Below are 144,179 nucleotides of genomic sequence, written 5' to 3' on the forward strand. Positions count from 1 at the left end.
TTCGAGGTTTAAGATTAGTGGAGATAAAAATTTCCTGGCTGAACAATCCAGGGGCCACTGAGGCAGAGGAATACGCTATTGATGTGCACACATACAGGGAGCCAATCCTGAACGGTGGTTCAAAACGGCTTTTGAAACGGGCAGACCGAGCTTTGTTTCCCCTTGGGTCGCTTTGCTAGCTAGGACACCTTGGGCAAGCTGGCTACCCAAGCTCTTCTGAGCCTCATTTTACTCATCTCTGAAACCAGCGTTGCAGTTAAACATACCACAGCAGAGTTGTGAGGGGATGATGGAAGTGAGACCCTTCGCAGGGTGCCTGACCCAGCACGCGCTCTGCTCATTAAGGAGTAGTTATTCCTTGGTTGGGATAAAGGGCCCATCAGGTAGCTCGACTGGAAATAGCAACGTACCAAACCCAGTCTAGAGGGAAGAGAGGCGCGGCCGGTGCCTTCCCCCTTTCACCACCCCGGTGCGGCCTGCCTGCGCCCCCGGGAGTGGTGCTCTCCGGGGCCCAAAGGGCCGTCGGGGCTGTGCCGGACCTGGGCCGGGGAGGGCTTGGGAAGTTGGCAGACGCGCAGGCAGGAGGAGAATCTGAGCCCGGGCCCCAGAAGCTCGGTGGCGAAACTTTTTGACGCCTTCTATTTAAGGTCGCGGGGCTCGCCCGCCCCCGGGCCGGGAACCCGAGCCGCCTCCGGGGCCGGGCCGGGCCAGCGGCGCAGTCAGAGGGAGAACACCAGGCGCGCGGGCGGCTCCGGCCCCGGCTCCGGCCCCAGCGGCGCGATGGCGAGCAGCGACAGCACCCTCGCCGGGGAGAGCGCCTTCGGCTCCGACGGGGACGAGGAGGTCACCCGAGCGCCGGAGACCGAGGAGGAGTCGGAGGGCGAGGAGGAGCAGGAGGAGCAGGAGGAGGAGGAGACGGCCGCGGAGTCGGAGGAGGAGCCGGACGCCAGGTAGCGTGGGCCTCCGTCCCCGGGCCCGGGCCGAGCGCACGGAGGGCAGGGGCTGCGCGGGGGGCTGCGCTCTCCCTCTGCTTTAAGCTCGAGTTCATTTCCCCGGAGCTAAGCACTTGCTCTCTGCGGGCGCCGCCTTGGTAAAGAACTTGAAGGTGAAGGCGCTTGCTGTCAGCCGGAGTGACAGGACCGCCTGCAGCAGCGGCGTTCGTTACCCCCCCCTCCTCCTTCACCCCCCCGCCCCCAGCCCAGCTCCTTGTGACTGCTGCTGCTGTTCATTCCTGGGGATTTACTTAGGGTCCTGCCTAACTGCAGAAATGTGCTGAAACGCTTACATTCGGCCCAAGGCGTAGGAACAATCTTGAAAGCCTGAGCTGAGGAGAAGGGGGTATGGGGTGGGGCAGAGGCGGAGAAGGCTGCTCTAGAACCTTCAAGTGACAGGAGGTCTCGTGGGTGCCTAGCACGGGGCTAGGCTGCTATAATAATTAAGTAAACATAATTAAGTAATACTGTGTGAAAATACGGGTCTCCCTCGACTTCCAGCTCTTTCCCTCCCCACCTTCATGAAGGCCCTAAAATGAGAACAGTAGGAATCACCTCCTCTCTATTTGGATTGGTTTCTACTTTCACTTGTTCTCTTTGAGTATGGGTTTTTTGTTTTTAATTTTTTTTTTTTTGAGTATGGGTTTTTTTGTTTGTTTTTTGTTTTGTCGGTCAGTGATGTCCCTTCCTAAATCTAATAATATCAGTAGAAAGGCTCTGTGGGTGACAGATAGATGTGCAGCATTTCAGAATGCCCATCTTACCCAAAGTTAAAAGTGCTGCCTGACCGAAGCCAGCAGAGCTGAAGTTGAAATGCCCATAAAATGGCCTTGATTAGGGTGACTAGTCAGTCAGGGAAGAAGTCTAGAATACTGGTCGCATATTTACCAAGCAACTACCAAGTGGGGAGCAGGCACAGTCCCTGCCCTCCAGGACTTTATGGAAAAAGTTAGAGAGCAGTATGGCAAGTGTGAGACTATGTGCTGAATAAATAAGGGGCGGGGAGAGGACTGCCCATGGGTACTGTGGAAGGCCAGAAGAGAGGGTGTAGCTCTGTGACAGCCTTGAGAAGAAGGGGCATGACCTGTGCCTTGGAGAATGGGCAGGAGATGCGGAAAGGAAAAGCAGAAGAGAAGCCACCTGTGGGAAATGGAACAGGAAATAGGGACCTGTGACTCCTGGGCAATGTTGAGAAGGGGAAATCTGTCGATCCCAGCCATTATAACCTTCTCTTTAATGGTGTCTGGGATGCTCATATCCTTGTCTAACCAACATTTACCCCCCAGAGGATCTGAAAAGCCATTTACTCTAAAATGTGAGCAGCTGACAGTGATTCAAAGCACTGCTTTGAAGTTGCATTGTCCTTTGACCAGGTCAAGGTGTTCAGGTAAAGAGTTACTGCAGTGAAGTTCAGCCTGCTCTGACTACAGACAGAAGGTGGATACCAGGGTAAAGGTCAGAATGAGCAGAGTGGAGGGAAACATGAGGGAAGAGGTAGGTGGCGGTCGAGGCCTTGAAAACCACATTTTTTTGTTTCGGATTTGATGACATGGGTAACAAGAAATCAGTAAACTTCCGAACAGGGTTTAGGAGAGTGGATTGCTGTTATTGGAAAATTAGACTGACGGGCAGATTGGAAAGTTGGGTTTTGGGAGGGCTCAGATCAGAGAGGCAGCAGCAGGGAGAAAGCAAGGAGATGTCTAGGATTGAACCACGGTGGGGGGAAGGGGAAAGGAGGTAGGAGCTGTAGCTAGAGGTAGAGAAATGTCAGTGAGGAAGACCTCCTAGGGGAGCTGAGAGTCCCCAAATTTCTCCTGCCTCAAAGTGTTCTCAGAAATCAAGCCATTTTGTTGTGTGTTTGCGTTTATGGCTTAAAGCTCTTTTTTCTTCTGAGACTAGAGATGAGAACTTGGAATCTTCTCCAATGGAGGGGAGGTAAGAATGATGTCTCATCATTCTTCACCCCTTCCTCTGGGCTCTTCCGCCAAAGTTTTACAATTAAAAGAGGGCCCACTCACTCCGGGCCAGTCTCGGTGCTAAGTGTTTGCATGTTTTCTCATTCTAAACCCTCCTAGCAACACTATGAGGTGACTGTCCTGTTACAGATGAGGAAACTGAGGCTTTTTATGATTTACTGAGGGTAAAAGGAGGTAGATGTTAGAATCAAGATGTGAGCCTGGGTCTGTTTACTCCAAGCCACCGCCAGACTTTCGCCACCTCCCTTCCTTTGGAGGAGAGACCCTTCCTTACTATAGGTGAAACTTGAATGACTCCAACCAGTTTCTACACTGAAAGGTTATTTCTTTGAATAACCATGGGAGTTTTTCCTCTTCTTGAATGGAAAAGTTGTCTCTGCATTTTCTCAGAGGTTGATAAACATTAACATAATAATAACATAATAAAGGTTATGATAACCTTAAGGTTAAAAAAGGTTGATAGTGGTTGTCTCTGAGTGATGGGATAATGGTTGACTAAAATTTTTTCTTTATACTTATCTGTATTTCTCGGTTTTTCTATAATGAACAGATAGTGCATTTTATTATCAGAAAAAATAAACTTTACTTTTAAAAATTCAAAAGGCACAAAGTATACTCTACTTGTAAATCTTTTCTTTACCCTTTCAGAATAATATATGGAATTATCTATATCCACCTTTCTGAATCAAGGAAAAAAATCCCCTTTAACTGTAAAAATGCTTTGCTAGTGCAGGAAAGCTCACCATTCCACATGCTAATACTTATATTGGATCAGAGCTACCCTTCTGATGTATCTTTCGGTGATATGGATATGATATAGGGCGTGAAGAGGCCTGAGTGTGAATCCTATTAGCCATTCTATCTTGGGCAAATTCCCTATCCTCTCTGAGCCCCAATTTTCTCATCTGTAAAATGGTAGTAATTATTCCTAATTTGTAAGCTTGTCATAGGATTAAATAAATGATGTGAGTGTGTTAAGAGTGCTCAGCCTTTAGTGGGTTCTGATAAGTTTAGTTTCTTATACCCCTTCAGATGAATCATTATTGGCAGCAAAGCTTTCCCTTCTGCCCACCATTCCTCAATGAGGGGAGAGTGATGGTCTCAGTTTTCAATGTGAGTAATGATCCTATTCCACTTTGGCCTTCCTGTATTCCTTCATTCACTAAACATTCATGAAATGCCTACTAACTGTCATGGACCATGCGAGGTGCTGGGGATACAAAAATTACTGAGAATCCATTACTGTTCTCAAGGTGTTCACATTCTAGGTGGAGAAACAGAGAAACATAATTATGGCATTAACTGTTACAAGAGATTTCAGGAAGAAAAGTCGGTATAAAGCACCTCAAAGTGGAGAGAAAGTCCTGGGATCCATCCTGCCTAGAAGGATTGGGGGAGGCTTCACCAGGGGCCTTTGGCACACGGTCTTCAATCGTCACGAGGTGCCCAGAGGGCTTGTAGTTTGTGGGTATCAAAAAAAAGGTTTTTGTGTTGCTGAAACTTCATACACAATTTGGATGTAAAAGACAGCTCTATAAACCCCACAGGATGTAGAGCTGGGAGAGGCTTAAGAAACATCTTTCCCCAACCAATCCTTTCACGGATTCAGAAACTGAGTGTCAGGGGACATGTGTTCAAAGTCACCCAAGTTTTTAGTAGTAGAAGTAGGACTCGATCCGGGTGTCTAGATTAACAAACAAATCTAATGTTTGTTAGTTTATGCATTCAACAAATATTTATTGAACTCCTACTATGTGCCAGGCACTTTCTAGCCACAAAGGATACAGAGTGAACAAAATGAACAGAGTCCCTGCCCTCCTGGGAGTGACTTTCCAGTTTGGGGAGACAAACAAAAATGTAACATGTCAGGTGGCAATAAATGACATGAGGACGAATACAACAGGATCAGGGTTATGCCGTTTTGATGAAAGTGGTGCAGAAAGCCTCTCTGAGGAGGTGACATTTGAGCAGAGACTGAAGGAATGAGTATTCCAGATAAAGGGAAGAGCTGGTGCAAAGACAGTGAGGCAGGAATGCATGTGGCTTGTTGGAGGAACACCAGGAGCTCAAGTTGCTGCAGCAGAGTAAGTAAGGGCGAGAGTGGTAGGAGATGAGTCCACGAGAGTTGGGTTACAGATCACGTAGGGCTTTGTAGGCCATGGTGGGGACTTCAAATTATATTCTGAGTAAAAGAGGAAGCTGTGTTCTGTCTACCATACTACTCAAGGTTTAAAAAAAAAGATAAACATGGCGATTGCAGTATTCCATTAAATAGTTAGCACCTATGTGTTCATATATTCATTCAACTAATATTTCTTGAACACCTAGAGCCAAACACTATGCTGAATGTTTCAAATTGTGGTCTCCTCCTGTACAGAGGGTGATATGTACATAGACACCCATTATTTTTGTATTTTTCTGACTGTAGATCAATAAAGGCCAACCCTTTTAATCTTTCTCACAGATAACTTAGAAATTTTTCAATATTTTTGTTTTGGATCATTTTCTGTTGGTCAATTTTAATTTTTCTATTTAAACATGGAGGATTTTTGCCACAGAGTACCTAAAACTTAAAAATCACTTCAACTGCAGCTTTGCCAGTACCTGTATAAAATCGGTCTCTCTAAGATGATAGAATTAAAATTATTAGTGTTTAGTGATTAGTGATTAGTATTTAACTAATTGTGGTAGGAAACAAACTTCTTGGAGGGTGAAAGGGGTTTGTAAATGGTGGTTGTTATCGGTCGGAACACTCTGTTTCCATGTATCTATTTTTATGGTGTCTCCCACTGCTGTGCTTACCTAGGTGTTTTGACAAGTGTGTTATTTGAGCCAGCCCTCTTCTGAGGTCAGTGGAAGGAGCTGAGATGGGAGGGGTGACGGTTCAGGATGCCAGAGGCTGAGGGCAGAGAGAGGATAAAACAGAGCCAGAAATTGAAGAGCTATTTAAGTATTGGCCGCATGGGTATTACATGCCCTTGGTAAGACTTTGACTCAATATAGGTGAGTACGACAAGAGTTGGAATTTTTTTTCTTTAAAACAGCAAACCTACTAAAGTGTAGGAAGTATTGACTCTTAGGATTTTGCAAAAAAAAAAAAAAAAAAGGAAGCATCTTATATTTCCTGGATATTCTGAAACTAGGCTTAATGAAAGCCTTGACTCAATTCAGACAATATAACCCAATTCCCCTTCTTACCGAGAAAACTTAGAGAATCAGGTACAAGGGGCTGAGTGTGGTTTGTACTTGAAATAATAATCTTAGGTTTCGTCCAGCATTATCCAATAGAAATATAATGTGAGCCACTTATGTAGTTTTAAATTTTCTAATAGCCACATTAAAAAAAAAGTGAAAAGAAACGGGTGAAATTAATTTTAATAATATATTTTACTTAACCCAATATCCAAAGTATTATCATTTCAACATGTAATCGATATAAAAATTATTAATGGGATATTCTACATTTTTTTTTGTGCTAAGCCTTTGAAATTTGAAGTGTGTTTTACATTTACAGCATATCTCCATTCCCCTACCTAGCTACATTTCAAGTGTTCAACAGCCACATGTAGCAGTGGCTACCATATTGGACAATGCAGGCCTGACAATAGCTAGAAATCCACTAGCTTCACTGCAATCCATAGGACTGCTCCGTGGATGATGAGTTCTGTATGCCCAGCCCCGTGCTGGGCTCCAGGGACATAAAGGTGATTGATGGCACAGTTGCTTCTTCCAAGGAGCTTGCAGTCTGGGGCGGGGAAGCAGTTGACTCCAACATGATGTCATAAGCACTACACTAAAGATATTAACAAAGGAATAGGGAAAAGACATATATTCTTCTTACAATGAGATTTAGAAAGGTTTTGCAGAGGAGATGCTGCAGCTGGGCAGAAAGATATTCTAGGCACAATATGTGGTTAGATGTTCCTTGAGTTCCTGGTTCCAGCTGTTCTGCTGTTAATTGCTGCTCTGTCTAAGCTTTCTTTTTCTCATCCAGAATCACTCAGGATTTCCAGGACTGAGAATATTTGTTGAATGAATAAGTGAATCACATGAATAAATGAACGAATGTATGAGCAGGTGAATGTCAAGTCATCCAGACTCCTGTGAGAAGCAAATTTAGCTGGGATGTTGAACCTGTTAGATTATGTAGACTTGTTCGTTGTTGACCATTCATTTACCCGGGATTGATAGGGCCCAGTGGCTCTGGAAACACAGGGGCTTGGAGGGGACAGTGATAAGTACTGAGGGATTATTCAATTAGGATGTCTGCGGTCATCATTCCCACCTTCTGTGACTTGTCGGAAAGCCTCACCTAGACTGACCCTCCAGCCAGATCATAGGTGGAAGGATAAGAATAGGCTTTGCTTTTTGTCCTGAGAAAAGTCTTCTGTGAAGGCACCTGGAGCATACTCAGTTCCAAAATTCCACATCCTACTCTGATAAAGTCCAAGATATGTGGGAAGATTAATTGATGCTACTGTTCAGTCTCCCAAACTCTAAATGCTCAAAGCCTCTCACGGAGCCATTACTATGTTTTCTTAGTTTGGGTATGCTTCTCTTTAAAAAAAACAGTCCACACACACAAAATCCACATGCTAAATGGAAATTTACATTCACCACAAATTTCCTCTTAATGGCTGATTTCACTCCAGCACTTAAAATTGTTGATTTGTAAATAAAATTAAGTTCCTGCTGTTACAACTTTGTTAAATTAACACTTGTTAAGTGGAGGATAGGGTGAGGATGTGCTGAAGTTCGGCAAAAGACCGCAATAGAAATTGAAGTAGAGAAGTTTATCACTCACAAGTCTTGGAGGAAGTACACCTCAAGGGGCCACATGGAGAGATCAAAACAGAGTGCAGGCGGAGAGGAAGCAGGACCTGGGACACATGCTTTTATTAGGGTCCACAGATGGAGTGCTTTGGGGTTCCCAGGCTAAATTTGGAGCAGTCAATTCAAACCAAAATGAGTAGGCTTTTGGTAAGCTCCACGGGGGCCTATCCGACGGGCACACAAAGGACAGGCGCTGGAAGGCGGGTGAGAGCGTTGATCACAAGGACTGTTGGGGAAGTCACATCAGGAACTCACATCTGCCTGTGACTCCGTGAGCTGTTATCTAGAGCGTGCGCTGGCAGGAGGGGCTAGTGTCAGTTTAAGGCCCCTGGGGGCCAGGTGGCCAAACAAAATGGATCCTGAGGCAGCAATAGCATGGAGGAGCTTAGCTAAACTCGTGACACCTCCGATTTCAGAAATGTATCTACTACAAGAAAAGAGGCTCATTCATTCATCAAGTATTTATTGAGGGCCTACTGTGTGTGAAGCAATGCAAACATGGAGTGAGGGAACAAAATAGTTTCTAATCTTTAGAGGTTAGTCTCTGGAGAGGGCAGACGTGAAACAAATAATCTCATAAGTAATTAGTTGAAGTGAATGCATTGGTAACATGAATTGGCCCCGGGAAGCTGAGGTAGGGGTCTTCTAGGACCCCAGTCCTTCAAGTCCCGGTCCCTGAGGCCTCTTCGCTCATCTCCCTGGGATTTTTCTGTCAGTCTCTGGTCCGTCTTGCTGGCACTTCTCTGTTGGCCTACAGCAAAAGGTTTCACTGTCCTGTGGTCCAGTCTGACAGGAAAGCCTGGCTGCTAATGACCCTTATTCTAGAAGACACCTTAGCATCATCTTCCTGACACACTTATGTTTCTGATAAGTGAACAGAGACCTCGAGAAGGGAAGGGAAACCGGCACTTATTCAAGGAATAGCTAGTCTGTTCCAAGCACTGTCGCTTGCGATTTGGGGTTATTTTCACAGGAGCTCTGTGATATAGGCATTGTTTTCATCTCCACTTTATGGAGGAGAAAATGGAGGCTTATCAGCATTGGGTAGTTTACTTCATGTCGCACAAGTGGTAAGTGTACCAGAGATTTCAGCCGTGGCCTAATGGCAGAGCCAGTGCTGGGACTCCCACGGGTTCAGTGCTCATCTCAGGATTTTATATACATACACACACATCTGGTCTTCATTAGCCAATTTCTTTTTTTTTATTTGAGTATAAATTTACTTTTTAAAAATAATTACTTCAATTTACTTCTAATTTTAAAAGCAAAGCATAAAAGACCCAGAAAATCTACATAGTAGCTAATCCTCACCAGCTCCTTAGCTATATTAAGTTTCCTAGTGTCTACTAGGAGAGTAGATCTTATGTTTAAAAATAGACATTAGGCAATCCAGTGAGATTGAATTCTCATAAGGTCAAACATAGCAACACCAAAATAACTTCTCTGTGTGCTCTGTGAGGTCAGATGATAAATGTTTGATAGGTATTTACCATGATACCAAAGTCAGATCCTCTGTTTAGAAGACAGGATTTGTATTGGATTTAGCACGGTGCACTTTGAAGTTTTCATATCTAGTTTTTTTTTTTCCCCAAGAGAGAATGAGGAGAAAAGAGTGAGACAATGGTCTTCATCCCTTCTTAGGGTTTGGGGATCTCCAAGAAGGACTTCAGTAAATCCCCTCTTCATCCAGCACCGTTTGGGCATAAACCAGGTTATAATACAAAAACACCTGATAGGATTGACCAGATCTGGATATCATCCCGGCTCTGCCGTTTACTAGCTGTGTGACTTGGGGCAAGATACTTAACTTTCTGCGTCTTTACCAAGCTTCCAAGGCCCTACCTGACCTGCTTGCCTCTCTCAGCTCATCGCATCCCATTCTACTCTGTTCACTGCATTCCAGCCATGCTGGCTTCTTTCGGAACCTCCAACATATTAAACCTCTTCCTGCATCCAAGTCTTGGCGCTGCTGTTTTCTCTCCCTGGAGCATTCTTCCCCAAATCCACTCTCCAGGTTTCAGTGCAAACGTCACTTTCTTTTTTTTTTTTTTTTTTTTGTGAGGAGATCAGCCCTGAGCTAACATCCGCCAATCCTCCTCTTTTTTTGCTGAGGAAGACGGCCCTGGGCTAACATCCGTGCCCATCCTCCTCCACTCCACATGGGACGCCGCCACAGCATGGCTTACCAAGCAGTGCGTCGGTGCGCGCCCGGGATCCGAACCAGCGAACCCCGGGCCGCCGCAGCGGAGCGCGCGCACCCAACCGCTTGCGCCACCGGGCCGGCCCCACAAACGTCACTTTCTTAAAGAGGCTTTTCTCAGCCACCCTACATTAGAGGCTCTCTTCGCGTCTTGCACTGTCACGTTATTCACTATTTCACGTTGCTCTTCATAGCACCTGTCACTATCTGAGATGGTATCTTTTTATTTATTATTTCTTGCCACCACTGGAGAGGAAGCTGCATGAGAGCAGGGGCCCTGATTCTCTCCTCTGCTGCATCTCCAGCAGCTAGAACAGTGTCTGGCACTAGGTGCTTAAGAAATGGTTGTTGAATGAATAAGTGGTTGGATCTCACCACAAAACATTTCGTCCCAGGATCTCAGGTTTCCTTCTCTGAGATCTACACCACTCATATCATCACACTCGTAACAAGTCATCTTGTTCTTAGGAGCCAAACAAGGGGCGGAGAATGAGAACTGAGAGGTGGTCTTTGAATTTGGCAAAATGCAAGTCAATAGAGATTAATGACATAGAAATGTAAGCCACTTTGAGAGGGCTAATAGTGTAAACAGTGTCTGCTTTAGATTGGATTCCCTTTTGAACAAATCCCTTCAAATACAGGATCTAAGATTCTGTCCTGGGAGAAGAGGGCACCCACTTGGGTGCTTAGGAGAGGAGTGAGAGGGCCCCACAGTTGTGCCTCAGTCTCTCCTGCTCAGAGGAGGAGCTAAGGATGTTACCCAGGAAACTGCAGAAGACAACTGTCTCCTAACCCTCCGCTCAGATCGCTCTGAGCGGGAGGATATTCTTATTTCCCTGAATCCTTAGAGAATCCAGGATACAAAAGGCGGGGTGGGGGTGGGAGAAAGCACACACCGTTAGCAGTGTTGATATAGGAACTAAAATTGCCTGATAACCAAATGTGTAGTTAAATCTGCTGATAGAATTAGGACTCCTACCTTCTTTGCAGACCTGACCCTTTGGAAGAAAATCCTAGTGGAGTCCCTGGATCCCAGCCCAGGTTGGCAGGGAGGTGCAGGGTAACGCAGTCTCTGTGGCTGCAGGACCAAGGCAGAGAGAGGAATTCAGAAAATCAGAACCTTATCATCTGAATAACTGACAAGAATCAATGGCCTACTTTATCTTAGAGGAAAATGGCAAGAAATGTCAACCATTTCCTAGAGTTTCCTTTCTATTTCTCTCTGCTCCAGTTCCTACATGCTGCTCAACCTGCCAAAGTTTCCGCTTGTCAATCCCATAAGTCCTCTTGGATGAGTTTGCATAGTTTAAGAGTTTAGAATCATGAATTCAGAAACTGGGGCTTTAGTAACAACACTGCCATGAAACAGATTTGCCAGTAAAGCCTATGTAAGTGATTTTCTCTAAGTGAAGTGTGCTGCCTTGGGTTCTGAAATCTGTGTCACTCAGGGTTTTGAATTGCAATGGAAGCTGTGACCGATACTTTATTCAAAGGCTACTGGTAACTCATAGAATCATGAGAAGTATGGAAAAGTAGGCTTAGGTAGCCAAGAACAACCCTTAACACCTTGCCTCAAAACTGGCCTGATGAACTATATAACTCAATTATAAAAATACAATGCAATATAAAAGTGGGCAAAGAATCTGAATAGAAAGTTCTCCAAAGAAGATGTACAGATATCCAATGGGCACATGAAAAAATGCTCGACATCATTAGCCATCAAGGAAATGCAAATCAAAACCACAACGAGATACCATTTCGCACCCACTAGGGTGACCATAATCAAAAAGAGAAATAAGTGCTGGTGAAGATATGGAAAAATCAGAATCCTCAAACGCTGCTGCTGGGAAAGTAAAACGGTGCAACTGCTTTGGAAAACAATCTGGCAGTTCCTCAAATAGTTAAACGTAAAGTTGCCATATGACCCAGCAATTCCTCTCCTATGCATATACCCAAGAGAAATGGACACATATGTCCACGTAAAAGCTTGTACACAAGTGTTCATAGCAGCATTATTTGTAATAGCCAAAAAGTGGAAACAACTGAAATGTCCATCAACTAATGAGTGGATAAAGAAAATATGGTATACTCATACAATGGAATATTATTTGGCCATAAAAAGGAATGAAGTACTGCTTCATGCTACAACGTGGATGAACCTCGAAAACAGTCTGCTAAGTAAAAGAAGGCAGACACAAAGGACCACATATTGTATATTTACATTTATATGAAAAATCCAGAATAGGCAAATCTATAGAGACAGAAAGTAGATTAGTGGTTGCCTAGAGCTGGGAGGGAGATGGGGGCAAGATTGGGAGATGATGCTTAAGGGGTGTGGGGTTTATTTTTGGGATGATGAAAATGTTTTAAAATTGTGGTGATGGGTGCACAACTCTATGAATATACTAAAAGCCAATGAATTGTACACTTTAAGTGGATGAATTGTATGGTATGTAAATTATATCTTAATAAAGCTGTTTTCCAGAAAAAGCTCTCTGGGGGCCGGCCTGGTGGCGCAAGCGGTTAAGTGCACGCCCTCTGCTGCGGTGGCCCGGAGTTAGCTGGTTCGGATCCCGGGTGTGCACCGACGCACCGCTTGTCAAGCCATGCTGTGGCGGCGTCCCATATAAAGTGGAGGAAGATGGGCACGGATGTTAGCCCAGGGCCAGTCTTCCTCAGCAAAAAGAGGAGGATTGGCAGATGTTAGCTCAAGGCTGATCTTTCTCACACACACACACACACAAAATAAAAATAAAATAAAATAAAATCACCTTTTAAAAAAAAAAGAAAAAAGAAGAAGGTCTCTGGTGAGGAAATGGTTGCCATTACTATTGGGCACTAGATGTCACAATTTGTACTTGTTGCCACTTCCATACCGACAACTCAGTGTTGCCACAGCTGTAACCTCTGCTACTGCCAGTGAGAATAGGAGCTCCACGGTCCACTTCTTTCATCAGTAGCTCTCAAGTCAGTCTGGAATCGGTGTGAGGGTCATCACTGGGCGAGTATCTGGCATTGTCAGCTCTCCCTCCTCCAGGACCCACGAGCGGGGCATTCACCAAGTGGGAAGAGAGGCCATATGTCTGCTGGAACAGCATGGGACCCTGGGCCAGGCTTTCTTCAGGTTTTGTTACCTGACCCTCAGAACATTTAACACATGACGCAGTAGATTTTGCTTTTTGTATGGATGTAAAACACTTTATTTAAACAATGGAACAAATCAGCTAGTTAATATTTCCATAGGGAATTTAATAGAAAATACAACACAGAGCAATGACCAAATACACCCAGCTGAGGTTGAAGTACCTTTTCCTCTTAAATATCAGCTGAATCTGACTATCACTGTTTATTCTAGCTTTGACTTTTCATTTTATGGTAAAACAAACAAGTCTTTAATTTAGGGCTCAACATGACCTGTCTTACACACCTTGGTATCTCAGCTTTAGGGTTTCAAAGCTCTATTGAAATCTCTTCACTATCTGTTATCAGAAAGGTCATTGCCTTCTAATCCTTTTAGTCTGTATAGCTAGGTCAGTCCTCCTTTGAAGAATTGTGCTCCAGCTCACAAGGTGGCTGCTATGACTCTGGTCAGGGGGAGAAAGAGACTCAGGTAGTGTCAGATTCTTTTTTCTGGTAACTTGGAGATGGAGATACAGATTCTATTTAGCTGGTTTTAGAAGAGAAGGGTTTGGGGAATAGGTCTGAACTTGTTGGGAATCTATTCAACTTTATTTTGATCTTTTCAATAATATTTTGTGATAGAATATTGGTTTTTATGTTTTTTGGAGATTATTAGTTTATTTTTCTATTAGTCAAAAAAAAAAAAAAAGATTCTGAATTTACATCTGTAAACTGTCCAAGAAGAACATTAACTATAATTGCTGAGCACAGTTTGGTGTCTGAGATGGTATCCAGAAAAAAATGGTATTTAGTGCTAAATAAAAGCTATCTGTTAAGGCAAGGGGCTCTGAATATAGAAGATGGGTGGGGAGGAGACCCTGACCAGGGGGGAAGGGTAGGACTCTGAATGCAGGATCACCTAGCTGAGTTTCTAAAACCTAAAACAGTCCACCCAAATTGGAGCCCCTACAAGGAATGCCTCTGGCTAGAATTCTGTGAGCATACCGTATTGTCCACCCATGCATAAGAGAGTGAAAGCTGTTTGGACTGATCCTGTCATGGGGAAAGGGCTCCATCCTTCACCAAGGCAGGTCATATGAACAGTCAGAGGTGAAGTGGTATTGCTTCTCCCATCACTTTCTCCTTGTTCTCTGGAATGTAGAGATTGGAAGAGAGAGGAGCAATAGAACACCTTTCTGGAAAGCCAGGAGCCTCTGCTTTTGTTTTTGGTTTATTTCTTAATCTCCTTGGGAAAAAATTGTTTGTTACAAAGAAAAACTAAGAACTCCAAGACTGTAGACTATCTGTAGACTCTGGGGTTGAAGGTGCCATTTGGCAGCAGCCGTGTTGAGCCATGTGCCAGAGAAACAGAGGAAGCTGTGCTAGAGGAGAGAGAGAGACAGACAGACAGATAGACAGAGACAGATGGAGAGACAGAGGGAGACAGAGAGACAAGTAGCTTTCTTGATCCCTGATGGTTTTCCTGTTTCCTCTTCCCTGTGAGGCCTGGGTATACCTCCTGCCCTTGGATTTCGTGAGAAAGCTCTATTTCCTTCAGATAAATCCCCTCTATTTAGGTAGCTTGAGGGTATTTGTTCCTTAGCATCAGGAGTCCCTTAGCCTCTTAGTATTTCTAACAGCCTTTTTTTTTTTTCCCCCTCCTACAGACTTTGGCTACATGTGCCCTTCCTCTGGGCTAGCCAAAAGAACCCCCTAAAAGTGGAGTCATGTCCCGCATTTCCAGAATCCTTTTGTTTCCCCTCAATCAGGAATCTTTTGGACATCAATAGCCACAATATTGAAACCCAAAGCTGCCGTTAGTCCTTCATCACCGCAACATACCACCAGCAAAGTTTTGAAATTAGCTTCAGATCTGAAGGAACTAATCCCTCCCACCCACATCCTCCCCATTGCAAATATTTTTAACTCTGTTGAACGTAGAGTTATAGACCTGAAGAGAGGTTTGTAATGAACCTAACACCAATTTGAGCGTATACTGTCCTGGTGCTGGTAGCGAGAAGTTCTTGATCAATCTGTTTGACCTCAAGAATCAGAGTCCCAGACTTGCTTTGAATCTCTCCTGCAGTTGTTAAAACCTTTGCACTCACAGTTCTCAGAATGTACTGGTGAGAACGCTTGACCTCTTTGAGCCTCAGAGTCTGAAAGATGTAGCTGTATATGGGGGTAAATGAGAATATGAACGCACAAAGATATCACGTGTTCCTGGAACAGAGCAACACATACCTCCCTCCCTTCAGTATAATCTGTCAGGACCCCCTGACTTGAGCAGTTTCATGGGTTCACACTGCCATCTGCCAATAGCAGTGCTATTCCCCAGTGACCACTCCTCATCCCACACCCTTAGTTGGGGTGTACTCCCAGATGCACAAGTAACTCTCCTTGATTTGTGCTTTGTTTTAGTTTTGAGTTAAAGCTAGGAGTGAACTTCAACCTGCACTGCACCTATCAACCTGCACTGCACCTATCTCACTAGTGTCTTTTCTCTAATTTCCTTGGTTGGGTTGTCAGAAGATATCAAAGCTTTCTTGTTAATATTTGAATACATTTCAGAGTCACATTAAAATATACTAGTCCTAAAACCTCATTGCAATAATTGTCATCTTTGACCCAAAATAGGGCCACGGATGATGTACCTGCAGCCCCTGAGAGGTACAATTAGAACAGCTCTCTCAGCATAACTTTGTGAATGGTTTCTCCTTGAATTCAGGTTTCAGCATGATAACAGAAGTGGCATTCTGTCACTAGAAAGGATTTTGTTTTACACTTCTGTTTGTTTAGGGATTGTGTGTAATTTGTCTTTGGGACACATAGTATACACCCATAGATGTTGACTGATGGACAGAATAAGTAACGATTGAGTGATGCAGGGAAGGAGAATTAGAAAACTCATCAATATTGCTTAGTTATGCTTTCCAGAGGTAATCATTGTCAAAGAGATGACTTCTGTCTTAATTAATTATGGTCTTATTAGTAAATCAAAGTGGATTTATAGATCCTCAAAGTTTGGACTTCACAAGGTTAATTCAACACTGGAAAGGAAAAGGAAGAAAACAAACATTTGAAACATTTGTTATTTGCCAAGTATTGTATGAGGTATTTTTCACATATCATTTCAACACAGCTGCCTTATGAAGTACATATTAGTCTCCTGTTAACTGCTGATGACCTTCAAGCTCAGGAGAGCAAGGGGAAGTAATTTACCCACGCTCACACAGACAATGAAGTCGGGATTTAAACCCAGGTCTCTCCGAGGTGAAAAATGCTATTTCCGCTATTACCCCATGCTGCCTCTGTCCCATGGGCTCAGCGCTGTGGTATACACTAATAATGAGACTTGGTTTCTGTCTCAAGAAACTTATTGTCAAGTAGAACACACATGGAAAATGCTAACTGTAATAATGTGAAGTAGCAGTAAATAAACACTGTGGTAGGATTATCAGAGAAGTACTCTGTAAGCAGAGAATTCCAGTAAATCTCAAGTATTGTGTTTCATATCAGAGAGTGAGCTCATTAACAGCCAGCTCAGTCACACTCTGATTGTCTAAAAACAACTCTCAAGACAGGGCTCACACGGTACCCAGTGTTGATAAGAGGGTGGGTAAGAATGGAAGGCTCTTATCAGTACAGGCTACTGATAGGAATGCAAATTAATAAACCTTTCTGGTGGGAAAATTGGCAAAGTGTAAAAAGCGTGAAAAAATAACTTTGTTTTTGACCTTAAGTGAAATTTTGCTTCCTAAGGTGTTATTCTAAGAAAATGTGCAGACAGAGTTTTCTGTAAGGATGTTTGTCTTGCATTTTTTATCATAGCAAAAACTTGGAAACAATTGAAATGTTTGACAACAATGTATTGGGTAAAGTGTTTCATCCTGTGATAGAATGCTACGTTAACCATTGAATATGAACTTGTAGTACAGTGGTTCTCACAGTGCAGTCCCCTCTTAGGCTGTCCTCAAGGTCAAAACTATTTTCATTGTAATACTAAGACATTTGCATTTTCCACTTTCATTCTCCCATGAGTGTGTAGAGTATGAAAAGTTCATTCTGTTTTTTTATTTTTAGATTCCACATTGCAAATAATCTTTAAAACACTACCACTTGTCAAATTTTGGTGTGGTATAAAGAAAAATATCCACAATAATCTGAAAATTACTCCTCTCTTTTCCAAGTATGTATCTGTGGGAGGCTGGATTTTCTTCATATACTCGTCCTAACAGAACACATCTACACTTTAAATGCAGAAGTAGATATGAGAATTCAGCTATTTTCTGTTAAGCTAAACATTAAAAGTTTTTGCAAAAATCTAATGTCACTTTTCTCACTAAATGTTTTTGTTTATTTTGGAAAATAGGATTAGTTTTTGTAAAATATGTTATTGATGTTGACATGTAATGAGTTACTTTATTTTTAAATGAATTAGTAAAAAAATTTTAAAACTTGTTTTAATTGCTAATACTATAAATATCGATAAATACAACCCACATAAAGAAAAGCTTTTTGAGGTCCTCAGTCATTTTTTTTTTCTTTTTTTTTTTTTTGCTGAGGAAGATTTGCCCTGAGCTAACATCCATTGCCAATCTTCCTCTTTTTGCTTGAGGAAGATTCTCCCTGAGCTAACACCTGTGCCCATCTTCCTGTATTTTGTATGTGGGTCACCGCCACAGCATGGCCGCTAAAGAGTGGTAAAGGTCTGGGCCCTGGAACCGAACCCAGCCTGCTGAAGTGGAGAGTGCCGAACTTAACCACTAGGCCACGGGGCTTGCCCCCTCAGTCATTTTTGAGAGTATACAGTGGTTCTGAGACCAAGAAAATTGAGAATAGCTGTTGGAAAAGAGTATTTAATAGCATGGGAAAATGTTGAGAATATATTTTTAAATTAAAAAAGTACATTATAAAACGTACCATTTGTGTAAAAAAGAAAAAGAAAAGAGCACATCTCAGGATAGAATAAGAATGAACGAAATATACCAGTATATTAAATGTAGTCATCTTTGAGTATTGGGATTACTGATTATTTTAATTTTCTTTTTTTGTGTGTGCTTTTCTGTTTTCCTAGATATTCTGCAGTGAAATTTATATTTGGAAATTAGGAAAAATTCCTTATTTTTAAAGACAGGACCTAAAAATCTTGAATTTTCACTTAAATTCAATTGAGGAATGGGGAGAAAAGTATTAGCAAGGGTTGCCTATAATATGCTTTTTAAAACATTTTACTAGATCATGTACATTTTTTTTTTGCTGGATTTTTCTGTCTTTCTCTTTTGTGGTTGATGAATAAGAGAATATTACGGGAAATTCACCTTAATTTTTAGAACTGCTAAAGAGATCTAAGTGCTTTAAAGTCTTGTAAAAATGATTTGGGGGATGCAGAGTTTTATGTTAATTCTGTTTATCCCAACATAGACTCCCATAAATACAAATTAAACTATTGAATCTGTTTTACTGACTTCCAATTTCGAGATTTTACAGGCAGAAACAAAAAGGCTAGAACAAGCTTCTGCCAAGTTGTTTCTTAGTGTATCAACAGGGATTTTATTCAATCTCTGTTTCTTTTTCCCTCTGGAATTTGAGAGACTTCCGTTTATGACGTTGGTTTCACTGTCTGCATTATGCTGTAGGTAAAAAGTTTCTTGTTTTTATCTAGCGGTGGGAACTGAGCCTGAGGAGGGTACCATCAGCTGAGTCTTCTGGGTGTTTCTTTCCTGGTAACTCTGGGTCCAGCGCAGAGCTGCTGCTGCTGTACTGTCTGTTTTGTAGGAACCTGCCACCAACCTAACATGACAGAATTTGATTAAAATGTCATAACCACTAAAGGTGGTGGAACAGGTATGAGGATGTAAAATACCCAGACAATTGCTTGAAGAGTTGAAGAGAAGAGATGCAGAGTTTACTTACCAATGTTGACTTTGTTACCAGACTTTGTAGATTGTGGTTTCTGTTTTTTTTTTTTTTTTTGGTGAGGAAGCTTGGCCCTAAGCTAACATCTGTTGCCAATCTTCCTCTTTTTGCTTGAGGAAGATTGTTGCTGACCTAACATCTGTGCCAATCTTCCTCTATTTCATATGTGGGATGCCACCACAGCATGGCTTGATGAGCAGTGTGCAGGTTCGTGTCTGAGATCCGAACCTGCAAACCCTGGGCCGCCAAAGTGGAGTAAGCAAACTTAACTACTGTGCCAGTGGGCCGGCCTGTAAATTGTGTTCTTGAGAGATGAATCTTTCAGGTTGCAATTCTCCTCCAGTTTTAAGGCCACATTGGAGATGGAAATAAACTGCATTCAAAAAAAGATAAAGTTTCCCTCGCAGCCTTTATAGATCATTGGTTTGAGAATAAAGAAAAAAATGGAGATTGGGAAATTTTATAAACATTTTGTGTATGCACAAAAGAACACACTTTCTAATGCTGCACTTGCAGAAACCACACAGTTAATGTGTTAATGAGTAATCATCAAGAGCTATCTAGCATAAAATGTCTGAGGATTTGTTGGTCACTGTAACATCATGATTAATTTTCCTTGATGGATTATTGGCAGCGTTAGTTTGGGGACTAGCTTAAAGGTCCAGGGAGAAGCATTTGGAAATTAAAGAGAAGGTGTGTGGTTGTTGCTTAATCAGAATTTTCTGGTCTAACTCCTCCCCCGCTTCTGTCTAGCACTCCTTCTCCAAACACAGCACAGGAGATTCTCAAGGTTGTTCTCTCCATCGCTGGAGGGCACCCTCATTGTGCTCCAGGAGTATCTCTGTGGTGTTGATCCAAACAGGCCCAGGAGAGCCAACCCACTGTCCCCCAAGCCTCTCTGCTGGGACAGGCAGAATGTCCTCCCTCTGCAAGCTCCAGGGCTGGGAGGGTTTTCACCCATCCCTGCTCATCTCAGCAGCATCTGCTGCAGTGAGGTCCTGCTATTTCCTTTAAAAAATGACAGAGAAAAGAAAAATGTCGCCATATACTGTACTAGGCTTATGGACAAAGCCTCATTCCATCTGACAGAGGACCTGGGTTTTATTTCTAAATGTATTATTGTTAGTTTTATGGCCACAATTTAAGGGCTCTTTCTCTGTTGCAAACTTAAGAAAAATTGCTGGAGGGTCACTAAGGAAATGAAGAAACCTGATCAGGTTTCTCCTACTTTTTGGACTAATTAGCCCTTATCCTCTGTGCTTTATGGAATTATAATTGTAGTAAAAAAAAAAAAAAAGTCAGTGGAACAGCAGGGGAGAAGTCTATCCTGACTCACTGATTTATTTTAAAAAGATCCCAGCCTGACACGTTCTATTCAGATGAAGTGCTCTGTCTCTTAGTAACCACCACTCAACCTTCACAGGAATTTGACAGCAGTGGCTGGTGGGGTACAGTCTCTGTTCTGCACTAATACTCAGTAGCTGTTGAAGAATTCCAGTGCTAAAGAGCTAAGCCTGTGTTTAACTCCTCAGCTGGGAATCCCAGAATGTTCATATCCTCCATGGTTTTCCTTTTATATCCTCAGCCAAGGTTAATGTTGCCCGTGGTTGATTTTTTTTTTCTTTCTCATTCTTGGGTCTACCTATACCAGTGGTTCTCAACTGTATAATTCTGAAGACATTTTGGTTGTCACAACTGGGGGTGGGGTGCTATTGGCATCCAGTGGATGGAGGTCAGGGATGCTACTAAACAACCTCAGCACACTGGACAGCCCCCGACAACAAAGGATTTATGTAGTGCAGAGTGCCAATAGTGCCATGGAGGAACTCTCACCATCGAGGAGCTCCCAAGACCACAAATAATTGACTTGCTCACATTTTAGTCTGAAGTAGGCACTGAGCTGTGAACCAGCCCTGTCACACCATAGTTCATTTATTTTGGTTCTCTAGACCTGGCATCTTTTTGCCCTATAATAGTGAAGAATTTAGTGGATGAGTTTTTATACTTCTCTTGGTGGATTCAGATGTCTGCCTGAAGTTCATAGAGTCGTGCCCCCAGCTCATGGTCAGGCCCTGAATGGGTAGATACTCCCTAAGGATTTATATGTCGATTGTACATTTAAAAACCCAAATTACTCATTTTTTAGCTCTGGGCAGATAAATGGTTCCTATAATTCCAGAGTTCTGATGGGTCATGTAACACCTTCATCCACTACTGGGTAGATGTTTCCTGCTTGAAGTAAATGGCAAAGTTTATGCACGGGGCCCACGTGTAATACTTTGGTTGGGGAGAGATGGGAGTAGGAAAGAAGGAAACTAGTCACTATTTTGAAACCTTGTCCTTTCAAATGGATCACTTCTTTGTCTAGTCCTGGTTGTAAGGTCATGCACATCTTAGGCACTCAATGACTCAAGTTACATCAGCTGTTAATAACAAGTATATGTGTAGCCCTTCGTTAGCTAATTATCAGGACTGTCTGAAGTCCTGGTATTTTCCAATCTGCTTGGAGGTTAGAGTAGCATTTGGAAGTATCTGAATAATACATATATGTCACTGGGTCTTTCGATTTTCAAGAAGATTACAGACTTTTTCGAAGGTGCCCCAAAGCACACTCAGACATACCATACGGTTTCACACCTCCCTCCTTTTGCACACGTTGCTCCTTTTACCTGAATTGCCCCCAACCACCCACAACCTGGTCCTCCTGGAAAACTCATTTTTATCTTGCAAAACCTTACATCAGCCTTTATACTCTGTGATTATATTCCAGATCCCTCCTCTCACACACGTATTTACACAGCCTGCCCCAATCCACTCCAAAGTTAAAAAATTTCCTTCTCTGTACATCCACGTCTGATGCCTTTTGCACATTCTGTTATCGCATGGGTCACACTGTATTATAATGATCTGTCTGCAGCTATAGCTCCATGCTGGCCTCTAAGTTCCTGGAAGGCGGGCACTGTGCTGTTCCTCTTGGTGTTCCCAGTGCTTTGCACCTTATGAGTACTTGTTAGAATTTAAAAACAGAATTTCTATTATTTATTGTGCCAGGCTCCATTTTTGTCTTATTTTTTAATTTGTGAAAAGTTATTAATTAACTGGGTTTTCTCTACTTATGGGACTGAAATAGGGGTTGTGGTAGTTAAGGGAGGTTTTGCTTATCAATGTTAGATTAGTTTTTTACAAGAATGTGTTAATTTACTTGCATAATCAAAATTAAAATTATATGTGTATATATATATATAAAACAAATATATATAACAAAAAAAGTTTTTCTATGCCAAGGAGTACAGATGTGTCATGTTGGAGTGAGCTGTTTAATGATGACTGCGGTGTAGTTAGGGTTTGTATTAGGTAAGATGACACTAGCCACTGTAACAAACCGAATCTCAGTGACTTAGTGTAATAAAGGTTTCTCTTGAGCTCTCTTAAAAGCCCAGTGCAGGTCTTCCTGGTCGGGCAGCTCTCCTCCAGGTAGTGACTCAGGGACCGTGGCACGTTACCTGCTGTGGCTCCGCTCTCCTCAGTATGTGGCATTTAAGCTTGCCATGCTTCAAGCTGTGCCTGGGAAAAAGTGCAGAGGATCACAGGCGGGAGATTTTAATGATCCATGCCTGGAGATGACCTCCATTACTAGTGCTCACTTTCCATCGGCTAGAACGCCATCACTTGGCTGCCATCTGGCCACTCGTAACTCAGGGGAGGCTGGGAAATGTAGATGATCTGTAGGCCCAGAAAGAAGAGAAATAAGTGTGGTGTTAATAAGCTTGCCATCTCTAATAGCAAGCAAAGAAATGACTCTTTCTATACCAAAGAGCAAATGGAATCTCTTAGAAGAACTTTAAGGAACTCAGAGAATGAATGGTAGACTGGAGAAATGGTCAGGAACTGGGGGAGTGCTGTCTGGAGCCCAGGGACCAAAAAGGACTGATTATCCGGCCTGTGTGCCATGGATTTTCAGCCTTCCAGTCACTCTGCTTAAGATCCAAATTCCTGATTAGGGTAGGGCGGGGGTGTAGATGGGCCCCAACCAGCTTAGCCTGCATAGCTGCCCATCTCTGAGCTACTAGAATATGGCAGGGCTGACAGTCCAAAGGATGACCATCTCATTCAGTGTGAAATCCAAACCCATCCTCTGGCCTATCAGCCCAGGTGCACTGGCTCCCAGCTGCCCTTCTCACCTCATCTCCTGGCTCCCTCTCCCTCTCTCTGCTCCAGTACACTCCCGTCTTTGCTGTTTGTGTTGGCCAAGCGGTCTCATCTCAGCAACTTGAATACTGTTGTTTCCTCTGTTGCTCTTTCTCCTAATATTTGCATGCTCAATCCCTCACTGCCCCCAAATCTGCACGAATGTCTCTTTGATTGAGAGGTCTTCCTTGATCACTCTGTATAATGTAGCCCCCCAACTCATACCCATCACCTTCTATCTCATTTACCCTGTTTTATTTTCTTCATAGCACTTAGCACCACCTAACATTTGTTCATTTGCTTTGTTTTTTCTCTGTCTTCCCCTCTACTAGAATTTAAGCAACGTCAGAACGGGGACTTTGTTTTGTTTTCATACTGAAAACCAGACCCTGGGTGAGTGTCAGAGAAAGCACTGGAATTCAGATTTTCTTCCATCTGTTCACAGAGGGTAGCAGAATCAGCCTTAGAGCTGACATGGCCCTAGGCTAACATAACCTGAGGCCTTTAAGAATACCAACTTTTATCTTTTTTGCATAATCTGACTCAAATCGTCAACGCTTATTCTTTCCAGCTCATGGACACTTTTGCCATGGATATATTATTTATCGTTGATCACAGGTAATGCACTTTTAAAGTTAGTCCATGTTGCTTAGAAAGCATCATGTCAACCACTGCAGTTCTGGATTCTAAAGCTCATGCAGATAAGGATGTGCATGTGCGCTTGTGAAGGAGACCCATGTGTGATCAGGGCATTGCTGAGTTCTGACTGGCACGTTTCTCTTGGTCTGATTGGTCCACATATCAGTTTAAGGTGGACACTCACAAGCACGTAGGTTATCTATCATACCTGTTCTTGCTGTCAAGTGACATCCTTTAGGCTTTACCAACTAGGATACATGTGGTCATTTACTTATATTGGGCTTTGGCAAGTAGAATTACTACATAACACTCTCTTTTCCCTACCTAAGTTCTGAAACAATTGATAGATAAATCAAAGGAATGGGGGCCGGCCCCGTGGCTTAGCGGTTAAGTGCACGCACTCCGCTGCTGGCGGCCCGGGTTCAGATCCCGGGCGCGCACCGAGCACTGCTTCTCCGGCCATGCTGAGGCCACATCCCACATACAGCAACTAGAAGGATGTGCAGCTATGACATACAACTATCTACTGGGGCTTTGGGGGGAAAAATAAATAAGTAAATAAAAATTATTAAAAAAAAAATCAAAGGAATGGCAGATAGAGATCAAAATGTCAACTTTATTACTGATAAAGCTGATGATATCAGAGAATGTGGCTTAGGTATAGGACAACAATGTGCTTTTTTTGTGTGTGTGTGAGGAAGATGAGCCCTGAGCTAACATCCATGCTAATCCTCCTCGTTTTTTGCTGAGGAAGACTGGCCCTGAGCTAACATCCGTGCTGATCTTCCTCCACTTTATGTGGGACGCCGCCACAGCATGGCCTGACAAGCGGTGCCTCGGTGTGCGCCCGGGATCCGAACCCAGGCCGCCAGCAGCGGAGTGTGTGCACTTAACCACTACACCACAGGGCCAGCCCAACAATGTGCTTTCTAATACCAAATGTCAGAAATAGACAGAGTTATATACCCAGTCACGGGCTCTCTGAAGAACTACAGGCCTCTCTACATGAGGACCTGTTCCGTATACTTAGCACAAGGAACAGAGTAAAATGGGGAAGAGTAATAGAGGGAAGCTAGGCCTGGAAGGAGTGTTACACTAATAAATGTCCTTCCACATGGAAAGAAACACCTGGAATGAGAAATTGGTGTCCTAACTAATAATTTTAAATAAATTGCTATCATGTATTTTAAGAGATTTTACAGATAAAACACTCCTTTAAAAAGCTAAAAAGATGTGAATCTTTATATTGCATAATTTATTCATACACTCTTATATAGGTGAAGCAGGAAAATATTCACACACAATTGAGTGTTCTCAGGCTAGGCAGGGAGAATGTTGATTGTGTCTAGTGATGATTTTGTACAGGTCAGAGTTTAGGCAAGCGCCTAATTTGCTTTACTGTGGAGCTGCCTCAGTAGCAACATCCAAATACATCCTAGATTTCAGAAGAATAAAATAAGGGAAAATTATATTTCTACCACAAATCTATAGCTCAGTTCAAATGGGCTAATTTGAAGTGAACTGTAAAGATCTTTTAGAAAGTTTTCACCAAATGGTTATCTTGCTATAAAAAATCATGCCCAACATAGTGCCTACTACATAATTGGAGCTCAATAAATACTTGTTGAATGAATGAATGAATCTTGACTTTGGGCTTCAATTTGAAATCAGCTGAAAGTTAATGATGATCGAAGAAGTCTTCTAGTTTCAAAATTCATCTGAAACAGAAATTCCATGGGTGTAAATGCTAATGAATGGAAACTAGAAATGTACAGAAAGAGTAATATAAGTTCTTTTAACTACTTTCCACTAAACTTAATTGGCTAGAGTAACCAAAGCTCCCACTTTCTCTGTAAAACAGACTGATGCCCAAGGCAAGCTGACCACTCCTTGTAGCAGGCTACTGTCAAATAATGCTCATCATTTTGAGTTGCGTTTTTACTAAGGGTCTGTTGTGACTATTTCCAAACCTTTTTATACTACTTGCACTTGTTATTGTTATTACGTGATTTAATTAAATATTACTAAAGCTGATGAAATACGAGTGCAAAAGTAAAACGATTCCTCTGAAAATGAAGGTGAATGTTGGAAAGACTTCATAAGAGAAGAGCCCTTAAAAGAACCACTGAAATGATTTCTGCTCATATGTAGTTTACAGCCTTGTAGAGTAGCTATGATATATGTAAAAATAACTAATGTGGGGTGGTAAATGCCATAAGAAAAGATTACATTAATATTCCAGAAGTTCAGAGGAAGAAAATTACTTTGGCTTCACAGAATCAGTGATGGCTACATGAAGAAGTTGATATAGGAGCTCGTCTCTGAAGAGTGTCAAGTTAGGATGTAAAGAGATGATTCATTCCAAGTGAGGAGAAGGATGTAAGCAAAGGCATGAGAAGTAAGGCCAATGTTTGGCCAGAGCACAGGGTTCACGAAGGGGAAGAATGGAAGGTAAAGCCTGGGTTTCAAATAACAAGAGTGCCCTAACCTCCAGGCTTATAAAATGTCTGGTCGTTGTGAAAATAAGATGCTTATTCTTCTCATCCACAATGAACTTGAGTGGTCTTTCGTATACCTACAAAGTGAGCACTTTATATTAGGACATGATAACGCTGTATAATAATTTTTTCATTCATGGTTTCATGGGTTTTTTTCTTAATTTCCTAATAGCTTATAAGCTCCTTTTAACCTAAGCTATTTTATATTACTTTTGTTCAGCAATGCATATGATTACTTTTCTGTTAAGGATGTGGGTATTCAATTAATTCTTGGTGAAATACTAATTGTAGAATTAGTGATTAAGTTTTTAGGAACTCTTGGTTCTTTTTTTAAGGTCCACATAAAATACAATTTGTATTATAAGATCACAAGCTTGCTTGGCATTTTATGCTTTAAAAACATGTTTTTCAAAGTTTGCAATATAATCAAGATCATATGTGACGTCATTGTTGTGTAACAAGAATTGATATTTAATGTACTTTAACATATTTAGTTGGAAAAAATTCTACCCATTACTTTCTTTTGTTTGATGCACTTCCTGTTAGTGCACTGTGATTGCTTGAGAGTAGAAGAAGGCATCATGCAAATCTAAGTTATTTTCATAATTATGTTCCTATAAGGAACTTTAATTTCACTTCAACTGCTGGTTGGAGGAAGGGACTGCCAGTCCTAGAAAACAAATTTTGAACCCAATAGAAACAAAATAAATACTTACAGATCTTAGCCTTCAGATAAAAATAGTTTGAGGACTTGTTTCACTTCTTCAGAAGTTTTTTTTTTCTTTAAGTAAAAAATGAGAATATCAATTCAAAACAAAGATGATGATTAAATAAGGGAAATTATTGTTTTGGTAGCTCCACTTTGATAGCTAGCCATTTTCCTCTTTAAAATTTTTAATTTGGATATATATGTATTTCCTTTCTTTGGTTTCCTCACTTATAAAATGAGAAACCTTATAAAACCACAAGTCTCTTTCCATTTATGATTAATAATTTAATTTTCAATAAGTTTCTAGTTTCTGTTTTAGTTAAAGTAAAAAGAAGAGAGAGAGAGGGTGTATCTAGGAAGGGTGATCACTGCTTAAACAGGAAACACAGGGATTTTTTGACATGGTCATATTCCAGGATCTTCTCCTTTATTTGGAACATAGAATTTGGAAGTTAGAATTTTTTCAGCACATTTAATGAAATTTATCTCTTGAGAACTGATTTATACTAGTACAACTCACACAAAAATAAATTTAGAAAATATAATGTCAGTTCAACAGTGGGATATAAGAATATTACCAGCAAGCATACCAAAACATCATTTAGGAGTTATCAGATTCTCTCCTCACTATACTAAGGGGCATGGACATACACATTACTATGTCACACAATGCAAATATAAATTAGGGTTTATTGGAAGAAATTTAGAAATGGAGAAGTAGCAGAGCACACAAATCCTTCAAACTCTCATCCCACAAAGAGTCGTACTTATGGAAAGGGAAGGGCTCCTGGAGAGGGATAGTGCTTATGTAATGCTTAGCTTATTTATAGGGAGAGGAGGACATGGGAATAAAAGATATGATTGAGAACTTTGTCAGAGAACTGAAACAATTAAAAGAATGGAAATTCTAGAACTGAAAAATAGAATACCAAAAGATAGCATGTGATGATTTTAGTGGCAGTATACACACAGTTGAAGACAGCATGAGTCTACTGGACAATAGATTGGAAGAAACATCTAAATGAAGCACAGAAGACACAAGGAGAAGTTCTAATTTATGAAAAATTGACATCTCAGAAGAAAGAAGAGTGACAAGGGACAGAAGCAATATTTGAACAGAGTATGACTGAGATTTTTCAAAAATGATGGAAGACATCAATGTACAGATTCAAGAAGCCATACAAACTCCAAGCAGAATAAGATTCCTAAGCACATGATAGTAAAACTTTAGAAAACTAAAGACAACAACAGGATCCTAAAAACAGCTAGGGAGTGGTGGGGAGAAAATCCAGATTATCTTCAGAACAGCAACATCACACTAACAGCTGATTTATCAATGAAACAATGGAAGAGAGAGGACATTGGAATGACATTTTTAAAGTGTTGAGAGCAAACACCTGCCAATCTAGAATTTTATACCCTGAAAAAATATTCTTAAAGAATGGAGGCATAAAAAGAGTTTTTAAGAAAAAAGTAAGGAGGGCCGGCCCTGTGGCTTAGTGGTTAAGTGCGCGTGCTCTGCTACTGGCGGCCCGGGTTCGGATGCCGGGCGCGCACTGACACACCGCTTCTCCGGCCATGCTGAGGCTGCGTGCCACATACAGCAACTAGAGGGATGTGCAACTATGACATACAACCATCTACTGGGGCTTTGGGGGAAAAAAAAATAAAGGAGGAGGATTGGCAATAGATGTTAGCTCAGAGCCAGTCCTCCTCAGCAAAAAAAAAAGAGGAGGATTAGCATGGATGTTAGCTCAGGGCTGATCTTCCTCACAGAAAAAAAAAAAAAAGAAAAAAGTAAGGAGAATTTGTCATGAGCAGTTTTACACTAAAGGAAATACTAAAGGGGATTCTTCAGGGAGGAGGAAAGTGATTCCAGATGGAATGTTGGAGATGCAAGAAGGAGTGAAACACAATAAAAAGATTCAGTACTTAGGTAAATCTAAATGAATGTTGACAGTTAAAACAATAATAAAATTATGTCAATGGGATTTAAAAATGTTTATAGAATTAAAATATATGGTTACCATGGCATGTAACATGGAATTAAAGTGATTTACGGTTCTTGTGTTGTCTTGGAAAAGATAAAAATACCAATTTATGTCAGACATTAATGAGTCAAGCATGCATGTTGTAATCTCTAGGGTAATCACTAAAATAATAGTAAAATATCACTGTCAAGCTCTAGAGGGGGAAAATGGAATAATAATAAAAATTCAAAATAGAGAAAGAAAGGAGAGAAAACGGAACATAGAATAGGTAGTACAAATAGAAAGCAAATAATAAGACAGAATGTTTAACCCCAAATATATGATAATTATATTGTTATATGTATATTATGTTTAAATGGACTAGGTCCTCCATTTAAATTGTCAGAGTTGATTTTAAAAATGTTTGTGCTGCTTAAAAGAGACACATCTAAAATATAAGGATACAGAAAGGCTAAAAGTAAAAATGCAAAAAGATATACCAAGCAAACATTAACTAAAACCAAGCTGGTATAGCTTTATTAATACCAAAGCAAAGCTTTATTAGTATCAAAGTTTACTTAGGCAAAAATTATTTACAGATAAAAGGGACATTTAATTATGACTAAAAGTTAAATTTTCCAGAAAGATATAACTATTCTAAATTTACTTGTACCTAGTAATGTAGCTTCCAAATATATAAATCAAATATTAATAGAACTACAAAGAGAGACAAGTTCCTAATTATAATATGAAATTTTAACAGATCTTTCTCAGTAGCTGATAGAACAAGCAGAAAAAAAATGTTACTAAAGATAGAGAAGATTTGAGTAATACAACTAAGAAATCTGACTTACTTGACATATATAGAATGCCACTGAAAAACTGCAGGACACATGTTCTTTTCAAGAACACATAAATATTAAAAAAAGAAAAATTGGCCATAAAGCCATAAAGCAAGTCTCAACAAATCTCAAAGGATAACTGATAAAATAAGTTCTCTGGTCACAATGCAATTAAACTAGAAAGCACTAACAAAAAGATAACTAGGAAATCCCCAGGCATTTTGAAATTAAGAAATACATTTTTAAATATTCTCTGGGTCAAATGTGAAATCACAATGGAAATACAAAAATATTTTGAGATTAATAATAATGAGGGGCTGGCCCCGTGGCTTGGCGGTTAAGTGCGCGCGCTCCGCTGCTGGCGGCCCGGGTTCGGATCCTGGGCATGCACCGACGCACCGCTTCTCTGGCTATGCTGGGGCCGCGTCCCCACGTGCAGCAGCTGGAAGCATGTGCAGCTATGACATACAACTATCCACTGGGGCTTTAAGGGGAAAAAAAAAATAAATAAAATCTTTAAAAAAATAATAATAATAATGAAAATACTATATAACAACTTTTGTGTGATACATCTAAATCTTTGCTTAATAAGAAATGTATAGCCTTAAATTCATAAATTAGGAAAGGAGAAAGGTAGAAATTAATGATGTAAAAATTTATCTCAAGAAGGTGGAAAAATAATTGCAAATTAAACTCCAAGAAAGTCGAAGTAAGGAAATTATAAGTGCAGACATTAATGAGATAGGAAACATCAATAAAGCCAAACTTTATTTGAAAAGACTAGCAAATGATAACCTCTGAAAATACTTATAAAGAATGAAAAGGAGAAGACACAAATAATCAATATCAGGAATGTAAAAATGGATAAAATTTTAGGTCTTACAAAAATTTAAAAGATCCTGAAAAGATATTATGAACAAATTTATTCCAATTATTTTTTTAAAACTTAGGTTAAGTAGGTCAATTCTTAGAAAAAGACAACATAGCAAAACTGACACAAAAAGATATAGAAGTTCCAAGTAGTCACATAACTATAAAATAAATTAAATTGCTAATTAAAAACCTGACCACAAAGAAGACTCCAGGTCCAGATGACTTCACCAAGAGAGTCCGTCAAACATTCAGGGGAGAAATAGTACAATCTTCCACAAACTCTTCCAGAAAATAGTGAGGGAGAGAACACTTCCCAATTTGCTCTTTGAGGCAGCACAATCTTGATATGAAAACCTGACAAGCACATTTTAGGAAAGGAGCTTACAAGCCAGTTATTCATGAATACAGGAGCAAAATTCCTAAACAAAATCCAGCATTATATTAAAAGTATAGTATGTCAGAACCACATTGAAGTCATTTCTGGACTTCAAAGTTGCTTTGACATCTGGAAACCAATCGTTGTAATTGACCACATTAACAGAATAAAGGATGTGATCATCTTCACAGTTGTGTAATAATTGTTTAATAAAATTTAACATTCATTCATTATAAAAACAAACTCTCTTAGCAAATAGAAATAGAAGGAAACTTCCTTAATCAGATAAAGATTATCCTCAAAAGGAAAGAAGAGTCTTTGGCACTCAGCTCTGGTATCAGTCTGTTCTTTCCTTGATCTAACTCAGAACCTTTGAACCTGCTGAACCTTCCCCTTGCCCAGCTCTGAAAGGGGGGAGAAGTGAACTACGTGGGTCATTAAGATGTGTCTCTCCCCGCTCCCGTAGATATATCTACATGGAAAGCAAAGTAATAATCAGAAGGTTGCTGTGTGAGAATCAGAGGAGAATGAATGAGATGATGTTCATAGCCAGTATCCATTAACTATGGATTAACTATGTTAACTATGTTAATCCATTAACTATGAAAAGCTGATGTATATGTCTTTGCATAGATGAGAACACTTGTGTTCCTGAGTAAGAAACACATTTCTGACCTCCCTGGGGACCATGTCTCTTCTATGGAGAGAAATTGTTTCTTTAGACTGAGAGTAATGTGAATACTTGGGCTATGGCTTTATACATGCTAATATAGTCACTCTCTGATTCCTTTTGGCTCTGTAATTTTTCTGTTCCTTTGCTTCTCTCCAATAATCCAGACATCCCAAAATACTTTGGGTTTCTCAGTGAGCCAGACTGATTTATTCGTATATACGTTTTGCATATCCTGTGACATTTTCCTGGAATGACCTCCCCATCCTCACACCACCACCACTCCTCATCCATTTGGCAAACTCCTATTTCTTACTTAAAATCCAACTCAAGGATCTTTCCTCTGTGAATTTTTCCCTTCTTTATGTTCTCACTGTACCTTGCCCACCTTCTGTAATGGTACTTATCACACTGTATTAAAATGTGTAGTTCTGTCTGCCTATTAGATTTTGAATTTCTTGAGAGAAGATTCTGTGTCTTTATATTTGTATTCCTAGTATTTCAACTCAGTAGAAGTTTACTAAATGAAGAAATAGATGAGTGAAGGAATAAGCAAACAATTGGGTGAACCCGCCTCAGCAGGGCTCTGTCTTCTTATAATCACCATTTGGGTATTCTGCTAAGCGCTCGTGAACTCATTCTAGCCAGTAATGAAAACTTCTTTGGTTGAGTACATTGAATTTACAATCAATAATTAACTCTAAATTGAATTTCTAATTGCTTTTGTAATACTACTACAATCATGGGCATTCAAAATGCTGACTTCCCAGATGCAACCTTAATTTTTAATTTCATCCTGCTTCTTTTAAGTTAAACAGAAGGGAGAAGTGGTAGAAGAAATTGAAAATTCTGAGAAATAACTTTAATTAGGTACGTAAAAGAGCCTGAAAAAACATTTTAAAATAAGATTCAGTCCAGAACCAACATAGGGTATTAATTCCTAATTAAGTTCAGTAGTTTAATACCAAAGCAAGTAAGTCAGAGCAGAGTTGCCAGGGAAATGGAGAAACTAGTCTTCCCTCTGTTTTCCTGGCCTTTCCACTCATGGCATTATAGAAAGTGATATTATTTATAGCCCTCTGGGGTGAATAGATGAGGCTGCTTGCTACTGAAGACCAATGGCCCAAGGGTCGTGGCTGCCCCAGGCTCCACCTGGCTGTGGTGAAAGCTGAGGAGATCAGATCTCAGCAGTCCATAAGCCCTCTGCAGCAGACTGCTGGGGAAACTCAAGTTTAGGAAAGAGGAGTAGAATGTACCTGCAAGGATTTATGGTCTTGGCGCTCAGCCTAACCCAGCAAACTAGGAAGAGTTCAGAGTAAGCAAGAAAGGCATGTACTATTTTAAAGTTTCATAGCTAGGTTTGGATAGGTTCCCAACTCTGGCTGCATATTGGAATCACCTGGAAGCTTTTAAAATATAAAAACATAGCAAAGCTTCAGAATCTACCCTAATACACATAAATGAGGCTCTGTGGGGAGGGGTGTGGGGTGGCATCAGTATTTTTAAAAGCTCCCTACAGGTGATTCTAAAATGTGTCCAGAATTAAGAACCACTGATATAAGCAGAGACTGATGATAAAAAATTATTAGTAAGGGACCTAAACTCTATGTATGTTTTGAAAAAGTGCCTTAATTTAATACTTAGGCTTAGTGGTTTTGTAGTATAGATAGCTTTTTGTTTTTGTTCTTATTGTTGTAGAAAAGATATAAGCCAGTCAGTTATTTGTATTTATGCCAAATTGTAGCCATATTTTCAGAAGGACATAGCCTTTGGAGTTTTAATCTTAAACTTAATGTTTATGAAGTGGTGGCAAATAGGACTGCTGAACTGGTCAGGAAGGGCAGCCATGGAGGTTTTAAACTAAGCCTTGAAGAGTAGATAGAATTTAGATTCGGAAAAGGTGGAGTAAGGTGGGGGATATGAATTGTAAATGGAGGAACAGCATGAGCACAGGGGAACAGGAGGTATATGAAAATTCCGAGAAGAGTGCTGCAGAGTCTGAGACAGGGGCCCCGTGGCAACAGAAGGGGCAGCCAAAGCCAGCCGTCTCTGTAGGGGGTATGAGAGCAGCCTGAGGAGACCACCTTTCCAAACACTGCTAGCAGTTGAAAATGACCACGCTCCCTTGATCTCTAGTCCAAGGATTGCTTGGAAGGCCTGGTTACAGACAGTGTTTATTGAGCACTAACTACATGCCAGGCACTTTTCCTAAGCATTTCATGTGTGTTAACTAATTTAACCCTCACAGCAACCCCATGAGGTAGCTTCTGTTGTGATCCCTGGTTTATAGATGAGGAAAGCAGAGTAGTAGAGCAGAGCAGGCTGATGGTTGTGTGATGTCTCTATATTCAGGGACCTGTTTTCCCTCCATGGCCCTGACTCAGAGTTCCCACGACATATTTACTGAAGAGCAGATGATATAGTGAAAATAGCAATGTGCCATGTAGGGGAAGGGTGGAAGTGGGTACTTGAAAATAAGGTCAACTGGGGATCAGAGAGCTAAATAGTCTGAACTTTTTTTCTACAGGTATGAGGAATTTACTGAGATTTTTGAGAAGGGAGAGGCATGCTTTTTAGTAAAGCTGGTCTGGGAAGATGGGCAGGATAGGTTGAGGGTCAGGGAGGGTAGGAGGTAGATGTGGTACCAGCTGACCAGCTAGGAAGCTAATGAAATAATCTAGGGGTGACGTGATAAAAAGCTAGGTCAGGGTGCTGATAGTAGTAACAGAGGGGGCACAGATGCAAGAGCCATGATGAAGGTCCTGGGACTAGAGAGTGAGCCTACTGGCTGGGTGAGCCTGTGGTGGCCAGGGGGGCCATCCTGATAAGGGAAGGTGGTGAATTTAACTTGAACTTTTTTTTTCGCATTTGCAGGATATTGATTTGTTCCAGCCTGGGATGTGTTATTGTATTTGGTATCCTGACTTCAATTTTTAAACTTTATTTTTTATACTTCCCTATTTTGGATATGGATGGCAATATTTATCTGTATATTTTAATTTCTCATTAATTCTATACCTAGTAAAAATATGATATTTACTTATTACATTATGTAATTAATAAAATGCTATTTTATTATTAATATGTGTATAATTAATAATAATAATAATATTATTTACTATAGGTTATCAGACCAGAATGAAGAGGGCAAGATCAAGCAGACGTGTATCATATCTCACCCCTCCTTTTCCATGGTGACAGTCCAACAGGAAGATAGTGGAATAACCTGGGAGACCAATTCAAGCAGGTCTTCCACTCCTTGGGCCTCGGAAGAAAGTCAGACTTCTGGTGTGTGTAGTCTGGAAGGGTCAACTGTGAATTCTCCTCCAGGGAATGTTTCCTTTATTCTGGATGAAGTTAAAAAAGTTCGGAAAAGAACGTCTAAGTCAAAGCATGGCTCACCATCATTGCGTCGGAAAGGCAACAAAAAAAGAAATTCTTTTGAATCCCAAGATGTTCCAGCAAACAAAAAAGATAATTCTTTAATTTCAGAAAGCCAGGTACTAACCAACCAGAAAGAGAAGTCATCTACTGGCATTTATGAGAAAACGAGAAAAAAGAAGACCACCTCCAGTATACCCCCTATTACTGGGGCAATATACAAAGAGCACAAGCCGTTAGTGTTGAGGCCGGTCTACATAGGAACAGTACAATACAAGATTAAGATGTTTAATTCGGTTAAGGAAGAATTAATTCCTCTACAATTTTATGGAACGTTGCCAAAGGGTTATGTAATTAAAGAAATACATTATAGGAAAGGAAAAGATGCATCCATTAGTCTAGAGCCAGATATGGGCAATCGTGATTCTAACATAGTTTCCAAAACAAGCAAATTAGTAGCCCAAAGCATAGAAGATGATAGAGTAAAAGAGCTCGCTGCACCCTGGAGAGGTGTGCTCTCCAAAGGATCGAAGTCCCTGACCTTATTGAGTCAGGAAGATCAAAAGAAAATTCACATTGATTCTCCTTTCAAGGCCGCATCTGCCACTATGCACACAGTTTCCTCGTATGCAAGTAATGACACAGCAGAACAAGAAACACAGCTCAGCCCTCCACAGTCAGTGCCACAGAAGCCAGGCCATGAAGCAACACCCCAAGAAAGGAAGCCTTCCTTTCTTACACTTGATACATCTGCAGCTGCGTTCCTGGAATCAGCAAAGGAAGAATTTGAGCCTGATTCACAACAAACAGTAACTTCAAAGCGTGAGTCTTCAGTCTCACTGCCTTTAGTGGATGAGGTAAAGAAGGAAGACGTTTATTCTGCTGATGATTCCATTTCACTCAAGGCAGAGAAGGATTCTCTGGAAACAGGTTCACCAAGTCTGGCAGCATCTATCCAGGAAGATTTTGGCCCAGAGAGAAAAGAGCTGGACCAGACTTCACCAGAAAGGGCAGAACCAGTTTCTGAGCACCTGACCCCTCCTCATCTCGATCTGACTTCACCAGAAAGGGCAGAACCAGGTTCTGAGCACCTGACCCCTCCTCATCTGGATCTGACTTCACCAGAAAGGGCAGAAACAGGTTCTGAGCACGTGACCCCTCCTCATCTCGATCTGACTGCACCAGAAAGGGAAGAACCAGGTTCTGAACACCTGACCCCTCCTCATCTCGATCTGACTTCACCAGAAAGGGAAGAACCAGGTTCTGAACAACTGACCCCTCCTCATCTCGATCTGACTGCACTAGAAAGGGCAGAACCAGGTTCTGAGCACCTGACCCCTCCTCATCTCGATCTGACTGCACTAGAAAGGGCAGAACCAGTTTCTAAACAACTGACCCCTCCTCATCTCGATCTGACTTCACTAGAAAGGGCAGAACCCGTTTCTGAGCACCTGACCCTTCCTCATCTCGATCTGACTTCACTAGAAAGGGCAGAACCAGGTTCTGAACAACTGACCCCTCCTCATCTCGATCTGACTTCACTAGAAAGGGCAGAACCAGGTTCTGAGCACCTGACCCCTCCTCATCTCGATCTGACTTCACTAGAAAGGGCAGAACCAGGTTCTGAGCACCTGACCCCTCCTCATCTCGATCTGACTTCACTAGAAAGGGCAGAACCCGTTTCTGAGCAACTGACCCCTCCTCATCTCGATGTCAAAGGAGAGAAGGAAGAAAACGTGCCTGAGCCATCCATTTCTCTTTCTGAACCTCTAGTATTAGAGAAACCAGAGAAAGAAGAAATAGAAACCTCTCTACCAATAGCTGCTACCCCTGAACCTGAAGATGCTAATGTAGTGGAAGAAGAGATCATAGACCTTGATTACCCAGAAAGTCCATCAGTTTCTGAGACGCCTGTTTCACCGTGTTTGCCCCCTGAAGTGGAGCAGGAAGAAGACGAGACCATTCTACCATTACTGAGAACATCAACACCTGAACATGTCGCTTTGTCTGAGGAAGAAAGAGAGGAAAATGAATCTGTTTCTACTGATTCTGCTTTTGTATCGGAGTATTCAGTCCCCCAGGATTTGAACCATGAACAAGAGAAGCAAGAAGTTGAGCCAGTCTCTCCATGCCATGTAAAAGCTATGTCTGAACACGCAGTTTTGTCAGAAGAGGAGAACGAGGAATTGGAGCGCTATTCCCCAGTTTTGGCCTCTGCATCTGAACACTCTCTCTCACCGTCCACCACTGAGAAGACTTCTGAATGCCAGTCCCCACTGTTTTCAACAGGTACGTCGGAACACGTGGTCCTGTCTGGTGACGAGGCCTCAAAAACGGGGCATCACACACCAGATTCCACATCTGCTTCTGAATATTCAATTCCATCACAGGCAACAGAAGAGTCACTGGGGAAAACAATTGACCATAAGTCTCCATTAAAATCAGAAGGTGTTTCTGAGCACATGATTCTGTCAGAAGAAGAGAAGGAAGACACTGGGTTGTTTTTCCCAGATGTGGGCTCTGTATCTGAACACTCTTTTCCATCATACACAACTGAGATGACTTCTGAATGCCAGTCACCACTGCTTTCAACTGCTACATCAGAAAACACTGTCCTATCAGAAGAGGACCTAGGAAGTGAGCGTTTGACACCAGATTCAACATTGACTTCCCAATATGCAGTTCCACCAAATGTAACACAGGAATCCCCAAAGAAAATAATTGATGATGTGTCCCCATTAAAATCAGAAGGTGTTTCTGAGCACATGATTCTGTCAGAAGAAGAGAAGGAAGACACTGGATTGTATTCCCCAGGTGTGGCCTCTGTATCTGAGCACTCTTTTCCATCATACACAACTGAGATGACTTCTGAATGCCAGTCACCACTGCTTTCAACTGCTATATTGGAACACACTGTCCTATCAGAAGAAGAAGACCTAGGAAGTGAGCATTTGACACCAGATTCAACGTTGACTTCCCAGTATGCAGTTCCACCAAATGTAACACAGGAATCCCCAAAGAAAATAATTGATGATGTGTCCCCATTAAAATCAGAAGGTGTTTCTGAGCACATGATTCTGTCAGAAGAAGAGAAGGAAGACGTTGGGTTGTATTCCCCAGGTGTGGCCTCTGTATCTGAGCACTCTTTTCCATCATACACAACAGAGATGACTTCTGAATGCCCGTCACCGCTGTTTTCAACTGCTACGTTGGAACACACTGTCCTATCAGAAGAGGACCTAGGAAGTGAGCATTTGACACCAGATTCAACATTGACTTCTCACTATGCAGTTCCACCAAATGTAACACAGGAATCCCCACAGAAAATAATTAATAATGTGTCCCCATTAAAATCAAAAGGTGTTTCTGAGCACATGATTCAGTCAGAAAGAGAGAAGGAAGACACTGGGTTGTATTCCCCAGATGTGGCCTCTGTGTCTGAACACACTCTCCCACCATACACAACTGAGACGACTTCTGAATGCCAGTCACCACTGCTTTCAGCCACCCCATCTGAACATGCAGTTCTATCAGAAGAAGAGACAGTAGAAATGGAGAGGTACACACCCTCGTCCACCTCTGCTTCTGAATTTTCAGTGCCACCATATGTAACACCAGAATTGCAGGAGGAAGAAATTGTCCACAGATCTCCTTTAAATGTAAAAGGTGCTTCCTCACCCATGAATTTCTCAGAAGAAGAGCAAGAAGACATTGGACCTTTTTCTCCAGACTCCGCATTTGCATCAGAATTCTCATTTCCACCTTATGCAACTCAGGAAGCAGAGAAAAGAGAATTTGAGTGTGATTCCCCAATATGTTTAACATCACCATCTGAACGCACTATTTTGTCAGATGAAGACACTGAAGAAGCTGAGCTTTTTTCTCCAGACTCAGCCTCACAAGTTTCAATCCCACCATATAGAATCCCAGAAACAAAGAGAAATGAAATTGAGCCTGATTCACTGTTAGCTGCAATATCTGCTTCAGGATATACTGGCTTTTCAGAAGCAGGTGAGGAAGAAATTGCACCAACAGCTGCTACACCTGTACCTGAGCATCTCAGTTCATCAGAGAAACAACAGGCTGAACCTTCCCCTTTGATGTCTGCACCTGAAGACTTGAGTCTGCCACCTTCAACAAATAAACAAGAGAAAGCAGAAATTAAGCCAGATGCTCAGACAACTTCAACATCTGTATCTGAATATATCATTTTGGCACAGAAGCAGATAACACGAGCATCATTAGAACTTGAGTCTGAAGACTTGATTCCATCATACTTAACCAGCGAATTGGAGAAGGGAGAAATTAAGACTAGTTCATCAGTAGCTGCAACACCTGCCTCTTTACCTGCACAGTCATCCCTGGTAAAGGAAGAAACCAAGCCTGTTTTGCCTGCATCTCAGTATTCAGTTTCACCCGATTCAGTCCATGCCATTAAGAAAGAACAAGAACCCAAAGCGTCACTCACTCCAAAAGCTGCAGATGAACAGATGGCTTGGTTAAAAGTTAAAAGTAAGGAAGAAATTGTGCCTGATTCTCAAGAAGCTACAGCACATGTGTCACAGGATCAAGAAATGGAGCCTCAGCCTCCAAATGTTCCAGGGTCTGGGATGAAATATTCAGTTCTGCCTGCCTTGGTAGATGAGCCAAAGAAGGATGTCAAACCCAATTTAGCTCTGACTGTGACATCTGAACTAGAACAGAGAGTGTTGTCAGAGAATGAGCCTGAAGTAATAAAACCATATTCCCTTCTAGAGGAAACATCTTTATCTGGACCTGAGATTTTATCAGCAGTGAAAATGGAAGTGAAACATGATTCTGAAATAACTGGGACAACTAGAGGACCACACTCAGCTTCTCTAGGAGTGGAAAAGGATGTTGAACATGGACCACCTGCACCAGAATTTTCAGCTTTGTCAGAAGAAATAAAGAAAGAAGTTGAACCCAGTTCTTCAATAATCACAACATCTGTAACTAAGTATGATTCAAGCTTAACCAAATTAGTAAAAGAAGAAATCCTAACGGATGTATCTCTTACCACCCCTATAGAACATCCAGTCTTAACAGAAGTAGGAAGGAGTGAATTAGAAGGTGGTTTGCCACCAGTGGTAACATCTGTAGAAGAGCATTCATTTCTTAAAGAAGAAGAAAAAGCAGCAATTAAAGCTAGTTCTCCCACTGAAACTGCCACACCCAAACGTCCAGCTGGGTCAGAAGCAGAGAAGGAAATTAAATTTGATTCACCTCCAAGCATATCCTCTGTATCAGAGCATTCTATTCTGTCAAAGGCAGAAAGAGAAGAATTTAAACCTGGGTTGCCAATAACCAAAACATTGTCTTCTCAAAATTCAGATCTATCTAAGGAAGAAAGGGTGGAAAACGAACAAGGTCTTTCATTTTCTACCGTCCTTGACTCTGAACGTTTGGTTTTATCACAGAAAAAGAATTCTGTGTCTGCCTCAGAGGTGTTGTCAGGGCCTGAACACGGGCTTTCGCTCAACCTAGGTGGTGAGATAAAGAAAAAAGAAACTGAACTTCCTTCCTCACAAAACATGTCACCTGCACCCAAACATATAGTTCCAAGAAGCAAGAAAGAGGAAATGGCAAGTTATTCTCCCGAGTTGGAAAATTTAGTGTCAGAAGATTTAGCTCCGACATTACCGCCCCTCAGTGATGATAAGAACAAAGAGGCAATGGAGACATCTCCTACACCTCAGGGGGGTTTCCTGTCAGAAAAACAGGATCTTGCTCTGGAAGAGCTCTCTTTGGAACCTGAGAAGAAAGACAAGCCACACCAAGTATCAGAATTACCAAATGCTGGGTCAGAATTCAGTGGTGGTTTAGGTAGGCAAAGAGGATCCATAGATACAAAACAAATAAAATCTCCCATAACTGAAACAGGGGACTCTGTCTTAGAAAGGGGCTTAGCTGAACTTCAGACCAGAGGAGAAGGAAAAGAAGAAAACAGGGAAATTCATGTGTCAACTACAGTGCCTGAAATTTCAGAGGTTTCATCGTGTCTTAGTGAGGAACCTCAGAATCAAGAAATTAAATCTTTCTCTCCTAAGGTAGTCAGCTTAGGGTCAAAAGAAGCATTTACCTCTCTAGTTGAAGGAGACAACCCAGAAGAACTTCAGCCACATACTTTTTCCTTAGAAGGATTATCAGAGGAGTTGAACCATTCAGCTGACTTTAAAAAAGGGGGAAAAGAAAAAATAAGCCCATTACTGCCAACAGGAAATTTGAAAGAACAAGTGATGGGAGATATTGTAACTAAACTAAATGAAGAAACAGACCAACCAAATTCAATTCACGTATCCCAGAATATAACAGAACCATCAAAGATTGCTTCTTCTGACCTCCTTGTGGAACAAGAGAAGCCTGAAAAAGCACTTCATTCAGATCAAGCTGTTAAATTACCTGATATAAACAAGTCTTTTGCAGATAAACAAGATCTGAGTATTAAACAATTTTTGTTTATCAAAGAGAATTTGCCTTTGGAAGAATCAAAATCATTTATGACAACTGAGCCTGCAGATATTAAAGAAACACAAAAGAGAGAGGCCCTTATTTCTCCAAAGGATGAAACCTGGACGCTAGAAAAGCCAGAAAGGGATTTGGCAAGTCATGATGGAGAAAGAGCACTGGGATCTGTGCAGCTGGGTTCCTCTGGCAGCAGTGACCTGATGACAGGGCAGCTCAAGGCTGCTCTGGTGGATAAAGACCAGACGTGTGAAGTCAGAAAGCAGGTTCTGCCACATTCTACTGAAGAATCTCATTTCTCATTACAAGAACCAGTATCTGCTCTCGATACCTCCAGTGGTAATGTAGAGACCTTATCAGCTAAAACTTATTCTTCTGAGGAAATAAAGCTGGCCCCCAAACCAAAATCTTTAGTTCCAGCTGGAAATGTGGAGAGAAACGAAGCAGAGGGGAAGCAGATCCTTTCTTTCATGGGTAGTGAAAGTTTGATATCGGAGAAGGCAAACATAGAATTTTCCAGGCCTTGCAAAGAAGATAGCCAGGAAGAAATCAAACTACCTTCTGAAATAATCCTCCAGAAACCAGTGTCTGGACCACCAATGGAACAGGTCAAATCAGAAACTATTCTCTCACCTGCCAAAGCAGCACATTTTCTGGCTGAAGATGCAGAACCTATGCTGGACAATGAAAAAGAAGTACACAGGAGTATATCTCCTTTACCTGGAGAGAAGCCATTAGAAAAATCAAAAATGGTTCAATCAGAGGTTGTAGATGATGCTAATGAGAGAGGGAAACCAGCATCTGAAGTGAAAATACCCATGCAAATAAAACCCCTCTCCTCAATCCAAGAAAATGAAGAACATCAACTTCCAGAGTCACCTGAGGTGACACAAAAGCTGCCTATGCAGCCAAAGGCAGCTGAGCCAGGCCTTGCTGAGGAAAAGGGAAAGAAAAGAATTTCTTTCACATCTTGGATGTCCAGTTGGTTTTTTGGATCAAGCACTCCAGATAACAAAATTGCTGAAAAAGATTTAGAAACTCAGCCAAGTCCATCTGTAGAAGAATCAGTGGCAGTGACAGAGCCTAAAGCTTCAGCTCCAGCTGACTTGAATGCAACAGAGAAACCAGCCAATCATCTATTACCAGAAGCAAAACTGAAAACTGCTGAGGAATCTAGAGACACTTTAGTTAAATCTGGTGAAGGTCAAGTCGTTAAAGAGAAACCCACATTTTTATCAAATGTGGAAGTTTTACAACAGCCAAAATCTAACTTTGAGGTGTCTAATGAAGATTATGGGAAAAAAGAAATGCTAGGCTATTCAGAGGAAATGGACCTAAACTCAGTAGCTACTTCTGCTGATGGCGAGGGACATCTTGGAATTCAATCTTATTCTCCCATAGATGAGCAGTCCATTATGGAAGAAGCCAAAAGTGCCGTTCCTCTTCATGTTGCTGATAGTAAAAGAGCCCAGAAGCCAGAAATCTCTCCTCCTTCTAAATGGAATATTTCTATATTTAAGGAAGAGCCAAGAAGTGACCAAAAAGAAAAATCACTTTTTTCATTTGATGCAGTAGATAAGGTGCCACAACAGCCCAAACCAGCTTCATCTAGCTTTGCAAGTAAAAATACCACAAAGGAATCAGAGAAGCCAGAGTCAATAATTTTGCCAGTAGAAGAATCTAAAGGCAGTTTACTTGATCTTGGTGAAGACAGACTAAAGAAAGAAATGCCAAAACCTACTTCCTTGAAAATTTCTGAAGAGGAAATAAAATTCAGGTCTGTTAGCCCAACTGAAGAGAAAGATAAGTTGGAAACTAAATCATATTCTTTGGCAGAACAGAAGGTGCTGGCAGAAAAAGAAGAAACCGTGGCCCCATTAAAGCTTAGAGATAATAATGAACTAGAGAAGCCACACATTACACAAGAATCTAGCCGTATTAAATTGGCAGAATCGAAAGCTGCTGCTGTGCTGCAGCAAGTCCATCAAAATGAAGACCACAAAGAAAGATACAAAATTATTGAGGAGGAGAAAGGAGAAGAAAAAGAAAAGCAGTCACATATATTTTCTGAAGGAAAAAAGCAGCAGGAAATTCAGCCTTACTCTGCGAATGTAGCCGGGTCTATGCCTGAAGACTCAGATATCTCTTTAAGTCATTCTTTGGGTGAAACTCAACCATTTTCATTAATTAAAACTACATCAATTACTGAAAAATCAGAAACCAGGATCTCAGAGGCTCACCCAGAAATCAGGGAAACAAAGGCAGTAGGCAGCCCACCACATCCATTGGAAGAAAGTAAAGTTTTGGTGGAGAAAACCAAGACTTTCCTTCCAGTGGATCTTCCATATCATGATGAAAGAGATGACCATTCTTTACCTAAGGAAGCAAATCTGATGTTGGAAAAGTCAAGCAGGGGTATGGTGAGTCACATTGAAGAAAAGGGACGAGTCACAGTGTCAGAGCCATTAAAAGGTGGTTCAATAGACATCACAAAAGAAAGTGTGAAACAAGGATCTCCATCTAAAGAATCCGAAAGGATTTTAGATCGTCCTTTTGATGAAGCAAAGAGCTTAGACACACCGCCATATTTGTTGTCATCCGTGAAACCACAAACACTTGTTTCAGGAGCTTCTCCAGAAATTAGTACAGTGAAGAAACAGGAAATGCCATGGTCAGAATTGACTCCAGATGGGCCTACAGTCCATACTATTCAAACATCTAAAGATCAAACATCTGAAATGTCTAAACAATCTGTTCTTATTTCAAAGCACCACTTGGAAGCTGTGGAAGATGCTCATGTAAATGAACCATGTTCTTCAGCAAGCAGCAACTATGCTCAATTTATAACAAATGCATCAGCAATAAATGCTGATAAAATGGTTTCTACTAGAGAAATAGTCAAGGAGGCTGAAGATACCTATGTAAAAGATGAAGAATTTACAGTGACCAGTAAGCCAGCTGGACTTTCAGAAGATCAAAAGAGTGCCTTCAGTATCATTTCTGAAGGCTGTGAGATACTGAATATTCATGCTCCTGCATTTATTTCTTCAGTTGATCAGGAAGAAAGTGAACAAATGCAAGATAAGTTAGAATATTTGGAAGAGAAGGCCTCATTTAAAACTATACCCCTTCATGATGATAGTGAGGCCGTTGCTTACCATGAAACATTAAAGGGTAAGTTAGAAGATTCTGATAAAAAAGTTACATCACTGGAAGAAAGTAAACAAAAGGTAACTCATAACACAGAAGAGGAGATATCCACAGATTCGGAAACTGATGATTTAGCCTTTAATCAGCGCACAATTCCCAGTGAAGAGGATTATTTTGAAAAATATACTTTGATTGATTATAACATCTCCCCAGACCCAGAAAAACAGGAAGCTCCATGCAAATTAAATGTTGAAGCAGAACTCTCAAAGGAAGTTACAGAAGAAATTGTCTCTTTCCCAGAAAGTTCAGAAGAAAGTACCGGAGAACATGGATATGACTTGGTGAAGTTAGATGAAAGTTTTTATGGAATGGAAAAGGACTACAGCAAATTATCTCACCCAGAGACCCAAAAGTCTTTGGATATCCAAAAATCAGCTGACAGAGATGCTCCAAAGAACATAAATAGAGATGTGGACTCCAAGTCACCTGGGATGCCTTTGTTTGATGCAGAGGAAGGAGTTTTGTCACGAACCCAGATATTTCCTACCACCGCTAAAGCCGTTAATCCCGAACTTCTGGAAGAGCCACCTGCATTTGCGTTTTTATACAAGGATCTGTATGAAGAAGCAGTTGGAGAGAAAAAGAAGGAAGGGGAGACAGCTTCTGAAGGTGACAGCGTGAATTCTGAGGCATCGTTTCCAAGCAGAAATTCTGACACTGATGATGGAACAGGAATATATTTTGAGAAGTACATACTCAAAGATGACATTCTCCATGACACATCTGTAACTCAAAAGGACCAAGGCCAAGATCTGGAAGAAAAACCAGTTGCTGAGGATGAGTCACACCATCCAATAGCTGCAGAAGGGGAAATTTGGGGGAGGCCTGGAACTATTTTGAGGGAGAAGAGTCTGGAAGAGGAACAGAAAGCTGCTTGCAGGGAAGCGGAATCAGTGGGCCACGTGGAGACCCTTGACAACGTAGCTGTGCAGGAGAAAGCTCCCATCACTGAGGAAGTCAGAGTGGTTACCCAGAAGATAAGCTATGCAGTTCCATTTGAAGACACCCATCATGTTCTGGAGAGAGTAGATGAAACAAGCAGTCAGAGTAATGAAGCAGCAGATGCAAGTCCGGAGGTCAATCTGAATGTCCCAGTACAAGTGTCCTTCCCAGAGGAAGAATTTACATCTGGTGCAACTTGCGTTCAAGAAACACAGCAAGAAGAACCTAAAATAGTGGTCCCGCCTGAGCCAAGTGAAGACAGGCTTCGCAACAGCCCTGTTCAGGATGAGTATGAATTTGCTGAATCCCTGAATTATGAAGTGGTTACTCAAGACACTTTATCAGAAGAACTATATTCAGAATCCACACCTGAAGATGTGGTCTCTCAAGGAAAGGAATCCTTTGAACACGTCAGTGAAAATGAATTTGTGAGTGAGGTGGAACAAACTATGTCTGCTGAACAGGAAGAGTTGGGCAGAGAGAGGACAGAACAAGACCAATTGTCATCAGAGTCAGTAACTGAGAAGGAACAAAAGGAACCGAAAAAGTCCCAGATTGACACATATTGCTATACTTGCAAAAGTCCAATTTCTGCTGTTGACAAGATACTTGGCACCCACAAGGACCATGAGGTTTCATCACTTGATACGGCTATAAGTGCTGTAAAGGTAAATAGATCATAAAGCATATAAGTATGTAATAATACATATACATTTAACTTGTTTTCACGTTTTCTCAATTTTAAAAATGACCAATATTTGATACATTCATCTTTAGGCGTAATAGTTAGTCTGAAAGAAAGCTAAGAATATTTCCCTAGGCATTTAGTTAAGATCAGTTTGACAACCATTTATTGGGTATACACTATGTGCCAGGTATTTCTCTAGGTTCTGGGGATACCAGGATACGTAGCACAGGGTCACTGCCTTTGAGGGGTCTTATCTTATGGCAGTAGCCTGTAATATTATCCAAAAAAGCCAAATAATTTTAAATTAAAAAATATACTTTTGAGCATAAAACATAATTTACTTTCTATTATCTACAATATCATTCTTTAAAAATAGACATTTATATTACATTGAGCAATTTAATTGCAAGTTTTATAAAATACTCAAGACAGTAAGACATTTTAAGTTTTAGGTTTCTCCATATTTCCCCTTTATTTATAAAATTGATGTTAGAAATGGAAAACCTCTACATTCTTTCTGGCTGTGTCTATAGACCCCCAATGTTAAAAAGTTAGTCACAACATATATCCTTACGTATGTGATTATAAATAGTCCACGTCCCCAGAGATGCTATTGAAAATCAAGCATTTAGTCTTTGCGATTTCCAACTTCCTCTAGATACCTTTCTACCTGGAATCCCCACTCTTGTCTCTTCAATCCGTCCTCCATACAGTAGCCAGAATGATCTAAAAATGCAAGTAATAACAAGAATTGAGCACTTACTATATGCCAGGCTCTCTGTTAAGTTCTTTATATATAAGATAGCTTTTAATCCTCCCAACAACCCTGCCATTGTCATCAATTTGCAGATATTGAAATGGGCTCAGATGGTTTAAGTGATTTGCCCAAGGTCATGGAGGATAGAACTAGGGTTGGTATCCAGGTCTGTCTGAGCTCATGCTCTTAACTGTATATCCATGTTGCTCGGCTCAGTGCCTAGCCATTTTCAGTATGATTATTTAATGAGGTCATTGTTCAATAACTGTCAGTCTGTTTTGATTCAATAGAATAACATACTGGAATCTTGGCATTTTTTTCCCTAGAAAATTAATCCTTCTCAACTTGTCTGATGTTGGTTCTATTTCTCCAGGGTCAAGTTTTGTTGAAACTGTACCTGGTAAAGTTTGAGGGTAGGGAGTGGAGCAGTTTGTTTTATGAAATCTCAGCGTTGGCATGCATTAGCAGTGGGATGTGCCCCATTCTTTGATGACACACGGTTTTGTTAAGTGACAACTACTGGGCACTGTCAGCAGAAAGACTATATTTCTTCAACTGTCTTAATTATATTTTATTTGTCTCTATGAGTTTTAGAAATTAAAAAATAATTCTGTCTAAATATTGTCAATTCAAAAGAAATTTCAAAAGCAGGGAGATAAGATGTCTCCTGCTTTAAACCATTTTAAGATTTTTTTTTTCCTGATCTCCGAACAGTATGAGAAAGAGAAAGTGAAAAACTAGTTGACTAAAGCCAAAGAGGCTTGCTTCGTTTTGTTAAATCACTGTGAAGATTAAGATTGGTTGGCAACTTTTTAAAATTAAAAGTCAATTTAAAAATTTGTAACTTGAGAATTCTCTAGCATCTTGTGAGTAGGCCATCTAGGGTTGCTCAGGAACTGAGGCTGCATTTACAGATTATCCAGGTCCTTGCTTCTCTCCTCACTCCATCCCCACTGTGGGGGCTTATCTTTTGTCTGTCGCTTATTGTCTTCCTTCACTCTCTCCCTTCCTTCTTTTTCAATATTTATTGACCTCCCATTCCATGTCAGGAACTGTGCTGATCACTGGGAATGAAAACAAAAACAAAGGAAGATGCACTTGTGGCTCCCCAAAATCAGCATTGTGAGAGCACAGCATTCTGAGAAATGAACCTTTTGGGAGTGAGTGAAATGGTGGAGTGGGACTGGGAGGGTTAGGGAAGGTGTTTTGAGAAGGTGAAGTTTGGGTGAACCTTAAATAAGATAGAGTTCTTCCAGGAAACAAAGACAGGGAGGACATTCTAGAGATAGGGAATACCATATGAAAAAGCACATAGGGGAGAAAGAATCCCAGGAAAGATGGGCTTGTGTGATTGGAGCCTGGGGGCTTGTGGAGAAGAGGCAGGGGCGGTAGCGGGAAGCAGAGGCCAGATCCCGGGAGGCTTCCCTCAGTGTCATTTCTCCATCTTTCTGTGGATAGTGAATCAGGCAGCTGAAGCTCGGTTTTTCTGTGTTGTCACTTGTTAAGTTTAGCAGGATAGATTACAGCTAGGTTTATAACTACAGCTAAAGTAGGTACCGTCTTCCCCCATCACCCATACATTTTCTAGCCGGCTGTTACTCCTTGAGTATTTTAACCCTTTAAGTGTCCTTAGAGCCTTTAGGTCTCTTCAGTAGATAGTTTCCCTCATTTGGTATGCTAGACTTCTGGTCTGGTGATGCTCTGATCACCTTCTTAGGTCAGGTGCTCCAGGCACACCTGCGGCCATTGGCACAGATGTGAGGAGACTACTCAGGTATGTTGGGCCAGTTCAGCAAAAAGTCTGCTATCTTAGAAGAAAGATGATATAGAAAAATTGAAACCTTACTAAGGAGAAAGAATTCAAATCCATAGTGCTCTAAAACAGATATGCTTTGAACTCACCAACTTGCCAAGAAGTTCTTCCTCTTGCATGAGAAAATAAATTACATTTCTATTGCTCTCACGCACAAACCTCCTAATTGTTTATCATACAGAATTATCTACAGTCAATTTAGATGAAGTAGCAAAGAAAAGTTGAAGACTGATTTGTTAGTGAACAGGGTATAGTAAATCTCTACCAGACACACTAAATTTATAGGGAAGTTGGAGCTCACTGCTTGAAGTTCTTTTCTCAAATGTCATATACTAAGGATATCTTAATTCTTTTCTTCAGGTTCAATTAGCAGAATTTCTAGAAAATTTACAAGAAAAGTCCTTGAGGATTGAAGCCTTCGTTAGTGAGATAGAATCTTTTTTTAATACCATCGAGGTAAGTTACCATATCCCTTTTGCTTTAACCTGGTTTGTTCACGGCATCACAAGTAAATGATTCTGAGCTAAAAGGATCTGAATTGGGGTTTGTGTGTGCATGTATGTTTTGCCATTGTTGGTTTTGTTCCATTAAAAGTGAAGGTCATTAGAGTCTTCCCTCTGTGTGTAATCAGTGAGACCACTTTCTGTTTAAGGATAAATGACTTGCCCTTAAAAACGCATGTAACATTTATTGGGCACCTACTATGACAAAGCAAATGCTTTACGTGCTTTATCCAATTGAATCCTCACAATAACCGTATGAGATAGGTGTTATTATTATTGTTCCCATTTTGTAGATAAGAAATCGAGACTTAGAGTTATTACCCAAGGTCCTAGTAAGTTGACGGTAAGTTGAGAGCCAAGATTTGAACTCAGGTCTGCATTTTTACTTGCTCCACCATGCTGCCTTTCACTGGGTTAGCTCTGCACAAATGCTCTAAGTCTCTGCCCGGTGTCCCATGCCCAGGACAAATGAGTGTCTCTTATGGTATCACTGTCTTTGATGAGTTTGTACTGTCCTAGCTGCTGGCCTCTGCTCCCTCTGCAGTGAAAGGAGGGGTCGCAGTGCTCCATCCATATACAGAGATGGCCCAGGCATCCTCACTCGTCAATCAGGAGTGGTGGAGGGCCCCTGTGGAAGGCTGGTGCACGGTTTCCCTATCACTGGGGTGACTCCACATCTTATTTTGTTTGTGACACGTCTGCTTAACTCCTGTTGTAGGTCAAGTAACACCTGCTAGTTATTTTAGTGCCCCTCCCCCAAAGTGTCCCTTTTAGACAGTAAATTATGTGATCACCTTATCACTAGCCCTCTCGTGAGGACAGCCAGGCATCTGGGATTGTCCAGACGGGCAATAAAGTTTCTCCTACTGTGGTGGAAGCTGCCCCCTCCCTGGAGACCATTTATGAATGTAGCACCCTGTCCAATATCCTGGCTGCTCCCTCCCTGACACTGTGATTTAGTGGATCAGCAAAACTGGTGCTAAACCCTCTCCACTACCTGAAGGGCACGGATCTTCATTCCCTGTGATGCCATTTTCAAGTTTTATTATGTGGCAATGCAGGTGGGCAAGATTTCCATACAAATATGTTTTTTTGTGTGTTTCATTAACTAAATCCTTCTTGATAGTTCTCTTACAGTGAATTCTATTGCAAAGCTAACTATGGCAAAGGGGGTTGGTGGGTTGGAAATTTAGATTGTGCACATAATCTGTGATTCATTTATCAGGATGACAGGGATCAATTCTTTAAAAGGCTGGTGTTTCTCTTTGAAAAAAGACATACATTTCTTGTTTCATTCAGAAGTGTTTTCTTTTCTTTTTAAGGAAAACTGTAGTAAAAATGAGAAAAGGCTAGAGGAACAGAATGAGGAAATGATGAAGAAGGTTTTAGCACAGTATGATGAGAAAGCCCAGAGCTTTGAGGAAGTGAAGAAAAAGAAGATGGAGTTCCTGCATGACCAGATGGTCCACTTTCTGCAGAGCATGGACACTGCCAAGGACACCCTGGAGACCATTGTGAGAGAAGCAGAGGAGCTCGACGAGACCGTTTTCCTGGCTGTAAGCACCAATTCAAACCAGTCCGAACACCTTACACCCACTCTGGCCCAAGTCTATTTTTAAAAATTCATCTTTCAATATTCCCTAAGATCATTTCTATCTCTGTGGGGAGTTTATATACTTCTGACATTTAAAAATTATTAGGGGGGCTAGCCCAGTGGCGTGGTGGTTAAGTTTGTGTGCTCTGCTTTGGTGGCGCAGGGTTCGTGGGTTTGGATCCCAGGCGTAGACCTACACACTGCTCATCAAGCCATGCTGTGGTGGCGTCCCACATATAAAATGGAGGAAGATTGGCACAGACGTTAGCTCAGGGCCAATCTTCCTCAGGAAAAAAAAAAAATTATTAGGGCATGCCTGATGCCTGTGGAAAAGGCCCAGCAAATCTTAACACCCAGATCCAGCTGAAGGATACAGGGAAGTCAAGCCACAGCATTGTCTGTCCATTCTGTCACAATGGATTGGGCCCCTTCTCAGAGAGAGAGAATGCAGCCTGAAAACCTTATTCATGCCCTGCTTTCCCTTTGGGTGCCAGCTTGATCTTCCAGTGCCAGGCATCCTCACTTGGTCCCTGGGCCTGTCCTCTCCATTCCCACTCCCTAATCTGAAGTGACCTCTCATAGGGACCATTCCCTCTGAGCCTCACCAAGTGGCTGACAGTAACATTTTGGTACACTTTCAGCACGCAGAAGGATGACATGATGTGATACCTCTCTCAGGTACCATGTTGACGTTTTTACAAGAGTCTTCCTAGGGACCAGATTCCTTAATTCTAATGAGTGGACTGTGGTTCCCTGGGGGTGCTCCTCAAATTGCAGCACAGGCAGCCCTTGGCTTTCTTAATTCCCTCGAATGTTCAGTAAGATATTGGTTCTCCATGGAGCCAGGATTAACCAGGGGTAATGGAGATGTTTTCCCTGGGGACAGTCCCAAACCTAATTGTCAAACTGGAGGAAAGCACCATCTTATGATGAGTGGGGCCTCCCTTTCAAAGCTCCCCAGTCCTCCCAGCCCTCTAGTAAAGTTTGGAGATGGAGCAAGGCAAAATGGGGAAATATTAGGTTTTTGGTTTGCCTTTTGGGACACCTCCAGCCAGGAAAATTTGGGTGAAGTGGACGTGGCCTCCTCAAAGGAGAATGAAAATCATTCAGCTGCTTTATGTTTAATTAAGGCAAAGCTTTAATATTTTAAAATTAGGCACCTCTTATGAAGCATGACATGAGTAAAGTGCTTTGTGTTCCCTAAGAACTTGACCTTTGTTTAATAATCATATTTCTTCTCTCTAGAAGAACAAATTGTAAAAAAGAAAGCATTTTTTTTCTGCTTATAAAAGTAATATGTATCCATTTTGGAAAATTTGGAAAAAATTAGAAAAGCAAAGAGAAGGTATCACCCAGAGATAACTAGTGATTATATTTTTGGTATATATCCCACATTGAACAAATATAAGTCATTTTTCTTGCTTTGGAGTATTCTATTCTGGAAGCTAAGCCATTTGTTAATGAATAGAGAGAAGCAAAGCATAAGCAACTCATTGCCAGCTTTGCTGATTACAGAGAGTAGAGCAGAACTGGAAACTAAAGCCCCCTCCATCCCTGCCCAGAGCCCCCCACCCCCTCCGCCTTCTGAACACTAATTTCCTTCCTGCCCTGGCTGAAGCACCCAAGAGCAACAGCCTCAGGGGAATCTGAGGAGTCGTGATGTAGAGCATGCATAATCTTAACACTCTAGGTTGGTTTTTCTTTTTGTTGTTAATTAGTTCTCTCTCTCTCTCTCTTTCTTTTTTTCATCCTTCCTTAAGTCGTTTGAGGAAATCAATGAAAGGTATATAAAACATGGCACAATGTAGTGGCGACTGAGAGTAGCATGACTGTATGCTTTATTTTTAATATTTTGATGCTTTATAGAAAATGAGCTGCCAATTAAAAAATACATACATTTAGTGAGCTACTGGATTTTCACTTTTAGACACAGTGCTTTTAAAAGCTAAATGACAGCTTTGAAAAAAATTGCATGTGCTTTAGTTAAATAACAATTATCATAATGTAGATTTTTAACTGCTTCCTTGAGATGTACTCTGTATTTTCAACCTAATCTAGACCATCTTTCCTGTCATTGCAGACAGAACATTTTATAGATACTTAGACTTATTAGTTAAATATGAGTATTTGAAAGAATCATTCATATCTACCTTGAGTAATTTTATGACTTACATAATCTTAATGAAGTTTTCTCTTCAAAGATAGGTGTATATTTATCTTCTCTTTCTGCTCAGCTAACCTAAATGAATCTTCCTCTTTTGCTTTTGTTTTGTTTTTGTTGTTGTTTTTAACACTCAGTCTAAGAGAAATTCTTCATTCATTTGAAAGGCAAAGCACTCAACAAGAAATTAGGAAATGTTGGGGCCGGCCCCGTGGCTTAGCAGTTGAGTGTGCGCGCTCCACTACTGGTGGCCTGGGTTTGGATCCTGGGCGCGCACTGACCCAACGCTTGTCGGGCCATGCTGAGGTGGCGTCCCACATACAGCAACTAGAAGGATGTGCAACTATGACGTACAACTATCTACTGGGGCTTTGGGGAAAAAATAGGAGGAGGATTGGCAATAGATGTTAGCTCAGAGCAGGTCTTCCTCAGCAAAAAGAGGAGGATTGGCATGGATGTTAACTCAGGGCTGATCTTCCTCACACACACACACACAAAAAGAAATTAGGAAATGTTGTCTATAAAAACACACAAGTCAGATCTATGTTTATCTTTTGGAGCATCTGGTATTGAAATGCTCATACTGATCTGACACATTTTCCCATAGCAAGACCTGAGGTCTTTCCTACTGGTTGAGCTTAATGTTTTTATTGTTTTTACCCCTTTGCTGTAAATTTCTAAAATTGTAAATATTATCTACAGTTTACTTCATTGCCAAATTGTGAAATAGCATAAAGTAAAATAAAAAATTTGTGATATATGAAAATATAGAAAAATAGGTTTATATTAGAAACTTGATTTTTTTAATAATGAAAACTGCACAGATGAATCCTGTTTACCTTAAAAATCTATTCAACAGAATATTGCCAATAAGTTTTAAGAAAATAATTTGTATATTAATCTTGGCATTAATTAATAAGGGTTTTATTACAGTGGCTCTGTTATAAATAGAATTACCCAGGGAGCTTTAACAAATGCTGATGCCTGAATCTTACCTCGAGATTCTGGTGTAACTGACCCGGGGTGTGGCCTGGGCATTTTTGAAGCTTCCTGGTGATTTTAATGTGCAGCCAGGATTGAGAACCTCTGGTTTATAACAATCTGTCCTCTGGCCCAGTGGTTCCCCAAACTGGCTGTGCCTGAATTACCTGTGCAGTTTGTTCAACCAGAGCTCCTGGAGCCCTACCCCAGATCCACTACATGTGAGTCCAGAGTGGGACGAGGTATCTGCACGTGTACCAATTCACGCAGGAGGCTGAGGTGCACCAGGTGGGTCTGGAAACTGATATCTAGGGCTTGCTCCCAAGTTTCCTCTATTTTTGAAAATTATACATTCTTCTAAATATTATTGTTATTTATTTTTATCCCAAAGTATATGGATTTATTGTGCCATTCCATATACACTGGACAGTGTAGATGCATATTTGCTTATTTATATTTCATTCACTCATGGAAGATACTGATTGGCAGGAAAATTTGGTGAATGAAAATTTGCAGATGCTTTTACCTTAAAAAATGCTTATAGTACATTTTTACCTTTCTAAATGTTAGAATATTAACTTGCTAATATGAACTGACATCTATTTAATTCCAAATAACCATTTCTTTGGTTTCGTGCTTGAACTTGTTTCATCTTGTGTGTCATTTTAATTAATTTTGATTTCTTTGTCCAGTTGACGATGAATTAATCTTTGTTAAAGCTGCATGTCACCAAAAGGAGCATACACTTGGAATAATCATTATTTTTTTGTAAAGAAAAAAGACAACAAAATTCAGGATTTGGTGAGGAAATATGAGCAATTAAAAAAGCCCTGTTAAACGTGCACACGTGTGCACATACACGATAAAGCTTGACTGTTTCACTAAAAAGAAGCCTTTCATGTCCCCAAGACAACTTCTGCCTCAAAGTCTCAGTGTTATTGGTGTTCTTCTATGAGAAGTGCTAATTATCTAGTTTTTTTACCTTGCTGCTGCTTCTCCCTCCCTTAATATTATCCCTCTAAAGGCAGTGCTTGTATATTAAAGGATTTTTCTTGACACTGAAAATGCTTAAATTAAGGAATGCTGTCAAGCATATTTAGCCTCAAAATTTGCATATTTTGAAAAATACATTGGCTTAGAAAATGCTGTTCTGTTAAGAAGATGCATTTTTTTTCTCTGTTTGGCTCTTTTGTGTTATAATAATGAAAAGAAAAAAAGAGTCACAACCATTGTAGGACCTGCTCATGAAAAGATGTCTGCTTGCCCTTTCATTTACTGACATGAAAATTGGACAGGTCAGTGTATGAGGGAAAAAAACATTACACTTGTGGTGTCTACAACCAGAGCTTTTGCGCTACAAAAAGTCCTCCATTTAGTCCGCGACGTTTATTGAGAGGGTTTAGTATAAGCACTGGGCACCATTGTTTGTTGATTCTGAATCTGTCTTTCCACCCTCTGCAGCCCCAAAGCTTTAATTCAGGCTCATGCTGTCTTCCTTCACCCAGAGTGTTGTGAGGTCCTCCCAGCTGACCTCACCACCTCTCTATTTATTTGCTCTGATCCTTCCTCAGACTCATGCCAGGGTATCCTTCTAAACTTCCCTTGTGTGGCTCTCCCTGCCTTAAGGGATTAAATAGAAACTCTTGGTGGATATGAAAGGCTCGTCACAGTCAAGGCATAAACCCCCCTTTCTATTTCATCTCTGTCTCCATTTCCCAGTTCTTGAGGTAGCCCATGGGCCCCCCTGGACCTTGAATGTGCCATTATCTTCCCCAACTCCATGCCTTTATTCATGCTGTTCTTCTGTCTGCAACACCCTTACTCTCTTTTTCTGTCTGGGAAACTCCTACTCCTTCTTTAAGACTTAGCCAGGGGCCGGCCCCATGGCTTAGCGGTTAAGTGCGCGCGCTCCGCTATTGGTAGCCCAGGTTGGGATCCCAGGTGCGCACCGACGCACCGCTTCTCCAGCCATGCTGAGGCCGCGTCCCACATACAGCAACTAGAAGGATGTGCAGCTATGACATACAACTATCTACTGGGGCTTTGGGGAGGGGAAAAAACAAAGACTCAGCCAAATGTCACCTTCTCTTTGAAGCCTCTACTGCAACCATCTCTCCTGAATCAGATGATAGTGAATTTGATTATTGCTAACACTAGTCAGCATAGTGGGCACTTTTTAAATATTTCAGTTCTATTTTATAATCTTTTTCCCTCACATTGATAAAAAATTTACCAGACTTCAGATCCTGATATTCTCACCCAAATGAACTTTGTCCTCTATTCAATCAAAATATATTTATTAAATGCCTCTTATGTGCCAAGTAACACATTACAGCACAGTAGTGAACAAAACAAAGTCCTTTCCTCATGTAGATTATATTCTGGGGAAGTAGAAGGACAAAAACAAATAGGTCGTTGTACGTTTGAGGAAGTTAAATGCAGCAGAGTGAGGGTGGCAAGGATGGGCAGTGCTGTGGGGGTAGATCACTCCGGGCTGGCCTCTCGGAGGAGTGGACATGTGGACAGAGATCTAATTTAAGTGAGGAAGGAGCCATGCAAGTATCTAGGAGAAGCAAGTTCCAACAGCAAGTGCAAAGGCTTAGTGGTGGGTCTGTGCGGCCCAAACCCAAAAGTCAGTGATAATGAAGCCAATGGAGTTCCTCGAAGCTGGCTTCATTGCTGGAGGATCATTCCGGCCCCTCGTGAGCAAAAGTAGAGCTCCTAACCAAATGTTAGGCCCCTCCTGCTAAAGATACATGCTTTTGCAATCTCTCCTTCCCCTTTACCCTCTTCTGAATCAGTCTTTTTTAAAAGATTTCACCTGGATACAAACACTGAGTTAGTACTTGTCAGCATCCCTCCTCAGAGGGTCTTGAGTATATAAAAGCTATTAATTTATAAACTGTGGCTGGTGGAGTCTTTTAAGAATGCCCCATCATTCTTAATCCTCCTTCACTCATCCACATCCCCAGTACTCACAACAGTGCCTGGCACATAGAAGGTGAACATATTTTTTGAAAGACGATGACTAGAAGCATAATAGTGAGGGTTGAGAGCAGCACGGATGTCATACAGTGTGTGAATTTCCAGACTGGCTCTGAACCTTTATATCTCTAGGAAATAAATAAAAATAATCTTTAAAATGTAGACATTTTTAAGATTAACTTTATAGATGCAAAATTAAGATGGAATCTATTCAGATTTGAGGATACAGGAATGGAATTTCTAACATTACCAGTTGCACCAAACAATCCTAAGAATAAATAGATTTTAGGCGTATATTTCTAGACTTTGAAACAGTTTAAATCCTTTTTGGAGACAATGCCTTACAAAAACCACCACCACCACCAACACCTTCATTTTGAACAATTGTTTTTAGCTTTCATTCTGTATGTTAATAATTTCTTGACTTAAAACTTAGGAATGTTTTCCCCCGATAGGTTGCTTTCTGCGATGGAGAGCACGGCCTCTTTAGAGAAAATGCCTGCTGCCTTCTCACTTTTTGAACATTATGATGACAGCTCAGCAAGAAGTGACCAGATGTTAAAACAAGTGGCTGGTAGGAATTTTCATATGTTAATTACCTTGATGAAATGTATTGGTTTTTCCTTGTTTGTTTTGAAAGTATTTGAACATAAGGAAATATAACTGGGAAAAGAAAAAGAAAAATCTTAGTTGTAAAGATTTAAAGCTAGATTCTGAAATAGAGCGTGAGACTAGCGTACCATTTCAGTTACAAACTGTGTTTCCATTTGAAGCTTCATGACAGAGCTGGTATACTGAGGAGATGGGAGGAAGTAGCCATGGAACCAAGCGGTCTCCTCCTTCTTTTTCCTTTTAATATAGGATTTCTCTCCCTCTCTTCTAGAGATTATTTGCTCATGCCAGCAGCCAGGTATAGAGGAAAAAATAAATAAGATATTTTCCTATGTGTTGAATAGATTTTTCCTTAAGAGTGGTTTCCCCCTCTTCAACTGAGTTCTTTTTCCTTTTTTCAAACTAAACAGATTAGCTCAGAGAACTAACAGCTCAGCATCATGCTCTGTAGCCAGGAGCCTCCCACTCAGCTGTCAGAAGCATCCTGCCGGCTCTTCAAAATATTTTTTAATGTGCTATTTTAACAAACAAGACAATGAAACTCATTTAGATTTCTCAAAGCTGCTGTGTTTCAGTGAAGTTACCAGGTTTCACTTACTGTAAAATGTACTCAGATGTCCTTCTTAAAAGATGCTGTGTTCTTTCAAAGCCACCTTAAAGATGACTGCTGTTTTTAAATTGACAATTAACTTTCATTTCTGTATGAAGAGTTTTAGTTTAGTACATAGTGAAAGGGTACTGTGCCTTTAAAAAGACCAAAAAAACCCCCGCCTACCCTATATAAAGTGAAAGATTCAATCATTTATCCTAATGGATTTTCTCTGGAAATGTCTCAAAACAAAAGGGTGTTTTCTTGTAACGTCTTTAAGAGGTATTTAAATAGGGCAGTGATTGCAAAGTAAGATATTTTGATTAACAGAGTAGATCTTTAGCTTTTAAGGGATTCGTTATATGCTGTTCATTTAGTAGGATATTCTTTTGAATATCTGACGGGCAGTGAGAGGCCATTTTACATATTTTAGAGGTCGCAGAGTTAAATCGTCACAAGTGTTAAGGCATTCACTCAGAAATAGTGCGCGCGGCAGTCCCAGTCGTTCCAAGCTGTTTATGGAGAGACTGATCTTTGAGCTATAAATGCTGCTTGTCGCGCATGGGTCTCACAGAATCGGAGCCCAGGGTGTTGACTTGATGCTAACTAGCTTTTGTTCATTTTATGACCAATGACATCTCTCAGATATGAAGTCCTCACCTGGTCCCTGAAAAGTTAATCTGATCACTGCCTAAACTAAGAGATATAATGTAGAAAGGATGTGACTTTTCCAATGAGACACAGAGCAGCCCCTAACATTTCTTCCATACTTACATGATGCCTGGCACTGTTAAGCCCTCCTATCATCTAATTTCGCAATAACCCTAGGAGGTTGGTTTTATTGTTATTCCGATTTGACAGGGGAGGAAATACAGGGAAAAGAAAAATGTCTCTCACGTTGTCCTAAATTCACAGGAATTTGGGAGGAGGAGGTGGTGGAGGAGTTTGGTTTCAGAGTCTTTGCACTTGAACCTGCTCTACACCAAGGAGGCGAGTTCATTGCTGTGAAAGGAGGGATCACCATAGATTAGTGACATCCAAGGTTTCCTTGGCTCTGGCTCCTGGGGACCTTTTCTTTTTTTAATTGTGGTAAAATACACATAACATAGAAATTACTGTCATAACCTCTTTGAAGTTTACGGTTTGGTGGCATTAAATACATTCACGTCATTGTACAGCTGTCACCACTATCCATCTCCAGACTTCTTTTCATCTTGCAAAACTGAAACTCTGTACCTATTAAGCAATAACTCCCCATTTCCCCTTCCCCCCAACCCCTGGCAACCACCATTCTATTTTCTGTCTCTATGAATTTGACTATTCTGGGTACCTCATATAAGTGGAATCATACAGTTTTTGTCTTTTTGTGACTGGCTTATTTCACTTAGCATAATGTTCTCTAGAATCACCCACGTTGTAGCATGTGTCAGAATTCCCTTCCTTTTTAAGGCTGAATAATATTCCATTGTATGTTTATACTGCGTTTTGCTTATCCATTTACCCGTCGATGTACACTTGGGTTGCTTCCACCTTTTGGCTATTGTGAATAATGCTGCTTTTCTGGGGGGAATCTGTATCTGGGCTGCACAGATCCTGAAGTCCAAGTTGATCTAATGCTTATCTCCCCATGTGGGAGCATTTTTATGGGCATACTTTGTGGGAACACTCCATCAGACAGAGGGAATCCGTGGGGCGATTCCTCTGCCCAATTCTTTAGCCTCTGGCAAAGAAGGCTGAAAATCCCATTTTGTATTTTTTGGCATTACTTCTATTCAAGTTTATTACTACAGAAGTGTAAACAGAGTTGCTAACATATAAAATCTGGGTCTCTGATGTTCTTCTGCCACACAGGAATTGTAAATTCAGCCATTGTTATTAGATTACATCTATGGAATATTCTTATTTCCTTTTTAACTTTAGAATACTTTGAAAAGTAAAAATGTTTCCTATTTTTGAAAAAAGATGTTCTAACTTTAATGTTTCTTAGGGAAAGAGTACATTAGGCATAAAATTTTTCGTAGCCTACATGCTTTACTTAATTCCCTATAATTGCTTCTTCCTTAAAATTGCTTCTTTCTTAAAGTTGATTCTGAGGGGTCAATTATTATTACTATTATTTTTTGGTGAGGAAGATTAGCCCTAAGCTAACGTCTGTTGCCAGTCCTCTTCTCTTTTTTTTGCTGAGGAAGGTTGGCCCTGGGCTAACATCCACGCCCATCTTCCTCTACTTTATATGTGGGACACCTGCCACAGCATGGCTGGATAAGTGGTACATAGGTCCATGCCCAGGATCCGAAACTGTGAACCCTGGACCACCAAAGCGGAGCACGTGGACTTAACCACTATGCCACTGGGCTGGCCCCTCAATTATTGATTTTTAAGTTTGTTAAGTTATCTGAGACAGAGAGATTTTCGAAAAGATGCTACCATTTTTAAAAAGCAGATATAGCTCAATGTATAATTCATAGAAAAAAGGGGAGCATTTTCATCGTTCATGCCTCAAGGAGTTCTCCAACACTGCTTCAAAGACGACTGACTATAGCTGAAGCATTCTGCTTGGCTCTTTGACAAACCTGGGCAACATGAAAATTTACTGAACTACATTTGTCTGGATGGACTCCTTTAGAATGTGAGCCTGATTTCCTGCTGGGAAGACAAACAGAAAAGTCAGAGATAGCGGAAGGGTCTCTGAACCATTATCAGCCCTTGGGGAGATGGTCTGACAGGCAGGCCTCCTGCCTCACCATGCAGCCTGCTCCCCTCTGCGATTCACCAGGTGCTGGATCCCTAGTTCAGCTCCTGTCTTCAGGGTCTTCCTGCTTCTCCTCTCTGTTTTCTGTGCTCCTGCCAATGCCGTTTTGCCTTCTGAACGTTAACACTGGTTATGTGGCAGGCACATAATACAGATTATCTTGCTTCTAACAACAACCCTGGGAGGAAATGGTTTTATTGTTGTTGTTTTCCCATTTTAAAGATGAGGAAAGTGAGGCTAAGATAACACAACTCATAAGTGGGGGATCTGGCATTTGACCTTAAGCCAGCATCTCTGCTCTGAAGCCCGTGAACTTGACCACTCCATTATCTTGCTTTTCATTTTTCATCCCTGTGTATTTCCTTAGCTCATTATCTCTTTGTTAAATCTTTTTAATATGTCTCTTTTTGTTCTGTTCTTTAGATACATTTATTTTTTTCTTATTTTTACCTTCTTCTTGGACTAACCTTTGTTTTCTTTTCCTTCAGTGTTGACTTTTAATAAAGGAATCTCAGAAAATTTGGCCAATATTATTTCAGTAAGCTTATTTCTCAGGAAATTGTTGACTGGGGGAAAAAACCCATAAAAATAAATTTAAAAGCATAACATCTTTTCAACTATGGGAATAACCTTTTCCTCTAATTTGTAAAATATGTTCAATGCTTTTGTATCTCAAAAATTTTGGAGGAGAATTGCATAGGAGTTTGATTTATGGTGTTGTATATACCATTAACATTCAATATGAATAAGTATAAACTTTTAAAATCTCTAGTTAAACACTTGAGAATATTGTCTTTAAAATTTAGAACAGAAGAATTATACTGGATATCTAAACTTTATATTTGAATCAGTTAATAGGGTACTTTTCCCCCATGTAATTTTTACATTTTGTTTAATTTTTAAAAAAATTTATAGGTATAGTCATGTTGGAAAGAGGAAATGGGATAGTAGTTTCAGAAAGTGTATTTTGATATTTTATTCATGCCAGTCTTTTTCAGCCTTGATGATATAGCAACTATAGCTTAAAAAGGTTTCCTTTGTCTCTATTGTGAATATAGACTCCATGTAGAAGAATATAGCACTGGTTATCTAGCAAAGCATACTCAAGTTTTTGTTTTGAAGGAAAACCAAATCATTTGATGCATCCTCTAACCTGTGTAAGTTTATTGCTCTAAATATAGAACTATGGAAGAATATTACCAAGGGATCCATTTTTGTTTATGTCTGTGTGTATTATATGTGCACATACACAAATGCATAGAAACATTTTGGAGGGATACACACTCAACTGTAACAGTGGTTGCCTCCAAGGAATATCCTTGGGGTTGGGGGCTGTTGGAAACAGGAGAGCCCTCCCACATTTACTCCATGTATTTCTGTATTGTTTGAAGTTTTTTTCAATAAGCATAGGTGACTTTTGCATAAAGAAAAAATCAATTGATAAAAACACCTTTAGTTATAATAATTCTTGCTTATATTCCAGTGCCACAGCCTCCTAGATTAGAACCTCAGGAACCAAATTCTGCCACCAGCACAACGATTGCAGTTTATTGGAGCATGAACAAGGAAGATGTCGTTGACTCATTCCAGGTTTACTGCATGGAGGAGCCACAGGGTGACCAAGAAGTAAATGGTAGGATTGCTAACACAAACACAGATGCATGTGTACATTTCTGCATCTTCACGTGAAATATTTAAACGTACACATATTGTGACTCTTTCCACAAAGCATTTATAGCCACTTATAAAAACAACAACAGCAAACCAACAACCATATAATGAAATAACGGATAAGCAAAATTTGGATGTGAGGATCACGGAAAACAAAAATGCATAAATATCAACATAATGGTCAACATGAATACTGTAATTGAGATTCAGATTTGGCTTTGAGCTCTCAGGATAACAGAAGCAATTAAGTGATTCTCGTTTTCAGGAAAGAGATAACATAACAGAGTTTCAGGGAGAACAAAGTTTCAATCAGTACTGAGGTCTAAAATACAAGTGTAGTGTGTGCTACTTTGTAGAGGAGAAATGAGCTGTGTATACAGGACAGTGTCCTCCACCATAATTTTAATGCAAATGCAGCTTTGCATGTTATGGTTGGCATTTTCTCAGATCTGCCTTTGATAAAAGCTACAAACAAGCTGTAAAGGTTAATTCAGAGTTCACATTTCTCAAGGCGTGGGCCTAGATATGGTGTAGTCTTCTGGTGTCCCAAATCAATGCACAGATAGAGGGGAAAGTGCTTAGTGGAGTGAATGGACGGCACGTCTTAGAGTTGAGCCTCTAAATATGTCTCTGTTCAGTAGGACTTCTAATGAGACCTAGAAGCCAGGCAGTCTGAGGTTGTACTTCCTGATGCATCAGAGCTGGGAGTGCTGGCATTCTGTGTTGCTGGTTGAAGACAGACTCATGTATTTTGGAAATCAGATGAGCAGATGGCAGGATTGACATGCCACAGGAGCCAATTTGTAATAAGAAATGAATTATACTATATTTCACTGTTACTGATATTTAAGTCTTCTGAGATGTCATGTGATACTTAAACTAGAAAAAAGTAAAAAAAAGCAACCATAGACATAGTGTAAAGCTGGCCACATTTGTCTATAAGAACTCCTGTTTTATTGGGGACCTCTTACCATATACCTGTGACAACACTTCACACCACACTTTATCTCCCTGTATATCCACTTATACCGTGGAACTTCATGGCTCTCAAGCCTCCTCTTAACAACTATTTATTGCCTGGATTACTTTTTTTAAGGGCTTCACCTCCCCACCATCCCCCAAACACTTGCCTGTCCTGTGTCTCATTCATTCAATGCCTTGAACTCTGCTGATGCCAGTTAGCTAATCCGATGATCTATACTGTGATACCGTGCTGCGTGTGAGAGGTCTCCAGTCACACATGTTATGTGCTTTGTTAAAAGAAGTACCGGGGTATCAGGATTTAGCCTAAAAGTCTGATTCCATTGAAAACTGCAGTCACGGTTTCTAGGCTATAGGGGAAATGTTTTTCAATGTAAAGTCCTTATGACATTATTTAAACCAAATTTTCTATCGGGAAAGTATAGCTCATTGGGAAAAAGAGATGCAATTGAGGAAACCTGCTGAGTTGAAGAGCTCCTAAATTTCCTTTGCAAGGAAACAATCTGGGTTTCTTAACTGGAGGAGTTTTGAAGATGTGACATTCAAGAGTAATAAGGGAGGATAACTGAAATTACCATAGGGTAATTTAAAAAAGAAAATCGTTCTTTTTTAAAGGAGAGAAAATCTCAGTAAGAAAAATCAGATTGGCCCAAAGGGGCAGATGTTGAGAATGGTATTGAGTACTGTTTACTACTAAAATACTGAAAGTAAAATAAGAAATTTAAGGAAATGTTTTGATTGAACAAAGTTACTTCTTAGAATAGTTTATGACCTATCAAAGTTATTTATTTATTTATTTTTTTGTGAAGAAGATCAGCCCTGAGCTAACATCCACACCAATCCTCCTCTTTTTGCTGAGGAAGACTGGCCCTGGGCTAACATCTGTGCCCATCTTCCTCCACTTTATATGGGACGCCGCCACAGCATGGCCTGACAAGCAGTGCATCCGTGCGTGCCTGGGATCCGAACCCGGGCCGCCAGCAGCAGAGCATACGCACTTAACTGCTACCGCACAGGGCTGGCCCCTCTATCAAAGTTATTTAAGTATTTCTATAAATTGTCGAAATCTCTAGTTGAAAGAATTCTGGAATTCATGAGAAGGAACCAGGATTTGAAACTTTGAAAATCATACTGAGTAACAAAATGGTTTACTAATCTGTAAAGATGCTTTATAACATCGTAAGGTTAGAAAGCATGGAGTTGTCCTTATTTTATTATATACTCTCCTGAAATATTGGCATTGCTTCTTAAGAATTTTCTTGAGAATGTATTACTGAGATTTAAGCTAACATAAACTCTATGCAATTTTAGTATTTGCTATTGAAATGTTACTTTATTTGTGGTATATGAAGGTCAGAATCTTCCTAATATGCTATTAATTTTTTTTTTAATTAATTTATTTATTTTTCCCCCAAAGCCCCAGTAGATAGTTGTATGTCATAGCTGCACATCCTTCTAGTTGCTGTATGTGGGATGCGGCCTCAGCATGGCCGGAGAAGCAGTGTGTCCGTGCGCGCCCAGGATCCGAACCCGGGCCGCCAGTAGCGGAGCGCGCACTTAACCGCTAAGCCACTGGGCCGGCCCTATTATTTTCTGATAAGTATTCACAAGTAATACTATGTGATTCTAAGTATCTCTTTTCAGAATGCTATTGTTTTCTTATGTATTCTAAAGTGCTAGCTAGCTCTCACATAACGATATCTGTAAGTTTATCGGTTTGGGTTTTCCACTGAAAAAAGTCATAGACCAATTTTTCCAACAATTGTAACTTTCAGTTAACTTTGGAAGACACCCTAGAGTTTGTGATTGTGTTTTATGCTAGAGTTGGTAGAAGAATACAGAGTGACAGTGAAAGAAAGCTACTGCATTTTTGAAGATTTGGAGCCTGACCGATGCTATCAAGTGTGGGTAATGGCTGTGAACTTCACCGGATGTAGCCTGCCCAGCGAAAGAGCGATTTTTAGAACAGGTAAAGAGATGTTAAGGGGGTATAGGAGGCGATACTCAATTCTTCACAGACTATTAAGGTCAACCAATAAGCATTTATTAAACACCTATTGTATGCTGGGTGTTGTACAGTGCTGGGTATACAATGATGAATAAGACTAGGTTCCTGTTCTCAAGAAGCTTGTAGTCAAGTAGGGGAGATAGAAAACAAAAGATCATGAAAAATTTGTGGTAAGTGCCGTGATCCAGTTATGCATGCGTTGTCATGAGAACACTCCAGAGGGGTACACGAAACAGCCTGGGGCGGGGGCAGGATCAGGAATGGCTTCCTAGAACTGATGCCGGGACAAAATCATTGAAAGGATCAGTAGGAAGTAATGTGTTAAAGGAGTGTATTCCATTTGAAGAAGACATATGAGCAGAGGCGTCAAGGTAGGAAACAGTATGGAGTGTGCAGGACAATAAGAAGTTTGGTATTATTTCTTTGACTTAAAAACAAGGAGAGTAAAGACATGAGGTGAGAAAAGCTAGTGTGTAGACTCCTGTTTGCTAAGAAGCTCTGGCTTCATCATATGGATGCTAGGAGCCCCCAAAAGCTTTCTCAGCAGTAGTAATCAGCTGGGAGTGCCTTCCATGATGGAATCTTTTCATGGAGACTGAAGCAGGTGTAGCATAAGCCAACTTTGCATTACCTTTCAGATAATTGTAACTACCTCCGGGGAAGAAATGACTCGCTCCCACCATTTTATCCTTTCTTCTTGCCTTTTAAAGCCAATATTTACTGAGCATCTACTGAAGGCAAGATCACGGCTAACTTTTATATAAAGGGAGGGGGACAAGGATCTTTGCTTTTATTTGCTTATATACGTATAAACTCTGGTAGGATTTACAGGAAACTAATATTAGGGGCTGTTTGGGGATGGGTGAAAACTGGGCGATTTGGAAGATGGGATGGGAGGGAATCTTGTCACTACATAAATTTTTATACCATTTGGGTTTTCAACCCAGAATATATTTTTAAGTCAAAAATATAAAATCATGCCCAGGCAGTCTTCCCAGGGTACCAGGGAAGCAGAGCTGGTATTGATGGTTCCACAATTGACTTGGTTCTCTCTCTGCAGCACCCTCCACCCCTGTGATCCGTGCCGAGGACTGTACCGTGTGTTGGAACACAGCCACCATCCGATGGCGGCCTGCCAACCCTGAGGCCACTGAGACCTATACTCTGGAGTACTGCAGACAGCACTCCCCGGAGGGCGAGGGCCTCAGGTAACGATCGCTCTCCAAGGGGAGACCCCACTTCACCATGGGGAGAGCTCGGGGTGCCAGGAACCCGGCTCAGGGCCCCAAGCTAACCTCCCTCACAGTGGGAGAAGGGCTTCCTAAAATCCTGCTGAGCTGATTAAGCTGTTGACTTGATTTGCAACTCCATCACTATTCATCAATGAACTCCAAGTTTGTAATAAAACACATGCTGCAATGCAGAATAATAACTCCCTTGTAAGAAAAATGTATGTGAATTTTAATAAGGTAGAACATTCTTTGAGTATATTTGAGTCCTTAGACAGGATTTATGCATATTTTATGCACTTTTTAGTATTATGTCAGAATAGGTACCACCTAACTCAGGAAACTAATAGTGAGCTTGTATATAATGTAAATTTGAATCTTTCCAAGATATATGGGTACTATAAAGGAGCTAATTAAATATGTATCATCATAGAGACATATCCACCTCTCCAAGAGCACAAAGAATCTAAAGAGATTTTTCCAGGAAAAAAAGAAATGTGAAGCTCTCTCACTAAAATTATGAAGCTAAAATTTATCAATAAAGGGCTGTGCCTCCAGGGGGCATTTGGTAAATGTTAATTCATTTACTGACGTTCTGTTTTCTTAACCTCTAATCCATGGGAATAGGGCCACTTCACATTCCATGATGAATGTTCAGAACATTATTATTAATACTCATATTTTGCTAGAGACATTTTTAGCTTTTTTTCTTTTTTACCAAGTTCACTGAGATAAAGTATTTTGGTAGGATATGGAACTTAGAAATAATGGTAAGTAATTAGACAGCTTTTTAATAAAGTGTATTATTTAAGCTCTTGATTATCTTCATGATCAATCAACAACTATTTATTTAGTTGTGATGTGAGGTTTCATATGACTGAGCAATAATTATAGTTTCTTTCAAGTATGTGAAGACAGGCTTCACAAAATAATGATCAAAAGATGAACTAATGTTAAGTGGGGTGTGTATGGGTGGGTTGTAGGCATTGCAGCAGAGATGAAATCATAAATCTACAAGACACAGCATCTCCGTTCGTTTGCCGACTGCTGGAAGGCAGGCTTCGATCATCAGCAAATAGCAGGGAGGTGAACTCTGGCCAGGATTTTGTTGGGGGGGAAAGGGAGGAAGAGAGAGAGGGGGAACGGGGGAAGGGAGAGACAGAGACAGAGACAGAGACAGAGAGATTATAACTGAGTTTTACTGAGCGTTAACTCTGTGCCAGTCACTGTCCTAAGTGCTTTATGCACCTTGCCTTATTTAATCCTCACAGGAACTCTGAGAGAAAACAGACGCTTTGAGAGGCTACTCAGCTAGTGAGTAGCAATCAGGATTCAAATCCATTTTGTTAGATTTCAAAGTCCAAGCTGCTAACCCCTGTTTAATGTCACTTAGAGGAGTCCTGGACCTTCCCTACAAACACCCTTGAAGTTATGAGAACACTGTACAGGAGCCCCCGGGTCCCCTGACAGTCTCTCTCACCATTCTTTACCATCAGTGAGGAAAACTGAGTTCGTTCTGAGGCAAGATCAGCCTGTTAAGGAGCAATGTAAAATGACTCATCCTTGTTATGGCGTTGGTTCCCAGCTTGCATTTGCATAAATAATATCAGCACAGTTGGATTCTTAAATCAGCAGAAATCTGGAAACCCTGAGACTTAGTAGCCATCTCACTGAGGGAACTGTGATGTCATCTCATAAATGTGGTGACAGGGAGAAGGAAAAGGGGAATAGAAGGGGAAGTGGTGGTTGCTGAGGGCTTCAACGTGCCGGGAACTGTGCTAAATCTTGTCTAACCCTCTCAACAATCCTAGGAGGGAGGTAATGATCTCCATTAAATGAGACTCAGGGAGGTTAAATAATTTGGCCAAGGTATTAAATGATGGAGTGAGAGTTTGGAGTCAGGATTCAAACTCAGGTCTGTCTTATTCTTTCCACTAATTCTGAAACTTGTGTTTTACATAGACAAAGTTAGCATACCTCAACAGCCTGACAATAGTATCCTTCGTTTCCTTTGTCACATGAAAAACATAGATATAAAGAGAGAATGCAGTACCATTCAGAACCCTTTGATTAATGCTTTTCCTTTCCCTGATCATCCTGGGCCCCCAAAACTAAAAAAGAAAGTCTATTTGATATCAAAAATGAGCAAGGCATTCCAAACAAATCCTTCTATCAAAGCCAAAGAAACCAATGACAGTTGCATTTGTAGGGAAAAAATGGCCATCCACTAATTTCATTAAGACCAAAATTGAGCTTATTAAAACAGAAGACTTGTCATTAGTTTATTCATTTGAAACTTTGCCAGTGGGTTCATATTTATTTTTCTTATTAAAGGAGAGCATCTGAGAGGCTGGATAAGCAGAATTTTATAGTAGTTATGGAATAATACAAGGCTCCTTTGTTATTGAATGGATATCATCCAGCAAGTTTAGAAGTGAAGGGAAATTCCACATGTAGAGCCTTGTTGATAGTTTGGTGCTGTTTTGGAGATGGAGCTGTTTTCCAATTAGGTGTTAAAAGACCCCTCAGTGCCAGAAGGTAGAATGGTATGTCCAATCCACAGCCCAGGGATGACTCTCCAGTCTCTGGATCCCTGCTGAGTCTGACAATAGATAGTTTTTTGAAGCAAGCAGAATTTTGTTGGCCACAAATCACTACTCTGTTCATTTGCTAAGTCTGTTGCTGATGCACCACATCAGAATCATCCTTCATCAGCACAAGAAGCCTCAAGGCCTTTACCCCAGGTTGGCGTCAACAGACTGTGAAATAATTCATCCTTAATCTCAGAGGCCCAGGGCTGCAAAACTCATTTGTATCTCTTTTGGTTCTCCAATTTAAGAGTTCAGGAGGGAAGGAAAATTCTGCTCTTCCAGAGTGGCCGTGTGTCTTAGGGCTTTTGACCATCTGGTTCTTACAACCAACTTTAAAACATTCCTTACAGTGTCTGATGGTTCAAAACTCTATAAAACACTAACTATTTAACTGTAATCTATATTGCTCAATCTCTAAGATGTCAGCTGTAGACAGCCAGTTAGACAGTAGAACTGATAAACAAAGAACCTCCAAACTTGATCACCTCTACTCAACAAATGCAAACAATCCCTACTTGTCCATTTTATTAGAACCACATTCTTCACTTTGGTTTTCTGCACAGCAGTGCACAAAGTTACTTTATGTCTTGGAAAGAACAGCAAGCCAAGGGTTGTCTGATCCCACTCGCTTGTTGACTCCGTGAGGGGATCATTAGGTAAAGTGGCAGCCTCAGTGCCTAGGAGAGTGTCTGGCAAATTGAAGCTACTCAATAAAAATGTGTTACCTGAATGGGTAAATATCAGTTAGCATTGAACACATAATACTGACACCAACAAGAAAAGTTAGGGCAGCTTTGAAGATAATCTCTCATTCAAAATTGGAAAAGAAATAAACCTGGCCAACAAAGTAAAGAAGAATGGTGAATGAGTTAATGTCAGTACTTGGATACTTAACTAGGAGATAGGACTAGTGTACTGTGGGCTGGAAACCTTTTCATGGATCACTCATGGGGAAGGGCATGTATAATCTTGTTTATCCGTTGGTTACATAACCCTTACATAGGATTTATGCTCAATGCAAAAACCCTATGCTAAACCAGATCCAAAAATTGATCCAGAGGCTACTGCAGGGGAGTAAGGGGATCAAAGGTTACTTCTGTTTGGTGTGGCTGCATTTGACTGGGTGAGGACGGGAACCTTATCTGTGCAGATATTTAATAAAAGTCTGTTTAATGGATGAATGAGTGGATGAATGGCGGGATTAGCCAATCTCCTTTAGCCCTCACCAATTCCAAGGCATCTAACTGGCTGGAATTTCTAGCAAAGGAGAGAGGGAGAACTAAAAAGAACGAAGAACTAAATGAATTCACATCCCTTTCTCACCCCCAATCCCTGAAAAGACAGACAGCCTTAAAAGCTCTGGTCTGGAGTAGGAGGAGAAGTTGAAAGGAAGTGAAATAAAGGGAGAAAAGGATGAGTAATATGAATACACGCACACACACAGGGAGGGCATTGATTACCCTTTAGACTGGGGAGTCTAATTTTGGTTGCCAGAACAGCAACACATCCATCTTCAGACCTGCATTCATTCACCCAGCATGATGGCTTCTAGATATTCCAATTTAAGACCAAAGGTGTTGGTTGAACTCTTATGGTGGGTGTTTGAATGGAACGAGCCTACTGTGACCCCAAGTTCCATGACGCGGTGTCTGAAATACATAGCTGAGAAATTGCCTCCATTCCATAATCTTCATAGAAAACACATTTGCATATTTTTGTGTGTGGGCACCGTGGCTCGGTCCCAGCAGTTGGCCCCTGTGGGATTGGGAGTGGGTGGGAGTGACAATCCCCGGCTTGTGTGCGGGGGCTGAGGGAGCTCCTACTCACCCTTTCCTGTTTTTCTTTGAATGCTCACCTCAGGTTGGGTGGGCTCAAAACACTTTCAAAAATTTTCCACCGCTCGGCTGTTTCCTCAGCTGTTCTGTCTCTCCTGTGTGGAGAAAAGTCAGCAGAACTGTGGGTGGAGGAGGGAAAACTGAGAGAAATATAGTACAAGGATTAGCTGTGTGGGCTGTGCAGAGAGAAGCTGCGTACTGAATGACAAATCTGTGAGACTCAATACACCACAAAAGTATTGGTAGTGAACTTCCTGCTCCCCAGCCCTGGCCGAGGCTGTGAGCCGAGAGACCTTTCCCCGGCTACCCTCCCCAGGAGCATCCCTAGGGTGGGATGGGTGCTGAGCCTGTGAGCTCATGTTCCTCCTGCTTCCAGCTTTTGGGGCGACATGTGGTGGGGCAGGAACAGAACTGTCTGTCACAGTTGGATGTTCCAGATGAGAACACCTGCCCTTCCGTCTGTATAATAAGGGCAAATAAGGGTGAATCTCCTAATGAACTTAGTGCCTGAGCAAGAGATGAAGAATCCTAGCATTTCTTTCTTTTTAAAAAATTTTTACTAAGCTTTCAGCTGGATAGGTGATGATAGACCAATGATCAATGGCAAGTGATTTGACCTTCTCCACAATCTCTGGGTAAAAGAGGCAATCATTCCTGCCCCATGCTTGTTTCACAGGGTGACAGGAGGGCCACAGACATGACTGGGCCAAAATTCATTGAGTATTTAAGAGCTGATAGCCAGTCTTTGTATGGCATTGTTTTCCTGACCCAGATTGTAATATCCCTCTGCAGGAAGCCCTTGGGAGAGTGAGCTATAGGAAGATGAGTTTTCCCCCTTGGAAGTCTCAGCGTTTCCTGAATGAAATCTTTCTTCTCAAATGAATCTAACTTTGATCATTTAAAATCCTATACACCTCCTGGTTGTATAGTAAAACCTCAGTCAATGGAAACCCAATCTGCTCCTTCGCTTCTAGCTTATGGTCTGTCAATTTCCAAAAGTATTCAAGTTGCTCACAGTAAAAGACCCAGACATCATAGAGCCGCTAAAAACAACCCTGTGAGAACAAGAGCCCGATAATGCAGGGATGAGGAGATTGTATCAGAAAGCACGAGTTACGACGAACAGCACCTCAGTGGAACATAAAATTTAAATAAATCTGAACTTCCTGGCAGCTGAGGTGAAAACAGGAGAGGGGGGAGAGAGCAAGAGGGAGAAAGAAAGAGATTACGTAACTCATCTTTTTTCAAAAAGGAAAAACAACACTTCACTGAGAGACAATTATATTTCTTGACATTCAGCTCTAAGATGAATTTTTCATGTAGATCTTTATATAAGGGCTATTGAACAAGATAATAGTGATTGTCTTTAAGAGCAGTTTTACAAAAGATGTAAAAACATTCCCTATGTAACCATTTTTTAAACTAGGTCTGAAAGCGTAATGTTAAGTCACCGTCTGTGCAGGCAATTTTATGGGGACCTCATGTAATTGTCCACATGTGTGGCCTTGGAGTGGTAAAGGAGAGCTCAGAGGATCCAGAGGCATGAACGTTACTGGGCTCCTGGGATTCTCTGTCTGAAATACGTAATGGTATCATTCAGGCTTTAGAGGGTAACTACAGAGGAAACAAAAATCCAGGATCTTTCTGCTAGAATCCTTTGGCTCACTTTGATTTTGTGAGGGAGTCTAATTACGGGAAAGCCTAAGTGCCCAGGTTGGCAGCATTCAGCCCTCATGTCCTGTTTCTACACTGTTATGAACTAATAGTCATGTTTCGTTAACACTGAGTCTCATAATATCCTCCTTTCTCAAAAGAAAAATAGTCCTGTTTGAAAATTTTTATTTACCAAGTCTTTTTGAAAAATGAAAATAAATATGTAAAGAACTTTCTTCTTGGGGCCAGCCTGGAGGCGCAAGCGGTTAAGTACACGGGCTCCGCTGCCGCGGCCTGGGGTTCACCGGTTCCGATCCCAAGTGCGCACCGACGCACCGCGTGTCGGGCCATGCTGTGGCGGCGTCCCATATAAAGTGGAGGAAGATGGGCATGGATGTTAGCCCAAGGCCAGTCTTCCTCAGCAAAAAAGGGGATTGGCAGATGTTAGCTCAGGGCCGATCTTCCTCACAAAAAAAAAAAAAGAATTTTCTTCTTAATCCCAATTTAACGAAAATTTTTTATCTTAAATAAAAAGTTTCATATTTACAGTTAATTAAAGTTTTATAACTGGCTTCCAACAGCTAGAGCTATTTAGTTAGTTGTTCTTGTATCTAATGTTGCTTATGTTCTCAAGGATTTTTCTTCTTTTTCCTATTTCTCCCTCCCACCCCTTCTCACCCCACACTGTCGTGATTACGTTTCCCAAACCTAACGGATCATAAAAAGCAAGTGGGATGCTCTTACAGTTTAGATTCACAGGCCCCTCTTAAGAGATTCTGGTTCAGAAGGTCTAATGTGCCCAGGCAGGTTTGGGAAACGCAACTTTACTAGCTGGTTTCCAGAGGTGCTCTGTTCACAGTTCACGTTAAATGGCGTTGACTGACTGGTTGAATGTTGGTGCTGCCAACAGAAATGCCAGTAAGGGCCCACTGTGTTTTTAAAAAACAATTCATACTTAGCCATCTGTTGTGCACGGCAGTGACACACCATCCGTAGGCTGCTTCCAGGAGTCATGGCACTGGATCCATCCATACTGTTTGTACACATGCCGCCCCCGCCCCCGAGGAGAAAACATGCTTAGATCCAGGTACTAGACATGGCAGAGCAGAGGGCAGCCACTCCTCATGGTTACCAGCCCCTCAGTTTACCTTAAGCACATGTACACTCCTTCCTTCCATCCCACGTGAATGGTTGAATTATCAAATTCCTAGAGAAGCTACTTTACAAAGTTCAAACCAGTGTGCATTCTGTAAACATATTCATCCAACTCCTGAACTCCTGAGTTTGTAATATAGCTCTAAAAGGAAATTATTTATTAATTTTGGATAGATAATATGGACATATGGTACAAATTCAAAAGATACAAAAGGGAATACAATGAAAATTAAGTCTCCTTTCTACCTATACTTCACCTACTCAATTCTCCTCCCAGAGGCAATTACTGTTACCTGATTGATATTTATCCTTTCCGATAACCTGTGCGTATACAGGCATCTGTATTTTTTCAACAAATGGTAGCATACTATATATATTTCTACCACCTTGCTTTTCTTGTTAAAAGCATTTCTTGGTGAGTATCCCGTATCAGTACATATGGAACTACCTCAATTTTAAAATCAATTCCATTGTATTCTGTTTTAAGAACATAATCGAACTTATTTGACCAATTGAGAGGCATTTAAGTTGTTTCCATTCCCTTGCCATCACAAACAATACTGCAGAAAAAACATTATGCATATATCATTTCACACATGTGCAAGTATATCTGTAGGATAAAGTCCTAGAAGTAGAATGACTGGTTAAAAGGTATGTACATTTTGAATTTTGATAGATATTACCAAACTATCTCCATAGAGGCTGTAGCTATTTACACTCTGGCTTGCAGCATATAAGAGTGCTTGGTTCTCATACTTTTGCTATACAGGGTGTGATAAAACTTTTGATCTTTGATAATTTAATAGGTAGACAATGGGATCTTATTATACTGTAATCATGCATTTCTATTATTAGGTTGAATATCTTTTCATATATTTTGGAGCCATGTACTTTTCTATGAACTGTTCATTTTCTTTACCCATTTTTTCCTGTTGGATTGTAGTATTTTTTTCTTATTGATTTGTAGCAGCTCTTTGTTTTTGAAAGAACATTAGCTCTCATCTATGGTATGGGTTGCAATTTAATTTAATTTAATTTTTAAAAATTAATCAATCAAAATTAATTTTTTGATATTTTTGTCATGCTTATTTTTTAATGTTAATGTTAATTTAGTTCTACTTTCAGTAGAAAGTGCAAAATAGGGAATCCAACTTTACTTTTTTAGTGTGGCTATCCAGCTGTCCCAAAAAGGAAAACCCATCATTTTCCCTTCTGATTTGAAATTCTTCCATTATTATATACTCATGAACCTATGTGTTTGGCTTTATTCCTGACCTTTATAATCTGTTCAATTGATCCATCTACTTATGCCCCAGTACCACGCTGTTTTTGTTGTTATAGCTTTATAATTTAGAATTCTTGGTAGATTAGGTTGCTCTTCATGCTTTTTTTTTTGCTATTTGCTGGTTTATTTTTTATATGATCTTTAGAAGCAGATTGTGTAGTCTCCTCCACTCCCCTGCCCCTGATAATTTAGTATTTTTAGAGATCGTGTTAAATTGATAGATTAAGTTAAGGAGAATTGAAGTTTTTGTGATGATGCATTTTTCTATCCAAGAACTGATATGACTTTCCCTTTACTCAAGTCTTCTGTGTTTTCCCTCAGTACCATCTTTAAAAATGTTCTACATATAAATCTTACACATTTTCATTATGTTTGCCACCATTCTTAATAAGATCTTTCTTTTACTTTATCTTCTATCTAGTTGTTATGTGTATATGAGGGCTTTTGATTTCTTATATTAGTTTCACATCTAGCCATCTTACTGAATTCTCTTATTATGTAAGAGATTCTCAGCTGACTTTCTTGGGTTTTCTAGAAAGCAGTCCTATCATCTGCAGATGCTAATAATTTTACCTCCTACATCCCAATTTGTTTTTTAACCTCATGCCTGTCTCTCTGACTTAATGAGAATGCTTGTAGTATGTTCTCATTAAGCATTAGGTCTCTAATGGTTTTTACTTTCTAAAGATCCTTTTCAATTCCTATGTAAAATGATTCTTGCCCCATTGTCCATGGTTATATGTGGCAATCTTTTCAATCATTTCTTGCAATAGCTGAATGATGAAAGGGCGTAAGCTAAAATGGCCTTCATTGTATTGGGGAGACATCAGCCTCCTGGTGGCATCCACTTGTTTGCCCTCTGAAACAACAGAAGAGGAGACCAGTCTCATTCACATGGCAGCCCTTCAGGCTTCTGAGGAGACAGTGGGTCTCCTTTACATCATTTCCCTCTGCTTTACGGCACTGGAGTTTAACAAATGCCCTTTATCTTACCAATGGAGAGATGCGCAGGTTGAATCCTTTGAAGACCTGCTAGGTGCAGAGCTCTGTGGTCAGACTCCACGGTGTGCTTATACTCCACCAGCAATCAGCTAATTTGCTGATGCATCAGGCTTTCTAGATGCTTCCTTGCCCTTGCATTCCTGGAAATTATACATATAAGGCCATCCCTTTCCACTGCACTATGGCACTTGTAGGGAGAATCCCACACTTATGACCCAAAGTGAGACCATATTTCTTACTGTCTTTTGAATTTTATTATTCACTCTAGACTTCTAACATAGTCAGATCAGTCATATTATTGATAAAGCTAAAATCCCTTCTTACCTAAGCACCAACGACATGCTGTGTTTCCATTTGCTGTCTAATCACTTACCCCAGTTTGGATGTTCTGTGAATTTGAATCCTGCTGCAAACTCTGCAAAGCTCGTTATAAGTCATGTGGATTCAGTTGCAATTATGATGAGTTTTTGTTTTTGAAATAAAAAAATAATTGATGGAAGGGTGCCACTCTTCAGAATTCAAATTCCAAAATTTTTGAAGTTTTCATTTGGCTAAAAAGCAGGGACAGCTGACATGAAGACTTTTGTGACATTTAAGTGAGGTCAGACAATAAATAGACGTGGAAATGAACCATTTGTATCTGAGCTTTTTCGCTTTGTTCTTGATTCCTGAGCATAAGCTAGCAACTTATAAACAATAAAACACCACCACGTTTCGGATTACTTTTGTTTTCCCATCTGGTGCCTTATTTCACAGATGCAGTGAGGGCATGGTGTACATTCATCGTCTGCATGACCTCTTCACACGCTGAAAGCAGAATCTGCTCCCATATTTTGGCTTCAGTACCGAGTAAACCTTTATTCTTTAAATGAGTGATAAGATATAGCATGCAGTTGACTATATATATGGAATTTCCTCCTTGACAGACTTCATAAAACTCAAGAGCAAACACTTACCCAAAAAACAGTATCCTTGGCATTTAACAACCACACTGTGACAAAATGAAGCCGGTCTGTTCTTCCAGTTTCTAGAGATGAATTTCCTCACCTATCCTTGCTGCTTCCCCCTCTGGCAGAGACAGGCCTGGGCACGTGATAAGTGATCAGTAAATATTTATTTAATGAGTGAATGAAGTCTGAAATTCAATGCAGACCTGAGTGTGCTTATTGAGGCAATAACTCTATTGCTTGTTGTAATTAACATACATTTAAAACATCTCTTCAGTCCTCAATTCCAATAAAATAAGCAATATATCTACCCCAGAATAATATTCTAGATATCAGTTGGGAATTAGCTTCTCAATCACAGGACATGGTTTTCATTGATTAACTGAGGCATAGTTAGTTGTCAGTGGACATGTGTCTCAGTGTTATCGATCTGCTCTCAGTGCATCTGAAGATAGTACTCCCCAAGGGCCTGGTCAGGGGGCAGGTTCTGAAATAACAACCAATAACGTTTGGGGCGTTTGCACTGACCTTTTCCAGACACAGGCACTAAATAGCAGATACACAGATAGACCCAGGCTGTTCCGCTCCCCTGCCCCCTTCCTTCCCAGGAACACATTGTGAGTTTTTGTGCTTTTAGACGTGGGAGGGGGGATTGTTACTCTGTACAGATTTTCTGCTTTTAAAAACTTCTAAATTAGTTTGTTTTCTGAGTCAACGATGCTTTTCCCTTTTCCTGGTTCTCCATGGTATCCTCTAAGGTTGGTACTGAGAAGCGAAATAAGTCAATGGAAGTAGAAATAACCTGAAAAAAATCTATCTGTGGATGAACAGTGGCCACTCTTTGATTCTAATGCTTTTGTGGACATTCATTAATAACAAAACAAGCACAAAGAAAAACAAACAAACAGATAAAAAACCCTATCCTCCTGAGAATGAACATGAAGGCTATTGTACTGTTGTTTTCATTGACCATTATCCAGTGCAGATCTCCCAGGAGCAGCACCCTGGCTCTTCAGCACTCGGGTTAGGAACTCTTTCGTCAGTAAAGAGCCTCACTTGTAACTCTCCAAAGCCTCTCCAAATGGCGGCTAAACGAGAGAGCAGTTTGTGTACTTTAGTTGTATGAATGCTCTAGGCCATGATATCAAGCAAATTAAAGAGAAAGGAAAAGAGGCACAAAACTGTTCCAGCTCATGGGCAGGTTCAGAGAGCTCAGTCTTCAAATCCAGCAAGTCCACTTGTGTTTAAATGGTTACAGTGTCCTCGCCAAGCCCGCTGCCAATTAGATACCACTACCAGCACTTTTTCTTTAATGAAAATGGGAGATTTAGGAATAGCAACTTTGGAGATTTTATTTGGCAATTAGAATTCTCTTTTCTTGCCAGGATTAAGCTTGCCTTCAAAGGTATTGTCTTCTTTAGAGATCTTCAGTTTCTATAACTTTGGTGGCTTCGGTGTGATGGCCATTTACAAAATCATCCCTCACCTTAAGTTTTCCACAATTCGAGATCTGTTAACGAGATAATTAGGGTCCTTTGTATTATAGATTGGTTTAACGTCATCGTAATCCAAAAGTGCCCCGTCAGCCAAAAATTGTTAAAGAAAATAATGTAATCTTGGAGATTCATTAACCACAAAATTAGTCTGTTTTCTGAATGAGAAAAAAGTTTGTCTGGTTCTATTCCAAAGAGCATTCTGGGAACCATACATTGGAACAAAGTTGACAACGGTAGAAATGACTTGGTAAAGTAATCTTAGTGGACAGTGACCATTTTGTAGAATCTTGCATTCTAACTCTGGTGGAAATAGGGAAAAAATAAGTTATTTGTTGTTAATAAAAGATCTTCATTCTCTGTAGGAATAAAATATGCTCAGTCATTTAGCAGTGGCATGATATTTAAAATTGTTATTCTCCCTTTGTATTTAGATCTTTCTCTGGCATCAAAGGACTCCAGCTGAAAGTTAACCTCCAGCCCAATGACAATTACTTTTTCTATGTGAAAGCCATCAATGCATTTGGGACAAGTGAGCAGAGCGAAGCTGCCCTAATTTCCACCAGAGGTACTTTCACCTTTGCACACAGTGAACTACGTCTAGATATTCTCATTCCTTCTCTTCCACCACCTAGAGAAGACATCCGAGAGAGCAACTGCTTAAAGGCCCCAACCTGCTGGCTATGCTAGGTTTTTGCCATAAGGACCCAAGATTGGTCAAAGGTCACGATGTTTCTTTCATTTTTCTGGTTTAGAGGCTCTCAATCTTGGCTACCCATTAGCAGTCTGCTAGGGTGCTTAAAAAATACCAATGCCTGGACCCCACTCCGGAGATCCTGTCTAATTGATCTGGAGATGAGCTCTGACCTGGGTTTTTAATCCCCCCGGCTGATTCTTGTTTGCCTCACAATGTGCTGTAATTTGTGGGTATGTTTTGAATATTGTGTGTGTTGGGGGTGGGTGGGATGGGGATACTCTTGTTACACTGTCTTCCAGTCTTATTCTTCTGTTTATTTGTTTGTGCCTAGCACATAGTTTGTACCAATTAATGTTTGTTGAATGAATGAATGAATGCATGAGTAACTCAAGGAAGTAATAGAACTGTTCAGTGACATTTTGGGGAAACTAGCCAGATGATGCCAACAGAAAATATTTGGATATTCTCAATTATTGTGAAAAGAAATGAGGAATGGAAAAGTGATCACGTGATTATCTTATCCTAGACTCAAAGATGGCACAAGATTGAGGATGGTACATTAAGTGATTTGCTTAACCAGCAAAAACTTGTGCATGTGCCTCATTTGCGGTGTAGTTAGGGCCAGCCTTATGTTTATTGAGAGAAGACATGAGAGATGCCTGCCCAGAAATGTTTTCCCTACAGTCCCAGTCTGGTGCCTGTACCTCCCACGTTAGCACCACTCCTTCAGGTTACAGCAGTGCATCTTCAAACTTGATGTGCTCATGAATCTCCTGAGGGCCTTGTTAAAATACGGATTCTGATCCAGTAGGTCTGGGGTAGGGCCCAACATTCTGCATTTCTAAATAGTTTCCAGGTGATGTAGGTGCTACTGGGTCAAGGAGCATGCTTTGCACAGCAGAGTGAGCTCCAGCCCAGGAGGCGCACCTGCCTCACCAGGGAGGGGTACCCAGCCGCTGGCACTCACTAGTGCCTTATCAGGGACCAAATTTTCAGGTGTGGGTCTGAAAACACTGGGCGGGGGTTTTGATGTCAGGGGAAAGGGAGACTAAGGTCTGACATATGGGGCTTGGCCCAGGGACAGCACTTGACATTGTGGCGACATTATGCTCCTGTTTTCTTAACTGCGATAGGAACCAGATTCCTCTTGCTGAGAGAAACGGCTCATCCTGCGCTGCAGATTTCCTCAAACGGGACAGTGATCAGCTTCGCTGAGAGGAGACGGCTGACAGAGTAAGTAGGAGAAGAACCTACAAGATGCCTCTGCAGTAGTCTTCTGAGGGCATGGCCTCCGTGTGGCCTCCCCTGAGCATATTCTTGGTTTAATGAAGCTGCCTGGATGTGTGGTATCGAATGTAAATGTGTGCACCTCCGGACAGTTTGGTTACGGTTCATTACTAGGGGAAAGTGACAGAGATAGTTCATAACTTGGAGCAAGTGTCCATATTATTACTGGAAATATAAACACAGACGGTTTTGTTTAAAACATAGGCTGTGGTAAGGCATTATCTCTGGTTTAGTGAAAAAAGGGTCCAGGTTAATTCCTCTATTATTTTCAACAGCAAATCAGATTTTGTATCCATCCACTTGAAAAGGAGTAGAGGAGAATGAGATTTTGTTGAGTTTCTAGTTTGGGCCACATGCGGGGTTTTCAGACTTTCTTGCCCCATTCCCAGTAGCTCCCACAAAAAGAAGGATCCAATTGAAGAAGAGCCAAAAGCTGAGGGCCCGGTGGGGAGACATGCTCTGCAATTTGCCTGCAGTCTCTCGTGGTTATTTCGAGGGTCAGAATGGTCAAGTGGGAGGAAGTATGGAAAGGCTTTTGAAAACAGTAACACACGTGAACCCCACACTGCTGCTGGCGCTGATGTGCTGGTGTGGCTGTCCCCAAGCTCGCACAATAAAGCACTGAGCTGGCCAACGGTGACGTGTGCTGTTTTCCTGTCACGTTGCTATTCCACTGTTGCCCAGCTCAGGTGTTACCGGCTCCTGGAAATGGCCCAGCCTTCTCTGGGCCCTGGAGCCATTTGATCTTATCTGTGAGAAGGTCTGAGCATGGGTGTGGTTTGTCAGCCTCTCAGTCCTGATTTCCAGCCTTCTCTGGGCCCTGGAGCCATTTGATCTTGTCTGTGAGAAGGTTTGAGCACAGGTGTGGTTTGTCAGCCTCTCAGTCCTGAATAATCCTCGAGCAGCAGCCCTATCTTCTGCATCTTTGAATCCCCAGAATCTAGGATGGAGCCCGGAACACGGCAGATGCTAAACATATACAAATGAGTGAATTCAGGAAAAAAAAGATTTAAGAAATAGATTGGGCTTTTCTGTCTTTTTGGATTTCTCAAAAAATCAAAAAGAAAAGAAATAGACTGGAGGTTGGTAAGAGTTCATAGATAATAACTGATGATAATGGTAATGCATTTTATAGAATTTTTTAAATTTATTGTTGACTTGAAGATTAGCTCATAAATATCAGGCAGCGGGGCCTTGCTCAGAGAGCAAGGGCCTATCAGTAGCCACCTCTCCGAAATGAGGTTTTTGGGTAAAGACATGAGAAAGTGAAATACATCCTCTCGCATGAATCATTTTCTCATCTGTTAAAGGGGAGAGGGAGAGGGAGCTGACTGAATATTAACGCTGCTTAAGTTAAAAATGCTTTCTTGCTGCCTCAGCCATTTCAAAGCAAAATTGAGCAATTCATGCAAACAAGATCACCCATCAGCGGTTGAAAGTGCTTTGGTTCATTTCGCCGTGCCTGTTATAAAAATAGCTAAGGTGAGACAAAAAGAGATCTTTGAACAACCTCAGGTGCACCTACTACCATGCAGAGAGGCCAGAGTCCCAAAGACAGTTGACCACAAACCTCTGCTAAAGCTTGCTCTTCGCACCTGGTTAATTCCACACTCCGCTCTGCTCGGGCCTCACCAGCTGCCTTGATATTCAAGAGCAGCACCTCGTTTGGTCTTTGTGCCCAGTAAGGTCAGCAGACACTGGAACTCGTTGTTAAAGAAGGTTTTAGAGACTCTTTTTTATTTTGCAAGTTTTGGAAGAAAACTTTGCAAGTCGTGTTCTCTTGGAACTCCCCACCTGCCTCCCTTGTTTTTTCTCACTCTCTTTAAAAGCCGACGTTGTGCCATTTCTTTTTGTCCTGCCATTATTCTAGTTATTTGCTGGTTCCCAGCTCCTTCAACAAATACAATGTACAGTGCATGCCTGCTGTGTGTGGCAGTAGAAATATGTCAAATGCATGTTAAGGGTGCGGGGAATTCTGTGGCAATCGGATCAAGGTTGGGGGCACAATGAACAATGAATGTCTTTAGTCAAATTCCAGAAGTTTCCAAGGATAGAATCCTGCTTAAACTGTGCATAAGTTTGTGAATGTTGGTGTTTATGAGATAAAGGCTGGCAATTCCTGATCAACTTTGCCTACAGAATCCCATCAGTGCTGGGTGAGGAGCTGCCTGCCTGTGGCCAGCACTACTGGGAAACCACAGTCACAGACTGCCCAGCTTATCGACTTGGCATCTGCTCCAGCTCTGCTGTGCAGGCGGGTTCCCTGGGACAAGGGGAGACCACGTGGTACATGCACTGCTCTGAGCCACAGAGGTAAGCTGGAGCCCTGCCCCTCCCCTCTTAATCTAAGTGTCATGAGTTGATGTCTAGGCAGAGGTCTCTGAGGACCCTGATAAATAGCATCCACTTCTCTGCCCAAGTTCTGAGCCAACTAAGAAAGAAAACAAAGAGTCAAGTATATGGAGACTAAACTATTACTCTAGTTCCTGAGGAAGCCAATTTTAGAGAATGTGGTTCATACCTGAGGGCAAGAAGGTTTCTTACATTGAACCTTATCAATAGACAGACTTATCCCCACTCAGAGCCGTGGCCAGGCCAGCTTCCCCACCTTGCAGGTCAGAGTTGGTCCCTGGAGAAGCAGAGAAGGATGTGTGTCCCCTTGGGAAGCTTATAACCAGGAAACAGGGAAGAGGAAGGGGCTACTGGGCCATGCATGGCCAGTTTTTCTTTCTAAACTCACTCCAGAGTTGGGAGAGACCACAAGGATAATGCTAAAAGTGCTCCATCCGCAGCGAAGAAGTCCGGAGGAGTGAGGAAGAAGTAGATCCCATACCATCCTCCCCTTAGTCTGTATCAGGGTTGGCAAATTACAGCCGACAAGCCAAATATGACCCACTGCTTGTTTTGTAAATAAAGTGTTATTGGAACATAGTCTTGCTCATTTGTTTACCTATTGCCTATGGCTGCTTTTGTGCCACAGTGACAGAGTTGACTAGTTGCAACAGAGACTGAATGGCCCCCAAAGCCTGAGATATTTACTATCTGGCCCTTTACAGAAAAAGTTTTCTAACCTCTGATCTATATTATTAGTATTGTTTAGTTGGGTGATGTGAAAAAGCCGTTAACCTGTGTTAGTCTCAGAGAGCTAGGTCAAGCATGTTATGATCTGAATATGCCCACAGGATGGTCTAATAAAAGAGCACTGGACGGGAGCCAGAAACCTGATTTTTAGTCCTGGCTCCATCCTTGACTAGCTTCCTATTGGCTACTCACCGGAAGCTGGTTAACCCTTGAGCATACCTGATATGCCTCATCTGTCTTGTCAGGAGACAGTGGTGCCTGGTCTGCTACCTTTCCAGGTGGTGAGGATCACATAAAGTCAGGTACAGGGAAGAGCTCTGAAGTTGTAAAGTGTCATACTAATGTGAGGCATTATTCAAATGTAATGCTTAAAAAAAGAAGAGTGCTCGCAAGTTCTCAGAAAAAGGCCCACAGATTGGGATTTTTGCATATCTCTGGCTGCACATTTCTCTCTGCACCCGAATTGACAGTTTGATTTTCTGACATGGTTCATAAGGACACCATCTCCAGGAGTTATTTAAAGTCACATTTCATCAAGTCAGAGCAATTATGATTAATTGATGTTCAGTACTGTGCGACGCTTAAGGACCCAGCCCCTGCCCAGAGTTTAAAATCACTCAAACTCAGAGTTTATAATCAGTAGATTCAGAGTTGGAGCTAGGTTATTGGTTTCATGAAAATTTCCTTAGACACTTTAAGAACCCAAACCAAAGACTAGCCTCCAATAACAAATTTTGAGACTCTAGAAAACAGAATTGCAGGTTCTGTAGATTGTGGGAGAAAGAGTGTGCCCACCTGTGTGGTCACAGCACAGAAAGGTCAGCTCTCAAGTGCCTTCATGTCATGTTTCAAATAGAGCACCCTTGGCCCCTGGGACGCCGAGAGAACTGCTGTGGCAGACCCTCCTCTGTTTTTCACTTTTTCTGGTTTCATGATTTTAAACCAAACTGTATGACTCTTGATTCTACTTGTGTAGAATCCAAGCTTTAAGATGTCACAACTGGAAAAGAGAAATAAAGAGAGTCTGAGGAGAAAGAATCAACTGGATTTCTTCCTGTCCGTTCCTAACCTTTCCACCCCAGTTCCTCATTTACCAGTTTCACCCACAGCCAACTGCCTTACTCTTCTTCTAGTGTCCACTCACTCCAAGCTATCCTCTCTCTCACCACTGGCAAATATTTCTAAAACATCATTTTCATCATGTCTCTTCCTTTTCTGCTGAAAAACTGCAAACATCTACAGTGGTGTCTGCACTCAGGTGGGACTGCAGCACAAAGGGAAAGCCAGGAAGAATGCAGCCAGGCTGGCGGATGAGGAGCCCTGAGGGGAGAAGCCACCAGGGTCGAAAGGGGTCTGGGCTCAGTCTGGGCCAGCAGTGGGATTCACAGGGGTGGGTCACCTGGGGTGGGGGCCCTGGCATGGCAGATCCAGGGTCATGCGGTTGTCAAGAATCAGGCTTCTGGGTGATCCTTGTTTGAATAGGGACCAGCAGTCCCAAAGAAGGGCAGGCAAAAGCTGGGCAGGAAGTCAGGCCCCAAGCAGACAGGCTTGGTTTCAGGCCAGAGTGCAGGTTGGAGAAGGAACTGATGTGCTCAGTAGGAAATGGAGGCAAAAGCAGGGCAGGGCAGATTCCAGGCCCTGCCAGACTGGTGGAGCCAAGGCTTCAAGGAATGTCTTTCCCTCCTTGGCCTCCAAGATGGGGGCTGACCAGGGCTGGGCCTGTGGGCACCAGGCAACTTCTAAGCAGAGGTAGGGAAATTGCTCATTTGGGCATTCAGAACCCTCTAGACCAGTTCTGGGCAATCAAACATTCTACAAAAATAGAAAAATGGTGTCACATGTAGCTATTGAACACTGAAGAACTGGATTTTGAATTTTATTTAATTTTACTCAATTCTAATTTAAATAGCCACATGTAGCTAGTGGTTCCTATATTGGACAGGGCAGGTCTAGATCCTGGCCCCTGACTTACCTATCCGTGTAATATCCTCAAAGTCGTTCATTCACATGTCCCCTCCAAACCTGACAGGCAGATGGTGATGTTTTCTACGACATAAAGGCTTCTCTGCCACGTCATGATTGCTTCTGCTCCCCCACTTCTTGGATCTCCCTCTCCCTCTTTTCCACCTATCCAGTCCTGACTGAGTCTGGACTCAGTCCAGGCTGAGTCTGAGCCTTCTGCTCCCACAGCCTTCTGTAAGAGCCCCAGCCTACCCTGCTGCTCCCCATCATTGCCACCTGCAAGCTTTGTCTGCTCTACAGGTCCCAGAACTTCATAATGTTCTGACATATCTCTCATTAGCAAGGCATCGAAAAGGTCCTTTGTCATTGTGTAAGTCTTGCTTGTCTTCCCATCCCCATGAACCTCTGCCCTATCACATGAGCTTCATTCTGTAATGAAGTTGCCAACTTGTCATTCTCTAAATACACCTGCACTCAACCTTCTGGGCCTTCAAGACAGACATCACAGGTATTAAGGGTCCTTGGCCTTCTCTGCCATATCAGAGCCACTTACCCAGAGTCTAAGGCCCCAGTCTGCCCAGTGTTGCTGGGCTTCCACCCCTGAGACCCACCATATCCACAGGCCTTTCCCTCATCTCTTTTTTTCTCTTCCGTATCTCATTTCTTCCCTTCCCCTGCTTTCGGGCCCCACTCTGAATTTCTAAGACTGCCAGGAGAAAACTCCGAACTTGTGTTACTTTTTGCACAGAGCAATTTAGCTTCTTCTGCTCAGCAGTTTCTCCTTCCCAGCCTGGCCTTGAACCTTTCCTTTCACAACCAAACAGATCTGTTAAATGTGTTTAACACTTTACCAATCTGTGCCCTGAGACAGACCTTTAGCCCTAGCCCATGTTTAAGTCATCAACAATTTTTCCCTTTCTGCTCAGTAGAGTATGTGTTCCGGAGGGCAAAACAGTACTCTGTGGTCCTTCATGTCCCCCAAGGGCCTAGTACAGTGCTGGACACACAGATACACCCAATAATACTTGTTGAATTGAATTATTTGAATTGAAGAGAGAAATCAGAGGCAACCCCCTTGGCTGCCAGGCTGCAGAAAACATTGAGAAGATGAAAAGGAAAGTCAGTTTGGGGAAGGGGGAGTGTATACAAAGGATGAAATGGGGCAAAAATAATGAAATATTTCTTAAACTTCATAAAGGCTCTTATATAAGTTACTTATAAATTTTTTAAACTGTAAAATTAATACATTTCATGGAAGGCAAGCCTGTGGTACTTTTTAAAATACATGGCAGTCCCAAAGGAGTTTTATTCAAAAGAATGACACACCATGAATGCGGTAGTTAAAACATGTGGGCAGCTGGGAAAGAATTAGAATGTTGAGAAAAATCACAAGGGAGGCATATGTTGGTTGTTCTGGGACTGCCTCCTAATGTAGAAGGAGCAAAATTATTAAAAATGCTTGTCTGTTGGGATGAACTACTTGTTTTAGCATCTAGGAGGGATCTCGTTAAAGTATTTAGGACAACGTTATTGCAACTCATTATTGTGAATTGAAGTTCATAACTGAAAACTTACATATCTCCAAATGATTTTCTTTATCGTGTTCCTTCAAGATTTCCAAAGTTTTAAATTTCCCATTCTGTTTCATTTCAGATACACGTTTTTCTACAGTGGCATCGTGAGTGACGTTCATGTGACTGAGCGTCCCGCCAGAGTGGGCATCCTGCTGGACTACAGCAACCAGAGGCTTCTGTTCATCAATGCGGAAAGTGGACAGCTGCTGTTCATCATCAGGCACAGGTTTAACGAAGGCGTTCACCCTGCCTTTGCCCTGGAGAAACCTGGAAAATGTACTCTGCACCTGGGGATAGAGCCCCCAGATTCTGCAAGGCACAAGTGATCATTGGCTTTCAGAGTTTGCAAGAGCAATAATTCACATTTTGGAGATCTGTTGTTCTTTCCCTTGGGCGCTATACATCATCCAAAACATCTCCCCCACATTCGTACAATGATAGCTACATGCACGGTGATTAGCACGTGAGCAAAAGCACCAAGAAAATCTTGACTTTCTAGAACAGCGTGTGAGTAAAGAGGATGGAAGAAACAACCTCCACTCTTTGGTTTATATATGTTTGAGTTCTTCCCGAAATTAAAAGGATTTATACCTGACTTGGGAACCAAAATAGAGAAATGGACTTCCACCTGTTTTACTGGTAAAAAACCCTTGGATGGACAGGTCTGAGTGAAAGGAAGGTTGTACTATTAATATCTCCTCTGACAAGAAACACAGATTTTTCCACAAGAAAAATGTCACCTCACTCCACTAAAGGATGATGAATCCTAATCGTTAGAGAAAGTGTTGATAATGAACTAACCATTCTGCATTGATAATGAACTCTTTTGTAATAATATGTACTGTAGAACACAAGTCTCTTTCCCCTGAAATTTTAATGTAGAAAAGTGCCAGATATTAGAAAAGTCCATTTTGTTAAATAAATGGTTAGAGTCTATAGAACAAAGCATGTTGTGTGAACTTACTGTATGTAACTTACAGTCTGGCATCCTGGACCAGGATGAACTGCAGAGTAAATAACCATCACTCTTCAGTGGGTACATTACTACTAATTTCCATGTAAGCATTTTACACATATATGTTTTAAAATATAAACACTTTTGGGGCCGGCCCCGTGGCTTAGCGGTTAAGTGCGCGCGCTCCACTACTGGCAGCCCGGGTTCGGATCCCGGGCGCGCACCGACGCACCGCTTCTCTGGCCGTGCTGAGGCGGCGTCCCACATACAGCAACTAGAAGGATGTGCAACTATGACATACAACTATCTACTGGGGCTTTGGGGAAAAAAAGGAGGAGGATTGGCAATAGATGTTAGCTCAGGGCAGGTCTTCCTCAGCAAAAAGAGGAGGATTAGCATGGATGTTAGCTCAGGGCTGATCTTCCTCACACACAAAAATAAAATAAAAAAATCTAAACACTTTTAGCCCGTAGTTACAGTCAATTACCAGAAGCTGGGAATCTCTTTTGGCTGAGGTAAAATGCTTGGTCATTTTTAGATATTATGTGGAAATCTCAAAATCTTCCTTAAATATGTGTACAAATTTGATAAATCTAGAATGCATGTCGAGATGATTGCTCTTGTTTTCTATAATATAAATACTTTGGTCGTACTTATAGATTCTTTTAACGTTATGCATTGTTATTTTCTTGAATCGAGAAATCATATCCTACTTGTGGGATATATTCTAAAATGGTTGTTTATTAGCTAGAAAATCCAGACTGGATCTGTAGCTGGATTAAGAGAGACCCTTCACAGCCGCCACCACTCCACTTGAGAATTACAGCAGCTGCCGGCAAGGTGGACACTTAGTGAAAGAGGAGGACTAAGTTGCTGCTTTGTCCAGAACGTTACCTTCACGTTTTTCAGGCCCTAAAAGTGTCATCATCAGGTTCTGACTGACCAGCAACCCATGGTCATTATTACTCTTTTTTGGCAGGAATATAGTGTAATTAAAAATAACGACAGTAGCAGCAGCACATGAATTTTAGAATTTGAGTTCCTCTGGAAGTGGACCTTGAGATCAAGGTTTAGTGCTGGTTGTTTACACAGGAGGTGGTTCTGGGAAACACACGTGAGGAAGTGGGGAAAGTGTGCAGAAGAGGGCAGAGCCAATAAAGGACGTGTGGTATGTGTCGGTTATTACCCTGTGAGCAACGGGGGCTCACTGGGGCTGGGGGCAGCCCTGGAAACCTCTTGGAACATGCCAGAGGCTGGCATCTAACCACTCCTGTCCAAGCCCTGTGGGGAGCACTAAATTCCCATCCCCACCTTCCCAGGTTGCCTTCCTTGCCGAGCTCCCATGATCCCCAGAGAGCCCTCAGACAAAGGAAATGAGAAGCAAAGGCGCCTGACACAGAGTTGTCAGCGTGCTGACAGCTGTCTCATGAGTGAGCTTGGGGTAGATGGAGCAGGGCACCAGCAGCGTCTGCCATCAAGTTGGCAGCTGCTCTGATATTAAGGAGGAAGCTGTGATAATGGGAAGAACTAGGTTTGAATCTCAATTCAGCCCTTGCTAGGTGATGACTTTGGGCAACTCAGATTCTTTAGTCACAGCTTTTTCTCAGGATAATTGTAAACATCAGATTAAATAAGCGTGTGACATGACACAGCATTTTGTAGTTTATAAAACATCCTGACAAGGGACTCCAGAGGTCCTCTGAGTCCAACCATCCATCACATCCAAATTGAGGGGCCTTCCTCTCTGACTCCGGGGCAAGTGGACGGGGGAAGGTAGGGCTCTGGGGTCAGGAGGTCCGTGTTTTAGCTGCCTCTATTTGTTGACTGATAGGAATTTCCTGGTTGGATCCTGGGGGATTATTGCAGTGCAGACAAGCAGAGTGAAGTTAATGCTATTTCCCCACATTGTCAAGCAATTCTTTTCTCCTTGGTCCTCCTCGGTCCTCCTTCTCTGAGTCCATTTTTCCTCCTTCTTGCCCTTCCTCTTCACATCACACAGATCCTCAGAGAGAGGAAAGGAAGTCAGCAAATTTTGGTCAAAATTTCTCCTCTGGAAATCCATCAGTAGTATTTATTAATTTAATAACATGTATAGCACATGCATCATCTCTTTTAATCCTCATCAGAAACTTGCACAGTAAAAATCGTTGCCATTTTATAGATGAGGAAACCAGTCTCGGAGCAGTTACATAACTTGTTCACAGTTACGGCCGGTAGGCGGCAGAGCGTGGATTTAGCTACAGCTCAAATCCCGGGCTAAGAGAATAAGATGATTATATTTTGTTTCATTGTTTATCACAGATCATTTTTTCCACATGTTTGTGGTGTGTGAAAAACTATGTGTGTGTGTGTGTATGTGTGCACTCTCTCTCACGCAAACATGTCCATATATCCATATGCGTGCATACATTCACACACATACATTCTCTTCCCTCGTGAACTGACCGACTTCCTTTCCAAACCTCTGATTTGTTGTGGATGCTGTCATGGGGTTACCTTTGATTCTTTATTTGATATCAATGACCTTGATTAGGATTCAAGAGTCTACAACATTCTATTTGTGGAGAAAAGACTTTCATACATGAAACCACAATGCTTCTTCTAAGAGATACAGGGCCAAAATAAAGGAGTTTGTGGGAAAAAGAAAAAGAAATGCGGATTAATACCATGGTCCTTCTCTATCTCTTGCATACATACCTGGCACCCCCACATGGATATATCCTTTATCAAAGGTAGAAATATTTTTCTATTGGAACAAACCAGAACATGTTCTTGTTGTTTTTCTGGAGGTGCTTCCCTAACATCCAACAGAACTGAAGTATTATTTTTCATCACACCGACTTACAAAATTGTGTGATTTAAGCACCAAACACTAACACTTTCCCATCAGAAGCATCCTTCGGGCTTCAGAGTGGCCTATGTCTGAAGTCCCTTTTCATCCTCACTGTGTTAATTACCCATCAATCATCTCAAGTGCCCAATTGCTGAAAGAACTCACGGTACTCACAGTTTATACTCACGGAAGAGCTTCATCACGGGCGAAGTGTACAATACAGCCACACAGAGGAAGGCTGGGCATTGAGAGGGGTCCTGATATCAAAGCGCAGGCTTGTTTGTCCTCCCCGTGTTGGGTTGCACAGTATGCACATGTCTCCAGGCCTCAAACCACCACCAGTGCATGTGTGAAGCACCTTGGTACTAGGAAGCACAAGTTTTGTTTCTGGTCGGGGTGGGAGTGGAGGTGGGGGTGGGTGGGAGGTGCTCTCATAGTGAGCTGGTCACATGGGCACTTTCTAGCTACTAACTTTGGAAACTTGCCCTAACCTCGGAAACTTGCCTCCCTGGTCCCCACAGGCTCCACCAAAACCAGTGCATATCATAAATCCAATGATTATTACTAAGTGATGCTGACAGACTTATACATGTTGCTCTGAAACAATGGATAGAACCATGGTTGCAGAATGTCACTCGTTTGTAGTTAACAGAGTCCATGGCATTGGGCAGGGGTCAGTAGCTCTGTGGATATGCATGTGATCAATTAAGACTAGTGGAAATGAACCCCTGCTCAGCACTTACTGTCCTGTGTTCCTGAGCTCAGCTGCTGGCAGGTGTTTCAAGAATGATAACAGTAAAAGCTGAATGCCCCTGCCACCTATAGCCATCCCCTCAGGTCCCTGATTTGGTGACTGCCAGAGAGTGATCCTGGGCACATCTCAGAGCTAAGTAAGCTTGGACCTGATTTCCAGCCGCCATCACAGTGCTCAGGAGGGAACACATTTTCTGGGACTGTGTTCAGAGAGGAGATCAACACTCTTACTTTCCTTTCTTACCCTCAAAGTCTGTGTGGTTGTGCCCCGCTTTTATGTGGCCCTGTTTCGGTCTTAACTGAACTCCCTTTCTATGTTGAGTTTGTTTTTTCCGGTTGATATCAGTAATTTCAGATCCCCAAATAGTATATGCACTGTAAGAATAGCTTGAGAATAGTTGAAGGATTGAGAATGTTTAACCTGGAACAAAGACAACTTTGGGAAGGATATAAGAGGTCTTCAAAGATTGGAAGAGCTGTTTTGTGGAAGGAATTAGGCTTATTTTTATTTTACACTAGGACCAGGGGGTAGAAGTCCCAGGGTTGAGGAATTCTGTTTAAGAGAAGGAAGAATGTCCCATCAGTGACAGCTGGCTCAGGGACATGCTGCTTAGCAGGTAATGAGCGCTCAGAGTCAGGCTGCATCATCAACTCTCTGGAATACTAAACAGCATGTTCTTGCTTTGAGCTCCAGACCCTTGGTTTTTAACCTGTGTTCCTGGAGTGCTGAGATTCCACAGAGGTACCTGAGGGCCGGCATGGGACCCAATGGGAAAGCTAAGTGGGCCTCAATTCAAACCCCTATCCTATTTTATCATGGAAGCTCAATTTTGATCTGTTTTACACATTGGATTCCATATAATAATTCATTTGATGAACAGGTCTCTATGGTTAAACAAAGTTTGAAAAGTGGATAAGCACTGAGATTCAAGTCTGAATTCTGTGATGCAGAATTCACTTTAGGAACCCAGAAGTCCCTAAATCTTCCGTTCTTTCAGAGCCTCTTTTCGTTTACTATCCAAATACTGATATCACAATGCAAGAAATACTGTTTCCTATCCCAAATTTCCAAGAATTTCTGTAGATGATTACAGAAGAGGAGGAGAATTGGGAAGCAGGAGGTCAGAGATGTCAACCAGGAGAAGCCTCCAATATTGCTAGGAGCACTTTCTGATCTCTTCTACAGCCTGGACTTCCAGCCATATTAACAGACTAACCTCTCCATTCTACTTTATTCTTTACATTGCTAGCTTCTGCTCAGACTTTGCTTTTTCAGATTAGCCATAGGAACTAGAAAACATCAAAATACAAAAAGACCTCTCTTACCTGTGTAGACGTCTTTTATAATAGAATGAGAGCAAAATTTTACCCTCCTGTCTCAGCCTCTTCTATCCTGCCCAGGCTCTAGGCCTCTCTTTGCAGAACTAAAAGGCCAGTTAAAGCAATTCTCTAAACCAAAGAACACTTCTCTCCTAAAGATAAGTTTGGCCATTACCCCTTAGAATGGTTTTAGAATCCGCTTAGTTCCTTCCCTTCAGTGGTTTTCTGTAGAACTAGCTAGTGATTGAAAATTCTTCCTCAGCCTACCTGGAGCTCCCAGACTTCCTATTGGACTGCCCTGACACCACGGAGGACTTTACTGCATGCTGGGCACTTCAGGGAGAATGACACCCTTCTAGAGTAAACATGTTATTGAGGATTTTATAACTGAGGAGGCAGTGGGCAAAATAATTAGAAGAAAGGAAGTGGGGAAGGAGAAGTACAATTCATGCATTCACCACATATTGATTGAATACTGACTGTGGGCTGGTCCCTATTCTAGGCCCCAGGGAGATGGCAGTCATCAAGTCAGACAATCCCTGCTTTTAGGAACGTATATTCTAGTGGAGGAAGATGGCCAATAAACACATATATAGTACGTCAGTGGGGAATGAAAACGAGGAAGAAAAAGAAGTCAGGATAAGAGAATAAAGAGTAATAGAGGTAAGGGCTGCTATATATTTTAGGTATGATGGGAAACTTTCTCTGATAAGGTGATATTTGAATAAAGACCTAAATGAAGTGAGGGAGCAGGCCATGTGGGTATCTGCGGGGGAAGAGTCTTCGATGCAGAAGGAACAGCGAGTGTGGAGGCCCTGAGGCAGCAGCATGGGGGTGCACTGGAAGCACAGTGAGGAGGCCAGCAGAGCTGGAGTGGGATAAACAGGAGGAGAGCATGCTGCGGATGCAGTCAGAGAGTAGCTGGGGACCAGTTCCTAATGGCCTTCAAGGCCGAGTAAGCACTTGAGGTTATATTGTGGGGGAATTAACAAGAAGTAACAGGCATGAGGAGTAGACAAGGGCAGTCCCAAAGAATGGGCTTTCCGCGTGTTTGGGTACTATGTTTTTCAACACTAACCAGGATGTTTCATAAAGGCCCCCTGGGCTGGCCTTTGTCAGCTCTCAGCTCCTGCAGAGAAAGGGCCTGCTGTAGGTGGGAGAGAAGAAAAGGCGCTCTTTGTCTCTTTCTTGGCTCTGTCCAGGAGTCCCGTGGCCCTGCTCGCCTCCTGCTTCAAGGGGAACAGCCCCTGCCGACTGGTTGCCGTTAGGACTACCTAGTGCAGACAGCTGCTATTGTACTTGGGCCGACTTTGTGCTGAACCAAGTCTACTTGCCCTTGATGACAAGTTGGCAACCGCCAAAGATGGACAAATGTAAGCACATTTGAAGGAAATGTTTCATATCTTTTCAATGGCATGATTTTGCAGTTACAGGAAAGATGAGATCATGATGTCATCCAGGGAGGTTGCCTGGCCAAACAGGGCCTCATGGGTGTGTATACATATGTGTATGTGAGTGTGTTTGTGTGTGTATCTGTATGTTGTGCATATTTCATAGGTGTGATTGTGTGTATTGAGGCGGGTAGAATTGTCATTACAATTCAGGGCTGGTTTTCCCATTAAAGATCTAGAAACTGGATTTGTAAGAGCTCCCAAAGGTTGTCAGGTCCACAGGGACTCACCCACGTTAATCGAGCTCACAAAAGACTCATTAATAATTTAGAATGCCCATTGCTTAATTTATAGTGAGACACAAATTGCCAAAGGGGCTGGAGAACAGTATCTGCTGGTCAGAGGATTCTCTCTCTGGGCCCCTGAGTCCAGGACGTGCAGACACCTGCCACGGTCCGTGTAGGGCTGCACACATGACCTGCGGCTGTTTACCTCTCAAGTCCCACGTGCTCAGGAGAATTGACATATTTTCACGTGGGAAGCCCCGTGACAGCTAAATGATTGTTTGGCGATCAAGGCAAGTTATGTGGCTGATCTTCATGACCAGCGTTATTGAACTGCCATGGCCAGCCTTGGGCCCAAATATTTGGGTTTGCTGCTCCCAGTACTTTCTCCCTGCTTCAGCGCTGGGCTTCCCTGAGAAATCCTTTCCTTTGGGCGTTCTTCTCTGTTTGGTCCAACTTCTTACATTCACTTTTTTGTTTTTAAAGACGCCTTAAGATTATTTCCCTGCCTACACTTTCCTTCTTCATTTAGTGAATACTTGATTAGATTTCTAGGCTCTGTTCCTCCTGTTTTTGATCTGAAAAATATTGTGCCTGCTATGATGACTGTTGTAGATGGTAGAACATCATCGATTATGTGAAGATCTTACTAATTTAATACTCAGAAGGAAACCATCCTTGCAAGTTCTTGTGTGACATCTCACTGTCTCTCCCATGGATTGGCTGCATGTGGGCGGAGGGGGACACTTTCCTTCAAGGGTTTGCTGTCATCGATGAGAGAGAGTGGTTCAGAACACAGATCCTGGAATCACGTAGATCTGGGTTGAGATGTGGCTCTGCTCCTTCGTAGCTGTGTGACTTTGAGCAAATTGTTTAGCCTCTCAGAGTCCCCATTGTAAGATAGGAATAGTACTAGTTACTATGTCATAAGGTTGTTTATTCATCCATTCGAGTACTAACTAAGGTGCCAGGCACTGCTGTAGATACTAAGGATCCAGCAGTGATCAATCAAACAAATATCCCTGCCCCCAGGAAGTTTACATTCTAGTGAGAGGAACGATACACAATAAAGGAGATAAATAAGTGCACTGTTGGGTATCAGAAAGGGATAAGTGTTATACAGAAAAATAAAGCAGGAAGGGTTGTTGTGACATGTAAATGAAAGAATTCAGGTACGTGAAGTTCTTAGCAGAGTGCCTGGCATATAGCAATAGCAAAAAATTTTAGCTGTTATTACTTCAGATATGATGCAGGGACTTCTTAAATTAAAGAGCTTAGTGTACCCCTCAGAATAGTGCAATGTCCTCACACACACCTTGGCATGTAGCTATGCGCCCATGACCATGTATCTCCAATGAAAGTTTAATATTTTCCTGCTTTTACTCTGCAAACATTTGGGAATGGTATTTAGAACAAAAGATAAATTACCCTTAATTTCACCACTGAGAGAAAAGCAATGTTAACATTTGGTGTGTATCCTCCCAGCCTCTTCTTTTTTCCTTTAGACGTACACACACACACACGTTTTTAAAAATGCAAATAAAATCACTATTACGTAATCTGCTTTTGTCACTGAAAGCTATGTCATAAGCATCTTCTCACATCAGCAAACATAGATTCACATCACTATTTTAATGCCCAGTTGTAGTCCTCCGAAAAGACGGATCTTAAACTACTCAACCAATCTGTTATTGATAGATATTCAATTGACTCCCAAGTTTTCATTTTTATAAAAGTGCTTTGGTTTTAAAGGCACCAACTTCACTATTTGGCCCAGAGTTTTTCTTGGATTTGTCATGGGAAAGTGTGTATTGTTTCCATATTTACTATAAACCTGAATCAATTTTTATAAACACCTGGGAAGACTGAATAGAAACTCCTTCACAAGGTGAACCTCGTGCCCGTTTTATTTACCGTCAATTCAATGTAATTATATTTAACTATACCCAATTTAAATATATTTTTTAGCATCTACCATGTCAGGACACCGTACTGATTCCTCCTGGGAACCAAGATGAGTAAGATGTAATCCCTACCTTCAAGGAGCCCATGACAGGAACACAGGTACTGTCTGTAATCAGCATACAGGCCAGAAGAATCATGAGGTTACAAAGTGGGGAGAAAACATATCTGTTGTGACGAAATAATAATAAATGTTAGTTTTATGTCACTAGCGTGTTGAATAAGTAAGACTCCTGAAATATAGTCATACAAGACATTTTATTTTTGTCTTCTTGTGCCCTTTTAAGTTTATTCAGTGGAAGGAAGTTCTAAATGAAAATGTAGGCAGAGGAATTTGGGAGGACTTAGGTGGGCTTTCTTAGAAGAAATGTCTGAGCTAAGACCTGACGGCTGAGTAGAAGCTGGCCAGATTGAGGGGAGTGGGTTATGGGGGCTGAGTAGAAGCTGGCCAGATTGAGGGGAGTGGGTTATGGGGGCAGGAGGAGGGAAGAGAAGAGCGTCCTGAGTAAAGGTGAGGAGACGAGAAATAGCAGGATGCCTTAGAGAGATTCCAAGATCAGTATAGCTGTGTGTGGGGAGGTGACTCTCGGATGTGTTGTGGAGGGCTCCTGTGAAGGGAGAGATTTTCTCTGAATACCCCAGGTTTTAGCTCAGGGCCTCATACAAAGTGGGCAGTAAATTAATATTGTTGCAAATGAAATCTAAAAATCAGATAGGTTTTTGGCTCTTCTTTAACACAAGTTCCCTTCTCACAATTCAGAACTACTAGGTATCAACTTTCACTTCTCTTCACAGGAAAATTTGGGCGCTATCTCCAAACAGTTCTTGGATTGCGAGTCAGAGGGATAAAAGTGTTCAGGTCCTTTAAGCAGAAGCTCCCACGGAATTTGCTGGTAATCAAGTTTTCTCAGGTAGTAATGACTGAAAGTGAATGAAGGATTGAAGCCTCAGGGTCAAGAATTATCATTCAGATAGGGTGAATAAACTTGACTCCTTCAAAACACAAGCTATTTCAAAGGTCAGTTTCTTAAGAAAAAATGTTGATCAATGGTATCTTTCAAGAAATCAACTCTGTTGAAATACAATTTATACTGCTTTTTACTTTTGTGCTCTTTCAGTGAATTAAACTATAACCAAGCTTATTTCTTGATTTGCATTTCTTCTTAATTATTCTGAGCTAAGTTCTACCCCGCAGAGCTCCAGAAAATGGATAAAATATGCATTTGAGTATTGAACAGCAGCGGCAAACACCTACACACCAAACCCTGGCTGTGTGGGATGCTGCCATTTTCCCCAAGTCATTTCAGGTCAGAAACACCTCTGCTCCCAAAGAATAGCATTTAGGGGCCCCCACACAAGTCTTTGTATGCACCATATAAGATGAGAATCAAGGGGCAGTATATTGTTCTGCACCCTTCTAAGAATAATTTCAAGGCTGCTTTTCTGCCCCTATTGGCATAGAAGGAATTCTGCAATTATTCAGCCCAATGGGAAACCCTGTGAATTACCTCGATAGGGCTTGAAGTTCGAAATCAGAACATGAATTTGCTTTATTACCATCCAAGTAGCAGAGCTTTCTTTTAGAAACAACATTAATACATATGATTGTGGAACTTTTGGAAATTATAGAAAATTGTGATGACTAAAAATAAAAGGTATCCAGAATTCTGCGGACTTAAACTCAGTTGATATGTTCTTTGGATGTGGACCTTTTGCCTTCTGCCTTCCCTAATGCAGATGCAATGGCTAGAGGTGTCACAGGCATCTTGCAACCGTGGAGATGCAATTCACATGATGAGCATGAAGGAGCATGAAGATAGAAGCCTGGATTCTCAGTGACATTGTTGAAACACTAGTCTAGTTCTCTACTGCCTACCTCTAAACTTTTTGTTGCTTGAGTCAAATAAAGCTCTATCCTTTTAAGCTATTAAAATAGCTCTCTTTTGATGTATAACATACATTCAGAAAAGTGTGTCACAAGTTTACAGCATGATGAATTTTTTTCAAAGCCCATATATGTGTAAACATGTATGGTATTAATACGTGTGTAGAAATGTAATATATGTATATCAAGAAGAAGAACGTTACAATACGTGCCTCCCAGTCGCTCCCACTTCCTTATATCACCAGTATCTGAAAGTAACCACAGATTATTTCTACCAGTTTTTGAACCTCATGTGAATGGAATCACACAGTATTTTTTGTCTTTGTTTTTGGCTTCTTCTGCTCAACATTGTATTTGTAAGATTTATCCATGCTGTCGTGTGTAACATTATTTGTTCATTCTCTTTGCTGTATTACAGTATAATTTATGAATATATTGCAATTTGTTTATTCATTCTGCTGTTGGTGGACATTTGAGCTGTTCCCAGCTTGGGGCTATTACAAAGAGTACTGCCATGAGCATTGTTGTACGTGTGGTCTAGTGAGTATGTATGCGCTTTCTGCTGGGTAAATACCAGGAATAGAATTGCTGGGTCACAGAACACGTATGTTGAGCTTCAGGAGATACTGCCAAAGTGTTTCCAGAGTAAGTTCCAGTTTACCCTCCAGCCAGCACTACGTGTGAGTTTCAGTTGCTTTACATCTTTGCAACCACTCGGTATTGTCTATTTCATTTTAACCATTCTGGTGGGTCCATACTGGTACCACATTGTGGTTTAAATTTGCATTTCCCTGATGGTTGTAAAAGTTGAACACCTTTGTGTATATTTATTGGCCATTTGGATGTCTTTTTTTAAAGTTTCTGTTCAAATATTCTGCCTATTTTTCTACTGTTTTGTCTGTCTGTCCACCTCTCTCTCTTTTTTTGTAGGATTTCTGTATATATTCTGAATATGAGTCCTTTTTTGGATATGTATTTTGCAAACATCTTCCTTTCATTCTGTAGCTTAATTTTTCACTCTCTTAATGATATTTTTTGATAAACAGAAGTTTTTTATTTTAGTAAAATTCAATTTATCTTTTTTTCTTTATGGTTAGTTTTTGTGTTCAATTTAAGAAGGCTTTGCCTACTGTATGGTCATGGAGATATTTTCTTATGCTTCTTTTAAAAGTTTTATTGTTTTATTTTAGCTTTCACATTTAGGTTTTATATATATGAATGTATAGATACACACACATATATGTAATTGGTATATATAAAATATATATAATTGATTTTTTGTGTATGGCATGAGGTAGAGTTCAAAATCCAGTTTTTCCTTCATGGAATAAAATTGATCCAGCTCTATTTATGAAAGATCATCCCTTCCCCACTGCACTGCAATGCCACCTTTCTCACAAATGGTTAAGCCATTTCAAATTGTTTTTTCTTGTTACCAGCAGCCAAAGAATCACATCTGGTCTACGTGTATGTGTATGAGTGTGTATAGACATATAGTTTCCTTCATATCCTTATTCATTACCACTATAGTTTTTAATATGCGCTAAATATTCCATTATAATGATGTACCATCATCTATTTAACTAATACTCTGATGCTGGACATTTATTTCCAACTTGTGGTTATTCTAAATGATTCTAAAATGAATGATGTACCATCATCTATTTAACTAATACTCTGATGCTGGACATTTATTTCCAACTTGTGGTTATTCTAAATGATTCTAAAATGAATATCTTTGTCCATAAATATTTTCACATACATCTCATTATTTTCTTTAAATAAGTTCCTAGAAATGGAATTATGGGTTAAAATGCACAAATTTTTAAAGACTTTTGATAGATACTGCCAAATCAGCATAGAGTTAAACACAACTTGAAAGAACATGTAGAGAATGTGCTTTAAAGTACCATAACTCTGCACTTGAGAAGCCAATAATACCACTTTTAAAATACAAACATATTTATTTAACTTTTTTCTAATAGACTTCACTGATTTTTTCTACTATTTACCTTCCTAATGACAATAGCACTCAGCAGAATGGAAATTACTTGACCTAAATGTGAGATTGGCTGTCTGGGGAAACAATAAAAACTTTCATCATAAAAGCCTGCCTATTTCATTCTCATGCTTGCTGTGAGGAATGCAAGTGATGCAGGCAGGCCATTCTTATACCCAGCACATCATTCCTGCTCTCTCTTTTAGTTCCTAGATTCCTCGTTTCCTTTATTTTGCTATTGCCGTTTTCCTTCTTTCCTACAACCTATTCCTTAGGTTGTAGAGGGTCCAGGAATGAAAAGGGAATAATGTGGTGTTTTGGAGGATGTAGGACTTGATTGGTGATGGGAGGGGGAGATGGTAGTAGGAAGCTGCTCCTAAATACTCCACAAAATTCTTCATGTTTTGTTTTCATGGTCAATGAAGGAAAGGAGCGATGGAGAAAATGTGAAGCTGAGTCTGGGGGAGGTGGGACTCTCTCTAAAGGGATCCTGAAAGACTCAGCTCAGAAAGACTGCAGAGCACTCGTAGTCATCTCTTCTAAGCAAAAGGTGCCACTGGGGCTGGTCTGCAGAGTTTCAGCAAACAGACCCTTCTGAGTTAGAGAAGGGGCCCTCTCAGTTGTTATGGTGACGGTCTAGTAGGAGGGCTTCACCTTACCTTCACAGAGGAAGAGATTTATTCTTCAGAGCAAAGTGAAAACGATATCCCTTAAGGATCAGGCAAAGGCTCTTTGTGAGTAGATTTGTGGTGCTGGAAAGAGCTGTCTGGAAGCTCAGCCACAGGACAGTACTGCAGCTCTCTAACCCTTGCAGGTCTGCGGCCGCCTCCTGGGCCAGCCCAGAGACATCTATCCGGCCCCAGAGGAAGGCCCATGGATGGTTTGTGCAGGATCTAAAACAATGGTGCCTGGGCACTAATTATAAGCGTTTGAGAGGAAACTGTCTCCTACCTTTCTGACTGAGGAAGGTGAGAGGGCAGCCTGAGAGCTCCCAGAGAAGCATGGAGGTTTGTGTTCCTCTCAGGAGTGGCTCACCCACTCCTGATCATCTAGGAAGGCGCCTGGGCCTGTAGGGCTTGGAGCCCTAGAAGGATGAGACAGAAATGGATTTGGGGGGAGGGGTTCCCCAGTGGAACTTGCTGGGCTCTGGCGGTCACGTTAAACTATGGCCAGACTTCAGCAATCTTTGAATAAACATCTCCACTTTCTTCCTTTAGTACTTTTTATTGTGTTGTTATTGTTGTTGTCTGTTTGTCTCCTTTTGAAAATCTCTGATTTTTGTCTTTCCTGAAGAAATTTAGGGGAAAAAGAAGTTCCAGACTGTTGTGGGTTGAATTGTGTCTCACAAAAAGGTATGTTGAAGTTCTAACCCTGGTACTTATGAACATGACCTCATGTGGGAATAGGGTCTTTGCAGATGTTATCAGCTGGAATAGGGTGGGCCCTGAAGCCAATGAGTCTCTCTCTCCTTCTAAGGAGAGAGAGACTCGGAGACAGAGATACACTCACAGGGAAGAAGCCCACGTGGAGACGCAGGCAGAGGTTGGAGCGGTGCATCTGTAAGCCAAGGAATGCCAAGGATTGCTGGCAACCAGCAACCACCAGAAGCTTGCAAGAGGCAAGGAGGAACTCTCCCCTACAGCCTTAGGAGGGAACGTGGCCCTGCCGACCCCTTGATTTTGGACTTCCAGCCTCCAGAACTGGGAGAGAATAAATTTTTATTGTTTCAAGTCACTCAGTGTGTGGGAATTTGTTATGGCAGCCACAGGACACTGCTGCACAGGCTGTGGGGCTTAGAGCACCCCTGGTGTGGTTAGTGTCCCAACTGGAGATCTGAGCGAACAGGCAGATGGAGCAAAGACAGTGCTATGCTTGGCTGCAGAAGCGGTCCAGCCTGTGGCATCCCCTTGCAGCCTGACTTACCCAAGTCACATCCAGGGATTCAGAGGCACTGAGACCTCACAAGGCACAGTACATAGATCTTGCTGGACTTGAATTTTTTAACTGCAATAAGAAACACATAACATAAATTTTACCATCTTAACCATTTTTAATTGTACGGTTCAGTAATGTTAAGTATATTCACATTGTTGTGGGACTTGAATGTTGGAAGATACTATACTTTTTAAAAGTGATTGTCATACAATTATTCTCACTCTTCACTCCCTCAAGACTAAGTACAAGCCTGATCCTCTCAGGCTTGTAGTGCTGATTCTCTCTCTTAAAGGTACAAAGTTTACATTGAGTAAAGTAAGTTAATATGAGGTTTTGGATTTTGAAATTATAATGAGGTAATCTCTTAGCAGGTAAGCTTAAAGCTAATGTCATGCTTCATTTAAAATTGTATGTTAAGTTGGCTTTGGTCAATCAATCAATGCTAGGTTTAAAAAATAAGAGAGAATGTGTGAGATGTTCTTGCTCCGTTGTGATAAATGTTGTGACTACTCAAGGATATTGCTGTGGACAATGGGATGTAGAATGTGATCAGTCGGGCACAGTGCCCACCACTTTCCAGAATGAGGAGGAAGTTGACAGTCGGATGAAGAAAGGCTTAGTGGAGCAAGTGTCATTAGAACTGACCCTCAGGAACAGGTCCCATGTTGTCTCAGGCAATCCTGGGTGAGTTATTACAGAAAGTGCGGCGATCACTGGATCAGAGGTGAAAAGCACACGAGGGCACTCCTGAGGAAGCCACCAAATGAGCTGCCCCAAAGCCAGGAGGAGTCTTCCAGCCTGTTCTGAGCTTGATCGCAGTGTGTATAGAGCCTCATAAACCAAGACAGGCACGTGTGGGTGAGGGCGAGTTTCCTCTCAGTCCCTGGCTTTCGTCTTGCTCAGCATTTTGAGTCTGACCTTCCTGGGGTGTACCGGCTCAGGCTGAAGATTCAGCACAGACCAACTTCTTCCCAGCTGCCGGAGCCACCTGAGCCAACTGCACTGAGTTCTTGACACTGAGGCTCCTCATGCAGGAGCCTGTTGGAGGTAAGGAGCACAGACAAGTGCTCCCCTCTTCTACCCTCCCCTCTGGTAGGACATTTCCGTACATGGTGCTCATTTCCTGGGTGTGGCACTGGTGGGTGGGATAGTGATTACCTGTCCAGATTGTGTCTGGCTGGATCCTATCTAGTGACTTGCCCAAGGGAGGGGCCAAGACTCAGGTCAAGCATCTTCTCATTACACAGGACACACTCACCTATTGGTCCAGTCCTGCTGCTTTTGATGTCAGGGATGCAGACTCGAGCTAATTGGCTCCATTTAAAGTAGATTGAAAAAAAAAAATCCCTGTTTCTTTAGTCAAGATAGTGTAGGTTGCGCTTCAACAATAAAACCCTAGAAAGCTCCATAGCTTACAAACCAAAGGTTTATTTCTTCTTTTGCTGTATGTCCATTGTGGGTTGGCTGTGGTTCTGTCCCATCTTGTCTTTACTCTTGGACCCAGGCTGGTGCCACAGGCCCTATCTGGGGATGGGGGGTAGGGGAGGAAGTGTTGAGGGAGCATCATGAACCACCCATTGGCTCCTAAAACTTCTGCTTGGAAGTGACACAAGGCTCTTCTGCTCCAATTCCTTTGGCCAAAGTCAGTCATATGGCTAAGTCTTCTGTCAGTGGAAGAGGGAAGAGATAATCCTTCCCCAGGGAGTGGCATGGAATATTTGTGAAAAATAAGACACACGTGGTCACCAAGGGAGGTATTCCTCAATTGCATCGTAAAATTACCTGTCTTAACTTACACATATTAATAGAGCCTTTATTTGCCATCTTATGAAAGTCATTTTATTTTGTATACTTTATACATAAATTGTAAATCTTTGTGTGAAATATTTCATAATATTTTAAAAAATGAAACTCATTTCAGATCCTCATTTTTCTGATTTTGCAGTGGGCTAATGGAAGATTTTTCTGGTCTTTGAGCTAGCATTTGGAAGCCATGCCCTAGCTCACAAAGATGGTGCAGAATGACCGTCTTTGTGTATATCTGTTGTCCCAGGCTAATTATTAATAGTGCTTTCAAAAGTGTTCTGGTTTGGAGGATAAATTATACCAAGTTCTACCTACGTGTGTATGGCACCTTCATTCTCAAGAGTTCAGAGCACTTAAAGAACTATTTCCTCCTCTCAGACCTCATCCCTTTTATAGAGGACAGGAAAGCATCCCTGAAAGAATCAGTGACTGAACTTGGTCCTGCAGTTGGCCAGTCCCGAAGCTGGGGCTGGAACCTGGGTACCTCACTTCCTCCAAGTGCTCTGTTCTTGTGCGGCCTCTGCCTTATCAGAGTCTCAGAGTAGACCTGGAAAATGCTGACCTCACGAACAGGAGTGATTGCATTAACACCATTGGTCCTCGTCTCTAGAGCAAGATTTAGGGAGATGGCCTTTTGAGAGTACACAGCAGATTGCTAGGAGATCAGCAGCAATTCAACATGACAAGTGCGGTGTATTTTTTGATTTGTAATATCCGTGGGTTATAAGTCATAGAATGATAAGTCTTTGGTCTATGAACCTTAAGCAAGAGATATCATCTGCCACGATGAGCTAAAGAATCCACAAAACCACAACAAATGACTCTTGTGCGCAGACCTTTGTCTCTTTCGCTCAATATTCCGTCTTTGGCAGCAGCCACTGTCACAGAGGGTGCATTTTCCTTCCTGGCATCAGTGGGGATGAGGAGTCGGGATGGAAGGAGTGACAGTCCCAAGCTCCCCTTAATAAAGAAGAATGTACTAATTCACGTTCCTGAAGTACTTATGGTTTTAGCCTGGATGTAAAGAATTCTCTTAATTTACTATCAACTATGTCAAATACAGTAACTCTCTCATTTGTCCAAAGGACCACCTAGCAGAATCTTCTAAAGGTTCCCATTATTTTTTTTGCAGCATTGTTGAAGTATAATTAACATACAATAAACTTCACATACTTCAAATGTACACTGTGATGAGTTTTGACATATATTCTCACCCCTAAAACTATCACCACAATTAAGACAGTGAACATATCCATCACCTTGGGCCCTTTTGTAATTCACCCCTACTGTCCACATGACCCTGTGCCCTACTGATCTGCCTTCTATCACTACAGATTGGTTTGCATTTTCTAGAATTTTATATAAAGGGAATCATATAATTTATACTCCATTTTTTTTGTCTTGTACTCAGCCTAAGTATTTTGAGGTTCATCCATGTTGTTGTATGTATCAATAGTTCATTGCTGTTTCTTGCTGAGTAGTATTCCATTGTAGGATAGACTGCTTTGTTTATTCACCTGTTGGTGGACATTTAGATTGTTTCTAGATTTGTGCTATTCAAATAAAGCTGCTGTGAACATTCACGTACAAATCTGTATTGGTAGGTACTCTCATTTCTCTTGGGTAAATACCTGGGAGTGGAATGTCTGTATCATGTGATAGATGTATGTTCAAATTTTAAAGGAACTGCCACGATTTTCAAAGTGGTTGAACTATTTAAGATTTCCACCAGCACTGTATGAGTTCCAATTTTTCCACAGTTAGCTTGGTCAGTCATTTTCATTTTAGCCATTCTAGTGGATATATAGAGATAGCTCATTGTTTTAATTTGCATTTCCCTGATGATTAATGATGATTATTTTTTCATGTGCTATTTGCTATTCATATATATATACATATACACATATTTATTGGTGAAGTGACCATTTTTAAATTGAATTGTTTGACTTTTTATTATTAAGTTGTAAGAGTTATTAAAAATATATTCTAGATACAAGTCCCTTGTCCAATGTATTTTTCGAATATTGTTTTCCCAATCTGTGGCTTGCTATTTTCATCACAGTGTCTTTTGAAGAGCAAACAATTTAATTTTGATGAAAACTCAGTTTATTGATTTTTAAAAATTGTTCCTATTTGTGTCCTATTTAGTAATCCAAAGTTACTAAGATTTTCTCCAAGAAATTTTATAGTTTGTCTTCTTATATTTAAGTCTATGATCCATTCTGAGTTAATTTTTGTCTACAGTGTGAGGTAAGGGTCAAGATTCATTTTTTTTTTAATATAGAGCTAACCAGTCGTTTCAGCACCATTTGTTGAAAAATTATCCTTTCCTCGTTGAAATGCCTTGGCACCTTTGTTGAAAGTAAATGGGCCATAGTATTGTGAATTCTCTATTCTGTTCTATTGATCTATATGTCTGTCTTTATGCCAATACCACACTATCATAATTACTTTTTTACTTTATATATATTTTTATTTTACTTAAACTCTTTATAATGTTTTAAAATCAGTTCCTCTAATTATTTTTTTGATATGAAGCCTACCAAAATCTTTTAGATTTAATTAGTCAAAACCTCATATAGACTTTGTCTTTCTAAACTGAGAACTTTTCTTAACAGAAATCTTTCTCTTTTTTTCTCCCTATCCAGAAACTTGATAATAACTATTGTAGTGGTTTTTTATCCCATTGCTTCCATTCCTAATGTGCTTTCTTTGGGTATGAAATATGTATATATGCTTGGCATAAGAGTAGGCACAATAAAGAGTAGGTTCTCTTGACCCCCATTGTCATTATCATTTTTGCACACACTTTGGTTTCCAACATCCTTCCTAAATATACAAAACCATTCACGCTAGTTTTGGCCCCAGTAACTAAACCGAGTTAATTTCTTTAATAAACCTACAATGACTCCTAGGTTCCATATTGGCTGTTCTAGTGGATATACTGAGGTATCTCGTTGTTTTAACTTGCATTTCCCTATGATTAATGATATTGATTATAATGATGTTACACACTTCCTGGGACATAATAGAAAACTCAGATATTATTATTTTAAAACTATAATTTAAATTCTTTCTCCCTAAATATATAACTGAACACTTTTTCACGCTGATCCTTTTTCAAGGATCTATGCATTTACCTACCTTTGAGAGACCATTCTGTAGTCTGCCCTGATCAGATTATCATTTAATAAACTGAAAAGACTTCTGAAAACTAGAGGTTTCATGGGTATTTCTTACTCTACACTTAATTTTTAAAATTTAAATGAGTTGTCTTGCTGTGATCCCTAGAAACCCAACTGCAGTTTCTTCTCCATTGAGAAATGAATTTACTTGTCCCTATCGTTTGTTTTCTATCTTAAACCAGACATATCATGTCCTATTCATGACATTTTCCAATCCCAACTACATTCCCTAAAAATATAGTTTTTAAGAGTGGTGTGTGTGTGTGTGGTTATGTCAAAGGTTTGGGAAAGTGCAGATTATGAATTCACTTGGAACATCAGGCTTATATCCCTGCCTCCCTTGCTTTATGAAACCAGTCAGATTTTTGTTTCAGCAAAATTCCACTCTAAGTGATGTTATAATGTTAAGTGGGAGAAACTCCTTTCAGCTCTCTTACAGCATTTTGGAGGAAAAGGAAGGGAGGCTGACAGGCAAAGTTGTTAAATGTTAAATCAAAAGCTGAAAAGTCATTGGATGCAAAATAATTTAAACTCCAAATGAGAGAGTTCAGGAGGGACTTCTCAGAATGAAGGGAAAAAAGTGTCAAACTAGCAGTAACTGAGGGAAAAGTCAAATAGAGTTAAATCACCCTTCCCAGAAGAAATGGTGACTCCATCTTTCTTGCCTCCCCCACTCTTCTTCTTTTAATTTAGGGATGAGGAAGGTGACAAACTCTAGAGAAGATAGATGGAGGGAGAGCAGAAGAAAGTGCTGGCTGAGCAGGAACTGCAGGGGCAGAGGGCGAGAGGCCCTGCCTTGTGCTTAAAAGGATCTGAGAACTGGGTGGAAAGTTGCCAACAGCAAGAATATGAATTAAGGAGGGTGACCTTTCAGAAATAGAAAAAATGACCTCTCTCTAAAATCTAGAGGGAAAACATGAGGATGTTAACTAGTTAGGAAAAAAATCATTGCATATTGGAGTATGAAAAGACCTTAGAGGTCATGGAAACCAACCTCTGCATTTTACAGATAGGCCAACAACTGAGAAGAATGAGCCATCAGAGTCCAAATTGGTCCTCCATGCTATAATATGTTTGCATTTGAACTAATAAACAATAATGCCCCCTGATCTTCAAAGACACTGTGTACTCCCAGAAGACACACTCTTTACTGTCGTGGCTTTTTGTAACACTTAGCACTGTCACACCCCTGTTGGAGAAGCACCATGTTAATTGACTTACCTAAGATCCACAGCTTGTTTCATGAGATTATTTTAAATTTTGTTTTTAAGTATCTTGAAAGAAGTGTCATCTCCATATTTGGTGCTTAATCAATGGTTCTGTACATTTTGATTATTTTAGTAAATAAGTATGTTATTTGAGCACTGTTGTGGTATCAAGTTCAGGGCCTGTATGCCTGGTGGTGAAGTGGATCAGGGCCAAGGACGTCGAGGGTCTTCGTTCCCGCCACCCTCATTCCTCGCCTGGGGCTGTCCTCGGCTGCTGGGACAGCCTCCAGTCAGTCTTTTTGCCTCCTGTCTTGCCCTCTTCCAATCCTCTGCACCATCCCTCAGAGTGACTTTTCTAAAATACAAATCTGATTATATCACTCTCTTGCTAAATACTCTTGGTACAGCTCACTGACCACAGGTTGGATCCTAAACTCCTTAACCTCCAGGTGCTCCCCTCCCTCATCCTCTCATTTACGGTTTCCCTCCTAACACCGCACACTCAAGCTTTAGTGATATTTTATTGCCCTTAGCTCCTCAGGCTGGCTTCAGATCGCTGTATCCTTGCTAGCAATTCTCTTCTGCCCAGGATGTCCTTCTCTCCTTCCTCCTCCACCTAGAGAACATCTACTCATTGATCAAGGCTCAAAGCAACACTTGCCTTGCTCTCCCAGTTAAAATTGACCATCCCTTTAATAGTGTCTCCCTCTTTCCTGGACATACATTTATCATAACACCTATAATATCTTATGGCACTTATTTGTATACATATCTATGTTAGAGAACTCAGTGGTTTTCAAACTTTAAAGCTTATAGTGCACATGAGAATCATCCAAGGCATTGCTTTAAAATGCAGAAATTTCTTGGCCTCACTCCCAGAGAACCTGATTCTGATTCAGTAGGTCTCTCATCAGACGCATTCATGGATGTCTTTGAGCCTAAGGAGAGCCCACTCTACATCAGGTAAGTCTTCACCTGCCCGAAACACCATTTCTCCAAGGGCAGAGGATGCTGCTGCTGTTTCTTCCACCCACTTCTCCCCAACCATTGACTCACAAGAGTATCAGCTTGAGAGATCCCCACACCTCCCCGTCCCCTCCCACTCTCTTGGGGGTAAAATATTCAAAACTCATTTATATGCCTGCAAGTAGGTGAGAATAACATTCTGGGCCATCACCATTCAATAATGGAAGCTTTGTGCCAAGTAGTGACAGGTGAGAGGAATGATTTCATTTCACTTTGACAATTGGGTGAAGCAGATTCCTGGCAGTTCTGCAAAGGTTTTATGCCCACATAGTTACCCAAGGGATCTGCTTAGCAACCAAGAGATGCTGCAAGGAGAGGAGAGGCAGACTCTTCCCACAGAGGCATCTTGTAACTGAGATGCTGAAGCACAAAGAGGAGAGAGAAGGCAGCTCTGACCTAGGGTTCTCTCTTGTTCTCTCGTCTCCAGAGAGGTCCATCTGGGATGCCCTGGTCTCTCTCCCCTCCCCAGAGCCCATACAGGGCTTACTATGTGGGGAGCCTCGTTCCCCAGGAGGCTTGGCTATGCTTGACTAGATTTCTTTGTGCAGCAATTTTTTCTGACTATAAACTTCACCCTATTTGTTGGAGGTTTTGAGAGGGTCTGATATAGCACCCCTCTTCTATGCCGGGGGTTGAACTGAGAAAGAAGACAAAATGTAGTCACTGGGTGAACCAAATATAACCTGTTCAGTGACAAAGTTGGTATTGGAGAATGGGGCTTCTATCTGCAGGCAATGGGCTTCCTATTATTGAATCCCCTTGACCTGAACCCCAAATGGCAGCCCCTCCAACCCTCCTCCCACGAGCTGGGGCGCTCAAGAGGACGTGCTCTCAGCTGGCACATCCAGGTGGGCACCCTGGAGGAAGAGGGAGTGGCAGGGGCTGGAAAGTCAGTGTCTCTTCTAAACCTACCAATCTGGTGACTCGGGGGCAGGGAGAAACTGCAGTGGTACCCACCTTCACCTGGCAGGAAACATCAGGTCCACGCATTCCCTCAACCCAATTACGTTTACTGTTAAAGACTTTGAAAATACAAAAAAATATAAAGAATAAAATACAAATCAGTAGCAATCCCAGAGATATACTATAATTCTTCTAGTGTAAGGCACATATTTCTCACCTTCTAATGTTTCTTAAATTGGATGTATTTTACAACAATTGTATATTTAATGTGCTACTATTATTTCTTCCTAAAAGAATTTTATTAAGCCTCTGGAGTCCCTTTCAGTTGTTAGTATCTTAGAAATGAGGAAATATGGTAAATTCCAATTGTTTTTCAAAGATAGCTATTATACTAGAGTATCTTCCTGTGTCAACAGGTAGTGAAAACCTCGTATATAATCAGTGCAAAATATTCCAACATCTGAATGCACTAGAATGAATGTATTTAGCTAATCTCTGCCCCTTGGCATCTAAATTGTGTGTGTGTGTGTGTGTGTGTGTGTGTGTGTGTGTGTTGGGGGGGTTGTCGATTGTTTTTCAGTATTATAGCTAATGCTGTGATAAACTTCCTTGTACCTAAGTCTTTGCTCCAAATACGTTTTTTCCCCCTTAAGAACTGGTCTTTGAATTCAGGATATTAACTTTTTAAAAGTGTTGGCTTCATGTCACCATATTGTCCTTCAGAAAAGCTATCCGACGGAACCTCCCGTTAGTGCTGTCGGAGATGCTCGTCTCCCAGCAGAGTCGGCAGCACTGAAGATTACAGGTCACCACTACAAGGCGGATAGTCTTTTCCTGGATTTGAAGACGGTCAATCCTTAACGCCAGTCCTGCCACTCCTTGTCAACCCTCCCGCGCCCCCTGCCAGTCCAGTCCAGAGTCTCCTAGGGGGGCGAGGCCAAGCACACGCAGGCTCGTTGTGGCCACAAACCTGCGCTGCCAAACCCAACATAGTACCCTGCTGCGCTGGGCTCACTGAGAGAGGAGAGAGGCGCCCCTGAATGGCCTGGAGCCAAGGCAGGACAAGGAGCGTCCACAGCTCCCTCCCCCTCTGTCCACACTCAACGGCCCCAGTGACAAGGTGGCACTGTGGCAAAGCACTGCCCGGGAAGCTGGCAGACAGAGCGTTTGTCCTGAGGCCTGGAGCAGGCTGGGTGATGTCCCTGCCTGCACCCCCTTCTCTCCTCTCTACCCCAGTGCTCAGGTCAGGAGGAAACATGAGCTTCCTCTGGAGGCCAGGACGCCTCACTGATGTGGATGCCATGCTGCGTCTTGGTCTCCATCTGGCCGTCCCAGAGGCAGCCAGCAAAGGCTTCAGCCTGGGTTCGATGCCATGCAACACATTTTAATGAGCATCTGCCATGTGAAGGGCAGTAGTAAGTGCTGTAGGAGAGACAAGGCTTTTTACGGCCTCAGTGCCACGGATCCCCACCCGGACCCATCTGCTTGCTCCTTGGGTAGAGGCAGGAGAATTTTCTGGAGAGGAGCAGCGTGTGCTCGCTCCTCAGAACTGCAGGCAGAAGCAGATTGGACTGTGGCAAATGCGAACCTGGCATGGTCACTGGAAAAAAATCGTCTTCAGCTCTTGGCTCCCCAGAAAATAATGTACAAAACAAAGAAGATCCTATGGACACTCTTCGGCAGGACGATTTCTACCCATGTCAAGTACAGAATTCCAGGGCCTGAATATGCCTAAATTGCATCGTATTCCTCACCTGCTTTTTCACTGGGTACAGAGTCTCTTATTTGATGCTCAGAGATAATGGGGGCTTATGGTCAATCAAGCTTTTTAGAATGGAATTTGTTTGTGCTTTTCCCGGTAAGATGGCTCACCAGATCTGGAGGGGCCAGGCTCCTCCAAACTACGACAGTTTATGTTTAAACAGTTTCCAGAATTAAGGGGGCTCATAAAATTTCTGAACCAGGTACCCCGCACTAGAGTGGAGCTGGTAACAGGGCCAAAGGAGCATTCTCGATGGGTACTACCAGGGACGGTGGATGCGGACGAGAGAGAAGGGCAGTGTGAGTTGGCCAGTCTCTCCATCAGGAACGGGGGAAGGAAGATACTCTTTCCCAACACAGGCGGGAGTGCAGAGTGCTGGATTACCCAATAGTGGGGCAGACCCCATCTCGGGGAAGACAGTTGCCCCTGGGGGTTCCTCCAAAGAGACTGACAGATTTGGAGGCAAGTTGCGTAATGTCGGCACCTCATTGGCCCAATAGGGCTCTGAGAATTGATGCAGGTGGCACGGGAATTCTAATCTTCTCAGAACGGCATCCTCTCCGCCCCCCTACAGAGCAGAGGAGACTGAGGAGGCACAGGGCTGTTTCTCCTAAAGCTCCCTCTGTTCAATGAGATTTACTGCCTGATGGCAGCGTGGGGATTAACTCTTGGATCTCTCCACCCATGAGGAAAGAGTCTTTGTCCAACAACCTGAACTGGGTTGGTGTCTCTGTCTAGAGAATAGGGAGGGGCCTGTAGTGACACTGGGAAGGAAGGGGACCTTCAACCCGTCCATGGGGGGCTTCCCACATTAACACTCCTGGGGCTACATCTTCTGCGGCCCATTTGAAAAACAAATCATGGGGAAAAAAATATATATAAGAAGACCAGAAAGGTAATAAAGAGATTTAATTTCACTAATAAAAAAAGACTAAAAGATTAAGATGGGCTTAAAACCAACCATTTTAAACATGAAAAGACATTTCAAAATAAGTTTAAAAATAAATAACTTTGAAATTTCAACATAAATGAAGGAAGAAAAAAATAACTAAAATAAATTAGGGTTAAAAATGAGAGAAATCAAAGGCCTCGAGTTCAAAAAATAAAATTTAAGAAATTTTGTATCTAGGAAGCTGGAAGAAAAGCTACAATTCCAACTAAAGAATATTAAGAGCCTTTTTTTTTAAAGTGAAGATACAACTAGATGAGATTTAAAATAAGATAAATGGCTGAGCTCCAATAAGAGATTAAAAACATAAAAAGTGAAGTCGTATGTGATTAAAATAAAACCCAAAAGCCATGAGGTGAGAAGTTAAAAACATGTTAGAAAGTGAAACTAACAATAACATAGGATGTGTAAACACTATAAAATAAAAGGGAAAAAAAAAGTAGGATAAAGTAAAAATGAAGAGTTTTTAAATTTAGAGTTGGGTGAAGGACCGAGGGGGTGAGGAGGCAACGGAACAGTCAGTTCCCGTGGACTCATGGTCCAGAGGCTGCTCCTGCTTTGCCCGGGCAGTGGCCCCACTTCAAGGGGCACCGTTTACTTTTGGGAGCGAAGAGCCGCGCGGCAGAAAGTCAAGGGCCCCTCTTCCCCTCCTAGTCCCAGACATCACCCCACAGACTCCCGGCTTAGTCTGACCCTGACAGTATTTCTCTTTGCTCCTTAATTCACCGTACCTGAAAGAAAGGAGTTTTCCGGAGCCACTGCAGCCATGGGTCAGGAGGAGCAGCCCTAGATCATCTGTGTACCCCCTCTGCCACAACTCTCACAGGAAAAGGAGAAGACATGGAAATGGGTGAAGAGAAAATCAAATATGCATTGAGGGTGAAATGTCTAGAACTGTGGCTTGTTCACTAACACCTCCTTTTGCTGCCTTCTGCATCAGAACATAAATACCAGTGGCAGGAAGTTCATCTTCTGTAAAGTTGCTAAAACTACCCCGTATATAATTATATATTCTTACTGTATTGGCTCAAAATTGTACAGACTAAAATGTAACCTACAGAGAAACCAAAAATAGTCACTTGGTTTCCTTTGCCAAATTTCCTTGAAAAATGTAAATGAGTGAGAATTTAAAATTAGGTAATCAGCTAACGAGTGTTTGTTGAGTATCCCGCGTTTGGAGGCCTGCAAGCCTCCTGGAAGCAGTGAGGACAGACTTCCCGGGCTCGCTGTGCCCCAGAAGGGCACAAGGCCCAGTCCCGGCTCGTTTTCACACTGTGACCTCCTTCTCATCAGTCTGATAGCCAAAAAATGTATTTTGGGCACGCTTGGTCCTCCAGGGTATCTTCCGGCCCACTACTAAGACATCCAGGAGTTTTCTTTTTTTCCTTCTCTTTGAGAAGATATTATTTCTGCAAGCAAGTGGGCATTTTACAAAAGTGCCGTGCTTTCTTTGCTTCCTAGCTGGCTTCTTCTGCCTCAGACTGTGCTGCAGGTCTGACCACTCAGCCTAAGCAGCCTCAGGTAGGACCCTCTGGTAAGAGCTTGGGGCAGGTTGTAAAATTAATTTCAGATTTTCCTGTTTCTGTTTATTACTGTGTGACCTGGTTTATCCACGCCTCACCAGCCTGTTGGTAACAGAGAAGTCCTGTGAACCATGATAACCCAATAATAACCTAATAGATGCACCTCCACGTCGTCCATATTTCTGGGAGTGCCTGTGGCAGCTCACACCACCCCACTTCAGTCCTTCTGTTCTCCTCCAGCCCCTTCTTTGCTGTCTGCTTGTGAATCCACTGGGGCTTGTGTGTCACCATTACAGCTGGGGCCCATGTCAGTGGCAAGCGGCAATTGGGGAGCAGTCCTCCAACAGACTTATGGAGAAGGTGGGCAAAGGAGTGGCACCTGTTTGCATGCTCATGTCCTGTTGGTAGACCCTAACTGTGCTTCTCACCTCAAGCTCACAGCTGCTGGTGCCAAGTGGCAAAGCCGGGAGCTGCAGAGCTGTACTTTGTCCCTGGAGGCCTCACCTGCCAGAGCCCTGGTGTGTTCCCCAAGGAGCTATGGGGAGCACCCACTTCTTGTGCTCTGGATCTCACCTCATGACCTGGTCACCTCATGACCGGCACTCAGAAACAGCATGCGAGAAGACCTAGACACAGAACCATGGAGTTGGCTCCAGGGTGAAAATGTGACATAGGTACCATGTGCTCCTCCCAGAAGGATGTGTGCCTTCTCCCCCTTCTTTTCAACAAAAATGACCCTCACACAGGTCATCTCCAAGCAGGCCTTTCCACCACTCAAGCAGATGTGCTCCCGAGTGCTGGACCCCACTCTCATCTCGGTCTGGAATCCCTGCTTCAAGCAGAGAATTAACCCCATGACCTTCAGCAAGGCATTTGTTCACCCTGGGCCTCTGTTTCTTCATCTGTAAAATGCAAACTGCCCTTTTCATATCAGTTATGAGCATCAAATGATGTCATCAATGACCAAGCACTTCAAAAAAGTGTGAAGCCCTGTACAATACTGAGTTGGAGAAAACCAAGAGTCAATTGCTTTGTTTGCTTTCAGCCCAGAAAGGCAGACTTGTGGGAAGGGTTGGTTTCCTTCCCCTAATTCAATAAGGCTGGCCTAGTTTAGTCTTTCTAAACTACAGATCAACTTTATTTGAATTATTTATGTATTTGAGTAGTATCTTGCCAAGAGACTTTAAAATGTCACAGATACTGTGGTTGGGGGTACGGTGGTGGATGGGAGAGGTAGACAGCATTAGGAGGAAAAGGGAGAGAAAGTAACAAGAGGCCATCTGTTGTAAAATAAATCAAACTGCTTAGGCCCAACAGTACCTGTGTAGAAAATACTGGATGAGTGCAAGTTAGTTCACTAGTTTGCGAAGCAAAGCTACAACGAAGATTGACTGTGAGGTTGGTGACCACGAGCACCAGCGCCACCACTTCTCCATGCCTGCAGCCGCGGCAGACATTCCTGTGGGCTGTGATGTTCTTTCTGTCTGGGCTGCAACTTGACCTCACGTTCCTTCTCAAGAAGACGCTCAATAGTTTGGATTGGAGTTAGCATCCTCGAAGAAGCTAATTTTTTGTGTTAGAAATCTTGAAGAGTATAGTTAGACCAGGATAGCCCACATAATGACAACAGTAGCTGGAAGCTACAATCATTAAAAAAATAAATAAATAAAAAGCTATGTGGCCAGATGCAGGAGGAAACTGCTTCATGAGATGCTCGGGCAATTGGTGGTGGTGCGTGGGAGGACCATGGACCGCGAGAGGAGGGAGGGGGTCGAAGCTGCTGCTGTAGGATCCTAGCATTGCTCACCTCCCCTGCAGCCTCCCCCAACACACACACACACAGACACACACACACACACACAAACCAATCCCCTAAACTGTGCCACATAGTTAAATATTTAACTTTAGATTTAAATTAATTAAAATGAAATAAATTTAAAAATTCAGTTCCTCGGTTGCACTAGCCACATTTCAAGGGCTCCCTAGCCATGTCTCGCTAGTGGCTATTCTACTGGGCAGTGCAGAACATTTCCCTCATCACAGAAGGTTCGATGGGCACCTAAAGCAAATCCCACCGTGTGTCTTACTCATAATACTGCTTCACAGCCTGGCATCCCGGGCTTGTCCTCTCCTGTGGGAGTAGTCACACAGTATTAATAGATGCTCACTTCCGACTCCCCCTTGACCTTCACCTGTACAGAGAGAGGGAATCAGGCTAGGGGAAAGAAAGGGAGAAAATACACAATTTCAAGAATTGAAATTATTTTTCTTCAGTGTGAAAGTGACAGAAAGAACAGATGGCACTTCTTAAAAAATGAAGATTTGGGATCAAAGAGAAGGGAAGAGCCAAGCCTGAGTCTCCGGGCTGCTGCTGCTTTTTCCTGACCACCCCAGCCACCTCCACGTGGTCGTTGCCGTTTCTGTGAAATAACACAATTGTTTGTAGTTCAAGACTGAGGTTGCAGAGAGACTGGTTTCACATTCAATGGAAAAGAAGATGCTTGCTTTTTCCCAAACTTCTTGTGATTCTGTGATTTCCCATCCTGCCCGCCTGCTGGCTGTGTTGTGTATGAGGCAGAACAGATAAGCTTTGACCTTGGAGTTGCTCCGTGGGATTTTCTGCAGATGGTTCTCAATAATAAGGTGTTTGCTCATTTGTTTCTAGGTTCTTTTATTTCAAAATGAAAGTGAAGCCAAATTGACCCATGGGGAGAAAATAGGTTAGGCAGAAAATAGCATCTCTTTCGATTTCCTATTCTAACGCACTCCCATTCCACCCGTGAAATTGTCCCACCAGGATGCTGGCAATAACAGAACAGGGCAGGCCAAGGAGAGGTCAAGCAGAGCCCTCAGTTCCAGGCAGGCACATGTGAGGGCCAGGAAAGTCAGCTGAGGCTGAGAGGACAGACAAGGGCCACGGGTTTAGAGGGAGAGGCCAGGATCCAGAGTCCAGAAGGTTGGTGAGAGGGCGAGCCCGGCTGTGCCTGCGGGCACCTCAGAGCCGGGCGCAGGCCATTTCCCCACCAGCCCGGTGTGGGTGGCCTCGAGCCCACAGGGGTTATCCGGGTGTGGATCCTGGCCCTGACTGAGGCAGAGAAAGAGATGGAATCTTGCCATTCTAGGGCTGAAGGGACTTTCATGACCCTCTTCTGGTGCCCTCCCCCAAAGAGCCTGAAGATAAGGAGCACCTTGTTAAGCAAGAGCCCGTGTGCCTGAACCACACTTCCCGAAGCTTGGTCACCGAGGTGTCCGATAAGCACCTCAGGTGACTGCTCTCAGAAAGTCTGGGAAACACTCATGTACCTAGTGGTTTTGGGGCTAGGGCCCACAGAGCCCCGAGGTCTCTCAGTGCTTCCTTAGAGCTACAGAAGGATGCAGTTAAGAATGAGGGGGAAGGATCGAGTATGTGAAACTCGAGCTCCCCCACCCTGCTACTATCTGATAGTGGTGAATAATAGTAGCAAATGCTTACCAAACCCTTCTAGAGTAAGTGCCACATGTGTATCCTCTCTTTAATCCTTACAATGACCCTATGAAGGAAGCATTATTATAATCCCCATTTTACGGATGAGAAAATTAAGGCTTGGCCGATAAGTAACTTGTCCAAGGCCACACAACCAATAAGCAGCAGAGCTGGAATTTGAATGATAAAACCCCTTCCCATCATGTTATACTAACCTTGGAGAAGCTCCACCTGTATTTGTTCTGTGTTATTGGGCGTCTTGTAGTATTTGGTCTATAAAATGGGTGCCACTGCTAATAAAGGTGTGAAAACATGTATTTAGTCTGATCCCTACCTTTTATACAAGAAAAATCAAAGGCCCAGAGAAGTGACCTTGCGGTCACAAGGTCACAAAAGGGGTACACAAAGTTTGGTGATCTGGCCTGAGGGGGGCTGGTAACTTCGCTAAAAGACGGGTTCTGAACTCAGCTCTGCCTGGAGCCAGTGCGTGCCCTGGGCTAACATGCTCTGCGAACTTTTCACCTGCAGACTGGAGGGCTGCCGCCTGTTTTCCTAAGCCAGTGGACACCATCTGCTGAGAAAGAGTTATGGCCCCTCTGAGGGCTGGATCGGGTACCAGGGACACTTAGCCAAAGGGGAAAACAAAGGTCATGGCTTATTGTGAGTAAATTTCTCATTTGTTACACGAGACCATGACTCCTGTGCTAGTCCAACTCAAGTCCCTACCACTGCAACAGAATCTGATCCTCTTTTATTCCTATTCTAATTAATGTCCGTGTGGCTTGGGGCTTCCTGAAGGGGGCAAATGTTTTCTTCTAGAGGTGGCTGTATTTCAGGTGCTGGTGACTTATTTCTTCTTCCATGCGACTGGTTCATCAATCATTTGGAGATGTTTTGCAACTGAAGGGCAAATGCATTTCTCAGAGCAGCAGCCTCCACCCTCATCCCCAAGCCAAAGCCAGGCAATCAGGAAAGGGCCTGGGGAGTAGCCAGCCCTGCCTTCCAAAACCCACCATCTGGGAAGTGCATGTGCCGCCTTCTGCTCCCACAGGGGAACGGACACACCGCAAGACGCCTGCGAGACCTGTCCCTGGAACCTGTGGGTGTCTGTCCACCTACTGTCCCTCTAGGGGCAGAAGAAGGGTTTTAGAAGCTGCACATTCTTTGCTTGGGAAATCCAGCTAAGCCTCCAAGTTGATTTATTTGATGGAGTGTCCAAGACCCAGTGTTTTTTCCAGGGCTACTGTCAAAACTATCTTTCCATGTTGAGAAATCAATTTTCCTCACTTGGCAGAAATGGCTTTACAAAATGTACGTTTGAGAGAGGCCTTCCTTTTGTAGGATACTTCTTGAATGATGTGCCTCTGGACACATGCTCTCTTTTGGAGGGGCTTAGATTAGATGGGGTCTTGACTCAGTTGATGACCTCCTTGCCCTCTCAGGTTTCTAAAGAAGGGGGTTCCACCAGGAGCCTTTAAGCATCCCTTCCCCTTACCTAGTGGATGGATGGCAGACAGCTTCTGCTTGCATCTTTCAAAGCAGTCGTATCCCTGATCTGTCGTAGTAGAAAGTCCCGTGCTAAGCAAATCTGACCAAGGAACTCTGACATTGGCAGCGAGAGGCAATACTGCAAAGCCACACTTCTGCTGGAAATTCTGGGAAGACAGCTGCATAGATAAAATGAGGGAGGAGAACAGGGTGCATCTGGAAGGGAGCAGGTGTAGGGGAGGCAAACTTTACCTTTACCCTCTCTGGGGTCTTTTTGGCTGAGCCTGAGAATTAAATTGACATAAGACAGACCAACAGGAGAAAAGCATACAAATTTATTTAATACAAGTTTTAGGTGACATGGGAGACCCCATAAGGAATGAAGACCCCAAGAAATGGTGAAACCTACCTGCTTTTTTTTTTTTATTGATGTTTTAATGGTTTCTAACATTGTGAAATTTTGGGTTGTACATTTTTGTTTGTCCATCACCACATGTATGTCTCCCTTCACCCCTTGTGCCCACCCCCCACCCCCACTGCCCTGGTAACCACAGTCCAGTTTTCGCTGTCCATGTGTTGGTTTATATTCCACACATGAGTGAGATCATACAGTGTTTGTCTTTCTCTTTCTGGCTTATTTCACTTAACATAATACGCTCCAGGCCCATCCATGTTGTTGCAAATGGGACGATTTTGTCTTTTTTTATGGCTGAGTAGTATTCCATTGTATATATATACCACATTTTCTTAATCCAATCGTCAGTCGAGGGACACTTAGGTTGCTTCCACTTCTTGGCTATGGTGAATAATGCTGCAATGAACATAGGGGTGCATAAGCCTCTTTGGATTGTTGATTTCAGGTGCGTTGGATAGATTCCCAGTAGTGGGATGGCTGGATCATAGGGCATCTCTATTTTTAATTCTTTGAGGAATCTCCATACCGTTTTCCATAGAGGCTGCACCAATTTGCATTCCCACCAGCTGTGTATGAGGGTTCCTGTTTCTCCACATCCTTTCCAACATTTGTTGTTTTTTGTCTTGGTGATTATAGCCATTCTAACAGGCGTGAGGTGGTATCTTAGTGTTGTTTTGATTTGCATTTCCCTGATGATTAGTGATGTTGAGCATCTTTTCATGTGCCTATTGGCCATCTGTATATCTTCCTTGGAGAAGTGTCTGTTCATTTCCTCTGCCCATTTTTTGATGGGGTTGTTTGTTTTTTTGTTGTTCAATTGTGTGAGTTCTTTATATATTATGGAGATCAACCCCTTGTCAGATGTATGTTTTGCAAATATTCTCTCCCAGCTGGTTGGTTGTTTGTTCATCTTGATTCTGGTTTCATTTGTCTTATAAAAGCTCTTTAATCTGATAAAGTCCCACTTGTTTATTTTTTCTTTAGTTTCCCTAGTCTGGGTAGGCATGTCATCCGAAAAGATTCTTTTAAAACCAATGTCAAATAGTGTGTTGCCTATATTTTCTTCTATGAGTTTTATAGTTTCAGGTCTCACCTTCAGGTCTTTGATCCATTTTGAGTTAATTTTTGTGAATGGCGATAGCACATGGTCCACTTTCATTCTTTTGCATGTGGCTGTCCAGTTTTCCCAACACCATTTATTGAAGAGACTTTCCTTTCTCCATTGCATGTTCTTAGCACCTTTGTCGAAAATTAGCTGTCCGTATATGTGTAAAACCTACCTGCTTTTATAGTAGGCTGAACAAAGAGAGGCAATTGTGGAAAAGTGACCAGACTCTGTGGGGAGGTGAAAGGAAGGGAAGACTGATTTTAACAAGGTCTGTTTGTATAGAATTCTCTCGATCCCAACTTATCCTGGATGATAAGAGTGTTACTTTCCTGCTGGTATAGAGAAAACATCTTTCATATGGGAATTTATCTCCTGCTTTTAAGAAAAAGAAAGATGGTCAGAGTGTTTTTCTGGTATTTGCTGTTTTTTCATGTGCCTTAACCTCAAAATAGTCAATAAGCCAGATACGTATTTGGGGTCAGGATGTTGTGAACTCCTTCACAACACAGGATGAAGGGAGGCAGCAGAGGGGGTGGTTAAGAGCATTAGGCTTCTGACCAAGCTAGGTTTGAATCCTGGCTCTGCCACTTACCAGCTGCGCCTCTGTGAGCAAGTTCTTCACTCTCTTCTTGGTGGCTTCACTTGAAAATAGAACTTACTTCATGGAGTTGTCAGAATTAAATGAGGTAAAGGATATAAAACATTCAGCACTGTGCTCAGTAAGTGTTGGCTGTTATTATTTACCCCTTCCTGGGAATTGATATGGGTCCCCTGACTTAGCATGGGGACCTGACCAGTGAGATTTTTTGACGTGTTTTCCAGAGAAGCTGGCAAGTGCAGGGGACAATTCTGACCTGCCATGAGACATTGGGTTCAGCCTCCTAAAGCGAGGAGGCTGGATGGCAGGTGATTTACTCAGAGGTGAAGCCCTCTTCAGTCTCCTGCCCACTTCATTCTGCCGTGTGAGAAGGGAAGTTTCGGTTAATTAGGAGAGGAAAGACCAATTACGTCCAGCTCTGCCTTATAGAAAGAAGACCTGCTGGTGTCTTTATAGGCCCTGCCTCCTCCCAGCACCCTCCTCCCTGCCCTCCCCAGCCCCCAAGGCAGAACATGTGTGTCTCTTTTTCAGTCTCCTCCAAAGAAGCGTGAATGACTCTCAGATAAATACACAAATAGCAAGAATAATCAAATCTGGCAGTGTTTGAAGTTGAGCCCTGGCCCATTACCGTCCTCCTACCCCCCCGGGTCTCTCATTCCCGGCCTGTGCAGAGTCCTTAAGCAGAAAGAAATGAACACTCCCGGCGCTGCGCAGCGAGGTGCAGTCAACCATGTTTATGAACTGCAGGGAAGTCCCAGCCACGGCCTCAAGGGCTGGCCTCTGGATTGATGCAGCTGTCTAATAGCAGACCATTTTCGCAATCAGTGTTCAGTGAAAATGTACCATTTTCATTTATAGAAACAGTGAAGCCACCTGCTATTTAAAGGCCCCCTCCTCTTCTTCCTCACCCTAGGGCTAAAATTTCCAGCTCACTCCCTCAGCCAGCTGTGTCTTGTCAAAGTTCCAGTCTCCTCCCTCAGAAACATAAATCTCTCTGACCGTCCCCACCATGTGCATTGCTTTTTATACTCGGTCTGGACTCTGGGATTCTGGCCTCACCACAAAAATAGCTTCAACGAGAGTGGTCAGCTGAGGAGGAACTAGGTGTACCATATCAAGTGAAGAGTAAATAGACGGTGCATCTCCTTCAGACTCCCAACTCACTGGTTCTCTCCCCACCCGTTCCCACACAGCTCCAGCTGAGTCAGGCACTGACAACTGAGAAGGCGGAGAGGAGGGAGAAAGAGAAGAAAATGCTGCTGCCAAGACAGAAGCACAGGAACCCAGAGCGAAAGGAAGGCCCTAGGAGCAAACAGAAGAAAGAAAGCAAAACAAAGAGACAGATGCAGCAAAACCTCCATTAGCCAGGCCGTTAGGGGAATGGGACATTTTGGTTAGTGGGAGTTTCTAGTTAACTGAACAGAGCCAAAATCCTTTTGTCTTAACCCTTAATTTAGAAAAGCTTTCTACATACTGTTAGTTCACTTGATCGCCATTACAGATGGGGGACATGGGGTCTCACAGCATCTCCAAGGGCAGCAGTCTGGACGTGAATACAAATTGCACGATGGACAGTCTGTGGAAAGGAGTGGTCCGGCCTAGATGAAGTCTACACTGAATCCCTGTTTATCCTGACAGCCAAATCTCTGATATAAATCTGCTTTTTCATTTTTTTGACTTATCTTACTCATGGATTGCTGAGAATTTTTGTTAAAGTTTAACTGCATAGTACACCCCTCTTCACTCTTCAATTCTCAACTTGAACATCACCTCCTCTGTGAAGCCTTTCTGATTACTCCTTCCTTTCTCCTCTCAGGTCCTCCCAGTTATTTCCCTCTTTGCTTAGCACACTGTGTTTAATAATTTATTAACACGGGGCACGGTGGGCAGGTGATAGAGGGAGGGCTTCATCTGTGAACCTGCTTGTTAAGAAGCTCAACTCCAGGTCTTTGTCTAGTGAGAGCAATCAACTCCAGTGAGTAGTGAACTCCCAGAAGGCAGAAAGCAAGTCCTGTTTTACTGTTATACCCCCAGCTCATGGCCAGAAACAAGAGATGAGAAATTCTATACACAGATAAGAGAGGGAGAGAAACCATTTGTAGGCTTGTTGATTTAATCTTAATTCTGAGACTTATTTCCTTCTGATCTACAAAAAGTGCCTCCTACAACGTTTCTGAGTTCTGAAACAACTCATAAAGATGGTATTTCTCTTTCCATGAACTAATCCATTCTCTAAATGTACTGTAGGCAGTAGGGGTGGGGTGGGAGGTTAGGGCAGAAAGTCCGTCAGCAGTTACTAAGAGCCAAATAGAGCCAGTGTCTGATCTGTGAAGTTGAATCTAAGGATGGATTGGAGACCAACCGAGAGAAAGATGGTCAACCCCACTTCACCTTTGCTGAGTCTGTTCTGTGAGCCATAATAGAAAGTCCCAGACAGTTGTTGTTGGGCCACGACCTGTTGCTAAGAATGGAAAATCAGGAGTGGAGCATAAAGGTGGCAGGCCACTGGCCTCATGTCCAGTGACACAGCCCCAGTTGTGCCACGTCTCTGGGTTAGGAGACAGCTGCCTGGCCACTGGCCCTTGGACTGTTCGCATTGGAGGGCCATAGAAGGAGCAGGCAGGGCTGAGATCTGGGGGATTAGCTCCATCCACCCTGAGCTCAGGAGAAACCCCGCATCCTTCTCTTCCCGGGGCCTCCTCCCAGTGCGTGGGCCCCAGCAGGCCCTGGCAGCCTTGTGTCCGCCTGGCCATGACGTCAAGTCTAATTTAAGCCAGGGGTCTGGTGATCCTTTTAACAGCCCTCTGAGAAGGCCTACACGTTGCTTAAAAACCAACCAACCACCAGCCCTCTTACCCTATGGGTTTTACAGACGAGGGAATGCGTGGTGAAGGTGTATTACAGAGGTTGTAACACGATCCTTCAGGATTCCCAAGGTAGACAGCGTGTGTGCCAACCTGGCAGCCAAGCTGCCCGTCATGTCTATGTGCGTTAACTGTGTGTGCAGAGCTTTCCCCACAGGATGAAATAGGAAGCACTCGGGACATGTCCTCAGCGTGCCCGGCTTTCTCTGGACTCCTGGAGGGCAGGGCCTGTCCTTAGCTCCTCTGTATTCTCAGTATCCAGCACAGAACCTGACAGAGGGTAGGTGCCCAAAAGATGCTCCTTGAATGAGTACAATAATTCTATTTTCAGAACTCAATCACGACTAGATCAAGTCTGGCCCATCGTCTCTTTGCTCCTTCACAGGGATGAGCTCATTGAAGGTCCTCGCCGTCCCCAAAAGTTACCTGTTACTCAGCTGCTACCACAACGGCAAGAAGAGCACACAGTGTTCTCCCCTAGGCCCACTGGGACCTAATTTAATTCACTCCTTCCTCCCTCTTTCTTGTCTTCCTTCCTTCTCCCTTCCCCCTTTCCCTTCTGGCAGTGTGACCGATTGTCTCCGTTTGCCCAAGTCTGAGGGGTTTCTCAGGACACAGGATTTTCAATGCTAAACCCAGGAAAGTCCCAGCAAACCTGGGCAAGTTGGTCATTCGATTCCCCTTTTCCCTCCAGAAACATTTGATGAACGATGGGGTGGGCCCGGCCCGGAACTAGACCCTGGGTCATATCAGGAACAAGATCAAGCTTCTGTCCTCAGCAATCTCACAGTCTAATGGGATGAGACACAGTGGGCAAGTGGGCAAGATGTTACAGAGCATGGAGGAGAGGCGCATCAGCTGGAGGGGTAGGGGAGGCTGAGGGAAATGAGACAAGGCTTCCTTCACTACATGACATCAAAGAGCATCGAAATCAGAAAATCTGATTAGTCAAATGCACCCAGTCCTGCTCAGGAGACGGAGACAAGGGTTTCCTTAAGAGGTGGGAGCGTCCACCCCTGGGGTGCCATGGTGTTCCTGTGGAATCAGAGTTGATTAACAGAGGACGACAATGTTGGATAGGGGGCAGCACTCCTACAGTGGGAGAGTCCCAGCTGTGTTGGGATTTGTTGAGTGGTTTTGCTTGGGGTAGCAGAGCTAATTACAGGGCCAAACTCCCTTTGCTCTGGAGTAAGGAAATCTTAATGGCATTTCCACCCCGTTCTCATCAGCTTCATCCCTCCATTCTGTCCCCTACGTCCCTCTTCCCCACATCCAGAATGTAAATATAAGGAAGGATCTTGGCCCAGTCACAAGACAGGTGATCATTTCAATTCTTTTCTTATTGCACCTCAAGCCTTGATTTCCACCACATCTAAGACACAGAGCCTGATGAAGCCGGAGCTGGGGGTCACTTGTGCCTTTTGGCCTAGGATGTCAGAGTCTGAGTTCCACATTCCCACCAGGTAGCTCTTGAGGAAGCTCAGGGCTTCCAACCCCTCCTTCACAGCCATCTTTCAGATAGCGGGGAAGGACCTTAGATATTCAGTGGAAGTCTACTCACAGCCTGCTTCTTGGTCGGCCTTCCCATGCTACTCTTGAAATTGGATAACTTCTGGTCTCTCTGGTTTTTCTGGCTTCAGCAACTTGCAGCCCTGGGAATCTTTGCTGGCGCAGTGGTTGCTGGGACCAGGTGATGACAGGTGCATCTGAATCAGAGCCTTGTACTATTCCCTCAAGTCTGTGTTGGACCAAGCTGCCCCCACCGTGTGTTACATATACCCGTGGCACAAGGAATCGGCCCTCCTGCTGACTCAGCTCCACGTCAGCTTGGCGTCCAGTGGGAAGTGGCTGGAGGGTTCCGTGGTGACTTCTCTCATTTCCATATAGGAGTCTGCGTTTACTGATGGATCAAGGCCTGTTGGGTTTCTCTAATTTGACTGGGTCCATTATTTCTCTCCAGCACTGAATACATGGGGTAATTAGAAGTGATGACTTACAATCAATTTAGGGTTTTTATTCTATTCACTTAAAAGTAGTTTTTAAAAAAGTTTTACCTTGTCCTACATCCACCCTCCACCTGCACCTTAACGACGTGTTCTCTTCCGACTTATACACCGGAGAAAACTTGGTATGAGTCCAGGGTATGAAGTCTTCATCCAGCTGCCATAGAGATGGATTCCCGTGAATCTCCTTCAGGAGGGCAGGTGGCCACGTTTCTGGCCCACCAGCTTTGACAGCTGCCTTATCCAGGGAGCGCTAAGCCACCTTAGGAGAGCCTGCACTAGGGCAGGTGGGGCTGGGGCCCCTGTTTTCTTGCAGGCCAGAAACACCGAAAGCCCCTCAGGAGCCTACTCGTCTGCTGCTCATCTCACCTCGCTGCTGACTTTCTGGAGCAGCCCAGCTTCCCAGGACTGCAGTCACGAAACCAAGAGGAGGGGGACACCTTGGCCCTAGGCAAGTGCTCCTTTCCGAGCTGCTGCACAAAGGGACCAAGGAGAAATCAAAAGACAATGAACTCCTTTCTATATTGAATATGTTCCTCCTGTAGTAGAGGATGTTGCTTTCCCCACAGGAGCCTCCCTTTAACTTTTCTCTTCTCTTTGCCTGAGTTCCTTTGCAATTTATTGTAGAACTTCTTCTTACGAGCTGTTTCTTCTAGAGTCCACCTCATTGTCAGCAGTCTGTTCTCATGAATTCAATAATTCACTAACGTTCAGATCTGAATTCACGGTATCATCCTACTACTATAAGGGATGCTGAAAGGGACAAGGCACATAACTTCTTTCTCTTTTTGAGATATATTCAGCTGTGACTGGAAGTGGAGAGACAAGAAAGGAAAAGAGCATGCTGAAATCATTAGGAAACAGGCTTAGCTACCAAGACCAAAGCATAAAGGACAGAATGAAGGTCCTCCACAAACCTGGGGGAGTGCTCCATCAAGACTGATGTGGCTTTCCACGAAAATTGCTCAAATTAGCTTTATGATAAGTACAATGATGACATTGATGATGACGATGAGGAGGAGGAAGATGCCAACTGCAATGGTGTGGGATCTGAGTGTTTGACTAAGTGCCACGCATGAATTGATTTGATTACTGAAGCCTTTATACTGGGAATGTCCAACAGTTTCATAGCAATTGGCCTCTTGGATTGATTGGTAGTAGCTGTTTAAACTGAGTTGAGAAAGACTCTGGGGTTGCATTCAGGGTCATCTGCAGACAATGCAATGACCAATTAGTAATGTTAGATGTAGCCAAGAAAGGGAGTGGGGACTGAGAATTTCATACACTTACCATCCGCAGCTTAAACTATGGTTTGTTTACGTCTCTCCTCACTGCACAGGAGTTGAGTCGCCTCAGCTGTTTCATGTAGTGTTGGGTTATTTATGAGAGTGCCATGACTGGTTGGTCACCCTTTACTGCTCTCCTACTGTATGCCAGGTGCTTTGCTGCGTTCACTGACTGCCTTATCTCTGATCCTTCAGGAGGGCTAGGAAAGCGGCCTTTCTTAGTGTAACCTTGTGTCCAGAGCCCACCCTCTCCCTGCTTCGTGGGGGAGCATAGTCAGTTTTTCAGTGACAGGGCTGATGTCCTGATGATTTCAAGTGATTTGGCCCAGAGACAACATCTGCTCCATGAACAATGTCCATGAAGACTTAACGCAGTAACCTGAGTGAGTCACATTTTCCCTGTGGATGCAATCTGCAGATGTCAGGATGGAACCTCATCAGGGCTGCCTTCTGAAATGGAACTTCCAGCAAGCAGCAGATGGACTGCAGAACAGCCTTCCCAGAAAAAGAAAAGCCTCCTATAGACCAGCAAGAGCTCTGATCACACGAGTGCAAACAAGGTTTCCAAAGAATCGAAATGAGAGCTTAGAGAATGGGCATGGAAAGTTTTTTCTCCAGAAAGATTCAAACTCTCAGTATACCCGATGAAAAGGAATCATTTTTTTTCTCAAACTATATTCACAAATACTGGCTCATTTGATTCTCATAATAACCCGTGGATGTGGGGGTGGATACGGGCCGTGAAGACGTTATCCTCCATTTTCTGGTTGGGAAAGGGAGAGAGAGTGTCAATGGCTTGCATCTCAGGGCACATGACAAGCAAATGATTGAGGTGGGACTCGGGTCTTCTGGTCCCTCCTAGACAGTGTTCCCTCCTCTTCATCCTGCCTTTACCAACTGGAAGGAGGCCACCTAAGTTAAGTAGCAATCCATTTATTTTTCTTTCAGAGAGAAATGTATCTTTAAAAAAATAAGAATGAGGATCAAAAATTGTCTCAAATAAACATGAAAAAATAAAATATTTTAGTCATATTTTATAATACACTCAAAGATTTTTTTAAGGTAGAAAAACTGAGGGGCAGAGGGAAATAGAGTGATAAAGAAATAAAAAAAGACACACCCAGAGTGCCGTACATGCCCACGACTTATATGGAGTGACTTCCCTGTAATGTCGCTCTTTAGGACACAACAGTGTGGTTATGTATTCACAACGATAAGCAGAAGTATGGACAGTTCTTCTCCTGCTATCTGGTAATGCTGAGGATAAAATTTGGGCCAGGAACCAGAGGTGTCTTAGCCCTGGACAAAAATGAGGGAGATAAGTTCTTTGGACACTGTAATGTTTAACTTCCAGAACTAAGCTATCGCCCTGGCGTCAGCTCTTTCTTTACAGTAATGAGCACTAATGACTGGGGAGCACAAGGACTACAGAACCGGCTGGACAAGTGGACTTCAACGTCGCAATCCCCTGGGAAGTTCTGCACCTGTGATGCCTGGGCCCCCCCGAAACCAACGGAATCAGAACCATGGCGGTGGGACCCAGGCGTCAGTACTTAGAGCCTCCAGGCGGTTCCAACGTGCGGCTGAGGTTAAGAACCCTGGTTTAAGAGATTTGTCCAAAAAGGCTGACTGAGGAAAGGAAGATGCACCAAAATAACTGAAATGAGATTGGGAGATGGCCACGCAAAACCTCTGGAAAAGAGACTGAGGAAAAAGATGAACATGACTCTAGAGGACAGAACCAGGATGTGTGGTAGTGGCACACGCTCTTTCTCTGATGGAACTCCGTGGACAGAGACATAGGAGAGAATCGAGGGACGTCACTGGAAAGTTTAATGTAAGAACATCCCCTCCTTTGCCTTAATTAATCGTTATTCCAAATCAATGTTTTGAGGGCTGCGAGGAGGGTGCTAACTCCTGCAGTTCACTGGGTGCTGGGCCTCCCTCTGCCTTCCCAGCAGCTCTGGGAACACGTGTGCTCTCAGGGGGAGCTCCTAAGGTTGCCCTCCTCTTAACAAGGAAAACTCCCCAAAAATGGATAGAACGGCCGTACAGAAAGCCACATCAGTCACCAGCGAAGGTGACAGGCCGGGCCAGCAGGAAGTTGGCAATGGTGTGTCAGTGATGGGCTCATGAGAATGGGGAAAAAAATCACCTTTCCAAATTCCTTCTGAGATGAGGTCAGGATGAGGAATTTCTCCTTTTTGAAATGATTGAATGAAGCCATGAGAGTTCATTTTACATCAACATTGATATCAATATCACTTGATATTGATACCCCACTCCGGGAATCCTTGGCATCTTTTCCCTCCCCACTCTCTGTTAGAGTACACGCTCCCTGAGGGGCTACCTCTTACACAGCTGTGCCTCCTGTAAGGTGCAGTTTAGCACCTACCCAGCGTGTAGTAGGAGCTAAGTGAATGTTGGTGGAGTGAGTGATTAGATTGTGGCTGACGTTGTGGGGGACTTTATAGGCTAAATTTTCTGCATCCCCCAGAAAAGCAGGTCCCATCTCCTGCTGCTGAGGGGAAAATGGGAATGCCCTCCGTGAACACAGGTTTAAGGGAGGCATTTCCACTCTCCTTCCAAGCTCATTCAAAATGGGGCAGGGAAGAGCAGAATCAACCAGAGATGTTCTGGAGGTGACATTTAAGATCGTGACGCTTCGAAACTCTGTAGCAAGAGGGCTGAGGGCAGAAGGGGGTCAATGGTCTGTTCTCACCCCTCGGGGCAGGGCCAACACTTTGGGGAAGAAGTTGAGGGACAACAGCACAGGTTTCACTACTTCCCAGAAAACATAGCTGGTGATCAAGAGAGATTTGCAGTTGCTGAAGTCCTTTCTGGAAGGCCAGAACCACTCTGAAATTGGGTGTCCAAGGGGTCTTGAGGACTGGACTTTTCTGTCAGTGAGAAAGCTCTTGTTTCCTCCGAAGCAGTAGGTCCTGGGTAAGGTTCTGGAGGCCCTCTGAGCCAATGTCTCCATTGCTCAGTCTCGCTGTGTTTGGTCCATAGCATATAAAGTCTTGAGACTCTGTCTCCTGTGCTCTATGTTCTGGATTAATCACATTCTGAGGTAGAGCTTGGAACCTGGCTGAGCCTGAATGGTCAGGAAAGGATGCAGATATATTGGTCAAGGCAATTACAGAGATAGGTCAGGGTGTTAGAGGCTTTGGCTGTGAGTGCTGGCGATTAGGTTAGAATCAGCTGGACAAATGGACTAGTGTTGGCTGAATGGGCCCCTCGGACCAAGGGAAATAAAAGACTACTTTAATCAAGACTAAGCCGCACCTCCCAGCCAGGCAGCCGATGTCAGTGCCTAAGAATGTCTGTTCTGGGATTTGAGGTCCGGCGCGCCTCTGTTAGACGGGACTCTGCACCTGCACTGGGTGGGAACACTGTCAAAAGATGGGGGCCTAGGAGGAGAAAATGTAGGTCAACCTCTGTAGGTTCCCAAAGATTCCAGTTTCGTGACTTGAAATGTACTTCTCATTTGGTGCAGATAACTCCTGGATACCAAGTTTATGAACGTAGACACTTTCGAGCAAGTCCAGTGGCTGACAAGAAATAGACGTGGTTAGTGCAAGAGTTGGACTGTGTTTGGATTGACCTTGGCCTCTTAATTCCCTGTCACCTCCTAGGCCTGGCCCTCACCTTTCATCAATACTGAGCAAAGAAACCTTCCAGATGAGGGCAGGGGCTGCAGTGTGTTGACTCTCCTGCCATGTTCTCCTCCTCCTGGTGCCTTCTGGAAAAGAAGACTTGCTCCGAGGTTTCCTGGGTGTTTCTTCAATGGAAACACTCGCACCTTTGAGAATCAATCAATACAATTTATTCTCTTTGGCTGGGGAAATCAGAGAGGGCAAACTGATCTCTGTATTTAAGAGGAGGTAGGATTTAGGCCAAAGTTTTTAAAATCTGATTGCACCTTAGACCTGTCCTGGGGGTGGGGGTGAGGGCAGGGATTAAAGCTATGAATGCATGGAATCTACCCAGATATTTCGCATTGAAGTGTCTGGGGTGAGGCTCCAGCATCAATATTGTTGCTAAAGCTCCTCAGGTGATGTTAACGTGTGGCCAGGCTTGAGAACCCCTGATTTCAGGTCCTCAGCTGAAAGGAAATTTGTGGGTGTGTGTATGTTCCCTGTCTCTCTAGTTAGATCGTACACTCCTAGAGATCAAGGACAGTGCCCCGTGTTGGCATCTTCCCCCTCAGAGTTGAATAGAGTGCAGTACACAGCAGGTTCTCAATAAGTATTTAAACATGAATTCTTGGATGCACGGACGAGCAGTATCATTCCCTTAGGACTCTCACCCGCTGGAGCCAGCGACGACTATTTTAAACACGCTGCAATGCAGAGGCCCTTTTAGGGAAGTCTGGGCCAGCTGGACCTGCCACATTACACTCAGCACCACTCTAACCGCTTAAGAAACAGCTAGATGGAAAAACCTTCCAGACAATGAAAGGTAGAAGGTGTCTAGGGTGTTTTTTCTTTCTTTTGTCAGGTCTCTGATAAGGAAAACAGAGAAGGCTTATCTCAGACAGATTATTTGCTTCTGTAATTTGCTAGGGAGGATTATCTCATTATCTAGTTTCCCTTAGAAAAGTTAGACAATAGTGTCACTTGTCTAAATACTTCTGGAAGGATCCTCTGCAATTATCACCCGATACATCATTACGATTCAAGTACCTGTAGGTCTGAGAACTTCATTCTGATATAGAAGGAAACTAAGAAAATGATGAGAAAATAGAGAGGCAAGCCAGAAGAGTAGGTCAAGAGGGTAGAACTAGAGTTTAGAACGAACCTTCCAACACAAGTCATCATGCCACACGGCACTGCTGTCTATGGACTGCACTTTCAAAATCACCTAAAAGAAGCATAGAGGAGCATTTTGGATTTTAAAAAGTGGCAATCACAACAGGGAGAGATTATGAATCAATCATTTAATTAAGAGACTAGAAGGAGCTTCACCATTAAATGCTTCAAGTACCAGGAAGAGTAGGTGATTTCTTGTCTTCCTCTCCCTTTGTTCCTGTCTCGCTCTCCTTTCCTCCCTCCTTCCCTTCCCATAAACACTAGCTGAGCTAAGAAGAAAAGCTCATATTCTCCCCATTCCCTCAAAGAGGTCATGGTTTAATCGGGAAGATAGGAAATGGCAGCAGCTGCTCTGAGGAAGGGTGGAATGTGAGATGTGCCCAAACGGAGCAAGTTTGGGAAAGGAGGGGTGACATTCCCCAAAGGGGAGGAGAAACCTTCACAAATGAACCCAGAACTGGTTCTCAGAGTCCGAAAGGACATGCCAGGTCATCTCATCCAGTCCCTCATGGGATCTTTCACCAGTCAGTGATTGTACGACCTTTCTCACCATCCATTGCTGGAAAGCTCTGGCATCCTTAAGACGAACAGCAGACAAAGTCTGTATCAGTCAGTATCAATCGGGACTCCCTTGCTTATAAGACAGAAAACTGACAATCTGGCTGAAGCAAAAAAGGTAATTTAGTGGCTCGTATAACTGAAATGGCCAGGGTATAGGTCTGGCTTCAGTCGAGGCTGGATGTAGGGGCTTGAATGGCACCATCTGGAGTCTTCTGCTCTCCCAGCTCTACTGCCCTCAGGCTTGGCTTCATTCTCAGGAAAGATGGCCGCTGGCAGCTCAAAGCTCCCATCAGCTCAGCAACCCAGAAGAAGAGGGAATCTCCTTCCTCCCGGTCTTGGGCAACTCTCATCAGCCCCACTTGTGTCAAGTCTGGTCCCCAAACTAAGAGAGAAGGAATCAGTAAGATAACCCCAGGGTTTCAGACTAGGGAAACTAGAAACTGGTAATACCTTGACCGAAGTTAAGATAATCAGAAAGAGCACTGGATTTGGAAAAGAGAAATTGGGAAGGAAGAATTCAGTTTCCGGTAAGTCAGAGGTATTGGTAAGATTCTAAAGAAGAAGGGCAGGTGGTTAGAAAAGTGAGGGTCAGGGTTTTGTGGAGAAGTTGGAATTGGAGGTGAGAATTTGGGTCATTCCATAGAAATGGGAATGAGAGCTACAGAAGGGGTTGTGTTCAAGAAGGAAGAGTGTGTAAAAGCTGGGGAGAGCTCTGGACACGCGGCTTGTGAGATATAAAGCATTCTGCAAGTGGAAATTTCTATTAGCAGCAGGATTACATGTATGAGATAGGAGGGAAACAAGGAAGCAGTGAAGGAGAAGGAGAATGGAGGAGGGGACCTGAGCTGCTACAGATCATAATGACCATAATTAGGCAGGACTCTTTTTTTCCTTTTTTTTACACAACTGGTAGGAAACTCTACTCAAATTGGTTTAATAAAAAAAGAAGGGTTTTGACTCAGGGTAGTCCAGGCTCAGATGCACTCAGGGGCTCAAGGACTTTGGGACTTGTTCTTACCCTTTCACCTCATTCTGCTCCCCTGTGTTGGCTCAGGAACCTTCCCCTTATAGTGACAAAACAGCTGCCAGGACCTCCATTCTATTTTCTCCAATTGGAAGAGAAATTCTCCTCCATAAAGTGTCAGTGAAGGCTCCAAATTTGACTGTCTGACTCTCTTGGCATAGCTGCCATTGTGTGCCTGTTTCTAAGCTCCTCTCTGGGGCACACAGGTTGTTATGCTCTGATGTTTAGAACTCAGTCAACACCCATCTCTGGAGTTACGAATGGAGGCATTCAAACCACATGGACTGAGAATGAGGGAGGGGTGTTTCCCTAGAGGAAAAGTGGGGTGCTGTTCCCAGAAGAAGATGGAATGGATGTGGCAAACAATGACTATCCACCACAGAAACCAAGGGCACAGCCTCAAGGAGGGTGGTAGTCCACAGTGTCGAATGACCCAGAGCTCCATTCATCAGAAGAAGATGGGAAGAGAATGGGCACAGTGTACTTTAGACATGTGGCTGAGTCATTTGTTTCTTTAAAAGACCAGAAACATGGGAGGAAAACAGATTTTAGTGGGTGAAGGGGTGAGTAGGAGTAGAAACACCGTAAAGGCAGGGATTTGATATTTTAAAGAAGCCTATCAATGAAAGGAAGCAGAGAAACTAGCTCTAACCCAATTCCCATGATTACTGAGGAAGGGACTGTGCTAGGCATGAGGAGGGCTGAGATGAGCAATTCCCAGTCTACGTCCTCAAGAAGCTCAAATCTTGGAAAGGAACAGAGAATTGTCAATGAATAAAGAATGCAGAGAAAGAATACCTAATGACTCCAAGGTGCAGAGTGAGAAGATGTACCAGTGAGAGCCCAACATTAGATCAGAGTTATCTCACAAGAAAGAATGGTGACATCTCTCCAAGAGCACCAGGGAAGTCTTTTTGTGGGAAGTGGTGCCTGATCTGGGTTTTGTGGGATGAATAGGGTTTGTTTTAGGAAGCAAAATGGGGAAAGGAGCACCAGGCAAAGGCAAACATTCCTGAAGAGGCTCATGGGTGTGTATTGCTGGAGTGAGAAGTGCAGAGGAGGGGAAGGGCAGGTGGAGAAGGGCCTGTGTGATGTGCCAAGGGGCGAGGGCTTAGCCCAGTGGTGTTGGGTGGGGGGTAATGAAAGGCTTTCGGTCAGTGCAAGATGTGTCAGATTAGCATGTTAGAAGAATCTAGAGTCAGCCTGGAGAGGCAGCTGCATGGACACAGACAGGCCAAGTCAGAGGACGTGTTGGTAGTCATGGGAAGGAGCGACAGAGTCCAGCACAAAGACAGGGATGGTGTGTAAGGATCGTAAGGAGCAGGGAGACCCCATAAAACTGGTGATTATTGGATGGGGAAGTGAGAAAGAAGAAGCTTTGAGGACAGGTGATGAGGCTGTGGAAGGAGGAAATGAGCCCTAGAGAGGGAGACACCAGAGGTGCAGGTGGGGAATGGATACTGGGAGGAGAGGGGTCCCAGGGAGACAGGGAGGGTGGGCTGCAGACACAGGCAGAGGCGGAGACAGGCTGAGCACTGAGTGGGGAGGAAAGATGGAGACCACGGATAAGCACCCAGAGCCGTATTGAGGAGGGCAGGAGCACCGTTGGAGAGCTTTAATTTTCTCAGTTCAGGAAGTGGTGAGATCACCTGTTGGGAGTGAGTGGGCTTCAGATTTCCCTGTGGGAAAAGCGGAGACAGTAACAGAACCGTTTCATCACTGAGTCATGCCAACTCCACGCCCACCTGGGCCCTCCTCTCCGTCTCCTGCCATGTGCCTCATTTAGGTCTTCCTTAACCACACCAGCGGGCTGCGGGTGGGAATGCTGTCAGACCTCCATCCATCACCCCCGGAGCTGCTTCAAACTCTCACCCACCCCAGCATCCGATTGAGGAGGCCTGGAATGGGACCTGGGCACGTGTGTTTTCAGAACACTTCATATAGGAGATTCTGAAACGTATCATACCCGCCCCACGCAGTTGAGAATCAGTGAGGTGCTTAGGACTGAGTCCTGGAGTTTCCGGTGGTGTGGGCGAAGGTGGGGTGGAGTCGTTTGCAGAAACCAGTGGGTGTCAAGTGCCTCAGGAAAGGAGGACGAGGGGGGCAGGTGGCTGTGCCAGCAGATCCGGGACAGCACGGGGACCGCTACTCTCACACTCAGTGGATACACCTCTCCCAACCACCACTAGGCCAGTCCCCGCCCCTCCCAGGCTGCCCTTTTAACAACTTTTTTTCCTTCAATATTTTCCCCAATGTTCACCTTAGCCTGTGGCCATCAGTGTCAACGTGCAGGTGACAAAACATAATTTGCCAGTGACCACACAAGAGACTCAGAAGATCTACAACAGCTGAGCACAACCAAGGGTAACCAGATTTTTCTGAAATATCATGGTCATTCTTCTAAAGGTAAGGAATGAAAATGGGAAGGAAAACCCCCCGTGTATTGGTAATGGAAAGGCGCTGGGCATTGTCAATAGTGGCAGCAGTTTGTTGCCGCACTGCCCTCTGCCGGTCACAGTTGGACCTGCGGCTGTGTGGCAACAGCATGCTTGACTTCTGGGCTGCACCCTGGAGAGGACAGGTGAGTGGGGCTTCTGAGTAGTTGTATGTCAACTCGTGAACTGTCATTAAATCCACACATATGACTCTTCATCTAAAAGCTGAGCCTGAAACTTCAGACTTGGATGTTTGCCAGTTAATTATGTTCAACAAAAAAAGACACAAACTGTCATGGAAAAATGCTAAGGCCTTAAAAAAGTTTCCTTGGAAAATATTTTGATGTGCATTTAATGGCCATAGTCACCTGGAGATAAGCTGCAGAGGTAGAAATCTTTCCAGGAATGGATGAATGAACTTCCAGGAAAGGTTTGGTAATTCTAAGCTGTTAATAATAATAACGGTCAACGTTCATTATTGGCGTCTTGTATGCATTACATCAACTAACTTTGACAACAAACCAATGAGGCAAGACCTATTATCGTCCATACTTTACTGGTGGGGTAATTGAGGTGTAAAGAGTGTAGGCACCGTGGCCAAGGTCCCTGGACCCTGGCAGAGCGAGGAGGTAAACCTAGAACCATTATGCAGCCTCCTTGTTAAGGTCATGCCGGGTGCTCATCACAGATGCCAAAAATGTATAATTGCTCAAACATCCCAGATGTTTATTTTGTACGCATGCAATGTCCCACGCGGGTGTTTCTTGTGACTGGTGCCTCTCTTCCTCCATGGGCTGATTCAGGGACTCAGACTCCTTCCGGCTTGTGGCTCCCTATTTACTGGGTCTGGTCATTTTCAGACACAGGTTGGCAGCTAGAGGACGAGAAAAGAGCAAGGAGAAAGCACTCCTGCTTCTTAAAAGCTCTGGCTCACCCTCCAATGGCAAGTACTAGACCTTTGGCCACACTTAGATGCCAAGGGGGCTGGGAAATCTAGTCTCTGCCTGCTCAGCCACTTTCCAGCACCAGCTCTACACCATGGGAGGGGGAGCAGGGATTTGAGTGGTCAGCAGGCCATCTCTGCCCTCCTTTTACTAAGTATGATGGGATGGTTCCCTGACTCAGGTCACACCTTTTCAAGGAGGATGGAGGAAACTGATCACTACCCCAGGTGAGCACCACCTGGAGGTCCTGAGACTGGGGTCTTTAGCAATCAATCATTTGTGAGGGGCTTTTCCTGCTGACAAAGCACTTTCACACCAATTATCTCATTTAATCCTCACAGCTCCTGGGAGGCGAGTTCATTACCTTCATTTCCCAGATAAAGAAACCAAGGCTGAGCACTCAGGTGGCTTGCCCAAATTCCCACAGCTGGGACTCAACGTACTAGTGTGCCCGGATCCTGGGAATAGCGGCAGGTGCTAAGCTTAGGAGTAGCTTGACCAAAATATTTTATGGTGAAGGGAGGGGCGTGGGCAGGGCTGTGAGCAGAAACAGGTGATGCTATCCATGGCCTGACTCCCCATTGCTCGTTAAACGGGGACCCTGGTGATGCGTTGTCCAGTCTCTGTGAAGGATTCTAAAATTGGAAACAGTTGGTGAGGGGAGAGAGGGAGGCGACAAAGGGAAAAGTGGCAAGTAGAGGCTGTTGGAGAGACAACAAGGTTCTCAAATTTTCCCTTACTTTCTAGCTTTACCAAATGTCACAGAACAAAGAGAACCATGGCTTACATTTCACAATTTACCTTGCAGATTTCATTTACCCTTGACAATTCTATCATGTTCTTGATCATTATAGATTTTTCCTTCTGGGAGTTTATAAGGGGTCTTCACTTCCCTCCCATCCACCCCAACCCTCCCTTGAGTTTTATCAGAGTTTCTGATAACAGTCTAGTAATAAGGAGGGGCTGTCATTGTTTCAATTCTCACCAACCTTTCATTCTGTGCTAGTTTAAATGTTTAAAGTTCTATTTTACATTTTTACTGTGAAAATTTTAAATATGCAAAACAGAAAGGTAATATATAAATATACAGATACTCAACTAACGTAAAAGTATTAGCATTTTCCAAATATCTTTGTTATTGATTTCTAGACTCATTCCATCATGTTCAGAGAATAGTTTGCTTCCAAAAATTTTACACTTGCTAAGGTTTGTTTATGGCACAGAATATGGTCTATCTTGGTGAACCTTCCATGTGCACTTGGAAAGGATGGATATTCTGCTATTGTTTTTCTATATAAATATTGTTCAGGTCAAGTCTGTTGACAGTGTTCAGGATTTCTATGAGCTTGCTGATTTTCTGTCTACTTGTTCTATCGATTACTGGGAGAAGAGTGTTGAAATCTCCAACTGTAATTGTGGATTTGTCTATTTCTCCTTTCAACTTTTTCAGTTTTTGCTTCACATATTTTGAAATTCTGTTGTTAGGTGTATACATATTTAAGATTGTTATATCTCCTTGGTGAATTAAGCCTTTTATAATTATGAAATGTCCCTCTTTATCTCTGAAATGTTCCTTGCTCTGAAATCTACTTTGTCTGATGATAATACAGCCACTCCAGCATAGCATATTTTTCTCCATTCTTTTACTTTTTATCTTATCTCTGTGTCTACGTTTAAAGTGAATTTCTTGTGTTCTGTTTTCCATTCTAGTTTTTGTTCCTCTGTTTTCTATTTCATACCTTCTTTTCGATTATTTAAACATTTAATATTATTGATGAATTTATATTTGAATTATTAGTATTCCATTTCAATTGATCTATTGGCTTTTTGGCTATATATATATATATATTTTTTTTTTTTTTGTAGTTTTGCTGGTACTCTGGAGTTACCATATATATATATATATATATATATATATATATATATATATATATATAAATGTTCACAGTCTACTTAGAGGTAATATTTTATCACTTCAAGTAAAATGTAGAAACCCTACAACCATATAGGTCGTTACTTTCCCCTCTTATGCTCTAGTCATCAATGCTGCACATCTACAGATGTGGAAATGTGAACCACACAATCTTAGGATTTTTGCTTTCAATGGCCGCACATATAAGTAACTGAAGAGGAGAGAAATCGTTCTTATTAACCCAGATATTTGCCATATCTGGTGCTCTTCCTTTACTCCCTAAGTTCCAAGTTTTCCTCTGAGAGCATCTCCTGTGAAGAACCTCCATTAGCATTCCTTTTAGAGCAGGTCTCCGGCAATAAAGTCTTAAGGTTTTTCTGCAAGCCTAGAGACTCCATGGAGACCCTGACTAGACCCACCCTGGGGTCAAAGACACAAGAAAAAAAAGAGGGAGAAAATCCTGGAAACGCACCCCCATTTAGGTTACTTCTTCAAATCCTGTCTCCTCAATCTGCCTGCTTTTCCTTATTTTTCAGAGTCCTCAGGGAGTGGCCTTTTGTATTTTGTCCAGTATTTTAATTATAATCAGTGCAGTAGTCTCTGATGGGCTTACTCCATCTTGGCTCAAATCTGTTTTCTCCTGTCTTTGGTTTAATTTTCCCTTCTTTTTCTAGCTTCTTAAGATAGAAGCTTAGATCATGGATTTGAAACTTTTTTCTTTTCTAACGCTAGCATTTAAAGCTATCAATTTCCCTCTAAACACTGCTTTAGTTGCCTCTCACAAATTTTAATATGTTGTATCTTTATAATCTTTCAGTTCAAAATATTTTCTAATTTTCATTGTGATTTTCTTCTTTGACCCATGGGCTACTTAGAAGACCCATAGTTTAATTTTTAAATATTTAGAGGCTTTCCAGATATCTTTTTTGTTATTGATTTCTAATTTAATTCTGATGTGGTCACAAAACATATTAAGTATCATTTCAATCCCATTAAATGCATTAAGACTTGTTTTATGGCCAAGTGCTATTGTCTATAAATTGATTACGTGCACTTGAGAAGAAGATATTATTCTGCTCTTTTTGGGTGTGATGTTCTATAAACGTTAACTAGGCCAAGTGTGGTTCCTATCTTCCATATCTCTATTGATTTTCTATTTATTCTATCAATTACTAGAAAGGAAGTGTTGAAATTTTGTAGTTCTTTCAGTTTTGTTAGTTTTTGCTTAACGTATTTTTTGAAACTCTGCTTTTGGATGTATACACACGTAGGGTTATGTCTCCTTGATGAATTTACCACTTTATTATTACAAAAATGTTTCTTTTATCTTTGACAATAATCATTGTCTTGAAATCCACTTCATCTGATATATTAATATAGCCATTCCAGTTTTCTGATGATTATTGTTTGCCTAGTACATCTTTTCTCTCCCAACCTTTACCTTCTCTGAGTTTTTGTATTTAAAGTGAGTTTTCTTATAGATAACACTTGTTGGGTTTATCTAGTTTGGCAACCTCTGCCTTTTATTTTGAATATTTGACAATTTATATTTAATGTAATCATTGATATAGTTGGGTTTAAATATAATAATTTGCTATTTGTTTTCTATTTGTCCCAGTTGATCTCTGTTCCTTCTTTTCATCTTTTCCTACCTTCTTTGGATTTATTGGGTATTTTTTATATTCCATTATATCTCCTCTATTGCCTTATTTACTATAGTTCTTTCTTTTATTAACTTATTTTCATAGTGGTTGTTCTAGAGTTTACAATATCCATCTTGAACTTAACACAACCTATCTTCAAATATTGTACCACTTTAAACCTGTATATTTCTACTTCTCCCTTTCATCCTTTGTGTTATCATGGTCATACATTCTACCTCTACATATGTTGTAAATCCCAGGATACATTGTTATTATTTTTGCTTTAAACAATCAAATGTCTTTTTAAAGAAATTTAAAAATTAGAAATAAGTATTTTATATTTAATCACTTTATATTAAATATTAACCATCTTTAGTTTTCTTTACTCCTTTGTACAGATCCAGACTTCTATCTGGTACTGTTCATTTCAGCTTGAAAAGTATTCTCTTTCATTTCTTTTAGTGCAAGTCTGCTGGCAATGAATTGACCTAGCTTTTGTTTGCCTGAAAATGTTTTTACTTTTGAAGAATATTTTTGCTGGATATAGATTCTAGATTAATAGTTTTTTTTTTTTCTATCAGCACTTATCTTTTAAAGATATCATTTCATTTTCTTTTGGCTTTAATTGTTTCTAATGAGAAGTCAGTAGAATGTTTTTTTTTTTTTTTTTTGCAGGGAAAGATTCACCCTGAGCTAACATCTGTTGCCAATCTTCCTCTTTTTTTTTTTCTCCCCAAAGCCCCAGTGCATGGTTGTATACCCTAGTTGTAAGTCTTTCTAGTTCTTCTGTGTGAGCTGCTGCCGTAGCATGGCAACTGACAGATGGGTGGTGTGGTTCCACGACCAGGAAACAAACCTGGGCTGCTGAAACAATGAGAGCACCAGACTTTAACCACTAGGCCATCAGGGCTGGCTCATCAGTAGAATTTTTATCTTTGTTCCCCTATATGTAATGTGTTTGCTTTGTTTTGTTTTCTTTTGGCTACCTTTAAGATTTTGTCTTTGTTACTTGTTTCCAGTGATTTGATTATGATGCATTTTTGTGAGATTTGTCTTTATCTTGCTTGGGTTTTGCTGAACTTCTTGGATATGAGGGTATATAGTTTTCATCAAGTTTGGAAAAATTTTGGCCAGTACTTCTTCAAATTCTATTTCTGAAAAATAAATAATCAAGGATAGGTTAACTTAGGGATAGTTACCATTTTTTTGATGTCACATCTTCCTATGTATGAATAGGTTGGTCTTGACATTGTTTCAAGTCTTCTTTTTATCTCTAAGTAGCATTTTAAAGTTTTATTCACATAGATCTTACATATTTTTTATATTTATTTCTAGGTATTTTATTTTTTGTGTGGCTATTATAAATGAAATCTCTGATATTATAGGTTTTAAGTGGTTATTGCTTTTATATAGGAAGACCATTGATTTCTCTATACTAACCTTGTCCCAACTACCTTACTGTGTTCCATTATTGTTTCCCATTCATTTGCTTATATTTTTCAAGTGTATATAATAATATCAGAAAAATTCAATAAATTTGCATGTTCCTTTTTTATAACGTCCTGATACTGCTTTGTGTCTTTTATTTTTGAATATCTTAAACATACTCATTTAAAAACCTTTTCCTCTTGTCCCATTATCTGAAGTTTATGGGATGTAAATTTTCCCAACTATTTCATGTGTTGACTCTATTTCAAGACAGTTCCTTTCTTTCTGCAATTAGACATGTTTACCATGAGCTCATCTTCAGCAGGTAGAGTTTCCTGCAGAGCCCCATGAGCCTGTGTTGTGCAGGCATGTCTATAATTTGGTTCACATTTGCCTTTGCAGGGTCTATTCTTGGATATTCTTTATTTTTTGACTATAACTTCCTTTAGTTATGGTTTGGAGAAATTTCGACTGGCACCTATACATGGTACCATTTTGGAAGTTAGCTTTTTAGAGGTCTACTCTTGTATCACCCACAATGTTGGGCAGATGGTCAGCTTCCTGCTGCTCCTTAGCTCAGTGGGCAGAGTTTTCTAGTCCTCATTTCATGGAAGGAACAGCCCTTTCTGGCTTTTAGCTTTACTCAAAGAGGTCAGTCTCTGCTTCTTACCACTGGCTGGCCTGAGGCTTAATTTGCTCTTCTAGGGGTCTTAAAACTCGTCTTCTAAGCCAGCACCTTTTCTGATAACCTTCTGGACCATTTGCTTTTAGCACCTGCTCAACTTTTTGGGTTTGAGTTTTTACTTC

General features: G+C 42.1%; 1 protein-coding gene across 1 annotated transcript; it reads left to right on the forward strand.

Moving 5' to 3' along the window:
• The first annotated feature begins 727 nt into the window (after positions 1-727).
• Positions 728-88,645, forward strand: CMYA5 (cardiomyopathy associated 5). The gene is made up of 13 exons (XM_058568853.1): positions 728-950; positions 34,930-46,489; positions 49,440-49,535; positions 50,905-51,138; positions 52,937-52,959; positions 57,759-57,877; positions 62,740-62,889; positions 65,731-65,877; positions 66,977-67,124; positions 79,541-79,674; positions 80,937-81,036; positions 83,230-83,403; positions 87,787-88,645. Exons 1-13 carry the CDS (start codon positions 781-783, stop codon positions 88,031-88,033), a joined length of 13,302 nt encoding a protein of 4,433 aa, XP_058424836.1. The 5' UTR covers positions 728-780; the 3' UTR covers positions 88,034-88,645.
• Positions 88,646-144,179: the final 55,534 nt, after the last annotated feature.

Source organism: Diceros bicornis, chromosome 1, assembly GCF_020826845.1.
Source record: "Diceros bicornis minor isolate mBicDic1 chromosome 1, mDicBic1.mat.cur, whole genome shotgun sequence".
Taxonomy (NCBI): Eukaryota; Metazoa; Chordata; class Mammalia; order Perissodactyla; family Rhinocerotidae; genus Diceros; species Diceros bicornis.

What these genes read in the sequence shown, in the direction of transcription:
- CMYA5 (XM_058568853.1), top strand. Translation starts at nt 781, where the DNA reads ATGGCGAGCAGCGACAGCACCCTCGCCGGGGAGAGCGCCTTCGGCTCC. An exon ending in TGCCCTAATTTCCACCAGAG is followed by an intron (nt 79,675 to 80,936) that starts GTACTTTCACCT and finishes TAACTGCGATAG; the next exon opens with GAACCAGATTCCTCTTGCTG. An exon ending in GAGAGGAGACGGCTGACAGA is followed by an intron (nt 81,037 to 83,229) that starts GTAAGTAGGAGA and finishes CTTTGCCTACAG; the next exon opens with AATCCCATCAGTGCTGGGTG.